We start from the raw sequence: 144,179 nt of genomic DNA, 5'->3' as shown, positions 1-144,179 counted from the left end.
TTTTAACTTTCAACTTAATCCATGAGATGGATACTAAAAAAACATCATAGACATCTCTGGTGTTTGCATTTTGCAGAGGATGTTGAGAAACTGGAGAGGCTGCAACATGATTTGAGAGCTGGAGAAAATGTCTAAACCCCCTCAATCTGCTTAGGTTATCAAAAAGCAGACAAATTTGACTTGTTCAGTGTGTTTAAATATATCTGCTGAAACGTTTTGACCTTGTAAACTCATACAGAACAGGAATTTCATGAGGCCTGAAACCACACGCAAATGTCAATGAATTCAGAGCATGGAGACAAAAACGGAAAATCTTTTTGGTTTGGAACTTTTAAAGGTAAACTTATTTCTGCATTTCAAAAGATTTTAATTTAAAGATTTAACTAAGTGAAAAGAGTTAAATAAAAGGGCCTAGCTAATCATTTTATATTGACCCAAACCTTTTGTTTGTTAAAGCAAACACTGGGCTGACTCATTATGATGATAATAACTGCTTTAGTGGTACAGCTACCAATGTGTTAATTATTCTAGTGCTAAAGAGAAATCCCCTGGGGTGGGTTTTGTGCTTTGAAGCTGATGTAATTAAAAAAATGCAACCAGATTCTGGAACTATCTGAGGATTCTTGAGTACACAAACAACCACCATCTTCTAGCAATGAGAAAGTTTGAGCATGGCCTACCAACATTTTATTCTGATAGTTTTTCTCACATATACTGAAAAGGAGAGGGAAAACCTATTAATATTATTACTATTATTGTTTTTTGATCTTAGTAATCATTTAAATCTTTCCCATAAGAACCTTCTGATGTAACCAGCAACCTTCAGATGGAGTTTTCTTACACCATCTAATATTTTTGATTTGAAGATTATCAGCTCTATAAAAAGTATTTGTTAAAATAATCATTATGAAGATTCCTGCACATTAACCAAAATATTTTAGATCATTTAAACTGTCACATACAGGGTTGTAGGGAATTCAAGAAAAATAGACATCAGGGTTAGACTGTTGAAGCAATCAGGGAAATGGGCCCCTTAGGGAGACAACCCAAACTTTTTTTTCTGAAAGAGGAATCTCAACCGTGGGGTCTCGGTGAGAGAAAGAAAAATGTGAAGTGAAAGAATGCATTTTCAAAATTCTTATGAAGCAAACTCTCGATGTGTTTATGCAACCCTTGTACCTGCACTGAACATTTTGGCATAAGTGGTAGTATTTTTCTCTCACTCTACAGAATATCAAGTTTAAAGACAATAAGATTAACATTCTCCAGCAACAGTACTTACATCTGCTCCATAGGCCAGCCAGCAACTCTGGACTCCTCCAAGCTGTTCTGAAAAAGAAAGCATTTGAATAATTGGACAAAGGTGCTTGGTGGAGCTCTAAAATAATCACTACCATCCCTCATCTTTCCCAGCCCTAAATATACATTTGAACTCTATCTTTTAATCCTGTTTTTCGGCAGAACATCTTTAATCTCTTGCCCTCCATTCTAAGAAAAATTCATCCGCATGTGAGTTTAAGTAGAAGCTACTATTTATAGCAGTTTAAAGTGGTTTATATTGTCTAAATTTTTATTATACTGTCATGATAAATTTGCAGGCTTTTTTCCTGGTGTTTTGCTGTGAATAGAGGATCAGATGTATACTCTGCTTACACTGTCTAACTACTGAAGCTGGATGATTTTTTTTTTCTTCCCTTAACAATTACCTTTACCCCTTCATTTCCTTTTCTAAAATACAATTTGAGGTGATTTATAAAAAAGTTGCAAATTTGACTTGCATTTTTTTAATTGTTCCTGCCAAGTGAAAAATAAAGACAAAATCTAGTAATGAGAATTTTCTAAATGCTTTCAATCCTATGGTTTTGTTCATAGCAAGTCTAAGGCGCAATTCTTAACTCTCTTGCCACTGTCAGTGCACCCATAGGTAAGATGCAACATGTTAGCTTGGATATTTGATTAAAAGATGTCCTACTCAAGCCCTCTATCTTCTTATCTTTTGAAGTGTTTCAAGCCTCTTCCAGTTGAACGCAGTGTGATGGTTCTCACTGCCACTCTTTGTGAAATCCTGTTTAAACTCCTAAAACATCTCAGAAACAATTAGTTAATGTTACTTTGATTAGTGAGAGAGGAAATAAGAATTGCATTGTATATTCTGGTTCTGTGGTCATATAGGAAAAGCAATTATTTGCACAGCCTGCTACTCACACCCTAAATATTTGGGTGATGATTTCCTGCATACATTATGTTGAGCTAATACAGAAATTTGATGCTGTGTTTTGGGAAGGGAAAGGTCTAAAATCTAGCTGGATTAGTCACTGTTCTAAAGACTGCTTACTTCTTAGTGGCCATTACAGAGGATAACCCAGGTTCTTAATGACTGTTTTATTTTGTTTTAATTCCATGGTTGTTGTGAGAGGATGAATTATCAGATGTAGGAAAAAGCCAGCTGGATTTAATTAATCATTAGCCCCCTCAGCATTTGCTGGGAGCTGTGGCAGGAGTGGGGAGAAGGTTCTGAAACCTCTATAGGATGGACTCAACTCATGTACATAGCAAGAATTTTTCAGGAGTCTCTGAAATATAAAGGAAGGTATTTCCAATGTGAGATTAACAGACTGAAGGTCTCATTAAATAATCCTATTCAGATCAAGTCTTTCTGTGCCCAGTTTTGTGCCTCACGCTTCAGAAAAAGATGTATTTCAAATAAGAAAGGAAAGCAGAGTGAATTATCTGAGGTCTTGAAGATGTTATTTATCTGAGAAGAATGAATGAGTAGTGCTAAACATCAAGAAGTGTGCCTGGTGAAAGGATCTGCAATAAAGAGAGGAAGAAAAAAGTTTGATTTCTTGGTCAGTTAAGGACCAGTCAAGAAGTATCAGGCAGAAACCACAGTATGGAAGGTACAAGTTACCAACAGAAGAACTTTCTGTGATTAAGAAGTAAGGAACATGTTCCCATATTCCTGGGAAAAGCCTACCTCCAAGCAAGCTAGGGTTGAGCCTCAGCACCATCCTGTCTTCCAGGGAAATTTAAGTTTTGGTTATCCTCCTCCAGATGAATGCTGTAAACCTTAGACCAGTGGTTTCCAAATTGGAAGATGGGGCATGATCACGACAAACAGGAACAAGCAATCAAGTCTAAACTAATGAGTATTTTTTCTGCAGGACAGTACCAACATTGGTCTTGTGACTGGTCTGCAAGAGGGAGGAGGCTGAGGAGCCAGCCTCAGTAATGCATAGGACAGGGCTGATTTATGTTCCTGACTCAGTAATATAAATTCTGGTTCCAGTTTAGTTGCTCACACAACTATTTGTTTCTTGGGTTTCAGTCCCTGATCTAGTGTGTAAAACAGCAATGCTTCAACAGAAGAAGCTAAGTCCACCCACTTGCACCCACAAGGTTTCTAATTTTCAAGCCCTTCTTTAAAGGTAAAAGTTCAAATCCTTTGACCCAGAAAATTCATTGGCCTAGATTAGTGCTTTAACCCCTGAACTATTGGATAAAAAGAATAGAGAAAGGTTCTTCACAACAGATATTTTGTGAAAAATTTGGCTTGAAGAAAATCAAATGAAGCTATTATATATATTCAGCAGGATTTATGTACAGTTTTAGGTGCCTGAAACAGAACTTTTCAAGGGGAAAAAACCTGCATCTTCTTACTACTGTAAACTACTGCTAAGATGTTCTTCTAGCACTTTTAATTATGTTAAAGTGTTAACACATTTATTCATACAAAGTTATACTTCATGTTTGGACATGGTCCCTTTGAATACACTGTCTTCACTCTTTTCTGGAAAGGCATGACCTGACAACAGCTGTTACTCTCATGAGAACAATGTCCTGAGTATTGTTTAGATGTTTGCTGCTGTTTTAAATGTCTTCAGGAGACCAGGGAACATTGCTTGTCTATAGTTTATTTTACAAAGGGACAAAAAAGTTAACTGTGTCATGATCTTAGAAGATAAAAAAAGGAAAAAGACATGCTGTTTTATAATTAGAGCACAATGTGTGCAAATACCTCTTTTTACTCTGCCCTCTGATATTAAAATACAGTACCAATTGCAACAGACTTAACTTGACAATCGGTTTCCTTTTTTTGCCCATTTATCAAAGTAACAGCATTAGAACAGTCTCTCACACTATTTACAAATTATAAGAAGTTTAAAATTATATCCCCATACTATTTGTTGCTTAGCTATTTCAGAGCAACTGTGATATACTAGTAAATGGATTGTTGGTTCCAACATATAGAACCTATACATTTCTCAAACAGTCCAAACAAGTACTTAGCTACTTCTTAATCCCCCACTGCCCAAAGCAGAGAACAATTGTTTTCTGAGCCATGAATCTTATTACTGTTCATATTTGTTCTTTTTTTCTCCTTTCTTTCCCCTCTCATAGCTATCAGTAATGGCATTGAAAACCATCATGGAGAGAAAGGTGAGCGCACCACTGCAAAAAGAGAAATGCAATAAGCAATGTAAGTGCAAGCCAGGAAAAAAATAGTATGCCAAATAGAAAAAGAAGAATAATTTTGGTATTTTTCTATGTTGGTGTGTTTTTACTATTACTTTTCATTTCAAGAAAGAAGTTTTCCCATTAGAAGCTACTTTTTTAAATTAAAAGAAAACAAAACTGGCACTAGTAAAGATTTCTATGTGCAGTTTTTAATGGGGAGCAAAAAAAAGATGTAAGAATCTCAAGAGTAGATGAAGGGCTGTCGAAACCTATAGCTGTGACAATGCTTGTGGGAAAGTCTGGAACAGCAGGGAGGAAAGTGTGAGCCAAGAAATTTGAAAAATAGTCCAAGTACTTTCATAAAGTCCTTCTTTTAATAATGTGGGTTTAATTTTCATAATATATTACCATTTGGTTTGTTTCTTAGGGACCTGTGTTTATTAGAGAGCATTCCCTGAAGCTGTCAGTCTATGGGAGTTCCCCTAAACTCCCTCAACATGCAGCTGTAGTGGTTTTCCTCTGTTTTGAGAGGGTACATTAATAACCACATACTAGTCTAGGCATTAAATAGGCCACCCACCTTCAAGAAGTGAAGTTCACATTTCTATCCACTCTTAATGGCAGCTAGCCTAATGGGAATGATGTCAAGGGGTGCAACGAAATACTCTGTGTGTCTCTTTACTCCTGTCTTCGTGAGGACCTTGTCCTGTTTGACAGCTATTTGTTCAGTCAGGGAATGTTACAGAGGGGTTGATTTAGTGCTGAGGAGAAAGGAATGTGCCACCCTCATTATTAGCAGAACTGATGTCCAGCTTTGCTGTTGCCCTTTGGTCATGTCTGCACACATATGACCTGGAAGAAATTCAAAGTACTCTCATATCTCTCAAGTTTGTCACTCACACATGCTGCACAACCACAACCTACGAGCAACATCTGCAGAGGTGGGAGCCTCATTTTCTGGCTGACTCCAGATTGTTTATTCCTGCTCTTGTAACTCTCTTCCCGTCTGCCTCTGGCCAGCTCTGCTGAGTCTACCCAGGAGCAGACACATGGGCACAAATGAGGTTTCTGAGGAAGTGCATGTGTGTGCATTTGTGTATGTACAATTTTTTATTGCCAGCAGGGCTGGCAGCTCTGTTTATTTAAAGTTGCCTGGCACTTTCCACTACAAAATCTAATTTCCAGTTGCCGAAATTGAACTATTTTATTCGACATATTTCAAGTCAACAGCCAACCTCCAATTCAGAAGTTTGTAAGGGGCATGTGCGTATTTATTTGAAGTTATCAGGCTAGCCCCTTCAGCAGTTTCCTGAAAGTTAAGGACACCAGTACTTTGCTTTAAAATCAGTACTTTTGCCACATTAAAAAACACAATTCTTCGGTGAGAACCGATGCCTTCACAGTAGCAGGAGTGTCTGCCAGCTCATATTGGCATATTGGCAAGCTGCTGATCTAGGCAAATACTCTTTCACTGATAATGTGTCCAAATCTGTCTGAGATTTAAGTGAACACATCAGAAGCTGCAACCTGCCCTGTAACTGCAACTTTCTTTGTGGTTGCTACAGCCACCTGAAGGAAGGAACATCAACTGGTTGTAAACTCCACTCTAGTGTCCCTTAATTGGCAGGGCTCCAGATTCTACTGCTGCCAGAGCTCAAGTGGCTGACACCCATCCTACAAGTCCTTAGGACATGCTTCACAATGCATCATGCATTCGGTAGCTCCACATTATGCCTGTGACCCACATTCAGTGATCTAAAAGGGCCAGGAACCACCCTCTAGCTCTGACACCTGATAACTTGGCTGCATCCATACTATATAATACTCAATCTAGTGTCCCTAAATATGTGCAGTATATATATAAGCACCTAAAAATTTTTATTTGTGACATACTAAAACTACTGCACTGATCTTTTTCTCTCTGTTGTACTGAATTCACTACTCTTCCAAGTCTGCCTGTGCATTGTAGCCATTCCTTTGATGTTTCTCAGCACTCAGTAGCCCAATTAGTTACTTCCCTGACCAGAAAAGCACACGATGGGGTATGCAAATCCCTCCAGGACAAAGATTCTTCATGGAAGAAAAAAGTAAGGGTATTTATAGCAAAACTCATTCAGTAATCATATTCAGTAATCATATTTTCATACTGATTGGTGAAGAGGCCAAAATCAAGGTGGCTCAGAAGGACCAGAAGGGGATCACAGCAGGCAGTCCTTACTCACCAAAGGCAACTCTTCTCCATCCAGAGCCCAACACTTGTCCCCACTATCACGCCACTATCAGCAAATGCTAACAATGTGACCTATCCCTTCCAGTGATAATCAACAAAGAAGAAGACCCATCCAAGTGGGATATCAAGTTACTTCATTTGTTCAAGTGGAAGAAACTTTGTCTGGTTCAGTTGGAGATCAAAGGGCTGTTATATCAGGTTTCTCTTTTATCTTATTTATTTATTTATTTATTAAATTTCCTTTAAAATGAAACACCCAGACGTTCTTCATACATAAAAGAATAGTAATCTAATAGTTTACTCAGATACTCATAATTTAGGATTTTCCAGACAAAATGCCATTTCCACCCTTGTAGTATATATTTTAAATATGTGATTTTATTTATGGTTTAATAAAACATAAATATAGAAAATACTGTATTGTTTGCATTGGTAGAAAACCAATCAGGTTTTTTTTACAAGTCTTAATCACAATGTGCATTTTTCTCTGTTTCCTAACATGCAATCTTTTATTACTGTGTTTGCTTTACAAAATTTTCTTAAACTTTTTTTTTAATTAACTCTCTATTAGCTGTCTAATATAAATTTCCAGTCAACTGCTGAAAAAAATCCTGTTTGATTGCTCCTTTTTACTAGAATTGCCTTCCATTGATAATGAACCTAATCATTTAGATACTGGAAACGCCAGATTAAAAAGTCAATCAATAATTTCTATTAATTTTTGGTGTTGTGAAAGGAAGAAAAGGACCCCAAAAACAGCACATGATGTTTTCAAGTAGAGCAGCTTTTAAAAAGCTTTTATCAACAGCAGCTGTCACAGATGGGTTATGTTAGTCAATAAGACTCCAAAACAGGAAAAAAAGCTCCCATGCTTATATAAATGAGAAGAATATCAGCTTGATTATAATACTCTTTCACTAAGAGAATATACAATGCTAGGCTTGTCTGTGTTTACTTAAACATGAGTAAAAAAGTGTAGGCCATAAAAATACACTTCAAAGCTCCTTTTCCCATCTATAAAACTCCTATCAATTCATATGCTCAGTGATTAAACAGAACACCATATATCATTCTGCATATTTTGAGCACTTCGTAGGAACCTGGATGAGAGAAGTGCTAAGAAGATCTTGAAGCCAAACACTGAATTGTTCAGTCAAAGCATAACAATTTATTGCCAAATTTGTTTCTGAACACTATAGATATTTTTATCTTAATGTATTGCAAATTGATGCAGTTATTCATTTTTATTCAATCTTTACAGAACCTCAATTAAAAAAACATGTTATCCATAAAATTAGCATAGACAGCTACAAGCCAAAAGATATTAATAATCTGAAAACTAATAGAACTTTGTCTGACACAAGCTCACATTTTCTGATTTTAGCCATGTCAATAGAATTAAGTGAAATGTACTCAGTGATTTGTAATCTGTTAAAACACAGCTCTTCATGAAGTGGAAATGATGATGGTTGTATTTGTCAAGTTCATTGAAGAAATAATTAGCATCAGAACACTGATTTAAAAAATATTTCTCTAGCCAAATCTATCAGTGTAATCTAACAACAAATTATCTGTTTTAGTCTCTGCTATCAAGATTATGTTCTTTATTCTTTCTATTCATGAAAAGTGTATAGATAAAAAATGCGAGCATGTTCTTGATCTTATGAACTTGTACAATCATAGAATTGTTTGGGTTGAAGAGAACCTTAAAAATAATCTAGTTCTAAACCCCCTGCTGTGGGCAGGGACACCTTCCAGGTTGCTCAAGTTCTCACCCAACCTGGTCTTGAACTCTTCCAGGGAAGGGACATCCACAACTTCTCTAGGCAATATATTCCAGTGTCTCTCCACTCTTATTTTAAGAAACATAATTCATTTAGGTTCCTCAATTTGTGTTCTTGGCAGTCCAGTGGTGCACCTTCAGCAAAACAGTCACTAAAGGGTTTCATTTTCTGACGAAGATAAGGATCCAAATCACCTGAAGTTAAGGTGGGACCTTGGCTGTGTACTATAGGCATCGGAATACTACTGAATGGCGGTAGTACTACTGTCACTTCTTATCTGAAGAACAGGCCAACCATTTACATTTTAAAAATGTAATGCTTTAGAACAGCAGTTTCAACATCAGAACCCATATTAAAGAGCAGTGAAGTATGGGTGAGAGTCAGAAGTCTGAGCACTCTCCTTTGGCTGTCCCTCATACTCATGTAGGTTAATGTTATCCACACCTTCCCAAGAAGGCTGTCTTTCTCAGTTTATTCTATAGGGAATGCAGAGTCTTGACTCTGTGTCATGAATTCCATTTCCTAGAACTGGTACTTGCAAATCAGGTGTAGTTAAGACACATCAAAAGGCTCTTCTCAGAATGTGCCCAAGCAAGACAATACCACTCACACCAAATGCACATTACAATGGACTGCAGTTTGAACTGCACAGGTTGCTGTATGCAGAGGATCAACTGGAGAACAACTCATCTCTGTATTCACTTGTACTTCTTTCCAAACTGCTTTTTCTCCCCTTATACCTGATATTTTGTTATGCTGAATATATTAGAAAGGTTTCTTTAACTACCTGCCTGACATAACCATTAGCTTGCTATCAACAAGGAGATGTTGGGGGAATCTTAGGACAGAAGTTGTTCACTGTAATATATAGAAGAAAATGTTCTACATTTCAACTACATTAAAAAAAAAAAAAAAAAGAAACCTAACTCTGAACTATAATCTTTCAGAGAACAGGGTTCCCTATTATGTGTCTCTTGGCTCTTTAAGAACTAAGAACTTCATAAGTTTTCCTGTTGCTGACATTCTCCTTTATTCAAATAGTCTGAACAATATAATTAATTCAGAAGAGTTAAAATCAGTCTGCAATTAATTTGAAGTTTTCTGCCTGCATTTCAGAGCAGCCACATTCTAAGTGTATCTTTATTTCTAATGCCATTGATCTAGTAAATACCTAGACTCCCTAAAATCTTTGCCCTGTATTATTGAAAACCAGACTAAGAAATCTGTAGGAGATCTATTCTGAGCTTGTCTGTAAGTTCGTTTTGGATATCTGCTAAATATACAGAGTTTTCTAAACTCTTTTAAAGATAAGACCTTGGCAATTCTATGTGGGAACTATCATATAACACATTGTAAAACTTTTAAAAGTTTAAAATGTTTCACTGTATCAAGATGCCAGAAAGATAAGAAAGGAATGTGTTAGTTTGCTCTTAATAAAGACAAAAGGATGGGTCAGTAAGTTATGAATAGTAAAGCTGTTAAAGATTAAGAGGTGCAAAATTATAAATAAAATGATCATACTATTTAACAGGAATTAAATTCTCAGTCAGATTTTGTGCATTTTGTTCTTTATGTGCACAGCAGCAATATATTTAATATTAACAGTAGTGTTATTTTGATAAAAAACTATTTTGCAAAATTATAATGTAAGAATAAAGATAATAAAAAAGGTAATTAAAAATAGAATTGTTCCAAATGGCTCATAAATCCAACACCTAAATAAAACAACAAAATTTAGTTCAAACTGATGGTAAAATTGAATTTGTTTGAATATGAAGTCTTCAAGTAGTCAATGAACCAGTAAAACTGAACTCTCTGCAGCTAAAAGGAGGAGAGACTATCAATGAATTCTGCTTAGGAATGAATGATGTAAATGGCAATAAATGCAGACAGAAATGTTACTTATTTGTCTTATTCAGTGCTAATCAAACACAGTAAAAATTTAAGATTGTTACTTCTCAAAACATATTCAGAATGAAATACTGAGGCAATCCATCCTTCTGTCTAGCAATTTCTTTCTCTTTCCCCTTCTTTCTTGTTTGTACTGCAGGAGGATCCTAGCTTAGCTCCTACTGAGTACTAGTCCTGACTATCATACTCTTTTTCTTATTTTTCTTCAGCTACATTTCCAGTCATAGAGCTGTAGCTGAAAAGTTTGTATAGAGATAGAAAAGATACCAACCTTCTTGTTCATACTTCTATCAAGTAATTGCCATTGTTTGGTAAACCAGAGGAAGAAATTCAGGCTGTATGTAATATTTTCACTCAATTTCCTCTTCAAAGTCATTAACTTAGTTAGCAGAGTTGTAGTCATTCTGCCAAAACACTGTGTATCTTTGGCATTCCCAGATAATGAGACATAGAATATATTCCTGTAGGTATAACTGAATTCTGAAATAAGTACTTACTGTAGTATAAAATACACTCAGGCAGCATTTTCATTACAGCACTTAATCCAGCTGAATTCTGTATGAATGCCTCAGAATTCCTCTGAAGAGTATCATATTTGTAAAATAGATTTGACAGATGTACAACAGTTCACAAAGTATTTAACAGAGATAACAAATCCAAAGCATAATTACTTCCAAAATAAAATGAATCAAAAAAGAGGCTTCAATATAAGGAATCTGAAAGCCTATATATTTTATTGAAGTACCTAAGAGAGACCCATCTTTCCATGAAAAGTGCTGAACCTTCTTAAAATTGGAGGTAGAATATCTGCACTCTAAAGACGGCTTCCAAAATACAAATTTTTAAGTGACTTTAGGACTTTTAAGATATACATTGGTAGGAGAAGTATTTCAGTTGGGTTTTAAAAAATAAGTATAGCTGCCAAAATGGTTTATAAATTAAGGCAAGTCTGATTGCCTTAAGAGATTTCAAAATTTTGTAAACCTATACTTAAAGCTATACTTAAAGAGCTACTTATTTCTTTTTGATTACTTCAGATGGTGTTTCTGCCTTTGCTGAAGAGATTGCAAACTTTCGCATATCTCGGTGAAAGAAAATTGTTAAAAAGACAGATATCTGATAAGATCTTTCATTATGTATATGTTTAAATTCCCTTATGTCCAAAAAGAAGTGTTTCATAATATATGAAACAGATGTTTTCAGAATGGAAAAATGTAGAAATTTTATGCAATTAACAAAATGAATTATAGTGTCCTTTTTCTGTTTATACATTAATGCAATGCTAGGTGTCTGAACTGCATAACCACATATAGCTGCTCCCTAACTATGTAGCTGGTAAATCTGTTGTCTCTTGTTGCCTAATACCAGCTGCCAGGAGATCAGAATGGAGCAATTCGCATTATTGTTATATATTTCTTCTTCAAGAGCCATCAGCTGAATAGGCAGGCCTCTACTCAGTGTGATGCCTCCTGCCCTGAAATTTTTCAGAAATGTCAAGGTCCTGGACAGCAGTTTCTCTCCTTCTCCCCTCTCTTCAGTGCAGGCAACCGCCCCCAACATAACCCAACACAATGCAACCCAACCCCGCCCAACCCAACTCAATTCCATAGTCCATAAAAGAGAAAGAAAATCTCATTCCCACCATGCCTAACTCTGTGACAGGTGGAGTCAGTGGAAGTTTTGCCAATGAGCTCAGTAGGAGCAGCACTCTCTAAACCTCTTTTATTCAAGAACGCCAATAAACTTCTAATTTACACAGTGACAGCGACGTATTTGGACCACATATTTTTGCTTACAGTTAGACTAACTTAACATTGGGAAATGTTATATAGTCATAAATTTTGAAAGCATTTAATGGGGGTTTTAGGTATATAATCTTCTGCAAAACAAGAGATTATGCAGCTGAAACCTGATGTTTGCTCTGAAAGTGCTATTGAGGTACCATTTTCTTGTACATAGTATGGTTGTTAGTAGACATATGGGGTTTTATATCAGAATAATGAATGAAAAGTAGACATTGTTTATTTGTAATATATACTATTGAGCACCTGAATTAATGAGATGGAATTTATGGATGGATAGCATGCCCAAGGAAGTAGAAAAAAATTACTGCTTATAATTCAACCTCTGACATAAAGAGTAGCTGAGACAGAATTTTGATGTGTTGCTGGTTTTGTTGTCTATTCCTGAGAAACTGTTGTTTCAGTACTAACTTCAGCTTTAGAGGAGGGAGAGCAAATATTCCTGTTATGATCATAATTGGAAAGTAGACCATTTTAGGCAAAGCTTCTTTCCAAACATCAGTCTACCTCAATGCAGATGGGAAAGGGTTAGGGTTTGGGTTATTATTAAAAATGGCACCATAGACTGAGATTCCAGTTGGATGAATCCTTTTCTGACTGGAGAAAGAGAAAAAGGTAACTGATGGAGTTCTGGAGTGACCACATCTGCCCATTAACGACTGGACATCCATCTCTCTCTTTACACAGAGTTACCCAGCAGCCATCATTCACATAAAAACTCCCAGTCCATTACCAACAGTTGACCTTGCGACCTTACATTAAATGCTTCACATCTCATTACTTTCCTCCCAAGTCATCTATTTTCCTAATTTTTTACAATAATGCACTTCAGCTTTGTCACACATTTCTGGCTCCAGTTCTGGAAAATGTTTCTGTTCAAGAAAACACTCCACTGTGTGCTTTATTTTGCTTATCTCCTGAAATCAAAATGAAGCATGCTGTTACCGTTTGCTCTCCATAGAGATAGAACGAAAACACACTTACAGGCTTCTCTGTCCTGGGCTCTGAATGATGGCAGTTATTTTTTCCAGTCTGTTTCAAACAGAAGAACTAATGTAATCATAAATGCATTGAAATTAAATCCTAATAAAGGGTCTTCAGAAGAATATTCATGTTTCCACTTAAAAAAAAAGGTTTATTATACTTGTAAAAGATATTTGAAGCATTCTAGTTTTCTCAAGCATTGCAGTATACTTCTGCAATAGCTTGCTACCCATTACTGAATAGATTTAATTATACTTGCTCTGTAGTAGAATTACAGTTACAGATGTTTTTTTGCTACTGATTGGAACGTCAGTAATAATTTAATTAGATATTATGACAGTTTCCATGGCTTATATGTTAACACAGTTAAATCCTCTCTGTAAACTAATTTTGAGAACAAATGTTTCTGTTCAAAATCTTTTACAGTGGAAATGTTTCAAAGGTAGAAAAAGTTAATTACAAGGCTTTTTTCCCCCCCTTCTAAATCCTTTGAAGGAGCAGGAACATTTTCCATGGAAATATGGTCAGTCACTGAAATGCCAAAGAGGTTCTAACTGAGCAGTATATGGAAAGTATATGAAATTTAAATAACCTCACAATCTAAGTTAAATGGTTCTATTTATTTATTTAACTAGAGTGACCCTCAGTGTGCAGAAGATATGCTTTTTACTGCGTGGTTTTCATGGATACGAGAATGTTGAATGGCTGTATTATATTTAATTAAAATCAATAGTGGGCCTACCCAGATGTTAAAAGGGCTTGATCTGAACAGTGTGTTGACATCAGATGAATAGGAAAGGCCACCTGCTAGCTCCACTTTTGGCTTTGTGGATGATTTGCATTCCTGTGGCCTGTTGCTCTGCATGATTGCTCTCAGCACTTCACAGCCCCATGAACTGCTTAATATCATGGATACCTTCCAGCCACGCAGGCTATCTCCTTTTGTAACATCAGTGCAAAAGAAAGAGTGACCACTTGCATGATTCTGATGGGTAGAGCATGATGTTTTCACTTAGCATATACCACATCAAAGAGGAGGAAATGCTTTTCTATAAACTAGATTAAGATAAAAATTATCCATTCTTGCCTAAGAGACTGTTTTTTCCCTTTTTCTGAAAGATGCTCATCATTTGAACCTGAGTACAGTACAGTTCAGACTGTATCCTTGTTTTTTTCCCTTGAGCACAGAATGTTTCTTGTTTAAATATGTAGAAGTTAAATAATTCACTAAATATGAGTATTGTTTGAACACTGAGAAACCCTTCAGTAGCATAAATGTATTCATGAGCACAAAGGCAACTATTAGACTTCATGTGCTTTATCACTATTAGACTGCCAGTGCATTCCTAATTGCTGTTATCTTTCAGAAAAACTACAAATATTCTAAAGGGAGAGGTAAGAAAAATGTAATTAAAAAGAGAAAGAAATCATTATACCATCTTCCAGCAGGTAATACTAAAAGACAAAAGAAAAATTTCAGATCCATGTTTCTGTGAATTGTCCTTTCTTGAGATTACACGTGCTGCATGGAACTCAGTCCAAGTTCCTTGTAAATTCTCAACTTAAAGGTTATTGTATCATCATTCAAGGAGTGGAAGAATGCCATTATCTAAAAATAGCCATAGTTATTTTCCAGATTCCCTTGTATTTCCAATCTATATTTATTTCTGCAGTGATTAGCTGACTTCATCGCAGCAAGCTCTCAGTGACATTTTGTTACAGTCTTATACTTCAGTGCTAAATAATAAAATAATAATATGCTTGCTTTTGTTTTTCTATTTGATGTTTCTTTTTCCTTAGGCAGTATAATGATTTGAGGTACAAGACAGAAAAACCAAATGTTAATTCACAACAGATTTATATGCAAAATATGATAATTCACTTATAACTTGAGGTTAAAGGATTTTTAAGACATTAAATATTTTAAGTCAACTTCTTTCTTTAACCAGACAATTACCTTCCTGACAAATTATTCAGTTACTAAAGAACTGGGCTAACGGAGATCAAAGAGGAATTTATATACCCAAATGCCTCTTTACCCATTTAAAGCACAGATTTTCTGACTCCTTACTCAACTAACTGCAGTATACAAAATTCCTATGGATTTAAACTTATGATTTCAAAGTTGTTCTAGTATCACAATTTTTATTTCTCAGCATATCCACAGACAATTCGATCTTAAGGCAGAGAGAGAGCAGAGATTTAATTTTGAATTCCACAGTAGACAACACACTTATCACTGTTGAGAAATGTGGTTTCAGTTCCATCCTTTGGCTGAAAGGGTCTGAATCTAACAGTGTTTCTAAACTGCCAGGCTTCAGAGGTTTCATGGAATAGGAGCTGTCAGTTTCTCCTGCTTAATTAATATTTTCCACTCCTGATTAAATGTTTTCTAGTTGGTGGCTGTGATTAAATAAGTCAGTAACTCCACAGCCTGCTGATTCATATTACTCCTGGAAAAATTATAGTGATTCTGCAGTTAAATACAAGTGCTCAGCTCTGCTCAGGCAGGATGTGAATCACTACCACTGGACTCCGGACTAAATAGAAGGTATTTGATTGTTCTGGTTTCCTTGAAAGAAAAAAAAACCTGCTCTCAGTTTTCAAACTGAAACATCATGAGAGGGAAATATCTCTTTAATCTTTAATTAAGCATCCCAAACTTTTAAAGGAATGAAGCCAAAGATAATCTCCTATTTATAGCATTTTAATTTGAGGTGCTCGGGGATGTCCAAGACATCTCTGGCATGTTTGACAGATGCCACAGGGCCTGCAGGAGACTACTCCTCTAGATGGGCATCCAGGGGACTAAGGCATTTCAAATTTTGTAAGCAGGCATGTTAAATTTAGGCAACTGAATCTCAGTAAGGGTATTTAAGCTGGTGTGATAGCAGTTATCTAATCAGCACAGTCTAGAGAGTGATCTCTTTGTGCCTGGAGCTGGGAATGGCTTTTCTATTTCTAAGGACTGCATTTGTTAAGTTTTTACTGGCTGCCACTGGGGTTCATGTGCCTAGCATAAGGAGAGACTTTTGCATGTAGATATATTTTTCTCATATATTATTTTGCATATAAATTCAGGTGTCTTAATCATGCACTGAATCTTACAATTAATTGTCAGATTTTCCACTACTTTCACTGTGATCAGAAAAACTATTAGGATTTAGAGAACATATTGCTACAAAAGAAAATGTTGAAAATCACCTAACTCTATGTTGGCATGGAAGCCAGGTATTGTTCATGTGGACTTCCACAAAATCTGCAATTATTTATGCATGTCTTCCCCACAGCATCAGGAAAGTGCAAAGAGAAGAGAACACATTGATATTATTCCCCCAGTGAGCTATCTAGCAGCACTGGGTTTGACCAACAGCTAGTATAGCTCATGTCCACCACACTGCTGGAAGGGCCCTCTAGCCCTAAAAAAGCTGAAGGACTTGAGATTGGCAGCAAATTAAAGTTTAATATGTACTGCAATTTGTATCTTTTAGAATCCTACATCACTTCCCAATCATAACTGTGTGTTAACTGCCATTACATCCAAGTATATGAAGTAATAAATAGGTCCCAACTGCCAAGTAAATGCTAAAAAAAATCTGAGGCATTTCTTCTCCATGTGGGAACCATCTCAAGTGAACTGTACTTCTGTAAAAGGAAAGTTATTACTGCTGTTCTACAAGTGCTTTCCTTCATTAGAAAGCTGCCATGGAAAATGACAAAGGGTTTACTCTTTTGTTGAGTGCTCTGTAAATGCTGTATGCCTTCTCCAGATACTGCTGTGCAGATGGAAATATTTGAGGTGAGGATGAATACCTTACTGAATTGTGACCTGCTATAATATAAGTTTTCTTCTCAGCCTAATTCTCTCTGGTTTGCACTACTCAGGTGCTGCGAAACAGCTGCTGGATTAGCTGATCTATGCAGATTTGAATTCTCTTGTGTACCTAAATCCTCATGTCATAGGGATAGAAAAGGAATGAAAAACTATGTACCAACTGACTTCCAGCCATAAAAAAAAGAAGTGGGCTCTCCCTGAAGAGGTGATAGTCCACGGCATTTCTGCACTCCACTGATTCCTGTATCTTTGGCTCTATGCACAGATTTGTGTAATTTTGAAGCAGAGCTAACTTCTACAATAGTCAAAATAGTTTCTGCTGAACCTCAAGAACAGTGAAAGTGACATAAAACCATCTTTCCCACCCATACATGACAGAGGCTTGTGCTTAATCAGCACTTAGTAAGGAATTTAAGTAGAAAATAATAAGATTATATAAATTTCACTTTTAAAACAAACTAGATTATCATCCCTTTGACCATATCACAGAGACAGCTTTATGATATTATCTCCAAATATATCCAAACATGATAAGGAATTGATAGTGGATGTTTTTGTTGTTATAGCAAATGGAGTGGTAAGGCATGATGATAACTGCTGCTATGCATTGCTATTGTATATATAATGATGGGGTTGCTGGGCACCAGCCTCTTTAGGGCTTATCTTTGTCTATTTTTAAGCAAAGTGTTAATTGAGTGCAAATGTGTCTGATTCTCTGATGTAGCGAACTGTTCTTTGCTGACAGTCCTTAGTCTCTTGATTGTTCCTTTGGTATTGACCAGCTGTGGTTTTGAGTGATGAAATACCTTAAAATATGAACTGTGCTTTCTTCAAAGTACGTATTTTGCCTTCAATATGGTGAAGCAATCAAACCCTTACATGTAGCTTACAGGAAGAGAACAACTTTGCTATAATAAGTACTGGGGGCCTCAGTTCAAGGAAGGAGAGGATGCTGAGGAATGTTAAAAGCAGACACTGTTATCACTCCCTTTGAGTACTGACTTTACCTTGCCTAGGGTTGCTTCAGCTCTTCCCCCTCTAACCTTGAAGAAAGCCTTTCACAAATATAGTAACATAATTTATGGAAGGTGTAGCTCTGGGGAAGGACAGAAAAAAGAATATCTTCACAGTATTTTTACAGAAAATGTATAGGCAAGCCTCTGGATTCCATGTAGGTTTTAAAAGCTCTGCCTTTGGATAAAAAGGAAAAAAAGACCTCCCCCTGATAACTTAGTAGGGGATCAAACCCAGTTTCACTGATGTTCTGACATGAGATACGTATCATGAATGGATTCTTTTTGAGAAAGACTTACTATCATTCCACAATTCAAAATCTTAAAATTTCAGGACCTTCCTGCTTACAAAATAAAGAAGTGTCCCCAAACTTGACAACACTCTGAATCCACCTAGGTGAAAACTGAAAGCCCACTGGTAGAGAAAACATCTCTCCCTCTCTCCCAGTTACAACTTGTTACTTGTATTTTCTCTTTTGTATATTCCCTGAAGTACCTCACAACATTTCATCTTTGTCCTTGAAAAATGAATGTATTGATCATATTTGTGGCTCATGTCTCTTCCAGTGGGCTTCTTGCTTCCTAGTTCTTCTAAAATGCTAATGACCTATTTCCTACTCTCTGACATTCTCTCCTACCTTCATTTCATGTCAGTGGGAGCAATTGAACCCTTCTGTGACTCTCCTGAGAAGCATTTGGTTCCCTTGTTCTCTGACTTGTATTTCTTACCTGTTGAAGGCAAGAAAATTTTTCTCTTTTGGCTTAATAATTTTACCAACTATCCTTTCTGCTGTCTTTCTTTAATAGAAAGAGTAGAAAGCCTCCTGGTCACACACCTTGTTTACAAGTGCTTTGCAGAGATTCACAGGTGTGGGCAGAGTGCAAATCTCAACAGCTGGAAAACAACAGTTATAGGAAGAATTTGGTGCAGATCTTAACCATCTGAGCTATGAGAAACAGTTGATTAAAAAAAAAAGTAAATTATTAATCAAAATTTTTGAATCAAAAAGCCACCACTTTTTATTTGCAGTGACCACAGGAATTGGTAATTTTAAGTTGCAAAAGTCTCTCACATACACAACAAAAGTTTATATACATCTATGAGACTCCATCTTACACCTGGTAAGATCAAGAATAAAGCTAGGAGGGAGTAGTACTTGATACTTCTTTCTGGATTTTCTGTAAATCTTTAGTTATGTTGTAAGTTCAAGACATAACTTAGGTAGTTCCCTTGAGATCATGGTAACAGATTTGCTTCTGCTGTTGCTGGTGAAACTCGGTAGGAAGTACAATAATTCCACGGCCTGGGGAGGCCATATAGAAATTTCTTGCAACTGGTTTGTGGAAAAGGGCAAAGAAGGAAGGAAGGAAAAGGAGAAGGGGTTAGAAATGGAGCATGCTATTCCTTTTCCTTCCAATATGAATTCTTGAAAAATGACTGCTTACAACCTACAGAAAAGAACTTGGACTACAAAAATGAGGGTGGTTTTCCATCCTTCAGCCTTCTGCAATATTTCTGTGAAACCAACACAGGAGAGCAGCCACTGAAAAAAAGGAACTAGTATGGAGTTTGAAAAAAAAAAAGAATTTAAAATTCTGTTATCAAAAAGAACTGATATTCCTAAACCACTTTATTTTACTTAATTATCCAGTAGAAATATGTTACGTTTGAGGATTTGATTTTTTTCCCCTCTCTGGTACTTATATGCACATTAGCAGGTATCCTGAATCTGGAATATCTCTTCTTGAAGCATGACTGTAGTTATCTACAGTCCTGAAGCACTACACTCTTCACAGTTAAGAAGGCAGAGCAAAGGTCAGTGGAAGCTCAGCTCATGACTTTTTACAGTACAGCTTTTTCTTCAGCACACAGTTTGAGGAAGTCCAAGCTGTGGTGTTTCAGTCTCATGAATGTCTTTTGGCTTTCATTTCAGCTTGTATTGAAGGGTGGATAACTGTTTTAAAGGACACTTGAATTCAGTGTCCTTTGTAGCACACTGATCCGCATCAGTTTAAGAGGTGTTCCATGTGCTTTTGGCAGATAAAATTTCCAGCCATTCTAAAATGTTTAAAGAGGCCAGTTTTCTGAACTGCCTGCTGCTATGCTGTAATTCAAATTTGGGCTTTTGGAGTTATGGATAAATTCAGTATTTTAGATATACTTTGTTGTGAAAATAACAATAAAAATAAAATACCTCTTCAAAATATAAATAAAGGGAAAATATAAAAATATATGTTTAATATTTTACGGGTTATCTTTTTTAATTTGGAAAGCTAAGTTTTTTGGGTTTTTTTGACACTGCTGGCACCCAACAAAATAAATTCTCACTGTGGCAATATGGAAGTTGTCAGGCCCAAAATATATAATTGCAAAAGAACAAATAATTTATTCTGGCTGAACAAAAACACTGGGGATGATTCTCAGAATGAGAAGAACAAAACCTTATGAGATTGTATAACAGATTTTGACACTCCCCATTGCCACATAGGAGACATAAAATCAAAAGGACTGATCAAACAGAAAAGCTGTTCAACCTTGCTTCATTATGCAAAATACACAGCTGACTAAGTAAGATGGAGCAATATATACAGATGCCCTTTCTTTCCTTTCTTTTTTGTTCATTAGAAAATAAAACCAGACGTTGTTGTGACAGAGCATGAGACAGTTTAAAATTCAGAGGACCTGGAATTGCTTTTTTTTTTTTTTGATAGCCTTAAACCACTTTTTAGACAACTAAGGCAGATGCACAGCCATTCTAGACAGGCATAGGCCACAGTACTGTATTTCTGCCAATCCCATTCCAAGCATGTATCCTCTCTAATTTTGTCTGTTAGCCTCACACAAATGTCTTGTAAAGTACAGTGCTTAAAGATATCAGGCATCCATGCTTATGAACCTGAGTCACTGCCAAACTAATTGTGAAGAAGCCATAAGGGAAACTGGTCCTTGGAAGTGTTTATAAAGGATGGTTCACTGGTTATGTCTGGTGCTGCAATCACAGGTAAACATGTACCCTGTGTGTAATTTAGATATAGTAAATGTAGATTCATCAATATGTGAACGTTGGTAGAAATATATGAATGATGTGAATGATGTGCAAGCTCATGCCTCAATATTAACAACATCTTCCAAGTGTGTGTGTGGTGTGTGTGCAAGTGCATGCATTTACATGTGCAGATTTTCTCCCTAGAAAATACATTATTGGAAATCCTAATCTAGTACATTTTCACACATATTGAGAAGGGGATATTCCTTTAAACTTAACATATATTATTGATATGCATTATGTATCATCTTCTAACTCACATGCTTATAAAATCCAATTGGGATCAATAGGCATCCTTCCTATGTACAAATTGCTACATTTATTTAGATTTCCAAATTTTACATTAAACACAGCAGCTAATACTTTTCTAGTGTAACAGCCTTGTTATGTAGAACAAAATAATAATAACGAATCTGCTCAGACACTGGAGGTGCTGAGGGACTTACAGACTTTAATAGCTTTCATATAAAGGTAGTATATAAGATATATGCACTCAAGCACTGTCATTTTGGTTCATGAAACCTGATGGCATATTGAAACGTCTTTCCTTCTGCCTTGCACAGCTCCTCATTATAAAATATTACGTGTCTTAAGTTGAGTGCTCAGCACCTCCCAAAAGAGAGTCCTTAAGCAGCGCAGTCATAAAGTTGCATTTCATTATATTAATATTAAACATACACTTTTCAGACTAGGTATCAATTTTATACTGTTCACATGTTTTGGTGGCTTGATGTTTTCAGGTTTGTTGCTTTTGCTTTACAGTAAGAGGCCGGTTTACAGTGTGGCACAACCAGCTGCACCTTGGTAAAAGCAAATATATTGCAGAAATGCTAAGCAACCATCCCTAGTACTGCTTTCCTGTTCCACTTTGCTTCTGATTGGCCACACCAGGATTATCACAGACCTGAGCCTGTCACTTTTGCTGAGCTGTCAAATTTGGGTGGCAAGTCTCTGAAGCATTCATCTGAGCATTCATGAGGGAGGTTTTATCCATACAGAGGCTTTCCCCTAAACAAAATGGGTCAAATTGGAAGTTTTAATTTAGAGTATAACTCATACATTGAATAACACAATTGCAGTCTGCCTGTCATTTTTCATGAGAAAATATGCATAACTGGTATTTTGCTGAAAAATATGTAAGTAGACTTTAAATATAAAAGAGAATTGTTGTTTTAATAGAAGACTGGTGCTTTATTTGAGAGATTATACTTTATCACTAAGATTAATGTCCGCAGAATTCCAGAATGATTTGAAATAAATTCCAGTTGGAGAGTAAGGCCCATGTCAGACTGGTTTCCCCATTCTGTGACTTGCAGATCAGGGTCTAAAAAGTTTACATCTCAGTGGGAAATGTCCTTTATCTACTTTCACAGCAGGTGAGTCTATCAAAGGTGAAGAATGATACCAAGAAGACTTCCACTCTGCTTTATCTTTCAGTCTTGTTTTGCTTTACTAAATTTCTTAAACAGTTCATCAGGTTAGTCACCAAGTTTTATTCTCTATTATTACACTAATTTTAAAATTATACTATTTTGACTGCAGGAATAATGAGAAAAAGTCACTGGAGAACAGCTGTGGATATATTGCCACTCCTTTGCTCATGCTCTCGTGGGGCGGATTAGTCATGTGTGGGTTTAAAACATCCCTACAGGCAATGTCTTATTGCTTAAGGTTCAGAAATATGAATAATAATAAAACTAGACTATAAGCTATTTAGCTTGCTAGAAATTATATTTAACAACTTCAGCTCATGAATCCAGCTGTACAAAGCATTAAATTAACAGCAACACATGGAAATCTACTGGATTGTATTCCAGAGGAACCAAGTTATGTGTTTGTTTTACCCGTTAATCTGGTAAAACTAGACAAAACAGTTTTCCCTTTTTTTATAACATTAAACTTCTTATTCCATTAACAAAATCCTTCTGTGAAGGAACTTGCTGCTGCAAAATGATATTTGTAACCCTGACTCATTGTTTGCTCATAAAAATCATAAAAAGACTGAATCTGTCAACTAGTCAACTTCCTTAACCCTGTAGCAAGAAATTGATGGACTAGGATGGCTTAATGTGCCCAAGAGATCATCTGCTTTTTTCTAAAAATATTGATGACTACAACTAAAGATATTGCATCTGACCAAAACCTTTGTGTGCATATCCATCACAGTCACAGTACTGCTTCTAGTGTTAGTATTTGAGAATATATCCATTTAAACAAAAATTAACAACTGTAATCTTGCCTCTCAAGAACATACTCTAGTCCAAAGGGAGTTTAATTTTTCCCAAGTTATTGTTGTTGCTGATTCTATATATGAAGCAATCAAATACTGCAGGAAGAGGCAGCAGTGTAAAATCCCAGGGACAAAGAGTTTAATAGATATTATCATAAGATATATTTGAGCCTTGTGTAGCAGAAGAAGTTTCATGTGTGAAATTTCTCTGTTAAATTATATTACTGCTCTTGAGAAGGGATAAGTAAGGAAATAGGGGTGACAATATAGTGGGCTTCATAAAAAGGTGAGCTTTGTATCTGTTACAAATACAATTAGCAAACATGCAGATGACACCAAGCTGGGGGGAATATCAATCTGCTGGAGGGTAGGATGGCTCTGGGAGGGATCTGGACAGGCTGGATAGATGGGCCAAATCCAATAGTATAAGGTCTATTAAGACCAAGTGCTGAGTCCTGCATTTTGGGCACAACAACCCCCTGCAGCACTACAGGCTGGAGACAAGAGTGGCTGGACAACAGGTAGAAAGGGACCTGGGGCTACTGACTGATGGCAGACTGAACATGAGCCAGTGTGTGCCCAGGTGGCCAGGAAGGCCAGTGACATACTGGCCTGTATTGCGAATAGCATGGCCAGCAGGTCTAGGGAAGTGATTCTTTCACTCTGTTTGGCACTGGTAAGGCCACAACTCAAATACTATGTCCAGTTCTGGACCCCTCAATTTAGGAAGGATGTTAAACTGCTGGAGTATGTCCAGAGAAGTGCAATTCAAATGATGAAGGGTCTGGAACACAAGTCCTGTGAGGAGCCACTGAGCGAGCTGGGGTTGCTCAGAAAAGGAGGCTCAGGGAAGACCTTATCACTCTCTACAACTGCCTGAAATAAGGCTGCAGCCAGCTGAGGTTTGGTCTCTTCTCCCAGACAACCAGCGACAGGACAGGAGAACACAGTCTTAAGCTGCACCGGGAGAGATTTAAGCTGAGATTTAAGCTGGACATTAGGAAGAAGTTTCTCACAGAAAGAGTGATTGGGCATTGTAATGGGCTGCCCAGGGAGGTGTGCAGTCAGCATCCCTGGAGGTGTTGAAGGAAAACTGGATGTTGCACTTAGTGTCACAGTCTAGTCAACAAGGTGGTGTTTTGGTGACAGGTTGGACTTGATGATCTCAAAGGTCTTTTCCAACCTAATTGATTCTGTGATTCTGTGAATACTTGTTGGGGTAGTGCAAGAGTAGAGCACAAGTGAACATGTGGCAACTTGTCTTCCTCCAGACCCTAGATGCAACATCTGTACAAAGGCCAACTACCTTGTCATTACACAGGATTTCAAGATTTCTTACTTTGCAAGGGGAAAAAAAGTGCTTTTTATCTTTTTTTTCTCCTTTTTTCCTTTGCCTAAGGGCAAATCCTGCTTCTGATGCCAAGATAACTCCTTCTACATTGCACTTGTATTTTGGCAGCACAGGACAGGACAACAGACTTTGGGGCATGTCTCTGTACAGTGCAGTGTACCAGTAACGGCTAATGGGAACCAGCCCAATGACCAGCTAGTGAGATCTCTTCCTTCTGCAGAGTACTGAGTGACACCAAGAATAGGATGCTCTGCTTACTTATCCCCCAGCCCCCACAAGAAGATGAATCACTATCAAAGTCTTGATTCATATCTCATATGAAGTCAGGTGTCCCCTGTTGCCTGGATATCCTTTACTGCTAGGCAGCATTTTCAGGAGCAAGTTGACTTTATCACAGCCACAGATCCATCAACTTTATTGACTTCTGAGGTCATCCCTCACTGTGTTGCTAGGTGAAATCACAATTGAACAAGTGGTGTTCATGTTATCATGGTTATTGCCTATTCAGGTGTATATATATATATATATATATATATATATATATAGTCTTGTGTTTTGTAGTGCTACAAATGGAAGGGCTTACTTAAGGCACCATAAAAGGGAGCAATCAAATCTTTAAAATTATGACCTGATTAGTGTCCATATTAAAAACATGACAATGCATACTGGTGCACATGATGTGTTTTGTTCACATCAGATGTATGAATTAAGATACCCTTTCTGTCCATATTAACATACAATTAACACCAGCTGTAAGGTCTAGCTAGGAAGTAACCTGTCTCAGGATCTCAAATCTATTGGTTACTGTAGGAAATCAGACAGTAATTTAACAATACTTCTAAGTAGAAGTCTCTAATTCCACCTAGTGTCAACTGGGTAAATAATTATTATATTTATAAACTTTCTTTTGTAGCTATCTTTTCATGCATATAGACAGTAGTCCTTAGAATTCTGCTGAGCTCTTAGCTTCCAAGATATCTTACGCAAACAAAATAATCCCTACAAGTTAAGAATTACCTAAATAGGTACTGTAATAAGAACACTGTAATGAGCTTGAAGTGTTCTGTCTGACATGATCCTTGTTTTGAAGTTTTAAGACAAAATGTGGTACATTCAATTTTAACCTTGGTTAAAAAGTCATAATTTTCTGATTTGTCATGATGATGTATTAAGAATCAAAGGAATCACTTGTTGTCTTAAGGGTATGGAAATAAAATGTGAGTTTGTTTTTAAAAACTGAATCACAGTTTAAGATATTATTCCTAGGAAATATGTTTTCAGTATTTCCTCCCCTCTTTCTCTCAGCCTAGCTGAGAGATATATTACAAGATATATTCTATTTTTTTCATAAAGATTTCTTTCAAACTCCTTTTTTTTTTTCAAGTCTCCATTTTTTGTGGGAATATGTAGAGTAATAGGCCATTTATGCTCAGTTAATCCTGAATGTGCATCTCATTGGTTGTGGACTTCATTCACTCTCACTTTGATTCATATTTTGGAAAGCCCAAATCACTGGTGTTGTTCATAAAGACCTTTAAGGCTCATTGACAATAACAATTTTATATTTCTTTAATTCTTTAATGAATTATTTATTCCATGTCTCTATATAGTACCAGCTGCACAATAATTCATGGCTCTACATTTCAGATAAACAACATTTTGATTATAATGCAACAATTACTGCCCTTAACAGGTGATTTATGTTTCTACAGAATGATCCCAAATCTGTCTGGACAGACTACAGGATTAATGAGAATAATGGTGCTGAATTATTCATCAGGCAGTGCTCATTAATTTAGCTGATTGCTGCACATTTTCCAGCAGAAAGGACACTTCAGCTATTTTTGCTTTTTCCATACAATTGTTTTCTGGGTGAAGCCTTCATCAAATTTATCCCTTGAAGTAGAAATTTTTGCCCTGGTTAGAATTTTACCTTCAGCTTCAGAGATCCCCACCTACTCCTCTGCCGCTAGAGTTGGCTTTGACCTCTCTTCCCTCTAAGAATGGCTGAATGAACTCCCTTTGTACCATATCATTATTCAAATGCCATAGCAATGATTTGTTCAGATATCTAACTAAGGCAAACAAAAATTTTCCTTGGGTTTTCTTAAAATGTTTTTAGCAATGCATGCACTTCATAATTACAATGCTAACTCCTTGTCACAGATAAACAGAGAACAGCAAGAGTACTCTACCATATTTTCCTAGCTTTTTCTGTCTAAAAAGAACAGGGCTGGCTATATTTTATATTATTTTGTCAATAAAAGGCTTTTAAAAGTTGATTTTTTTTTCTGACTACCTTTCTCTAACCACATTTCTATTCTCTTTTGATAAACTGGGATAGGAAACATGTTTTATTTGATGTCTGGATACAGTCAATCTCAAGGCAAGCATGCAAGTGTGGTTATATTTTCATATGTTCATCATTAGCATCTTATACACATTACCTGAATGACCTCTTGCTGGAAATCATTGTTTTAGTAGAAATAAAATAGTCTACAGGTACAACCAAATTCCTTTAGAACTTGCATTTTCTGAATTAGGATCCTATGAACTTTCTATCCATACTATAAAAAACATATGCATCAAATGTGTAATCTCTGAATCAGAGAATCCTGTCCGTGATGGTAGCCAGCACCAGATGTTTTACATAAAGGTGCAAAATCCCCCTACAGTAGGCAGATGTTGGATTATTTCTCTATTAAGGAGGTCTCATCCTAAACCCTGATACTTAAGAGATTGTCTGAAGCTCAAAAGCATGAAGTTTTATTTTCATTCCAGAACTCCTCTTTAGTGTCTGACTAAGTTTTACTCTTTGAGAGGGTTTGTTGTGGAGCAGTGGCAGGAATTGAGTTATGTGGGCTCCAGATGTAGGTTCAGTATTGTTTCCCATGGTGGAGTAACATGCAAGAGAAAAATCTGCTCCAAGAAACTGGAATACTGAACTGCTTAGCTGTTAGTCTCTGGAAAACATAAAAGAGTAAAACATAGCTAGAAAATCACATTTCTCAACATTTTAGAAATTAAGGTGATATTCACTGAGACAACGGAAGACATGTTCCTGACTCCAAGCTATACTGCTGCTAAATTCTAAATTCTTGCTACAAGACATGGAGATCTCTGTCCTTTTAGAAACAGTTGGACATACTTTTGTAACAGAAAAGTTTTGGCAACTTAAATAGAGTGGTCACTACATCAGGTCCAGATGTAACGTGGGTAAACACCACTGTGTTTACAATGGGAACACAAGGTCATTGTCTCATGAACATATGTGGTGACAACACTATGGGAAGGAGCAGGAAATGGATGCTAATGAGGCTGAAGAGACAAAGTCTCTCTGGGACCAATTGTGAAAGAAAGTTAAAGCTCCCCTTCCTGGCTGTCAAGCACTGGAGCTGTCCTACTGCCTCTGTGGTTGCAATGCTGTCTCTCCTGCCTGCGCTGGGTCTTCTGGCACCCCATGGTGACCTGCTCCCCTTTGCTCATGCTTCTCAAAAGACCCACCAAGCTCATACTACCTCCAATCTCTGTTAGTGCTCTCCTTGAGCTCAGAATAACAAATCTGATTTATAATAATTGAGGCATTGTGTCGAATGATGTTCCTTAACATGGTGCAAAACACCTCAAAAATTTTAACTGAAGTTCTGCATGAGCAGAAAAGGAATAAAAAAGTTTTAGCAAAAAAAAAAAAAAAAACAAAAACCAAACCAAAACAACCCCCCCCCCAAAAAAAAAACCCAAAAAAAACCCAAACAAAGCACACAAACCAAAACCCAAACCAAAAAACCCCAAACATAATAGTTTTAAGTCCAAAAGTCTGTTTACCTGTTGACCTTCTGGAAAACTATAGATCTTAAAGAATCTTGTTGCACTAGGATCTGCAATACATAAAGGTCAAAGTCAGAACTGTAACACTAATGTATTACTATAGAACTAATTAAATACTTTATGAATTGTTTTTGATTCCTTATCACTCAAATTCCTGGCTATGCAGTGATGCAGTGTCAACATTAGGTTTGCTATTTAGGATTGTCTCCAAGTATTTGGGAAGTGTAGGTCCAGTACTCTGAAAGCTTCTCAAACTCAGCCAGGAACTTTGTAGCTATTCCTCTGTGCTTGATGTTTCCTACTGGCCAAAATTCAGTGGCTACCTTTTCAACATGTGCACGTGCTGCCCTGCCAAAAAAACACCAAAGTTTCCTTCGTCACACTGGAAAAACAAGTCTGCACCTAAACTGGAGCAAATGCTTCACTGAGGGTGATGTGGACACCTAGATCCCTCCATTTAAGCCAGAAAGATGCAGCTCAGGCACCTTAATTCTCTCTAAAAGATTATAAATGTGGCAATGCATAATTTAAGTGACTAAAGAAGGAGTTTGACTAATGCTGTCCGTGTCTATTTTTTTCCTCTGCAGTCTCATGCAGATTGGATCTGTTTGTTATGAGTTAATCATGGTATGCAGTTCACCCCCACACTTACTGACTTCCCCATAGTGGGATGGAGGAGAGAAACAGAAGCACAGAGGTGAGAAAACTTGTGAGTTGAGATAAAGACAGTTTAATAGGGAAAGCCAAGCTGTGCATGCAAGCAAGGCAAAATAAGGAATCAACTCAGCACTTCCCATTGGAAGGCAAGTGTTCTGCCATTTGCAGCAAAGCAAGGCTGCATCACATACAACTGTTACTTGGGAAGACAAATGCCATAAACCTGAATGTCACCCTGTTTCCTCCTTCTTTGGCTTTTATTAGTATGTTGATCATTTTGCAGTTGGCTGTCCCAGCTGTGTCCCAACTTCTTGCCCTTCCCCAGTCTACCACTGAGAGAAACAGAGAAAGGTTTGACAATGATCAGGAATAAAACAATAAAACATGGGTGTCTTATCAACACTGTTTACATCACAAGACCAAAACACAGCACCATACAAGCTGTGATGAAAACAATTAATTCTATCCCAGCCAAAACTAGCACCCTGTCGTACTAGGACCACACTAACACTTCTAGAAGTCATTATTTGCAATCAGAAAGATGAGAAAATTATTAATTTCCCTAAGAAAATTCTAGTTCTTGTGCTGTCAAGATTGTGATGCTTAGAGACATGTTTTATTGATAGACTTGGCAGTGTTGGGTTAATGGCTGGACTCAATGACTCTAAAATTCTTTCCAAACCTAAGCAATTTTATGATTCTCTGATAATTCTACAAGCTGACACATAGTCCTTAAAACTCCCAGATGTAGTATGTGAAGCAAATCTTTTCCCATCCTGGTATACAAACATCTGCTTTGGAGGTGAATTGTGTTTTAAACTGGGGAAAGAAATAATTAAGACTAGCATGGAATGGTTGAAACTGCAAATGGCATTTTGGTTATGAAAAAGAACACTGCTCTGTTTCACAGAATATTTCTTAAGCAACATTGTGAGTCCTAAACATAACAAAAGTAAGATGTATTCTGCTTCACAATATCATATTAGCATTTTAACTTAAAGGTATTGTAGGTTTTTTCTGCCTGGATGAAGTTTACAGATAAATTTTTGTTAGAATGCTGTGGATTCAAGAATGTGCTTTTTGTTGCAAATGCAACATGAAGTAGTGCATATCAATATTTATGTGACTAAATCTTGTACTAGTGATGAAGATAGCAAAACAAGACGGAAGAAACCTGACTTTTCCCAAGTTTTTTTACTTTATAGTGCTGTTGCTACCATTCTGCTAAAAAGGAAATCTCTGAATGTCAGTACCATTCCGGTAATTCCTATGTCAGTCTTTCCTCTAGAGTTACAGAATTCATTTGCCTGGTTTAGTCTTTACTATTGAAGCCAAAAAATACAATTCTTTGTCCTACTTATGCATACCACTAAAGAGGATTTTAGATCATAGGACTCAGTTGAAAACTTCAATCTGACTCTGAAGTTAAATACAAACAGAAATAGAGAGAAAAAATGATGCACACATATACTTGATGATCAAAGATTACTTTGCATTACGGCACATGCGATATTTGTTTTTATCCTACGCTACACACTATTCCAATTTATTTTTCATTATTTAGTGGTATTTTTTCTAAAAGTTTTTGTTGTGTTGATAATTTAAAAACTGCTTTCAGTTACTCTGGATATACATTTTAATTGCACATTGTTTAGGCAAAATTATATGAAGTAAATTGAAAAACACAAAACTGCCATATTAAACATGAGCAAACTACCTTGGCAAGCACATCCTTTATGTGCAAACACAAACTTTTGTTTGTCTCTTAAGTAATAACTCTGCCTTTTTTACTGTTTACTTTCCAAATTTAGCAAGTTTATACTGCACCAGAAGACTTCTCCATTTTTTTTTTTTTTTTTTTGTCCTAACTTGAGTAATGTTGGTGAGAGAAGAAATAGAAAAATTCTAGTGTCAGACTGGTCACTATACTATAATTTCAAGTGTTGCTGTTGCTGTGGAACAATTTAATGATGAGGCATAGCAATTTGGGACATACTGCAAGTAATTTTAAAAGTACAGCTATATGGCAAATGCCTCAAAAAAATCCTCAAACGCTTATTCCTGGTATGCCCACAAAATATGTTTTGCACATTAACTTAGTAATTAGAAGAATAAAATTAAAAAAGAACATGTAAATTTAATTTTTGGGTTTGTATCATCTACACACATTTGTGTTTTATTGGATAATGACTAATTCATTTTCACTTGCTGGACAAGTTTGAAATAGAGAAGTTGCATATGGTTTGTAGAAGATGGTTCTCTTTGATACTAAAATATGTAATTAAAATAAATCAGAATAATTGCTCCCTAAGAGAACAGAAAAGGTTCAGGTCTTTAACTCTTTTTTCCTGTTTGGAAAGCACCACTCCCAGAATACAGTGAAGGTACAATTTTAAGGTTGTTTTGACTAAACTCTGATAAAAGCTCTCTATTTGAGAAGCAATGGATATAGCATAAAAGCATTCCCAGCATTTCTTTACCCAATAAACATTACCTAAGAGTAATTTATAGTTTCTCTTTATCCTTCTTTATGTAAAAGAGTCACTTTTTTGAGAAACAAGAAAACTGGCTTCACTGACAATCAGTACTATTTTATTGTGTCTTAATAACGTAAAGAGAGGAAGGAAATCAGAGGTTACTGCATATTGCACCTTATAATCCCTGAGAAATCACATCAGTATTTATTGGCAGAGACGACTAGGTGGAGATGGAGATACTAAGTGCATTGATGTGAAAAAAGGAGATGGAAACAGTCTGTATAACAGTAGGCAAAACACCTGCTCTGAAAAGGAAATATATCCTAAAATATTATAATAGCACCTTGAAAATCCATTCAGGAATTGGCTCATAGTTTCTCCTGATACTGTCAAGTGGTAGGTCATGTCACTGAAACAAAGAAATCACAGTCTAAATGATGGAGTCAGACAAGGGACACATTTAGTTCAGCAACATTTCTGTCAGTTATGGAAATAACTCAAATGGAAAATGTTATCCATAAATGAGCTCTTTCTGCTACAATTCTCTGCTGTCCTTGATATGCCTCATAACAATTTTAGGTAGCTATGCAGGGCTGGTACTTTGGAGACCACCCAAAGTCCCAAGGACTGCTGAGTACCATTTTTGCCTGTGTAAAAGTCAGCACCTTTACAAATGTAAAATATTTTTATTTTACAGCTTATGACACGTCCCCTTTTTAATGACTCTGCGGATGGGTGTACAACTATGAAACCAGGTCTAAACTCACAGAATTTCCTCCTTCTCGATACTGCATAGTAGCGTGAGAATAAAGTTAAAATATGTCCCTTTTTGTGTTTGCTTGTTTTACATTGTGATCTAGTTGTAATAAACCTTGCCATCTGACCAAATTAGTGAAAGAATAGAAAAGAACAGGCTCTAACATTTGGCAAGACACTAACTTGGACTTTCTTCTTGATTGTGTCGGTTTTAAATGCCAGGTGTCTATCACCTGGGATATAGTTTTACTTTGGCAAAGTAAACCTATTACTAACTCTCTGAAGAATGCTATCTCTGAATGATGCTGCAGCTAATGGAATACTGATTTACTGCCACAACTGTAAAAGATATTTTTAACATTATGTTACACTTCCCATCAATTTAGATCAACCAGACCTACCATATGTGAGAAGTTATCTACATTTTTCTCCAATAAAACTGAAATGATGAAAGCTTTGCTTTCCCTGAGGTATGATCCACTGTTGGTAGCCCCATTGTTTTTTTTTTAGCCCTCATCTTTGTCAGGGCTGGAGCATATTATTCCTGCAATGCTTGCCAAAATTCTATGGCTTACTTGTTGTTTGAGACTCACCATATGTGTCTTTGATCCCTGCCTAGTAGGCACTTTGGCTGCTTGCCAGTTTGGCACTTATGATTATCATCAGTATGAATAGCTCCCTTGCTTCTGATTCTGTCCTTCTTGCTGTCATCAAATCACTCTTTAAACAACTTTCTTATTTTCTTTTAGATGCTTATAAACGATCAACCTATTTTTACCATGCCTTTCTTGGCCAAGCTTTTGTGTCACACTGCAGGAAATCCAACAGCTTTATATTTCCGCTCCTAATTATCTGACTGCCAACTACCTGTGTAACTTCATGGGAACAATAAGGAGTACAGAAACACCTCTTGTGATAGTGTTTGGAGGTACTCTGCGTATTACACAAATATGCCTGTTTTCCCCATCTGGTTGGCTTGGTGGCATGACTTCTATAAGAGATTATTTATTTTAGTAAAAAGCATTCCTTTTAATAAACGTTTTAAAACCTTTGACCAGAATACAGTGTGAGCCAATGACAATGATAAATTCAGAGAAGTATCAGAATGATAAACAGTTTTAAGAGACAAATGGAAAGCCAAAAGCCAGTTGTGCACAATTTCTACTCACTATCCTGATATAGCACTAAACACATCTGAGCCCTTCCATGTGTTCTAGTAAACTGAAGGTCTTCCAAAATGCCGTTGTTGAACAAAAGCAGAATCAAAATAAGGAACAGCACAGGACACATAAAAGTCCAGACCACAAGAGGCCCACATGCTGTTACAGAAAGATCTGCCAGAAGTGTCCATTATTCTTTACCTGATCCTGCAAACCCTTCAGTTACTAAATATGTTGGTACTATCACAAGACAAGGGTATCTGCCTTCATTTTAACTCATAAAGTGGGGTGGAGTAAGTTTTGTAGCCTCTGCAAGCAGAGTAGCAAGATGATTGTGTGTGCCTAAAACACAATCCTCTCTGAGCTTCTTTCACTCTGTGCTGTCTAACATGACTCATGTTTAGCAATAACAATCCATTTTAACTCTTGATATTTTAACACACGGGGCCTTTTTCAATAGAAAGATTATCACACCCTTCTCCCAAGAAACATGCATATTTCAGATGAATGTGTTTTGTTTATACATCTCTTGTTTTTGAACAACTCCTTGTATTTAGAAGGACCAGTTGAAAAATTCAGTGTGAAATTGGCAAGGGTAAAAAACAAATTCTGATTGCAGGGAGAATAAGAGGTAGAACAGAAAAGAAACAATGAGAAACTGTTGCATTAGAACTCAATTTGGGATAACTTTAGAATGTATCTGTTATATTTTCCTTCTCTGCCCAACACCACCAGAAATTCAGATAAAGATGTTCTTTTTCAGAATATGTGGTGGAACTTTGAGTCTTGAAGCAGGTTTGTGACAGTAAACATCCATACTGCATGCAGGCTGGAAGAGGCCACCGAGATTTTAAGCCCTAGAAAAACAAAAGAGTAACACACATAAAAACAATACCGTTAGAAGGTATTTTATGCGGAGAAAAAAGCAGGTTGATATATAAGCTACCTGCAGAGCATTACAATGCAGCTAATTTCAGTGGTATTTGTAAGAAAGATGATTAAAGGCCATATGAAATTTGACTTTGGAACTGGAGTAACTTGAGAACAGGCGAGTTAGGTAGTAGAGGTACACTTTATTCACAGACATACTCCTAACTTTCTTGTAATTGCAGTTATCCTTTCTGCAGCTGGCTATGAAATGCACATAAAAGTGAAAATGAAATTATTAATAAAGTGCCTTTCCCTTCACATATACCACATCATTGATAAACTCTCTCTCACTGCGAGACAAAAAAGGCATTATTTTTTTGCCAGCTTCTCTGTATTTTATCCCTAAAGATACAGGTAACAAGACCAAAGCAAATAACTAGAGCCAGCATTTATGGAAAGCTTAGTGGAATTGTGAAGTGTGAAAATACAAGAATGTTGGATTCATTAATATTTTACTGGAAAAAAAAGCAGAAAAGATACTAACTGCATCAGATAGTAGTCAGTAAAAAAAACTTCCTGGCACTTTTCAGTGGCCAGATCTGAAATTGCAGAGATGACCACCAGTAATATTTTTAAAATTTTACACTGGATTTTAAATATCTTATTTTTGAAAAGCCATGATTATCTTTGAAAAACAAAAGCTTCCCAGCCAATCAATCAGCATCCAGTTTTGGTATACAATGGCCATGGAAATACAATTTTCAGATGCACAGAACAACAAGGATGAAATGCAAAACTGCAAAACTGCAAAAGAAAGATGAGATTGAGAGCATCATATCTATCAGTGAACAACTGAAACAGAAACTTGGTGATAAATCTGATAATCTTTTGCAGAAAATGATTGACAGAAAGGTTAATAAATTTAACAAAATATCCCTGATACCCCAGAAAATGAATGATCCAGAAACAATTTTTGCTTGAGAGGAGTTTGGAAAGTAGGCTGACACTAAAATGATCCATTACTATGAATGTAAGGGAGCAGACAAAATATAACTTGTTGCTGCAAAAAGAGCTGTTGAAACCTCAACAGTATTACATTTGTAAAGCTCTAAGGCTTTGCTACCTAAATGGAAAGCAGAAATGCCAGTGTGTGCATGAAGCCTCGTGTCACCTGGACGCCCGAGCGAGCACGACCTGGTTTATCTCGCATCGTTTGCACAACCCAGGGATGCCGAACAGGCTCGGTCTGGAAGCAGCCCTGTCCCTTCCCCTCCTGCTGCCTAAAGCCTTGCCAGGTCAGGCTGGGCCCGGTGTCCCGGGGCAAGGGGCAAGTGGGGCAGGACGGCCGGCTGTCCTCATGCTCGGCCCTCCCGGCTTTCCTCAGCGGTTTCTCCCGCACGCACGCCTCGCGATTGCAGGCTGCTGCGGCGCCGGCCGAGCCCGCAGCGAGCGCGGCCACCCACAGTCGCGGCTCCTCAGCCGGGAAGGCGCGGGGGCCAGGAGGAGCGAAAGGGCAGAAGGCGAGGAGGAGCAGGAGGCGACGGGGGCAGAGGGCGAGGAGAGGCACGGGGCGAGCCCCGGGGCCGGCGGCCGTGAGGCGGCGGCCGCCGCAGCCGCGCGGGAGGGGACGCGGCGGCGCGCGCGCTCCGCCAATCGCGGGGCCGCTCGCGCGCGGGCCGGGAGGCTGCGCCCCCCCTGCGGCGGCGGCTGCCGGGCGAGCCATGGGCACGGTGCCGTCCGCGCTGAAGCACTGCCTCAGCTACCAGCACCTCCTCAAGGAGCAGCTGTGGATCGCGGAGCCGCCCGCGGCCGCGCACCCCGCGCAGGTACCGCCGGGCGCGGGTCCAGGGATGGGACGGGGCTGGCCCTAAAGGGCGCGACCGCCACCAGAGGGAGGACGGGGCACCGCCGCCCCCTCGCCCTTCAGGCGCGTCCACCGCGCCGCTGCTGCCCCTGCCCGCCCGCAGCTCCCGAGTCTCTCCCCTCTCCCGTCCTGCCCGGAGCAGCGGGTGAGCGGGAGAGGCCCTTTCCCACCGCCCCGCACCGCTGGGGTGTGTCTGGTCTGTGTTTCAGCACACGGCCGGTGTTACACCGTGTTCCAGGCAGTACGAGCACAGGTGGGTGGTGCTGGGGCAGCAGTGAGGCAATGGCAAACCCACTCAGCAGTTGTCCTCGCCACGCGTGATCTTCCCCTGTGTGAAAATGATAAAATGGCAGGGTGAGACGCATTTGGGCGAGGCCGCGGTACTGCCCTTGCTACATGCAGCTTGTATTGCTCCCACGAGTGCGGCGGGCGCATTTGCTGTCGAAGGAAGAGTCACTGCAGCCGTGGGGGTGCGGAGGCAGAGCCGGGGGATTGTCACGGAGGGGTGAGTGAAGGTGGCTGCTCACCCTCCTGTGTGTGAGCCGTGAGCAGGTGCGGACTGCGGCTGCAGGGAGTGCAGGTTAGTTGAGGCGCCCGGGCAGACTGCCAAATCAACAGCGTGGGCCAGGACTGTCCTAAACATGGCTTCGTAGGGGAACTGAAGCAAAGTTACCAGCATATCCTCTCTGAACAGTCATTCAGTCCACTCCAGCTCCAGTAATCAGTCAGTCCTTCAAACCTTTAAAAACATAAGCCAAGCCTAGAACAAAATAGTTTAAACTGTACTTAAATACATTTTAAATTTTCTTTTTAAGAGCAGCTCTTGTTTGTTGCATCTTTCTTCTGTTTTCAGATAGGTAGTGGGATCATCTTCCATTTTGCTCCACTCTTTGGAAGTGAAATTCATTTACTATGTAGCAACGTGACTTCAGAGGTGGAGAGTTGATGAAAAATGTTCTCAGTGGTATGAGAACTGGCAGCATTTTAATTTTGCTTCAGATGCTCTGAGCCTCGTATCTCAAAAGATGCATATATGGAACACCCAAAGCAACCTTGTGAGCATAGGGCTTTGTATAGGTAAGCCCCATACAACTTCCAGCTATCGTATTTCCCTGGCAATAGTGTCTATCCAGCATTAAATTTTGGGGAAAGAAATCAGTTTTTTTTAAGTGGATTTTTTTTAATGGTAAAGAAATAAAGTAAAATAAATAAATAAAATAAAATGGACTTTTATGTATTAGGCCTGAAGCAAAGCACTATAATTCTGTTCTCATGCCCTCACTACATTTTGGTGCATCATTTCCTTTCAAAATATCTGAACATTTTGTAAAAGATTCCTTCAAAATACCTTGATATGCCACTTGATTGTGTCAATCTCTCTCCCCCTATCAGATGAAGCATTTGAAAAGTCTTAGGCAACAGAGTGGGTTTGCAGTCAAAAACAATCATTAACATCTTCTCAGAAAATAGTAGATTAAAAAACAGGTTTTCTTTATTGTAATGGATCATTTTACTTAATTTTTTGCAGTGCTCTTCTTTCATTTTCATCACCATTTTTCTTTGTCCAAGGATACAGAAGGATGTCTTCATCAGTAAACAGCAAACATGATGTGGGTGTGAGCTGCATAGTAGCCTAATTAAATCCAGAGCTGGTAATTGTTTACATTTGCTTCTGCATTACCTTGCTGTGATTTTACATGAATCTCTTCAAATGTCCATATTTCTCACGTGGATTCTTACACAACCCACAAAGGTTTTCCTTGTATAGAAGTGCATTCCATACCAATCCCGTTCAAGAAAATAAGTGTTTCTTGTTATGTGATCTAGAAACTATACTGGCTCAAGTAATGATTGTAAAAGGTTTGTTGTTTTGTTTTGTTTTTTTTTTATGACCAGTGTATGCATGATAGTTATTGCAGCACCACTATAATGATATTTATGAGAGTACACTAAGGAATAAAATAAGAAGAGGGATTTCGGTACAAGAACAGTTTCCCAGAAATAATGTTGTCATGGCTGATAAAAATAAAGAGTTTATTTACTTGCTGAAATATTTTCAGGAGTTCCTCAGGATTTTTCTTTTAACCACCAAGTAAAATGTAAATGTTGCTGCCAGGGCTCTTGTTAAAAAAATTGTATCATTCTATTTTGTCTAAAGACCCCAACTATATAATAATTTGGTTTTATACTGTGCTGACTAATTTGTAGTCCTGTCCAGGTTTAACCACTTGAAGCTCTACAGGAGGTGAAAGAATGTGTTCTAAAGTGAATAGTGGGATGTCTTAGTCTTTGTTTTCCTTTTTTTTTTTTTTTTTTTTTTTTTTTGTTTCATTTAGCCAACTATTTTTGTGGTGTTTTGTAGGTGGCTTTAAGTAGCTTTCCCGGGCAGGTGCTGTCGGGGTGCCTGCGGCACCGAGAGCATCTCCGCTCCAGCCTGCTTCGGCCACTCCCCCAGCCCACGACGCCCAAGCCCGGATGGTGTAATGAAAGCCTCACCAGAATGACGAGAGGGCTCTTGGTACACTCCAGCAGGGTTTATTAAGGAGAAATCCGAGGGTCCAGGCAGGGTGGAAGTAGGTAAAAATCCAAGGAGGCAGGGTAGAAGCAGGAGTATGTAGGGCAGGAACACAACCTCTGCTGAAAGGAGCTGGTGGCAAAGAGCCAGGAACATGGGAGGTGAAAAGGGTCAGGATACAAATCATCCAATGGGGAGAGGAGTCAGGGGAGGAGTTGGAGTGGGGAAACTTGACCTGTACCCATGGGGAAGCGAGGAGGGAATGGTTTTCCAGGGAGGACCAATGGGGGAACAGGGGATACAGTATTTTCTAGAACTGGGGAGTGAACAACTGGTGACCAACAACCATACATTTGCCTGAAAAAGCGAGGAATCATGGGAAGTTGCACCAGTCTCTCACCCTATGCGAATGATGTTGCTTTCCCAAGGCATCCCGGCCCTGTCTTCCCCATGGCTGTCTCCCACAGTATTTTTAGAACAATATTTGACTTTAAAAGATAGACTTACTTGAGCAGTAAAGTTATTAAAAAGGAGAAATGAAAAGTAATAGGTAATTTGGCTAGGTGGCTAAATAGTAAATAGAATTTTCTACTACCTATTTCTAGAAGTTACTAATACCTATTTCGGTCTTATTTAGACTGTAATGCATCAAAAAAATTACTGAACACCTGACTGGTCAATGAGACATCACATTCCTGTTGCAGTGTGTTCATCTTTCTCCATATGCTTAATTTCTTAACCATTTGCTTCAGAACGCTTCTGTAATGCTTTATACAAGGAAGACAGTTCAGCTTCATTTTCTTAGCATTACCACAATGTATATGGTTTTTATTAACAGGTCTGATTAACTTAATATTAAAGGTCTGGTTCATTTTTACTAAATAAGAGCTATAGTACACAAGATTTTGTTAAAGACGTGGATTTATATCAGAACTGTAAAATGTGCTGGTATCTATGGAGAAAAGAGGTGGCTGTAGATACTGCAGTACTGGGGAGATTTCTGCAGCGATCAAGGTAATTTCCGTTGGTGACTCACAAGATTTGACCAGAGTGTGTAATGTACTTTGTGGTCTGCTTTGTGAAATGCTCAGGCTGAGCAGCAGGGAAGGTGTTTATCTGCTGCTGGTGTCCTCTGGTTAGCAGGAACCCTCTTGCTGGAGAAGAGATGGTCTGAGAGTAATTGACATTGGTCTTATCCTACAGACTTAATGTTATATTTTCATGTAGGCTAGAACGGAATTTTGATGCACTAGGAATATGCTAAGGACACAGCAGGAAAGAGCTGGATGGCTAAAGAAGTGCAAAAGACCAGGATGAAATTCAAGGATGTAGAATGATTAGGTGCTTTGAGACTTTTAAGCCAAACTAGAAACTTTGACCTTATTGTTAGAAGAGATTGAAGAACTTTGGAGTCTTCACAAATCATAGGATGACTATGAGCTGCCAATATAGCTGTTAAAAAAAATCAAGTTCGGTCCTCAGATAGAGTAGATCAAGTATCTCCAGTCAAACAGGGAGGTGTTGATGCCATTGCAAAGAACCTGTATCTGTTCCATTTTGGTTAGTCATGTTCAAGAAATTCAATTCCAGCTGGGATAAATTAGGTCTTTCACCACTGGAATTGGAACATTGTTTGGGAACATTGACTGGGAAAGGGAGGTGAAATGTAAAATCACTTGGGTTTGTTTGATATCTAGTGTTAAAACCTGGAGGATGTGCAGGCAGGGTGGGAAGAAGAGGAATTAGCTGCTTAAAATAAAGGAAGATGTTGCTATCCACAAACACACACTTATACTCAGTCCATATAATAAATATAAAGTAGAAATTTAAAAACAAATTATCAATTGGTGGAATTCTTTAGGAGCTTTGTAATCACAGTAGTGAGGATATGACTTATGGTTACTAAAAGGATTATATCATGTGGTTTCCATAGTAGTGAAAATTATTTTGTTTTTAAGAACTTTCAAAGATTGTATAATAAGGAATAGAAGACTAGATATTTATATATTTTAAAATAGAGATAATCCCATCTCTAGTTTTTTTAAATTACATTGTGTGGCTTACAATAGTTTGTTAAGGTCAGAGTGTCAACTTTAGCATGAGTATTCATCTACTGCTTCAAACTGGGGAATCCTGCTCTGCAAGAGGGTAGTGGATAAACATAGCTAAATTGTAAGCATCTTTTTCTTAAACCATTGCATTTATGTACTACTAGCTTGGTGTACTAAGGGGTATAGTAAAATAAAAATATATTAGGACTCATATGGGTTGTTGAGGACTGCCTACACTTAAAATAAAAAAAGCAAAAATAAGACTCTAGTCTCTTATTCTGCCAGATGGAGCTGGGACTCTAGGAAGTGTAATCTGTCTAAATAATGCTTATGTGTGCTATGTTATGTTGTAGGATTTCTGTCACAGACTTAGGCTGTCATATGGAATGCAATATCCAGAATCATTAACAGTTATTCAGGATATTACCATTGGAAAGTTTTATATCTGGAGAGGAACAGAAATGCTAGGTGCTAAATACATAAAATAATGAGCAAAAACTTGGGTCCTCTAATTTAGATGGCTAACTTCTGTTTCAGAGCCTTGATTGCAATGATTTATATGCTACGTGCCTAAATATCCAGACTAAGAATGCACAGACTAAGATTCCCTCATCTCATCACTGCATGACACTCTTGGATCAAGAGATGCACACAAGTGTCTTACTTTTGCAGTTTTAATCTGCTAGTTTAGATTTTGTAACAGATTGTCATGTTTTAAATGTATGCTAGAAACCTCCTAAATTTATTTTTAAAGTAACTCAAGAATAACAATAAATCCCACAGTCCATATGACAATTATGTATGTCTTACTTATGTTTGATTCTTGATTCAAATTACAGCATAAAAAATGAGGCATATGGTATTATGCAACCTGGGAGGAGACAGCAGATCTCTTTTATTTGAGTCTTTTAGGTATACCTCAGAGCAACTCATTTGAGACATACTGTATTTATATATATACATGTTCTTTTTATCTCCATTTAATTATATATTCCAGGAATAAATTAACATTTACAAGCTCTAATCAAATAACTATTTAGGTTATTTTCATTTTTAAATTTAATTTATCTAGTTCAAAAGTACTGTAAAAATTGCTGACAACAATACTGCAAATTTATTAGTTTGCCATGACAATTACCATTCATCATTGTTTATACCCTTTTTTTTTTTACCCTGATGAAAATTGTATATAAGTAGAGAAAAAACAATGTAGTTTTCCTAGACTTTATGTTGCAGTTTTTGTTTCTTAACTCTTTCAAATATTTGCATTATTTAAAGATAATGAATGAAATGTTTATAGAGAAAGTATGTTAATTTCACTGGACAAAGATCTTTCTTCCCTCTTTCCCTTGCCCAACATTTTTCCTCATACTGTGTTTTCATCCTGAACTTGTGTTGTCTTTTATATAACCTAAGACCAAATAATTGATCACTAAGAGACTATGAAATTCCTGGTTTCCTGTCCTACATTCTTCCAGCCCTTCTGTATTCTTCTGTATGCAGAGGCCTTGTCAATATAGAACTTATTAAATGGATCTTTTTCTCTGTGAATACATTACAAGAATATCCCAAGACTGGGACCATTTTTTTTCCTTTGTTGCAGATTCCAAGGAACATTTATTTTCTTAGTGTTCATAAGATGTAAAGCATACAAAGTTATTAAATATAAATAATACATTTATATATTATATATAAATATAATATATAAATATATATAATAAAATAAATAGAAGAATAAAGTAGAAGATATTATAATTTAATTTTAAATAATAGCAATGTATTAAGTTTTTATCAGCATGCTGTCTTTTCTTGTTAAATTTGCAAATGATGAATGACATATGATACATGCTGACACTGAAGGTACTAAATAAAACACCCTCCCACTGAATTTAACTGGAGTAGGGAGAGTGCAATGCTGAGCTCTTTCTAAAGTGTTCTTTGAGTTTCCTCTTCAGAATATGCAGTCACTAGATTCATGACAATTTTTTCAGTCAGGTATTTTATATGCTGCAGGGTAAGATCTCAAGGAGGTTGAAGAGAGAAGGTCCAAAAAGGCTGAGTAGTTGGTTTGTGAGCAGTGCCAAACAGGATGTTAGAAGTTCAGAAGCTGGTAAAGTGTAGGTTTGACCTAATTGGCTGGTAAATACTGGATGGATAACAGGAGCTCTTTAGTTGATAGAGATGTATGCTATACTGGGATTATTAAGTGAATTTAAAATTTTATAATAAAAGAAATACTGGAAGGAAATGGAAGTACTGTAAAGGATTTGCTTTGCAAATTTGGGAACTAAAAAAATGCACAGGAAGTTTTTATTCAGACCCCATATTGGCTTTTTGCTGAGATCCTATTTATGACTTTTCCCACCTCCATCTCCTTCAAAGCCTAAATATGGGTACAATGATGTTCATTTCCTCTCATGCCAGCTCAAGGAGGAGGATTGATTTAAGACACCCCACACGTCAAATAATCATTTTAAAATTCATGCATCTTGAGATCATTCTTTTCTCATTGCTTTGGCTGGGAGTGAAGGTAAGTGAATTGCCGAAGATCAATCAGATCCCAGTTTAATTACTGCTGAAATAAATGAGAATATCTTTTAATAAGACTCTTATTTACAAGTCATGGATCCTCTGTGTTTTAGTTTTTGGAAGGGAATCTTACCTCAGAAGATTACTCTACCAGCTGGTCAGACATAGAAGTTTTCATAAAGCACAACCTTTACTGCTCCTAATTAATCAGATTTTCTGGTTTTTAAGTTTCTGATATGGTAACTAATAAAAAGTATTAACTGTTGTCTCTATAGTGGCTTTTAGGTTGGGTTTTTTCCACTTGGAAGGGATGCTGAGTACCTAGAATGCTTAAGGGTGGCATGCTGGGTACCTAGGATGAAGTTACTTGTTTTCTCTACATTTTAATGATAAGACTATTTTTTGGTGCTTCTGAGGAAAAAGGTAGCTTCAACTCCTGCAGCACCTGTGTTGAAAGATTCACATGTCTATGGAAGTGTGTGTTTGAATTTCAGTTTATAGGTGAATAGTGTGCAGTAAGAAACTAGTGCAGTGTAGGTACAGTCCAGAGATAAAGCTGAGTTCCTGTCATCCTTACTTCTTTCACTACATACATATTTGCGGTGTTTAAACAAGGTGATGGTTCTCTGAAAGTTTAGGAACTGAAGGCTATTGAGAATCTTTAATGTGTCAAGTGTGAAAGAAGTTATGTTTAAAGAGCTTCAGAAAAGTAGTTATTTAGTACTTCAGGCTGTGTTGAATTCTCTTCTATTGTTTAGCTCTCTCATTCATTTAACAAAACATTCATTTAAAAAATTAAGCAATATTTTCTTTAGCATCCTTCTTTTCCTGCAAATTTACATTTAAAAAGATAGATGAAGTATGAAAGAGATGATGTTGTGTGGTATTGTGAACTTGCTAGGCAAAATGTGCCACCTTAAAAGTTTGCTGGTGCACATGATAATGCAGATGTGGACCTCGACATAGAGAGTTATGAAGTACTATGCACTCAGTAAGGCTCATCAATTAATTGATCCTCAGAAAATGCTAGAACACAAAAATAATAATTTTACCAGTGGGAATAAAACTTACACAGAAATTGGGAGGAAAAGGTTCTCTCTGTCTATCTAATCCATCTATCTTCTGTCACTTAGGAAAACTCATCAGGATATTGGAATTCTGAGAGAAGTTGCTTTCTTGATTGATCAGAATTTTCTGAGATAAGAGCATGATCAAAATCAGACTTTCATACTGTGCTAAATACCCATAAAACAAATTCAGCATTTTTGCTTTTCAGCAAAAGGGAAATATTACTGCTGTGTTAATGTACGCTTATATAGCCCTTTTGGGGTAGAAATGTCACAATGGTGCACACGCCTTAAAATTAAGCAGTGCACTAGAGATGAAGAATTTTCTCTGTTTTGTAATATGTTAATAGGGACATAATGTACAATGAATAATAAGAATTTTATTGCATAAGATGTTATTCAGACACATGTTTTATTATCTGGATTTTAATTAATCACTTCAGAGGAAGACTGCTAAATGCACGGTTTACATTTCAGAAAAATATTTCCAGGGACAGTTTTAAGGGTTGCCTTTCAAACTAAAGTTATTACAGTTAGAAGTAATCAGCTCATAACTTTTTCCCTAACTTTTAGAACTTAACTGGGTTAGGTATTGTAGGGGTCTCAGGCAAGGTATCATGTCAGTGGTGAAGTTCTCATATTGCAAAAGATGGAAAAGATGCTACAGGTGATAAGAAGGAAATTATATTTACTATTGGAATGTTGTTATAGCTGATATTATTTTTAGATAATTCCCTTGTTAAATGGTGATTTATATTACAGTTTGGTGTAAATGAATGAAAGTTACTCCAATTGTGACATTACATTTGAATTTATTTGGATTAAATATTCTTATGAGAGTCATTCTCAGCAGCTCTTGCAACAAAAACACAGATTTATTACATGCAGAAACTGCCAAAAGGTGCACTGTTGAAAAAATTGTACTGGGTAGACATTTCTTCTTTGTTTGAGTGGGGTTTTTTTGTCCACAGATGTTAGCTGTTTTGTATGGGAATAAAGGTGTTAGTTTATGAGTTTCTTGGAAAAAGAAGTTTAAAGGCTTTGAATGGATAAGATGTGTGGACTGAAGCGCCAGAGGAAGCGCCAGAGGACATTGCCGGAAAGTTAGGTGAAACCCATAGGGAAATAATTCAACAGCAGCATCTGGAAAGGAACTGTATGTGGCTTTAGGGCTTACTTTTAATGCAAGTAGTTAAGATGAGATTAAATGTAGGTGTTAGTATGTGAGAAATGGAGGAACAAGGTAAGTGATGAAGGTATATCATGTGGAACTCTGGGATTAAGGAAAAGATTTAACAGAATCCACAGCTGATCACAGCTGAATTTTTAAAACCCTGGAAACATAATTTGAATTGAACTATATACTAGCTTCATAGAAAGTAAAGCAGTGTACATGAATATTTTATTGGGGGAAAAGAAGACAGGGTATAGGCCAGTTCATTGGCCTTGGCACATCACTTTTGCCAGAATGGGATGAATGAATATGCTGGAAAGTTAAGCTACTAAACCAGTTGGCTGTTGGCTATGCAGAGAGGAATCAACTGGTGATTGAGAATTTTCTCTTGTCTCCCTGCCATTTTTTGATATTCATTATTTGATTCAATTTCCTAAGCACTCTTGTCTGGTGCCATGTGAGATGCGTAAGGTAGCTGTGATGGCTTATAGGATTGGCAGGTATTGAATAGGATTTACGGGAGACTCGTGCCTTCTGGCTCAATTGCTAGAGGTCAAGTCAGATGCATCCTAAATGCACGAGGGTGCCTGTACTTAGCCATCTGACCTGTGCCCCTGCTGTGCTGTGTTGTTGGATAAGCTTTTGGCTGTTGCTGACAGTGCTGAGAAGCGGTTCATCTAGCTGGCTGGTTTTCATTGATGATGCCATTTAAGCTGCCCTATAATATCCTCCTTTATCTCCAACTTCCAAAAAGCCACAGGTCCTGTGTCCTGCATGCTGTGTTGAGATAACCTTAAGACATTTTATGTGAATATATACATTGACTGCACCAGGATACCTAGGACACCTGTAGACAAAATTATGTAGATACTTAAGGATTTTTAAAGTCCAGTTGAGTCCTATCATTAAGAACATTTCAGGACATTTTGAGCTTAATGAGTGGTCTGGCTGCATTGGCATTTAGTCCATAACTAGTATTATCTATTGTCAGTCGTTGGAAAAATCCCTCAGTTAAGTTTATGTGTCACAGTAAAATGAAAGTACAGCTAATATTAGTACTATTAGATATTTTTTCCCTTTTTTTTTTGTCCTTAGTTAATACTGGTCTTATTACCAATTTTAAAACTACATAAATTTCTTTCTCATCAGTTGAGCACTTTATTATTCAGAATATGGAGGCTTAAAAAAAAGCCAAACAAACTTCCTAAATGTGCAAAGTCTAGAAGTTAAAGCAATAAAATTTGGAAAATATCATGATTCATTTTGCCATGACAACCCTCAATCTTCTCAAACAGTCTGAAGTGATATATTCCCAATTTGATTTTGTCTTTTTCATAGTTCCTCCAGTACCAGTATATTTTCTTCTACTTGTTCCACTTCAATGTTTTCAGGTTTCCACTATATAATTTTTAAATTTCATATAAGAAAATTTTTAATGCCTTTAATTATTTTCAGCTAAATAGGAAGAAAACTATATTCTTTAAATATGCTCACATTTGACTAATTTGGTAGTGATAATGGAAGATTTTTAAAACTTCATTAATGGCGTCGTGTTAAAGTTACCATTATTGGGAAATTATTATGATAATGCTTTACAGATGTTATTTTCCTAAAGAACTTTATAAATCTCAAATTCTTCTGAAGGATGACTTGCCAACAGAGATGAAATAAATAGCCATTAAAATACTATCACTTTAATCAGTATCTTTTGGAAAGAGAGCTATGGAAAACATAGTGGTGGGCCACCTGTACTTAAATTCATTATTTACTTCATCTTTTAGGCCCAGCCTTTGGACACAGAAGATGACATTGGTTGCAGTAGTAATGGAGAACAGTTGATTTACTTTCAGCTTTTAATTTTAATTCTTAAGGATCTATGCATAACTCACTTTTATTGACAATGAGTTATTTAGAGAGACTTACCTGATAGAGTGGATAGGCAGTATATTCATTCCCCCCTGCCCCCACTGATATCCCAAAGTATTTTAAAGAGCAAATTACTTGCACATGTTGGATTTGTAATGATGATCATGCCTCTGCTTTTTCAATGTGTGTGGAAAAACACCACTCTTTCTGTCTTCTAGAATTCTGTCTTTAGTCTTGCCTGTAAAACACCGAACACACCATAATACTATTACCATAAATAATAGTAAAGGAAAGTGTGGGAGGTTTTGGCTCCAGTGTCATCAGTATGCTGTTGATCTCCGTTCTCTGTATCCTTTTCATCCAGCCCAGATGGCAGAGTATAATTGCTTTTCCAGGCTTTGACCAAGATAGGGATATGGATGAAAGTGAGTTGGCTGTAAATCAGCTTGGTTAATGGAGAAATGCTGCTTGTTAGCCAAGGGAAGCATTTAGGGAAATAGAAAAAGGTAATGTATACACCACGTCCTGAAAATACATTTTTAATTTTTGCTGAAGTGACTGGCTGTGTTTGCCTCCTGTTAATAATAGAGGTCTCTAGTACCATTTATTATTGATTTCATTGTAACATAACTGTGGTTGCCTTTGTCTCTGCTACCACCTGACACTACTAATAGATTCCTTGATCATTATTTTTCAAGTTATCAAAAATTGTCTGTGACTACAGCACATCTATGTGCCTTTTTAGGTTGCATGAACTGTTGACTGTACTTTGAGTATTCAGATCTCTGCTATTCCATGTACTCTAAATTTGTTGAGTACAGCAATAAATGATTTTTAGAAGGTGTCAAGTTGTCAGTGATAATTCAGAAAGTTCAGTCTCATCCAAGAGACCATTATTTGGCAAATGTGGTCCGTTGTTTTTGTTGCCAGGTTATGAATGAATTTTTGTAAAATATAGACATGAATATTAAAGAAGGTATTTTTTGTTTTCAAAGGTAGTGAACAATCTTTGGGCTTGATTTTATCTTTCTGTTTGTCCTGTAATGCTGCTGCTTTTTTTTCTTAAGAACATCCAACATCATAGCAGAGAATTGGACATGTCTTTTAGACACTCAGTCTCCAGTTCCTGAGATTTCCTTCTTTGAAGAGCTGTCAGAACAGTTTTGTTAGCCTGCCATATACCTGTGGAATTTTCTGACCCACTGGAGCTTGCATTAGGTAAATTTTAAGCTATGACCACAGGAGATGTCTGTGCGACTCTATATTTAGACATGTAGTAAGCTGTCCTTGGCCGCATAGTTGGAATGTAACATGGACTCTCATGATTTTGATGATCAATTTAAAATGTGTAATGTATATAATTCAATGTATATAATTCACATTTCTTCTCTTTGCTTTACTAAAGGGAAAAACTTCTGGGGGTCTGTAACTATCTGCACATCAAAATTGCTTCATAAATATTTTCCAGTATACTTTTACTGGCTTTGCTTCTATTGAGTTATAAAAATAACAGTGAAATGTCTAAATTAATATTAAATCTTAAATGTTGATCATTATATGCTTATATTTCCCCATAGTTATTTATATTATTTGAAATACTACTAGTAATTGTATTTTATGTAAAATTGAATATGTTTCTTTGTGAATGTTTATATGAATAGATTTTGCTCATGACTGTTATATAAAGTGGGAAATACTGCTTTATTGATTTTTTGTCCATCATAGCCTTTACTGTGTCCCTGAGATAACACCACCTGTTACGTTGTGTGCTATCATTTCACCATATCTATGCTTTGTACAGTTTTGGTGGTTAAAGCAGTATATGAAAAGTTACAAAACAAGGACTTAATCAGGATTAAAGCTAAAGAATATGGGCTAACAATTCATGGCTTTATATCCTGCTACTCAGAAAAACACTTACCTGCTGTAGTAGTTCAGTGTAGCTTGTCAGTTTTGAAAGAAACACTGTTAAATTTAGTGTAATGGAGAGATCAAGAAGAAAATCTAGTTTATGAAGAAACTGAGAAAGCCATAAAGAAATACAGAATAATATTGTTGCAAGATAAGTATGGTAACACGTCATTTGTTTGACTAAAAGTAGTAGTTTCAGAATGCATTCCAAACGCACAACACAGTTAAAAACCAGTGAAGAATCTTTAAGCTTGTTTACTACTTCTGAACTCTGCACTTCCTCATGGAAGGGGAAAATTAGTAATAACCTAAGAGGGAACATGAGTTTAGTCTATGATGTTATCTGAAAACTACAACAGAAAACAACCTTCACTCTCTCATATATTTAAAAATGTATCTGAAAACTACAACAGAAAACAACCTTCACTCTCTCATATATTTAAAAATGTATCATTACTACATTTTATTTTTATGCTTTTAAAATAAAAGTGAAAGTAGACCCCTCCAAATATATTCAAATGTATGACTACACTCTGAATTAAACAAAACAGACAGTTCCAGGCTTTCAGTTTATGTGTGTTCATAGTTCAAGCTGAGTTCACTTCACTTGGTTATATGAGGTAAATTGTGTACTGGAGGCAGCTGCAGGTTCTGGTTTCCCATCCATTAAGTACATTCACTGTAAGCAAAAGAGTAAACTACAAGTCATAGAAAATAATCAGCAGGTGTTTCACCCAAAGTACGTGAGACTTGATCTCTTCTGATCTAATATAAAGGAAAATAGTCTGGGAAGTGAGGAATTCCTCCTGTTCCCTCTCTCAGACTCCTGCAGACAGAGATTATATTGATTTATGAACTCTGTAGCTCTAGAAAATGTACTATTATGTGTTTTTCTGAAAGAAATTTTCTTTCTTATAGAAAGGAGTTCCTTACTTGTTTTGCTACATCTCATTGCATTTTGCTAAGACCAGGGAAGTACTGTGCTGTGAAATTGGTTTGCAAACTTAGTACCTCTGTGGCAGTTGTCTATGTGATAGGTGATTTAGCACAATTGTATATTATGCTTAAGTTTTCTCTCTTATAAACATGATTCTGTATGTGTATCAGACAGAACTCTTTTACTACTAGTTGAATTTTGGTGTATTTTTTCTTGTCAAACCCTTGTTTGTTGCGTGAATAAAACATTATTCTTTGGGATTACTGTCATAGCATAGCTGTAGCCTCCAGTGGGTAAGGAGATAAATCAGAGAGAGTTAACACACAAAACAGTGATGTTCAGATGTATTTTATGAGTGCTGCTACTCTAATCTGAAAAGTGTGATATTTCTGGCCTCCATCAACAAAGCTTATCCTTAGGGTGCTAAGCATTAACAACTACTACACTTTTGTTTTAAGTGCAACTGACAGGAAGGGGCAAAGAAAGGGAGAAATAGGCTGAAGAAGAAAAGAAAAGGGAGAATTCCTCCTCCTAAGGGAGGAATGTGAGGCTAGTAACAGGCAGGTCACCAGGCAGACCCACAGGAGCCTAGTTGGGTGAGAAGGGTAGGCCTAAAGTGGTATCCTAGAGGGGTGACCTAGAAGGGGTTCAAGCATAAGTACAGGTCATTGGGTGAGTTTGTGGTGTTAGGGGAAGTCCCAAGTAACAGCTGTGAGTACAGGTCAGGGAGTCATGGTCAGGCTTTAGTCCAGTGGTGGTAAAAAGAGTCGGCCATGCAGCCCTGTGCCTGTCAGGCAGGTCCAAAGTGATGAGAGGGATCCAAGGTCAAACTGCAAAGTCAGTCCATGGGTCTAGGTCTGAATCTATGTGAATACTCTGTTTACAGAGGAGTCATGGGAAAACAAGGAGGCAAGAATTAAGTCGGTCTGATTTGCTTCTAAGCTGTAGTTTGGGCAGAAGAATAGAGATCATGCCAGTTGCTCCAAAGAGATGCTCTGAAATGACTTCATTGTCATGATGTCATTGTTCTTCATTGGACTGATGCTAGCTGAAGTTTCTTAACCTTGATCTGATTACCTTGCCTGCTGTGGCTTTGAAAGACCTGTTGTAAAGGATTTTCAAAAGGAATAGTGATATATAGATGGTATTTTGCTTTTTGGAATCTGTAACTATGTCCATGAGTAGTGTCACTGAGCTTGATTTGAATGTACTTTCATGTAAGAATAGTATTCTTAACACAGCAACATTTTTATCAGTCTTTTGGGCATTCCTTAGAAATGTCATTTGTTATCTTTTGATTTGCCATATCATCAGAATACTTGACAGAATTCTTTTCTTCCAAATCTTAATTTCTATTTTCTAAATGAAAGTAATAGATTTTTCTTTATTTATTAGTTAATATTACTTGCACTTTTCCACCTTTGCTTTTACCATTAAAATCCTCTTTGTAGACAAGATTAGATCAAACAACTGGCCACTCCAGCAACAAAAGCATAGTTCAGTTCGATTCCTTTTTGTTTGAAATCACATTTCTTATGTTTTCATATGAATGACTTTTTTTGTAAACAACCCTGCAACAATAAGTAGTATACTAGCAGATTATATTGGAATTTAATAGTTAATGCAAATGACAGAAATATTAGGTATATTATTTTACCATAGAAATCCCTACAACTCTAGAAATCCCTGAATTCTCTCCCAGTTCAGACAATCTCCTGATATATGTAAATCACTACTCTTTCATGAGCTCAGACAAACCTTCTGACCTTGACAATTATTTGGCTTATTCCAGGTAAGTTAACTCTGCACTTAACTAATTTTATTCTGTAATTATTTGCTTGGATTTTATATTTTGCTCTCCAATGGACAATCTCCAGTTGATTGAATTATTTTTTGGAGTAGTAAGTCCCAATATTTCTACTCATTAAGTGCCAGGCTACTGTTTTATCTATGACATCCTAGTTTATAGCCCAGGATCTGTTTTGCCATTTCATTTTCATAGTCAGTCAGAATCAGAAACAATATGGAGAGTCCTAAGTGTTATCATACACATTGCTTTTATTGAAATGCATGTGGTATTTCAATGCAATTTTGTACTCTGTTGTAACTGATTTGTTTGTGGTATGTCTGTGTTAACATTCAGGTCATGAATGTGGAGTGATGTAATAAGAAAACTTCATGTGATGAAAGATTCTCAGGGGTTGAGGGTTTTTGCTAGTCATGGTGCATTCATGGCTACTCTTCTCCCGGTGGTCATGTCAGCAGCATACAGCAGAAGTTTTAGAATGAATACTCAGTTTATCTTTACTGAGGGATATTGCTCAGGTGCATCCCACTGTTTTTTGAATCTTCTCCATTTTTTCTCTAGTTAAGCTGGGAATTAATCTGTTTTATATCTGCCTTCTAGTAGTGTTAACTAGGTGAACAAGGATTTTATTTTCTTCCTGTTTATTTCCTCTGTATCTTGTAAAGTTTAGAGACATCTATGTGTTCAGAAGATTGATCAGTTTTCTTTGTTCTCCTTCCAGCAACCATATTATTTATCTTAGAGCCTTCTCCTGGTTTTTGGGCATTTTTCCATGTCACTGCAGGTATACATTATGGAGTTATGATACCACCTCCCTGCTGATTCTTGTTGAAAACTGCTTTCCTGAGTAATTCTTTGTACAAGATGGACCTACCTTTGTTCAGTGTCCTCTGTGCCAGAACACCACCTTGTGGAAAAGGCAAGCAGAGCTTTATCTTGCTTGGTTAGAAGGATTGAAAAGACATGAACCTCCAGATCCTTCTCTCTTGCTTTTGTGTTTTTCAGTTAGCTTTGAGAAACTCTGGATAATATTTGCCATTGTTGTTTCTGCCCTTATAAATGCCCTTCATGGAATTAAAATCAGAAGGCTGAAAGAACCTCAGCACCTTAAGGAGAAGTAGTGACAGAGCTTAAAAAGTGCATTTATTTAATTTGTTTACATTTATTGTTACATTAGGGAGATTCTACTGCTTTAATTAAAAGTTACTAGGGTTTTCTGTAATGAACCTAAATTTGCAGCAATTTATAGTTGAGAGAAAATGTTTCCGTACAGAAATTTGTCATTCAATGTCTCAAGCTAAATGATTTGGTTTTCCTTTTTCTATTTCTTTTAAAAATACTCTTTGGCTGCATTCTGTTTTGAGGGAGGCTTTTTTTTTTTTTTGCGGTTTTATATGCTTTTTTATACTCCTTTGGCAAGGCTTGATACATGGAAAAACAAATTTTCCAGGCTCTTAGTCTTTTATGTCAGCTATTTCCTTTTTGATATTTAAAACATGATGCTTTGGTGGTCATTACTTTTTAACAGAGACCCTGTATTATTCAATAAGCAGTCACCCCTTCGTATTTGCCATTGCTACTTTTCATATATTTTTACATAAAAATAGTTCATATAGTTCAATTTAGTAAATACTTTTTCTGAAACAAAATTGTGTACCTGACATATTTAGTAGTACTAAAATTGGTACTTGTGTATTTCTGCAAAGTTTACCATTTCTCATTCATTTAAAATATGGAAACTGGTTTGCATTTTTCTATTTATTTCTATTTTCTAATTATTATCTGTAGGGCATTTAAAGCCATACTTAAAGATGTTGAAATTCTCTAAGTTGGTCTTGTTGGTTCAGGAAATCATTCCTTTTACCCAAGGGTGTGGTGTACATTTGAAATGCTCCAGTTAGAGTTTGGAGAAATGAGTCCTTCAATTCTTGAAGCCCAAGTCCTGGTTGAGGTCTGGTGCCTCAGGTGCCTCAGGTAGTAAACAGAGAAATGTTTAAACTCTGCCTAAGTTCTTACAGACTTCAGTGTGTTCTGTGCACTTGAAGAATGCAGATGGCATTAAGCCTGGCACAGAATATGACTCGTGGTTCAGGTGATTTCTTCAGATGTTATTTAAGTAATGTCCAGATATTCTGCAAGTGTGGTGCTGTGATCAGAAAACCTCCTAGAAAGTGGAATCTCCTTTTTCTTCCCAGCAGCTTTGTCAAGTACATATTTCTTTCTCTTTTGGAAGAATGTCCCAACAGCTAGCTACTGAGTATTCATTCACAGGACAGGTGAGATTCCTTTACTCCTTGGATTCAGCTTGGGCCACAGCATAGAAAAATGCTAGAGTCACTTTAGCAGAAGATGGTACACATACTATTATAGTCTCCAATTTGTTTCTGTGTTCTATCCAGCAGAAATGGACTGTAAAATATATAAAATATATATTTTATATATAAAATATATAAATACAGGGACCTGACCCTAAGTATTCTGCCTGTCTTTGACTTGCTTGTTATCTGAGCTTCAGCAATGCAGCAATAGAGAAATTATTAGTTATGCTGGGGAGAAGGATGGTCAGAACAGAATGTGTGAGATGAATAAGAAACTGGCTGAGGAGGAAATAGGAGATAATGTTGAGAGCAGATTTATTTGACTGGAAAGATATTGCTGGTGGAGTTCCTCTTGTGTTTTTTAAAAACATCTTTCTTCTGTAGCATTAATCTAATTTTTTTTTTTTGAGATAATACATGTTTGTACTAAAATAAGGCAATGATATTAGTCCAAAAGTTTTCACAAGAAAGTATCAAGTTGGTAATATCTGCTGATAATAGAAGGACAGGAGACATTTTCAGTACAACATTGGATGCCATACAGGAGAAACTGAATGACATTGAAGATAGGAGCAATCAGTGTACCAGAAATAAAGTTGGATTAAATACAATGCAAAACAAGACTCCTCCGGACTCAGAGCCAAGAAGTTTACTCTAAGCTGTTAGTTCATCACCTTGAAGAGTGTACAGATTTGTTTATAGTACTGCCTTCAGTTTCCAGTATGTGGGAGTCATTCCCTATGTGGTTCTCAGTGTTGTTCTCACTCCATGAACAGTGAATTCAAGTTGAGTCTGACTAGTGAACAGGAAGGCTATAGAGAAAATCAGGGGCTGAGAGGCTTGGACTATGGTTCAAAGAGATTGTGTATCTGTAATAACACAGACAGAAAATAAAAACCAATACTTGAATGCCTTTCTGCAATATCCCCTCCAGACTTTTGACCCCTATGAACTCCAAGGGCTGTGGACATCACCTGATGTGGCTGTGTGAACTGTTGTGAAAAGACAAGTACAGCTCTTGATTTCCACAAAATTTTGCCACAGTAGGCACTAAATAGGATTTACAAGATTTGGCCTAGAAAATGAACGCTTTTGCTCCCAAAGTTTTATGGACATTTTTCATGCTCTAAATTATGCTTTAGTTCACATAATCTATTTTAGCTCTTTTTATTTTCCAGTCACAGCTTCACTCATAGCACAGCTGTGGCATTTGTCTTGCAACAAGAAGGATCTGATAATCATGAAATAACGCAGATTTATGCCTGTAGTGCTGAAGCAGTGCCATATTTGTGAAAATAACTTAAGAGGAACAATATGCAGCAGATGTGAAGGTTTTACCTTCACATTTAAGTAGGTTTGTACTGTGAGTGAGTGTGGGCTTAGCAGGGCCTGACAGAGTTTCAACTTACCAGATGTTCCATGTGATCAAATAGATGCTATACAGCTGTTTCCTATTCTTTTTACTGGGCTCAGATAAATACACAGTAAATGGTCTGAAATATATTTATTGTATTTTGGCAAGTCCTGCAGAGAACTGCCCACAGGCACCAAGAATGCAGGGAGAAACCAAGGGTGCTCATAGGCATGCTCATTTTCCGTTATTGAGCAGAAATTAGCAGCCATTTGGTATAAATAACTTTGATGATACTGGTCGGGGGGAATAAAATATGGGGTTTTCCTTTGGTTGTGGATGTTGTGGGATTAGTGGCTGTATTTACAGAGCGTCTCCAGTCTAGGGGAGCTGTTACTCTCACAGACAGGAGCTGTCCCTCTGTGCTGACAGCGTCACCCTTCCAGTGGTGGTAAACTCCCGAGAGAGGTGGTGGGGAGTGGAGCAGCTGTCCTGCAGATAGCTCGTGCTAATCCCAGCTCAGGCTTTAAGCACTGGAATGGAGAACTGGTTTGGCTTCTGTCCTCAGTGCAGTACAGAAAACGGTATTTCCAGAGCTCCTGGCAAAGCTGCCTGTGTCTCTCCTGTCTACTCCTGAGCATGGACAACGTGCCCCAGATTAGCCATGGATCTGTTTTTAAGGGCACACAGCTTTTGGGGTTCAATCCAGCCAACTGCTCTGAACAGTTTCAGGACTTATAGGCCCAGTTTATAATAACTGCCACACATGTCAACTTGATTCAATCACAGAGCAACTAAATAATAAAAAAGGAAGTTTCATTTCCCTTCACCTGCTTTCCTGTTCTCATTTCTCCTTCCTCTCTCCCTCCAGTTCCCCATGCTCTCCTTAGCCCTTTGACCTTACTGCTGCCTTCCTTCCCTCCTGTCCCTGTCAGCTTCCTGCCTTTCCATAACTGCTCTTACACTTGAAAAATTCTCCTTCTTATCTACTGGAGGCTTTCCTTGTTCACCTTTAAATCCTTTTTTAAAACCTTCATCTTCAATCAGAGAAATAATTTTCATTAATAATCTCTTTAACATTTCCTGACTGCGATGTTCTTTTCAGATTTATACCCAGGTTTTGCAAGCGTTTACAGAGAAGTACCTGTTAAGTTAAATTGAGAACATTCAGTTACAAGTTTGGAGGACTGGATTGTTCATTGGAAAGATTTTTGAAATGGAAATATTTCTCACTGTAAAGCTCAATGTTCATTTATGGTTCTATATACATTTTTAATAAACCTTTGTGACCTCAGAGGAGCAGTGGAACATTCACTAACTTCTGGTTTTAATTTTTATTCCTTAGGTCAAGGTGTGGAACATGTTCTCACAGATTTTTGAATGTGCTGAGCAAACTCAATGTTGACAATATGACTTTATACCCAGAATCATATGAAAGGACAAGTACAAGCTGTACCTTTTGATCTTGGTGGCCTTACTGATTTTATTTTTCAGTATTGATTTTTATTTCAGGAGCCTCAAGCATCTGGACTGCCTGAGTACATAAAGATTGTAGAAGTTGGGCCAAGGGATGGATTACAAAATGAGAAGGTAACTTTTCTTTTTTTTTTTTTTTGTGTGTGTGCTTTGACATGGATGTTAGTGTTATTTTCATTGTGTAGAACATGTACATCCTGCTAATTATGTTTCTTTCATTTTGTACTATTAAATATATCTATTTTCATATTGATAACTTACCTTTATATTAGAATGAAAGTGTATTCCTATTTACTCAATTTTTAGATAATATAATTTATTTCTATACTTGGCTAACTAGCCTTTCTGTTACTCAGCATTTCATTTTACTGGAATTTGTCTTGTCAGTCAATAACATTCTGTCGTAACATAATTGGTAAACACTATGAAACACTGGCTATCTTTGTAACTTGTGTTTCTGCTTCAGGTGTTAATGTAGAAGGAATAGTAAAATAGGTTTTATGCTTCCTGCTAAAGAGACACAGGAAAACAATATTACTCTTTTGATAGCATTATTTGCCTGAAGGATGGTAGGGAAGCATGAAAGTAGATTGAAAGAGATTGTAGGGTACATGTATAGAAACAATCATCTATTTCCACGAACAGGAGGATAAGCTCACATATATAATTGTTACTGATACCAGAGATGTTAGTGGTATTAACAGAATAGAGTTACTCTGCTGCAGCTGTAGAGCTTTTTTCCTCCCATTTTTTACTGGTCAACTGGTCACACTGTTAATATTTCCTTTGTCAGTTCTTGGTAGTTTAGTGTTTGATTAATAACAAATAATGAGGCCGGATCTATAACCAATTACACAGAAGTGCTTCCTTTTGTGATGGACAGAAAATGGAGTAAGATCATGTAATCTGCCTAGTACCTTCGTTATACCTTCCTTATGCTTCCTACTGTCAGGAAACAGAGTTACGGTAAAATGTGTAAGCGTAGTCCATTATTTTATAAAAATTATTGCTTATATACAGGGAACGTTTCACTTCAAAAAATTTCTTATGTATGAAATACTTTGCTAAAGTATGTCTCCATATCTATAGGTGATAGTCCCAACTGATATAAAAATTGAGTTAATCAACCAGCTTTCCAAAACAGGCCTGCCTGCAATAGAAGTGACCAGTTTTGTTTCATCCAAATGGGTGCCTCAGGTATGTAGAATCAGCTCTATTCATAACTATTTCAATTTAAATGCCATTCCATTTATTTATGTAACATTCAGTTGTGACTAAAGATTTGGGATGGTGACACATCATTAATACAATTTAATGTTGTTCCTACTTCTTTTCTGCTCTACTAAAACTAGAAGTCATTGATGTAAAAAAGAAAAGTAGTATACGTTATTTTCTTTTTCTCTAAATGAAATGTGATTTTCCACATTTGCAAATGTGTTAGGAAGATCTAAATTTGGGGCTTCTGTATATGTAGTAGTAGTTAGGCACATTACTTATTTTGGAGTTCTAACACTCTATCAACAACTTCACTTAAATTTTGATGAATCATAAAAATTTGCTTGTTATTTTTACAGAATTAATTTTTATATTTGGTAGAATTCAGCAGAAACCTAGCCTTTCTGGAATTGGCAGCACAGCTGCATTGACATTGGAGTGCCACATTTCCATTTGAGATTTAACACTACAAATTCAGGCTTAGTCCTGAAGTTTACTGTTTAGCGCCTGTTTGTGCAAATTAATTAGTTCCTGCAAATATGGGAATAAGTCAGTACTTGTCTATGTAATTTAAACTATTTTTCAAGAAACTGCACACTTGTTTGCACAGAAGCATTTGAACACTTTATATTTGACAAGGAGCATACAAGTAATTTACAAATTAAAACAAGAAGTTAATTAATTTGAGAAAATACTTCAGTTTTAACAATGTCTGTTGGGTGTTGCATGTCTGACAAAATGTAGATAAAGTTTGTCCATTTTAAACTGAGAATACATCCTGGGCCTGGACTGTATTTTGGGCTTTTCTCTGAGAAAAACATAGTAGAGCCATGCTTATTCAAGAGTTAACAAAGCAAATTGTACAGCACTCTGAGGGACTCCTTTGCTTTATTTCAGTGTTCTCAGGGTCACCAGGGAAAAGCCTAGAAGAAGGTAATAGGAAAGCTGAAGAGTGACAGTGCAGAATTTCTTTGGCATCAATGCAGGGGCAGTGATCTCTTGTCTGCTAAAATGGAATAGGTTAAGTTTGTCTTAAGTGCCATCACACTTTGTCAATTACTGCAACAGAGAATAATGTAGTTTTTCAAATGTTAGAAGAATATGTCTAAAGCAAAGGTATATTTCTTCCTTTCTTGTTTAATTATTTCCTTTTCCTGTGAGCCACTCTGAGTACCAGATTTAGCACAGGTTTGTCAGTTTAGAAAAAATGAGCAATCCCTTCTTATCTCAAATTCATTTACTGAATACATTGTTTTAATGGCTTAATTGGAGTTTAAATGTTTTTTTTTAATTATTTAAAAGATAAGATGGTGTTGCTTTGACAGAGAGTGCAGTCTTGACTTTGTCTTTCCTTTGCTCTTTCTTTCTTTTTTTCATAGGTCATGGGAATAGAATTTACAGTTGTTTAGATCACTCATGCACTTATTTCTGTTTTAGTATTTTAAATTTTTTATGGTTTCCCATCCACTGTTGGTTTTGGCAAAGATATTTTTTTACTAAAAAACCTGAAAGAAAAATTTCCACAGTAGCAAGGTGCCATATAAAACAGGATCCCACACCTATAACATAAACAGCCAAAAATTATAAATATCTACTATTAGGAAGCTTATTTTTAAAGAAATTGGGAAAATAAATATTTTATTACAATTTAAAATCTTATAACATGCAATATGTGCAAAGATGGGATTTTACGTACAGGAAAAATAGCAATGGGGCAGATTTAATATTTGGATCTGGCAAGTTTATACTGGTTGAAAAAGTGTCATTTTGGTTTTCCAGTATGTGGAAAGTGAATTTAGTTCCAGCATTTGCCATTTAATTTATCATTTGGTTTCAGACATTCTTTTTTTGCCCTGAGAAATGTAGCTACTACTTATATTAAATTAAGGAATGAAAAATTGTTCTTAAATAACTAAGGTGTTAACAGAGGTTTTTTGTGATGTTATCAGACTTATTTACTTCACATAGAAGCAAATACAAAAAGTTTTGTGTTATCAGTTATTTCCTGATAAGAAATGAGTTGTGTCTGGCTATAGAACACCTTTTGTACCTTATATCCACTTACTTATAGAAACATATTGGGCTTATATTTGAAGAGGAATACATAGTTTTTTCTGATATTTTTAATCCATTCATTTTCACAGAAGGAAGCTGGTGACAGGAAGATGCCAGGCTACAAGCAGTATTCTTAGTTAATACTGTGGTATAATGTAATACCATGTATTTACAATTGTAGGTACTGCATAGCTATCAGGAAGGCATCTGCTGAAAGTAAGGAGTAATGAAAGCTCTGTAGTTCAAATATCTTTTTACATGGTACTTCTCCAAATACTTTTCACCAGTGTGGAAAGAAAAAGAAATCCAACTTAGTAGTGTTTGCTTGAGAGCTTTGCTTTTATGAGAACTCATTTTAAAAGCATTTAAAGTGCACTATTCTTTTTTTTAGAACTCAGAATCTTTAAGGCATTAAATAAGAGGGATATGTTTTATTTTGTATTGTTTTCAGGTGTACACAACATTGAAAAATATTTGTTTTGAAAACATTTTAAGAAAATGTGTTTCTCTAAAGAATCTGCATTTTATTAAGTGAATAAGTGTTTCATTCATCTTCTTCATCAGTACAGGGAGTATATTTAATCTTAAATGTATGAGTTTTCTTTTGTGAAGGGAGACTAAGGAAAACAAGTACTCTGGTCTTTGGTATAATAAAGAAGTATTTTCTTTAGAAAGAAACTTCTGAATATATTGAAACATTGCACTATTCTGACATCTGGATTTTGCTGTCTCTTTAAGAATAGAGGTGTTTAGTCTTGAAATGTTCTGATTACAGTGTTAAGTAATTCAAGTTCAATTATGCTTAGCATTGTGAAATTGCATTTATCAGAGTGCTGAGTTTTGCAAGATTTCTATGTTTCTTAAATCTCAATTATTCTGTTAATTCCACCCATTAAGTCCAGTGAAGCAAAGTTAAAGTTGCTGTAACACTTCATGAACAGCATGATAATAAGTCTGTCAGTTTGTGATGCAAATTATACTTTTACAGATACACAGAAAGGAACACTGTCGAAGTCTTAGCTCCAGTTCTGTATTCACATAGATCTAAAAAGATTACAGCACAAATAGTCAAAAGTTAAGAAATTAAAAAAGACTATTTATACAAAATCAGTTTTACCCCCTTGTTGTTAGACTTTTTGTATGAACTGTCAAATTAATGAAGGCAAAAACACAGTGTAAGTCAATTTCTATTAGCTATATAAAATCAGAAAATAACTGCTGATCAATACAAATTATTTATCTGTTTTAGATGGCAGATCACAAAGAAGTAATGAGGGGCATTGAGCGGCATCCTGGAGTCCAGTATCCTGTTCTCACACCTAATCTTCAAGGTTTTCATTCTGCTGTAAGAGCTTTCATAGGTGTTGTCCACATTTACCTCTTTTATGTTTCAGACACTTTCAGTTCAGTACCAGAATCTAGCTATTTAATGTCAGAAATAAGCTATAGGTTTTTTTCACTGAAAACTCCCATTTTTCTTTATGAAAAATAGGGACTTCACAGAGTGTTGTTAAGCTTATATTTTAATGGAGGCATTGACCAGGAACTTTTTAAGTTCCTTTAAATTATGCTTCTATACAAGGGTCAAGACAGTTCTTTCTCTTTGACTTGTTGGCCCTAGAAATTTTTCTGAAGAGTGTCTTGGTGGAAAACACTGAAGAAGGATGAGGAAAGATTCATTTAAATGAAAAAGCTTTATAGCAATTCTGGATTTCATTTTGTTTTGGTTTGAAAGATTAAATTATTTCAGTTCTTCCAAAATAGTCAAAATTATAGACTTGGAAGTGTGTAAAAGACTAAAAATGGAGCAGTTCAGTCTTCTTAAAATATACACATTGTTAGTCAAATCTTAACAGTTCTTTTGTTTTTTGAAAATTTCTAGTGCTTCGGCCTTTGTCCTGATGTAGGACAGGCTGTATTTGGAAAGCATACTGCTTGGTGGACATTTGTGGTCTAGTCTCCCATTCAGTTCCCATACTAAAATATCTGTTAAAACAGAATCCTGTGCATAGTTGACTTAACTATCAACATCAGATTATAGTGCTGCAACTTTGTCTCAATGGTAGCTTGTATGAGTTTAATTAATGGTGTTTTATCTCTATACTGTATTTAGTGATATAATGAAGGGAAAACAATGAAAAAATAGTTGTAGATGATTCCTGCATTCCTCCTTGCTGATGTTTTCTTCCCTCTGTTTGAAAGAGTATTTGTCCCTGTATGGGTTGCTGAATTTTAGACATTATCCTGCAGTGGCAGAGAGTAAAGGCAAAAGCTCCATACTTTTTCACTGAACAAGAGTATTATTCTGACTGGAGAGTGAGAGTTAGTTAACTATTCTAACTATTAAGCTAAAATATTTTCTTCTCCTATCAGTTGGCTTTCAGCCTTCTAGTTTGCCTCATGTTAGTTGATTTACTAAGTACTGAATACAAGCTCAGGCTAGTTGCCCCTTCAGTGAAGTCACCACATTTACACATTTTCTAGACTGGTGTTTGCTAAGACTTCTCTCAGCAGACTCTCATGTACACATTTTCCATATTATCCTTATCGACTGTGACACCAAGACCAATGGAGCCCTTGATTCTAGAGCTGGTCTAACAAAGAAATCCCTGTTGGTTATTGTTGCTGCTCTAGGTATATGCACACAGAGAGCTTTCCTAAGCATGAGAATTACTTCCTGGTATTCAGGAGGAACAGACAGTGTGACAGTTGTTGTATGATCTTTTCCTTTTCTGAAAAGATATATACAAGTATTAATAATTGTTTTTTGTATAGCTGGTTCATGTGAATTCCTACATCTTATTACCTTTATCGTTCATCACGTGTTTAATTGCTAAGAAGAGGCAGAAAATATGCCACAGTGAATGATCTCAAAATTTTATTCAATCTCTCTGTATGCTATAGCTTAAAAAAAATGGAATTAAAATTAGATTTTAGATATGGATGATATACTTAATGTACTTTAAAATTTTAGAATGTTGTACAGAATTAAATACTAAATCTAATACTTTAATATAGTGTTATGATTCTGTTTTCTTGAAATGTGTTTTTTAGATTGCAGCAGGAGCTACAGAAGTCTCGGTATTTGGCGCAGCATCTGAATCTTTTAGCAAAATGAATATTAATTGTTCAATTGAAGAAAGCATAGAAAGGTTTGAAGAAGTCACTAAATCTGCAAGGAATATGAATATTCCAGTGCGTGGGTAAATATACATATTCTGAAGTAATACAGAGATACTGGAGTCATTGTTACAGGAGTTATTTGGTACCAAATAACCAAATAGAGACGTTTACTACCAAATTTTTACATTGTAAATGAATTGTAATAATAGTCTTTACTGTGATTTTTGCTTTTAGGATTGAATATATTTAGTTATTTTTGCATTTTTAACTACTGATGGTAACTCTTTTTCTGAGGAAATTGAAAAAAGAAAGGAGTATTTATGAGATTTTATTATAAAAACTAGTTTTTACTGTCACAGATGACAGAATAAAATTTATTTTGTGCTGTTGAGAATTCGTAACACTAGCACCTTAAAAAACGCCCTACAAATTTTATTTTATTGTAGAATTCATAATATATCACTACATACATTGCAGCATTAAGGTATAAAAGTGAGAAAACAAATTTATTCCTAAGAAAAAACTTATTCTGTATATAAGTTACCCTGAAGATTTAGGCATTGAAATTTTTGAGTCACCAGTGCCTGAAACTCTAGAATTATCAAGCATTTATTTTTTACCTTAAAATTATTCTGAATGGTACTCACTCTTGAACAGTATCTATTTTCCATTTTCTTTTGCATAACAGGTAAGAACTACTTACCTAAGATTATTTGTGAAGGTCCTTGTGAATGCAGAAGGGCTCTCATAGATTCAAGGAGAAACTCAGCAGTGAGATTCCTTAAGGATTACTAGTAGTGTAAACTACATCATGCTCAGAAAATACCTGGACCTGAAAATAGGTAGAGGTAGATACCTGAGAGACTAAGTGCGTGAAAACTAGTCTGGGAATAAATACTGGTTTCTCTCTTTGCTTCAGAAATAGTGATGAGATAATGCTACTGCACACATTTTTTCACAACTGTGTGTGGTTGTTTGGGCATTTGCCTGGACAAAGGGATATATGACCTCTAGTTATAGCTGTGCCCCAGAGGATCACAGAACAGCAGTATTGTTTAGGTGGAGAGAGAACTCTGGAGATCATCTTGTACAACCCAAGGATTTGTGGGTGTTGGTTGGCAAAAAACTCAACCTGAGCCAGCACTCTGTGCTCACCCTGAAAGCCAGTTGTGTCCTGGCTGCATCAAAAGCAGCATGGCCAGCAGGGCAAGAGAGGGGATTCTGTCCCTCTACTCTGCTCTGATGAGATGCTACCTAGAGTGCTGCATAGAGTTGTGGTTCCCCAACATACGAAGGACATGGAACTGTTGGAGTAAGTCCAGCAGAAGGACTGGAGCATGTCACTAACAAGGTCAGGCTGAGAAAGTTCACTCTGTTCACTCTGGAGAAGAGAAGGTTTTGTGGAGACCTCATAGCAACCTTCCAGTATCTGAAAGGGGCTGCAGGGAAGCCAGAGAGAGGCTCTTCATCAGGAACTGTAATGACAGGACAAGGAGGAAAAGCTTCAAGATGAAAGAGCAGGTTTCAGTTAGATACTAGGAAGACATTCTTTACTATGAGTATGGTGAGGCACGGGCACAGGTTGCCCACAGAAGATGTGGATGCTACATCCCTGGAGGTGTTGTTCAGGGCCAGGTTGGATGGAGCTCTGAGCAACCTGATCTATTGGAAGGAGGCATCCCTGCCCATTTCAGAGGTTTTGGAACTAGATGATCTTAAAGGTGCCTTTCAACCCAAACCATATTGTGTTTCTATGATTTTCACACACACACAACAGCCAACCAAGGATAGCTCATAAATGCTCAGGTTCCTTTTCCTTAGCCTGGGTATATTTCGGGAGGAAAATCACCAAATAGAGAAGTAGGGATGTTCAATGTATTAAGAAATAGTAACTTGTACCAGAGTTTAAATACTTTCTCCAGTTGCTAATCTGCCAGTAGAGTCATGATTTGCCTCCCGGAACAACTTCTGATATAAGAGTTCTGTTATTTAAAAGCTGTCTGCCACCACTGTTCGTCACATTTTTTCTAAAACTAAATTCTAAGGTGAGAACGTATCAAGCAATTTGAATTCCCCAAACCTTATCCACTTGTGAACACTTTTACACTAAACTTCTGTTTTCTGTATTTTTCAGATGTCTAGGCGTGTCAGGAGATATTTTATGTTTAATATTCCTGCATTTAACTAATAAAATTCAACTAAATGGTACAATATAGGCAACCGACCATCCAGGAAATCCTCCAAGCCTATTATAGAAGTTTTTGGATAATTCTGGAGGATGTGAAAAAAGGGACTTAGCAACTTGTCCATAATATGTACATTGTAGGTGATGAAGAAGCCCCTGTAGATTGATTTTCTGCTTAAAATATTAACTTGTCTTCTGTGTACTGGTTTTCCTCTGTTTAAAAAAGTGGCAGCGTGGTGCTTCCCCCCCCACCCCCAGATTATGTCTATTGCATTTGTAACATACCAGAAGCACTTATTCTGATGTGATGGAAGTAACTGTTCCCATGACAGGATTCTACAACATTCCCAAGCATTTATTATCTACTATCTGACAAACCATGTGGCTTTTATTTTTCTTCACACAGAAAAAGAAAGATAAGAAAAGGGAAAAAAAAAGAAGAGAGAGAAAGAAGTAGGAGGCAAAAACTGGCAAAACAGAAGAAAAACACAGCAAAAAAAAAAAAGAAAAGTAATAATTTAATGAACGAAAACAAAGCAAAGAGATAAAAAGGAGGAATATCAAGAACCAGGTGGTGAAGCAAACAGAACAGTACAGAGATGAAGAGAAAGGAGATAATTGAACTCAGGGAAAATACAATCAGATTATATTTTGAAAGCGCTTACTTTATGTATCCAGTAGAGATTTCTCTAATTTCAGTGCCATATGCAAACATAATATAAACTTCATACAGTGCATGCAGGAAAATTTTATTGAGTCTGTCATGCCAGGTGCAGTATGTTACAGGACACTTCAACAGAGAAATGCTTAATACCATATATGCTACAAAGTGAGCAGATTCAAAGTTGTGAATGAAAATTATGTAAGTGCACTCCAGCTTTCTTCCTTAGGCTTAGAGGAAAAGTGAATAATTCAGAATTAAATAGCCATTAACAGAATAATTCAGTTTGTGGTGATGCCTTTTCCTGGTCTTAGAAAACTGAGAGCCAGACACACTTAAGGGATAAGGGGTTTTTACCTTAGTATTTAATAAGGATCCTTATGGTGCACCACTTCGCCAAGGTGGAATGCGCCATGATGCACTCACACGATAAATCGTGTATACAGTTTTATAGACTTCACAAGTTAGCATATCTAACAAAGATGCCCCAATGGGAGGCCTGGATGAATGGTGTGACATTCCCCCATCCATGAAATTCCCCCCTGCGTGGGCTAAAACTCTAGTTTACAGGATATGCTCTAGAGAGGACCTTGGTTTCCCAAGAGAGCGTGGGGTTTTCCGGTTTCCAACTGCGAGGCCGTTAGATGTTTGGTCTCCTGGCCTAACAAAATACTAGGGTTATGCTAAGTTATTAGACTTAAGGAATTACAAGAATGCATGCTAAGAATACTGAGGATACATAAAAGTTATATAAAAGGTATAGAAAAGAAAAGGCAAAAAATCATCTTGGCATCAGTGAGATTGTAATGAAGTAAAGGATCCAAATAGAGAGAATATGTATATTGAAGAGAAGCTACATTTATGTGAATGTTATGTGTATCTTCATCACATTATATTAGTTTGAGAATTAATTTATCCAGTAAAAATTGAGGTTGAGGCACAAAAGGTAAGATGATGGACTAATGTTATACTTTGACAAATTGAAAAGTTTAAGAGAGAATTGCTGGTATTTTTACAGGGGTCATCTAATATAACTCAATTATAAAGTAGCCAATTTGCCAAAAACCTGCTGAGAATCTAAATTGCAGCATATGGAGCCTTATTTCATAACAAAAAGCCTTTTCTGAGGCAATAATTCTCAGTATCCACTAAACATGGATTTCAGTATATGAAAATATTGGAAAGAAGGTTTTGAACACTATATGTTAAAAGATAGAAGAGAACTGGTTAACCCCATACATTTGGCTTTTAAGTGCACTTTTAAAAAATCCATCCCGGGAAGATTTTGAGGAGTCAAATTAATGAGAAATAAAATAGTACTATGGATCAGACTCTAGACAAATATGTTTTAAAGAGAATAATTGCAAAGTATGGTGATACTTTGACTTGGGTCCCTCCCTGTTCATACTCATTCAGATGCAGTTCTCATGAGTTACAAGACTCTATGGAAAGCATTGAGACAGAGTGACTGCTCAGAAATAACAATCAAAAGGCATAGTTTAGTGTCTATGTACTTCACTACTTTCTTTAAAGCTCCAGTGTATTTTATTGAGTAGAATTCTGAAAACAGTAGAAAAAGCCTGAATATGGAAATAGAAGATTCACAAGGACTTATTTTTTTAATAGTAATCTCCCAGCAGTTGAAAAAATGTCTAAAAGATGGACTTAAAACTTTCAATTAGTTAAAAAAATGAAAAAATGCCCTTAAGAGGAAGCATCAGTTTTGAGTACCAAATCCAGGAAGTAAGTAAATCTGTTTACAACATTTCAGATGCTTGTGAGGAGGGAGGTTATGGAAGCAGTATGATATTTCAGACTTAATTCTAGAAAATTAAACTTATTTTCTCTGGTAGAAAAGCCTGCACTACTATAAGGAATTCATTAGTACTTGAGAGAAAGTAATTAATTAGTCCCCAAATATTGCAGTACATTTGGAAGACTTCTGGAGTTTTTAATTGTATTTAATGAGGTAAAACTCTGGGTTTCTCTTCCTCAATGAAAAAAAAATAAAAGATAATCAGAAAGTAAAAGTTAAATTGAGATTTCACAGAAATACTCAGTGCAATCCTGGTGACTTTTTCTTGGAAATAAAACAATCAAAAAACAATTAGCTATTAAAGTCTGTGATTTCTGATCCCATCTTTAGCTGTTGCTAAGGAAGCTGCTTTTACTGAGAGATACAATAAACAGCATTTTGGTATCCTGCTTCCATGCATTTTTTTTAAAAATGCGTAGACAGTCAAGGGTTTGTGGCAAGTTTTTTTTGATATTCAGTATTTTGAATAGGTGCTCATGGTTTGACTGGTTGTTACTCAGTTGAAGATTAGTTTCAGGTTTTTTGTTGTGTAGATATTATTTACTGACAATAATTATGTATTGTTTTTCACTATGGTTGTAACATGAGACACATCTGAGCATGACCCCACAACAAGCCTGAGCTTGTCATCCTAAATTTTCTAGTGGTTACTAGAGGGAATCAGGCAACATTCTTGCTGTGGTTTACTGTATGTGCTTTTAAAAAGTACCTGCTATAGGATAAGATGAAACACTCTCTAGATGATCCGTCCTTTTGGATGCAAAGGAGTTTAGGTCCATCCAGTGCTGGTCATTCTATAGGTAGCCTGTCTAAGGCTAGGCTGTGGATGACTATCTCTGATATCAGGAATAAGAACAAATTAATCCCATTCTACTTCTGCACAGGCAAAGGATTAGGAGCGTGTAATTTGTGTAAATTACAAGAAATAGAAGAAATGTAATAATAGGCTTTGTGCTGCAAGGTATCACAAAATGAAGCTGTTGACTATACAGGGAAAGATTTTTACTCTATGGACTTAGTTTTTAATCAGCCTTTTAGACATTGGCTGATTTAAAGAACCATCGACAAAACCTGCAGCCCTTCCTCAAGTAAGCTCCCAGGACAACATATTTTAAATTCTAATACAAATTTTGTAGGCTAAATATTTTGCTAAAATTACCAAAGTAATAAAAATAACAATATGCATAAACTGTATTTGTGTTCATTTCAATACAGAGATTGTTTCCTTTCTAAAGCACTATTATTGTTTAAAGTGTTATTTATTTGCAGGAAATGGATAATTTAGTGCCTTGCCCTAACTCCTTATTTGAGCAGTTGAAAAATACTTCCAAAAATAATTTTAAGGGGTTCAAATTGTATTTCCTATTTTTACTGGCAATTTACAATTTATGTAGTGACCATAAATCATTGGCAATACGTGAATCTTATGAAAAATGCACTCAGACAGTTGAAACTAAACTTTTAGCTTTTGCATGTCTTACTGTTACTACAGCTGCGCTAACATTGACTCCATCATCATCCAAAAAATTTATGTTGTCAGCTGTCACATTTAAAATCTGTAGCACAGTCCACAGTTTTCTAAATGTTTACTAAATCAGTTCAAATGTTTATGAAGAATTGAAATGTTGCATATGGTCTTAGAAGTTAGACCATTTATTAGCATCATAAAGGGGCGGGGTTCTGTTGGTTTTTGTTTGGGGATTTGGGTTAGTTTGAGAGTTTTTCTAATACATGCATAAAAACTTTACAATAACATCTGGGACACACTCTGTGAAGACACTCAGCCAAATCAGTCATGAACTGTCTGGTCACCTAATTACTGCTATGTGTGTTTTACATGTAAAGTGACACAAAATAGTGCTGGTTTTAAATTTGCACCTTGCAATGCATGATTTAGGTACTATTAAAAATATCACAACTTCAGTGATTAAAAATTAAGTCTTAACAGCCAGGATTGATAAAAAATTGTGGGAAATGGTAATTAGAAGTAGTCACTTGCATTGTCCTTTAACTTGTGTATCATGAATGTACATATGAAGAAAATGTTAAGTAAATTCTGAATAAGCTGGTTTCTTCCAAGTTAATGAATTCCATTAAGCTAGATTCTTCTAAGTTAATGTATTCCAAAATTTAAAAAGACACAGGAATTAATCACAATTAGTATGATAGAACAGTAAAGGAAGTAAGGACTGGTATTTTTCTCTCTTTTCCGAAAATGGTGCTTTGTGTCCTCTGACCGTGACATAAAATCAGACTATCTTAATATCTCACTCTGAAATATTTAATACTCTGTAGGACTTACTTATTCCTAACAAAAAATGAACAAGGGATATAAGCCTGAAAAGTTGTAATTTTTTTCCTTTATTAAAAAAACCCTTCTCCATGGTCAGTGATTACAAGCTGTATTTATGTCCCAGACCTGAAGAATGTTCATGTGAATCACCCTTTTAAGGCCATTTGTTCAAATGTGAATGTGTATGCAAATACTTAGAGATTCAGTGTTAAAAAAACAGATGCAAGTGATTGCTGTAGAATACCTCTAGAGGCATTTCCTTACAAAGCTGCTGCTTCATAAATTAAAACACATGCAATCACACATTAATTCTGAACTGCTCTATGTAATTCCTTTGTTTATGTCCTGTGCCTTTTAAGAATGAGTTGTATGGTGCAGTTCACAGTACATAAAAGCATTTTGAAATGTATCACTATTTGGCTTATATCTGTGTTTGCACAGAATTCAAATATTGTTTGATATACTTGAAATATAGCAATATTTTTTACCTTGAAAAATAGATAGCAAGCAAACAATGTTGTGTATTATTATTGTTGTTGTTGTTATTATTATTATTGTAATTATTGTTATTATTACTACCTTTTATATTATGCTATAATAAAGATTACAGGTTGCAACATACTTTATTCTTTCTTGATCATAGGAAATAATTATTGGTTCACTTTGGTGCTAATATATATTAAACAAAATATAATGAAGACTTAAATAATTGATTCTAGTTATCTCTGTCTTGTGCTAATGATATCGAGATTTCTTTTGGAAAAAGGTGTGGAAGAATAAATTCTTTTTATTTTAATATACTTGCAACAATTGGTTTTAGAAACTAATAGTGAAGCCTGTTTTGTTTATAAAGACACATCCAGATTATCTAAAACTCCTGATTATCAGGATAATCAGTTCTTTATAATTCAGTTCAACAATGTTCTTTTTGTCTTCTTTTATTGCACTCCATCCTAAGTGACTTGAGATATTTGAATGGCCATACAGTAGCAAATCTTTTAGATGTAATTAGAAATCCATAAGATAAACTCAACAATTCAGTTTCGCACAAATACATACAGTTTGAAGCTGTGTATGTCTTACAAATACAGAGAGAAACAACAAAATGTAGATGAGCATTTAATAGGCTTGGAAGGAACACAGTTTTGTATGTGAATGGTAAACAAATCTACAGGGTTACGCAGTATTAAAGCAGCTGGAATCAGTGCCCTGGAGAAGTTTAAGAAGCCAAAGATGGCTGGGATGTGGGGACTTAGCCAATTTCTCTGTACTGGCAACAGGTTAAGAAATGGATCTTGGAACTGGCTCTACCATACTGGATGATTGCACTTTGTGAAGGTTTTCCTGAGGAATAAATTTATACCAACTTTTACCCATTATTTTTTTACCTACAGAGAGAAAATATTAATAGCAGGCCAGAAGAGCTGCTTTAAAAAAAAAAAAAAAAGAGGGATCGCTGTGAGAAGCAAAAATTATTCCCGTGTCTTCTTAAAGGGTAGCGTAAATCAGATGTAAAATGTTAGTATGAAATTATAAGGTAACAATGTGATGTGTTTGCTAGTGTTACTGATAGCTCCATAGGTAACTAGAGTTATTGAAAGTTAAATGGTTGAGTGGTCCTTAGTTATTCTAACAGTTTGGTTACTTTTTAGAGAAGTAACTAGTTTGTAGAACATAGTTCAGTATTTTGTCTTATCATAGTTTGCAATTTAATGGTGGTTTTTTTTCATTTAAAAATATTAACAAATATTTTTTCTGTCATATTCACTGTGAAAAGGATAATATTACTTGTAACTGGGCACTAAATACATGGAGAGATTTTTTTTAAGGGGGAGAGAGAGTGTGTTTGGGTTTTTTTTGGTTGTTTTTAAAATCAGATGTGAAAAAAAGATCCTGGCCTTATTTACACATTTTGGACTTGGCTTGGAGAATCTATTTCTGGAGGAATCTCCTTTCTCTTCACTTCTTTATGTTTTCTCTCTCCCTACAGTAAAGACTCCCTGTTTTTAATAAATGGATTTCTTTGGAAAGAGACAGAATAGATAAACCTTAATATTATGAATTCCTCAAATGATGGGCATGTACATTTGAGCACAAACATCCAATAAAAATAAATACATCTGCAGTGAACATGGTAAATTATATGCAAACTTACACTATAATAATAAACAGGAAGCAGCAGCATCTGAGTCTGCAACTGGCTTCTCAGGAGGCTTCATGCTTCCAGCTGTGGTAGCAGCTGTGGATCTGGCTCGGGGACTCCTGCTGAAACAAGTTGACAAAGGGCTGATTACAACATGGAGTTCAGTTTCTGCTTGGATTCATTTTCCTTTTAATGCACTTTGGTTAAGAAATGTTTGCTCATTTACCCTGTTTGTGGTTTTATATCCTTCCCTTCACAGGCACTGGGCTGATATGATTATCACCATTCCTAGTGACCTTGATCATGGGGACCTTGTACTGTCTATACCATTTGTGGAACATTGAAATTTGGTTTTGGCATGCTGGAAGAAATCAAAAACTCTCTTCCTCTTCCTTCTCCCTCCCCATCCCCAGAGTCTGTTCAGCATTTTTGTGCAAAATATTATACAGTCAGGTTTGTTGTGTGCTTTTTAGGTTTTGTTTTATATCTATAGGAAACTATTTAGTAGAAGACTGAATGATACTCATCTGCAGTGAAATCTGCAGACAGACGAGAGACTGGGTAAACTCTGCCAGGTGAAACAAGTAGAAAACTTCTTTTTATCACTTAAAGGGAAGGATTCTGATTTCTCAAAACCTGAGTGAAACAGCATATACTTGTGTGTTGCTAAAGCATCATGTATTAAAGTGTTCACTTGCAAGTCCTTCTTTCCATCTCTAGTTTCATGGGCTGTTGTCTTTTTTTGTATGCTGAAAACTTAGTTAAGCTATGTCTGGCCTTGATTCAGCCAAGATTTAAGCACATGCTTAGAATTAAACACTTCCATTGCAGATTCCACTTTGTGAACTCCCAGATACTTGCTTCTGCTCTCATACTGGGGAGTATCTCGTGAATATTCTGAGACCAGAACAGTCTCTTTCAATATGGTATATTATTTAGTTTCAGTCCTGCTATCTTTTTAGAAAGCAGCTGTATTCTTCAACTTAATTGAATTCACAAATTAAATCCCAGTTGCCTCTGTAATTTATTGCTCAAACTCTTTTCTTTCCTCTGCTGCTTTTCTTCACATAGGATCTTGCTTTTTCTCCTAAGAAAAATAGATACCATATCCTCTTCTTTCTGTCTTTTGTCCTCCACTGTCAGAGCAGCAGAAGTTTCTTTTCTACTTTCCAACTGTACCCCCTCCACTTGCCCCAGTGACCCCATGTTCTTTTCTTTCTCTTATTTCTTCCCTCCCTTGTTCTCTTTCTTAACCTCTCACTGTCCTCTGGCTCTTTTCCACTTGCAATATAAGCAAGCATTTGCCTCTTAAAAATTGCACCTTTGACCCTACTTGGTTCTTCATATCATATCTCATCTCCTATCTCTTCTTCATTCCTAAGCTCGTTGAAGGCGCTGTTTATAATTACTGTCTAGAGACCCTCTTCTGCGATTCCCTCCTATAACTCCTACACTTTGGCTTCTGTTCCTTGCTTGCAACTGCAACAACTCTCACCAAACTCCCTGATGACAAGATCTCGGAAACAGTAGTCTCTCCTCATTCTTCTTGATTTGTCAGTAGTGTTTGCTGCAGTTGACCAGACTATTCCTTTAACTAGTGTCTTCTGCTGCTCTCTGTGGCTCTGTTTTGGTAATTTTCTTCTTTCCAAGCAGTTCTGCAGAATATCCTTCAAAGTTGTTTCCGAAGTTGGAGTCACGTGGGTGGAGGTCTTGGGGCCCTGATTTGATAGTATTCTCTTGTGATTTTAATGCCCTTTGGGTTCTTTCATACCCAAAAATAAAAGAAAAATGTAACAGCCAAATTTATCTGTAGATAACAGATTTACCTTTGTATTGAAACATAATTCCTCACACATCCACTTAATAGTTTGGAAACACACAAATGCAATTGCAAAGCATCCCACACAGCACTGCCTTAATTCTAAATTTCCTGGCAAATACTAAGACCAGACACATGATTATCTTTGCTCTTTCACACAGACATGTGTGTTTTCACATGCCAGGCACTCTGTACCCCACTAGCAGTACTCAGTGCTTGCCTGCCTATGTTCCAGCTTGCATGTAGTTTTCTGCAACTGACTCAAATTGTATTTCATTTCCTATAAGAATGCAGCAAGACCTTTTCAAAAAGAATTCCGCAGGGCTTCATCTTAGGCCCTGTGTTCTTGAACATTTTCATAAATGACTTGGACACAGGACTGGAAGGGATACTAAGCAAGCTTGAAAATGATACAAAACTGTGAGGAGCTGTCAACTTTCTTGAAAGCAGGGAGGCCCTGCAGAGAGACAATGACAAATTAGAGGGCTGGGCAATCACCAATCCCATGAAGGGAATGCCAGATTCTGCACCTGGGATGGGGCAAGCTTGGATGTACAGACAGACTGGGGAATGAGATGCTGGAAAGCAGTGCCACAGAAAGGGGCTTGGGGGTCATGGTCAGTGACGAGTCTGAGTCAGCAGTGCCCTGGCAGCCAGGAGGGCCAACCCTGTCCTGGGAGGCACCAGGCCCAGCATGGCCAGCGGGCAAGGGAGGGGATTGTCCCACTCTGCTCTGCACTGATTCGGCCTCAGTTGGAATATTGTGTGCAGTTTTGGGTGCCACAATACAAGATAGATATTTGTGAGCATTCAAAGAAGGGAAACAAAGATGGTGAAGGGCCTTGAGGGGAAGGTGTATGAGAAGAAGCGGAGGTCACTTGGTTTGTTCAGCCTGGAAGAGACTGAGGGGAGACCTCACTGCAGTTACAACTTCTTCATGAGGGCAAGAGGAGGGGCAGGCACTGATCTCTTCTCTGTGGTGATCCATGGCAGGACCTGCGGGAATGGTCTGAAGATGTGCCAGGGGAGGATAGGTTGGATATTAGAAATAGATTCTTCACCCAGAGGGTGGTTGGGCACTGGAACAGCTCCCCAGGGAAGTGGTCACAGCACCAACCCTGAAGGAGTTTGAGAAGAATTTCGACAATGCTCTCAGGCACATGGCGTGACTCTTGGGGATGGTGCTGTGCAAGGTCCAGGAGCTGGACTCAATGATCCTTGTGAGTTTCTTCCAGCTCAGCTTATTTTGTGATTCTGTTTGATATTTTATGTCTTCTATTAAAAATGCTTATCCTGATATATGTCTGGAGTGCACTTTGCTCTTTTACAGCTGCATTTTAAGTACTTCGCTTTCAAATTTAATATTATCATCACATCTCTACTTTTTTTTCCAACTCATTAAATGAAAATATTAGATAAAATTCTGCCAAGCTCATTCTTGATGAACTCTATTGAAAATTTGTTTTTTCATTCTTCACAGGACTTTGTTGTCTCTCTGGTAGGAAGTTCTTTTCCTGTCAAATTCTTTCAGTAAATCCTATTTTCTCCAGTTTAATATTGAGTATCAGATGCCCAGATAGATTATATCTACCATATTTTCCTTGTTTAAAATGTCAGTCGAGTCGCAATGGTGTAAGTATGCAGAGAGTTCATAATCTCAAACAGATTTGTGTATTGTAGCAGGCAGATTCCTCAGGTCACCACATACTTTCATACCCCAGCAGGCCCAGCTGAATTATGTGAGCTCAGGCAAGTTTCTGCTCTCTGGTGTGAACCACAGGGAGTATTCTGTTGTTCTCTAGATACCTTTTGGCCTGCTTTTACTTTTGTTTGCCCTACTTCATCCCAGATGTCGTTCATGCCACATTATCACTACCAAATGCATGTCTTCTTGATCTGACATATGCAGCCATTAGGAACATGTAAAGATATATAAGTAAAGGGAACATGTGCACATACGTACTATATGTTTTGCATTTACTTAGTATTTAGTGCTGTTCTTAATCACTTCATAAAAAGTGCTGTGGCTGATACTGAAAATAATTTCAGTAGTTGTATGCAGTCACTGGCTCTAGGCATTGTAGTATTATGTAAAAAGCAATCCTTTGGGTCTGAAATTCTTCACACTTAGTTTCATTTGAAAAACTGTATGCATAAAAAAAATTAAGGAAATTATCCTGAATTTGTCACTGAAAATCAGGACAGCATTTAACTGTTAACAGTAGCTACATTATCTTTAATGTAGATATGAAAATTCAGAATTTTGGAATTTAAACAGTGACATCTAAATTGAGGCTGATAGTTAATGAATTCTGTGGCCAGGTTTCAAAAACCTGGTTTTCATAATGACATATAGATAATTGAAATCATGCCTAGTAGGCATCTGGATTAAAATTATGAGCAGGATGTAATGGACCCAACCACTTTTCTGGAAACAAAATTAATTTCCATTTCTTTGTCAGAGCTAATCAAACTCTTTTTACATTTAAGGCTGGCTTAATTCTTACTGTTACTTCTAGTGAGCCAGCACCATGCCTTCATATAAGGGATGGAATATGCTCTATGCATTAAAATAGGGACATTTTTTCACAATTTGTTTTTGCCTGTTACTGATCCTAATTTCACATTCTATCAATCAGTTTCTCCTTCAACTGCAAAGAAACAATACATCCTTTACCCCATGGACCTTGACTACATACAAACTGGCATCTGTTCAATCCCTTTTGCATTATGCAGTGTATAATTTTACATTATATCCTTCAGTGTTGAGCGAAAGGGAATGATGGGAGATCGATGAAGGCTCTTGTTCTCCCATTAAGCAGTTGAGCAACCTCCCACTGGGACTGGGGCTCTCCAGGCCTCTGAATCTGTTGTAAATCCTTTTACAGTCACAATTTGATTTTTGACTGGATGTTTCTGATTAGTTTAATCATTTTCCTGATCAACTTAAGACAAACAATTAGTAGTTTAATTAGAATTTCACGGGTCTTAATTATCATTAAAAAGAGGAAATTTAAACTGGATTCTATGCTAATAGAGCATTAGGGCTGAAGTTTGGTTGTGGCTTTCAGTTTTTGTTCTTTGTGGAGCCAATAGCTGCTGAGGGACACAGTTTGGCTTCTCAGTTTCTTCTTGTCCCAAGGCATGCCTAAATTACAGCTTGCAGTGGAGCTATAATTCTTCTGGGGCACTGGGACAGAAATGCCAGTACAGAGAGAGTGTGAAAGCTTCCTCATTCACCGTAGTTCTGATGAGATGGTGGGGTTGTCAGAAGTAGTCTGTGTCCATGCTTGTTCACTATGATCTGGATAGGTAGTACAAGAAAGAAAGTGATATCTTTCTCTGAATACCCTATGAGGGCAAGGCAAGGCAAAGTTTGAGCTGACTCTTGCAACTTCGGACAGGAATACCAAGAAAAACCAAATCTCCTACAACATTGTAAACCTGGCCACATTGCCAGTCCTTTACAACTCATTACATGTATTGAGCACAAATAAAGCTTTGCATTGCTGTTCTGTGATCTGAAAGGAAAATTGATAAACCTGTTGTCATCTGATGTAATTTTAACATTTCACTCAAATCTTTATTCCACGTTGATTGATTTATGTGTTCAAAATTATATTTACCTATTTGTAATGTAGCATGGACGAATACATATACATATAAATATATATATATGAATATATATACATAAATATAAATATACATACATACATATATATATATATAAAAACCAGAGCGTTGTGTGTTCTTTTTGTTATAGGTATGTGTCCTGTGCCTTGGGATGCCCATATGAAGGAAATGTCGTACCAGATAAAGTGGCTGAAGTAAGAGTGAATTTCTTTTTAATGGCTTGTCTTTTTAATGAATCAAAAATACATTTAAAAATGTCTATAAGTAATTCTCTATACTTAATCATAAAAAGATCTTTAATGGATAAAATTTAAGGAAAACAAGAAAAAAACCTTGCTAATGCTAAAACTTGGTGCATAACCTAACTTGACCACATACAGTCAAATGTGAGAAAAATAGCATATTTTGATTGTTATCAGTCATGAGAAAAAATATTATGTACTACTTTGTCTAGCAAGAAGGTAAGAAATTACTTAAGGAAATAGACTCAAGCACATAAGTCAGTGGACTATGTTGTACAGGAGGGTTTTCTGCACAGCTTTTTGCTTTTTAAATCTTTTTTATGCTGGAGTAAGCATGCTGTTTTGTCACTGTGCTTCTGGTAAGGGTCACGTGATTGACACATGAACCAAAACTCACCCCCAATATGTTTTCTTAAATTGCTCTAGTGCCACGACAGAGTAAGTTGCACCTTCCCTCCCTGCCCCTTTTCCCCATTTAGAATGTAGGATAAAGAAGAAGATATCTTAGTCCAGCCCTTTTTCCAGAAGAGAGATGAATGGAACAGAAGTGTACAATTTTGCAGGAAGGCAAAGCGGGCATCAAAATTTAAATGGACTGGAAAAAAAGAAAGTGGAGTAAAAATTCCAGGAGTCTTAAGAGAGAACCTGCTGGCCTTCCACCTAGAGACAGACTTGTCTTCTCCAGGAGACTTAATGACCTATTTTTGTTGATCTAGCAGAATATCCAAACCATTATTTTTTTTAATTTGTAGCACTAGCAACTAGTCAACATTTGTCTGTGTGGGTGGTTTTCAGGTCCTGTTCTCCTGTATCTTCTTCGAGTATACATTCCAGATGGAATTTGTGACAATACTTCTCCCACAGCATCCACACATACTCAGACTCTTTGGGGGAAAAAAAACCCTAATTCAGAAGGTACTCAGTATTTCTAAATTTATTTGTTTTAATATGAAGGTTAGAAATGGCACAGCTTTAGTTAGAGCAGTGATCACATACAGTTTACCATGTTCCCCAACTGGCTTCTTTTCATGTGTTGCTTGTTTTTACTGAGAAAAGCTCCTTTTACTGAAAAGAGCTCTTTCTCAGTTTGCCAGTGGGATTGCTATTTAATGTTCCAGATCTGCAAACCTTTACTCACAGAGCTATTTTATTTTCTATCTTCGTCTTAATAAGTGTCGTCTTGTATACCTGTATACCACTGTGTATGTGTTCATGAATAAAAGCTACCACATTAAATTTACTAATTCCATCCCTGATTCAGCAAGCACTGCTGATGGATTTTATATAAATACATGCACAGAATCAGCATTACCAAAATTACTGGCTGAGTTGCTAAACTCTTTCAGAGAGCTGCTGAGTTGCTAAACTCTTTCAGAGAGCTGCTGCTCTGGTCATCATCCTGTATAATATCCTTGAAGCCAGTTGTATAATCCATTATCATATAATTCTATCATATACTTGGCTGTTTTTGTCTTTCTGCCTGCTTGTTTCTTTCTTTAGCTTCCTTTTAACCTAAAGAGTGAATTAATTAAATTAAATATTATCCAGGACACATTGTGATCTATAGAAAATGTACCTGCTCTTGTTTGAATATTATTGGATCATTAAAGTTTCCCTTACAACACAAGAACTGCAGGATTTTTAGATTGTTAGTTGATTAAAATAATCTATAACTGGATTATCGGCTTTTGTATTCCATATAGGAGTATAGTTTTAGATATTATTTCCAGGAGTAGGACTATTCACATGCCTAAGAGGTTGCAGCACTGGTTCCCCAGTTCCCATTTTGATCAATGCTTGGTGTCATGACAGTGTTTCCAAAGAGAGTAGCACAAGACTCATACGCATAGCAAAACTGCTCAGTAGTGCAGAACACAACCCTGTTCAATCAACAAAGCTAAAAGCTTATAATCACATCCTGATTACATATAAAAACAGTGTGTTCTCTTCTCCCACATTCTCCTCCCAAAAATCCACATTGAAAACTTACAAAACTGTAACTAACAAACTGCCTTCTACTATGGTAGAATAGAAAAACTCCCATTCAGCTTCCAAGCTTTAAATGAAGTACAGATCTCTTTTTTAGGATCACTTTAAGTTTAGATCACGTTGAGTCATTGATGAGGCACTGTTGTTAAATTTCACCCTCTCTTCTTCCATCTTTCAGAACTCTGCATTTAGGAAGCTGAAAGACCTAAGGACTGAGCATGAAAAAGAAGTGAATGCAATATGATTTCTAGCAGTTTATATAGTCCAAGTTATGACTAAAATACTCAGCTAGAAAAACTTTGAATCATGCATTAAAAAGAAGAGGGGAGGGAAAATGCAGTACATTTCTTTGCCCTGATCTTGAAGAAACGCTAAGGTTTGGGGTTTAACTGAATGTAATCCACCACTAACTGCAGATAATCCTTTTTCTTTCTTACAACAGTAGTCTAGTTAAAATGTCTGCCATGTGTTTATGATATGAAAATATGCTGTGAGATACATCCCTTTTGCATTCTGGTGAATGTCCCTTTCTTAAAATGTATGTTGAATTTATGTGGATATGAACCAAGGAATCTGACTTTAAAGCCAGTTTTACCACATTTGCTATAGTCATAGCACTTCCAAGGCTTAAGCAGGATGATTTAGGCTATTTCTTTTTTTCAGCTGTTCTTTGAATTAAGTGAACAGCAATATTAATCCAGCGCTTCCGAGACTGCTGGTGCAGCACTTTGTCCGCTTCCTCAGACATGCTCACAGCAATCCTACTGATGAAGTCCTGGAATTGTTTTAACAGAAGACTGCAGTGTGTCTTAAGATGTCTTTTTGGAAGAGAGCTGTATTTTTTCATCTCTAAACAGTTAGTTTCTAAACCGGGATTCTGTTCCAGTGGAGTGGTCTTTTGGGATCTTTCATACACAGTGGGGAATCCTAAAGGGGACAAACATATTGAGCAGCTGAAAATAAGGTGGAATCTTTCCAAATGAATCCAACAAAAATAAGATGGAAAGCTCCTGCATTCGATTCCTGAAGCAATATTTTCAGTGAAAATATGATTTTGTGCTTCTGAATGTGTTTCTCTCCATGCAAAAATTATAGAGCCAGAACTCAGTTTTCACTCATGCACAGAACTCCTTGAAGACATAATTCCAGAAATATTTAGGGCTCTGCTTATATAAGTAAGACCTATTTGTATATGGTTTTGTTTGATATTAAGAAAATTTTTAAAACTTAAGGACTAGAATGTTAATTAAGTTGCAGTTTTGCTTTGGTAGTATTTTAATGTTTGATTTCATGAAAAGCAAGAAAAATAAATATTGCAAAATTACTGTTGACTGCAGCATGTTAAAATTTCAGTTTTCGTTGATTTTTTAAGTGCCAAGAGAAAGAAAAATCACGCTTTTTATTAATTATTTATTATCTTTGTTGGCTTCATATAATGTGCAAACAAAAGGACAGGTCTTTACCCTGCACATCTTGTAAGCTGAAAAGTACATGGAGAAAACTGAACAGCTGGGAAGTCCCCAGAGAGAAGAAAATGTTAGGAAAGGGCTTGACAGAAACTTAATTCATAATGTTAAAATTTTGCTCATTTGGATTCTGTGGGAAAGTCAGAAAGCAAGTTTCTGATGGATTTGACTTGGTTAGCTATTCCATGTACAGAATGTAGCAGAACTATAATTTTAAAATAAAGAGGATCCATGGGATGTTCTTCTTCTATGGCAGTTTTCAAGAATGAATATAGGTTGTCTGATAAATAGATCCACCTCAGTAGGTCAAAACCTAACACCTGTACAGAAGTATGTCCTTTATAGTGTATGTTCTTGACCCTATTTTATACTCTTTCATCTTCACCTCTTGGTGTTTTTCTGTTTCCAATCAGGTATCTAAGCGGCTGTACAGTATGGGCTGTTATGAAATCTCTCTAGGAGATACAATTGGTGTGGGGACACCTGGAAGTATGAAGAAAATGCTGGAAGCTGTTATGAAGGAAATTCCTTTGAGTGCTCTTGCTGTTCACTGTCATGACACGTATGGCCAGGCGTTAGCCAATATCCTCACAGCCATGCAGGTAAATTGGTTTCTTGTTTTATAATATACAATAATGGTATTCTTATTTTAATTCAATGTGCAATTTTAGAAAATCCTGCCATTAAAGAAATCATTACAAGAGCAAAAAGGCACTCACTAAACTTTAGGAAAGTATTCCTCACACATCAGATTGTCTACTGGTATTATTGCTATTGTTTTTACCAGGACATGTCAAAATTTATTTATTAATTACCTTCAATTCCATACAAAATCATTAAGAAACCGTTATGATTGTTACATTTCATTGACATTAGATGAAGAAAGGACATTAAATACCTTTTTTCTGATGTCTCAGATTCCAGTTTTCTTAGGAACAGCTTTATGTTTGTTTTCCACTAAATTAAAATTTTTACTTTGAAGATGTGTCTAAAAATAAAATGGATTAATGCATAATTACATCTTGATTTCAGATGGATAAATCTAAAATATTAGTAGTTATGTACACTGAATAGTCTAGATAATTTTATCACTATTCATATACCTTCATTACTCTTTTTTATTTATCAGTTATGCCTTCCAAGTAAGATTAGCAACAGCTTTATATTTTATTTAATCAGCATTCAAATCTGTGCCTAAGTAATCAGAGTTAATTTCTGTATGAGATTTTTTCCCCTTATGTTGATATATTTTTCAGAATAGGACACAATGCAGAAAAAAGACTGCAAATTCTAATGTAATTTTTGTAAAGATATAATCCTGAGAAATATCTTAATATGCATATGCTTTGCTAAGGAGACCTACTTTTACAGAGTCATTAGCTATTTACAAATCGTAGGCCTTTATTTTATACTTAATGGTGTCTTCTGTTTCCATGCAATTCAGGCAGTCATTTTGAAGGTCCAAGTTTCTTTTGTCTGACTTGTTATTTTGGCAGAGCTTATATTATGTTATTTAGATACAATTGTGTTAACGGTATTAGTGGTATACACTGCAAGAGGAACAACAAAGGTTTCAATATGGGAACCCACGGGTATTTGATTAAATAGGGAATGAGAAAATCTGGTAAGAAAGGTTCTGACTTTTACTCACAGCATTCACTATTCACCCTTACTCACTTTTACTGTTACAAATGTGTGTGTACGTACCATGGGATAAATAAATTGCTAATTTCACAGTTAGCTTCAGTTGCAGATGCAATAGCTAAAAGCATGTAAACCCCTGAGCATGGGAGGAGTTCGCCATAAAAATACTTGAAGCATTGTTTTTCAAATCCTTCCTTAAAATAATTGCTGTCATGGTGCCTACTAAACACTGAACAATGGCTATGCTTGGTTAACTCCAGTATTTGTTGTAAGTGACTCTTGTCTCATGTTTTCCTCTGTATCTTTTTGTTTCGTTCTTAAACCAACTGCGTAAGAACTAAAGGTCAAAAAAATCTCTTAGGTGCCTAATGTGCAGTTTAAGATAATTAACATGCAAATTCAAGAGAGCAAAAGACTTAAAAAGAATTTCCTATGCAACCTTCTCAGATTTCTGGGAAGGCGAGGGTGCCTGAGACCCACCAGAAAACTTCCCTCTGTTGTCAGGGTCTCCTACAGTACATGTCTAAAGGTGCAGTGGTTTTGGCTGAGCTGAACTTGTCATAGAGTTTGCCAAAAGTCCTTGATGAAGCAGGCATTACACAGTCTCTCTGACTAGCTTTGTGCAAGCAGCTCCTTGGCTCACATAGAAGAAGGTCCCCAGGCTTTTGGATCCTCAAACAGATCCTGAACCTCACAGCGTCCTCTCTTGTCTCTGGTCAAAAACCCAAGGCAGCTAGCAATGAATTATAACTCCTTCTAAAGCAATACTCCTTCTAAAACAGGGACTCCTAAGCTGCAGGTCGGCTCTGTGGTGAGGTGCTAAAGCCAGCTGATCAGAGTGCCCAGGTCACTTCTAGTCCCTGCTGTCAGCCTTGCCTGTGCTTTCCTTTCTGCCAAAGATACAGGAATGGCAGAGCACTGGAATAAAACCCCTTGTCTTCAACTCAGCTGCTGTTTCCTAAACCAAACTCTTCTCAGACACAATTCCTTTCCCTTCCCCCTTTATGGGTCTGCGTAACTGACACAATATTTCAGCAAGAGTGAAATGTGTTTGGGGGCTCATAGAAATAATAGACTACAGTTATTGTTTGAAAACAAGTTTAAAGAACATTCAGCAGACAAATTACACTCTTCCTAAGACATTGCTAAACAGCCCCAGGCTGAGTACTGTTGTATTGTATATTGTATTTCCTAAGAATTAATGAATGACAGCTGGAAAGCCACAAATCACTCTGCACTAATTCAGGCATTACTTCAATGGGAAATCTCCTAGGAGTAGAAAGGGTTGCTGGTAATTCAGAAAGTGATTTTTTATACAGATCACATTGTTTCATGCAGGATTATACTATCCAGAATATTTTCTTTTGTTTGGGACTGATCCAAAGTCATCTAGAACTGACAGGCCATATCTGTATAAGAAATTAGGAGGGCTAGTAGTCTTGCAATTTTAGTATTCAGTTTTGTATGTGTTGTTTTAGCAAAAAGATAGGTAGTGAAAGATGGGAGAGAGATTAGCCAACTTTTGAAGCATAAGTAATTTTTTGAATTGCTGAAGCAAATAATACAGATAGAAAGGAAATGCACTTCATTTTATGAAAATAATCCTTGTAAAAATGTGAAGAACATGAAGTGATGCTTCAAAAGATACCAGTAAACATTTATAGTAGAAACATGACTGGCTCTTGGTTATATGGCTTAATATAAAACTACCAGAGTATAAAATTTACTAAAAAGACAATTTGGAAGATGGAAAATGATGTGGAGATCTAGTTAGAGGTTATGGTATTTCGAGTAAAATTACATGTCTGCATTAGCTAATGTGACAAACACATTGTGTAGCTAACAGAAATAGTAAAATATTTATAGGAAATTGTTACAGACCTCCAAGGAAGGGTAAAAAGATGGGTCAGGAAATTTCTTCATGAAGAGGCCCTGGTAAGGTAGGCCTTACCTTATCTAAAATCTAAGTAGATTTGAGTTTCATTGACACTTGATTCCTGTTGTGTGTACAGAATGGGTGTGGAAAGGAAAGTGTTTAATGGAAGTGTCAAAGAACTCTTTTCCTGTAAAGCTTGTGTAGTTGCCAGAAATAGATTTGTCTGTCTTTGTAACATATATTCAAACAAGAGCATGCTAAGAGGCAAAGAGGATATTTGTCTGGCTGTGATACCTGAATAAAGGAAACAACCACATGATTGTCCCACAGAATTTTGTCAAACACAAATTGCTATCCTAATTCATTAAAATGAACTGATCCCTACACTATGAGGATCAAATTCTAACTTAAAGAATACAATAATAAAACTCTAATGACTTAGAAAGACCAAGGATCTTTACCACCTTGTGTGATCGTATTCACTCTATTGGACACAGAGGGATGAATGAGATTGATTACATGCCAAATGAAACTTCATTTTATGAGTTCTGTTTTTTCTAGAAAACAAGAATTTTTGTATAAAATCCCACTTTAGTACCAAAACCAGAATTTATCAAGCCTTTAATTAAACTTTCAAGGTTCAGCCTGCAAAATCCAGATTTGAGAGTACAGGTTTTTATTACAAACATTATAATATACCCCCTTTTATAGAGCTTGAAATATTTAATAACATTTTATTAATTTCTTTAAGATCCTTGAATTTTAAAGATGAAATAAACTTAATAGAAAAGTAAATCCAAATAAGAATGGCTGACTGCTGACCTTTTCCCTGCATCACTTAATTAAATTGATTCTAGCCTCTAGGTGTATTCTGGAGACCCTATCTAAACTGCATATTTTTGTGCATCCAGTTTACTTATGTAATGAAATCTAGATTCACTCAAAGGCACATAGTATTGGCCTGGCTGGCCAGAAGCAGGAGAGGAATCTGAATGTAGGTGCTGAAGTTTATGGTTTATTAAATTACAAGGATGATTTTTTACAGGAATAGAGCTTACAACAGCCAGCAGCATTAAATGGTAGAGCCTAAGTTAAGCGACTAAAAAACCCTGTTTAAAATTCCCTCCTCTGTAATTTACATGAACTGCCATACAAAACATTGGGTGAGATGAATTTTCCACCCAAAACCATCTCCTGGATGTAACTGTCTATCTTGTCCCTTTCTTATTTTCAAATACACGATTTGGTTTTATAGCAGTTGAGCTTGCTTGAAGTCACAAGCTGTCGTGGCCCCTTTCAGGTGCAGGTTAGAGGCCAGCTTGCTGCTGAGACCTTTTGTCCAGGAGCTGCTTGCTGCTAAGAATCCTCAGTGCAGGCTCTCTCTCCTTCACCTGGCAGTGGCTTTAAACCTGAAGTTCTAGTGCTTGGCCCTTGCCTGAGCTACTCTGCAGCAGCATTGCAATTGCACTTGTGCCATCTGGTTCTCATGCCACCTGATTCTCATTCTTATCCTCTCCTGCCGGCTTGACTTGCTGTCGTCCCCTCAGACCTGGCTGATCTTGTCTGATCCTGGTTATTGTGTCCAGACCTGATTCGAATCTTGAATCTCTGACTCAACTTCTTGGCTGTGTTTTTCTGGTGATGTTGCTGCCACTGCCTGCCTAGCTATGACTCTGGACTCCTTGCTTGCCTTCTTTTATGGGTAGTCTATCCTTTCTGCTTTTTAGGACAGTTGAGTCTTTAGAGAAGGGACTGGCAACCAATAACTTGAGCTTTAAGGATGGCTTTTAATGGCAGGTAGTGGAGTGGGTTCTGAGAGTTGGCAGGTCTCATGTGCTTTGATCTTGGAGCTCAGCTGGAGGCTTTGTCTTGCAGAGGCAAGATACTCCTACTCAGTTAAATTCAGAAAGCATTTCCTGGTGTCTGGGCATACAAAAACCCCTAACAGATCTCCACTTGCAGCTCTGTTGGTAAAAAAACAAACTCAAGAAAGCCTGAGAAATTAGTCTCAGTGTCTGACAGCACTTAAATGTCTCTCTCAGGTGCCAGATTATGTTCACTGACATTTTTCTTTAAGTTTTCAGATCTGAATTTCTGTCATTCTCGCCTGACATAAGAGAATATATCTGTAATGCCCATAGTGGTGAATTTCCAAATAAATGCATCACGTGTAAGAACACTTCTCTGCTAGAAGATTCACTTAACATTTGTATCCTGCACTCAGTTCTATCACCTTGCATTTGTCTGGCATATTTTAGTAGCTATCTACAAGAATAATGGCTTATCCTAGCTTATCCCAGTGAATGGTTAGTAGTTACAGCTAGAAGCCAAGCAAGTTAGGTAGCTGAAGAGAAGAGAGGAGTGATAAAATAAAATAATGGTAAAATGGCATGAAAATATGGATAGAAGTGGTGGAAGGCTGAATAGGAAAAAAGGCAAATGCATGTGTATATTACTTCCAGATAAATTGTTTCAAGGTTTCTGTTGGTTATTTATTACCTTTTCACTGAATTACACATACAAACTTACACCAATTAATCTCTTGATTTAAAAAGAAGCAACAGGATAATTTTCTTCAGTACAGTTTTATGAAACTATGTTGTAAAAAGTTATAAGCCCAATATCTTTAATTTAGTTTTTATGAGTTTTATGTAGTGATCAAGAAAGAAAAAAAAATAACCCAAACTAATACCTTATCATTCTTCATTTGTAAGCAACATTTTCTTTTTATTTCCCTGAAAAGCACAATCATCCAGAGTTATAGTGCAGTACAATGAATTGACACTTCTGTTTTAAGGCCAAGATAGATAAGGAAGGCTTATCTATGAAAAAGTGAAGCCACACTATGAAACATTGTGAAGCCTTGCTTGTACTCATTGTGCTAAGAATTTCTCCTATGACAGTGAATATGCACTTTTTAGCTGAGGAAGCTGGTCCGGCCAGATTTGTCTGTTGCTACAAACATCAAAAAATACTGGTTTTGGGGAGTTCTACGGTAACTGACAAATTGAACTTGTATTGACCTGCCAAAATTCTTGCTTCAATAATGCATTAAATGATACTAGTATTTTGGGGTTTTTCAGCAGCGTGCTGGGGCACTCACTACCTGGCAATCAAATTATTTATATGTGAACTAAATTTTAACAGAGCAAAAAATAATCATGACAGTTCAGTTAAAATTTCAATACTGTCTTACAGACTTTTTCTAAGCTAATAGGGAGGTACTGTATGGAATTAAGGAGGTACAGGAGGCAGGAACCATAACATACATCTTGGCTTGTCTTTTCCTAATTTGACATGTCACTGTACCCATGGCTTTTTCTTACTTTTTTTTTTTTATATTTGTAAAACTGAAATAAGGCTTGTCTCTTTTACTTTGTGAAGTCTAGGAAAAAAACAGAGGAAGTTCATCAGACAAGTACAGATAGTTTTTTTGAAGATTTAAAACTTAATTTTTAAAATTGAAATTTAAAAACAGAATAGATTTCAAGTTTTGTGTAGAATTTATTTTTTAGATTAAACAGCTAAGGTATATGAGTGAGCAAGTGATCAAAATACTTATGTGCCTAATCAAATTATCTGAGTCCTGTAACCTTCCATTTCTTTGATCCTGCACAACCTGACACTCTGAAGACATTATGAAGCACAATGTGAGCGTAGGAGAGAATTGCAATATGAAGTATGAACATATTTGGGGATATTGAAAAAAAATTAATATGCTTGCATTCCTATTTTTAGGAAAGCATAGAAATGGAAAGGCTTCAGCAGACCTCACAAGTTTGCTTTCCTCTGCTGTTTACAAATATATGCCAGTAAACTGCAGAAGACTTAACAGAGATCTTCAGAAACTAATTTCAAGGTTCAGATACAGAAACATTAAAAAAAAAAATTCAGCTTGACTGAGGGTAGCTGTACAGAATTCAGGAAGGGCTGGTTATGCTTCAGTATTTTGCTGGAATTCTTCAAGGCAATCACTGCCAAAGAAGACAAAAGATGTACAAAGGCCATCACATGCTTTGATTTTTCAGAAAACAATTTACAGTGTTCTGCACTGAAAGTTCATATTAAGGTGTGGAGGCATGTAATAAGTGGAAAGTTGGCTAAATGGCAGGAAACAAATGGAATTATGAAATGGAACTTCTTTAAGCTGGAAAGAATCCATCAGCAGAGTTGTGGATATATTGGCTTTTGGATCCTAGGTTTTCCTGCTTAAATGAATGATTTGCAATACTGTAATGCTCATGTTAAAGGGTAATTGTTCTAACTTGTAGAAATTAATTTTTTCCAAATTTTAGGTTTCAATTATGAGAAACAGGATAGCTAGCACAATTTGTAAGTGGAAATCTGTGTTATATTCTAAAACATGCAAAAGAAAATGTTTGAGATCAAACATAAGAGAAAATTTTAAAGGTAAAGCAAGAGACTTTAAGCCACAATTTTAGGTAAAGCAAAAGACTTTACTGCAACATGCCTGTTCTTTTAAATAAGGGTATTCCCAGATTTCTACTTTTGGATTTTTCTAAGAATTAAATTATCCAGGGCACTTACTGTGTTTTTTCTGGGTCTGAAAGTATAAACAGTACTTTTGAATTGTTAGCAAGCTAGGCAAAATGTTGTCAGTAAAATAAAATTCTTTAGAAAACATCAATATGCCTTTTTGTTTCTGTTTCCTTTTATTCCCCCTTCTCTGTGGAAATGACATAGCACTTAGCTAAACCTAGCAATTAAAAAAGCAGATGTTGGAGGCAAAGAAGTATATGACAGTAGAAAAGCATGTGGGTAGAATTGTTTGAGATTGATAGCTAACAAGACAGGTGAATAATACTCTATTTGAAAGCAGATAAGTTAGGGGAGAAATGGCAGGTGAATTATGCAAAGGTAGCAGGCTACTAAATATTCATTTTCTTCCTCTGAAGAAATCTTAAAAAGAGGGTGTCTACTTTGAGAAAGTAGAAAAAAGGCTTGCATTCAATCAAACAATATTGCTACTGTGAGCAGTCAGCTAGTTACTATTGTAAATGTAAAAACATACTTCACAAATGGATAAATCAGACCTACATATGGGAAGAAAATAAAACATAGGTGTTCATGCTCAAAATCTGACAGATGTTTTCCAGTATTTTGTCTTTTTGATTTTTTGGGTTTTTTTTTGGTACTGGTTTTATGGTTTTGCCTGTAATGTCAGCAAAATAAGGAATTAAGCAAATGAACAGGCAGCACCACTCCTGCTCTTTTCCCAAATCAGTACAAGAGAATTAGCAACCCTAGTTTTACTCTTCTCTTAGATCAGTACAAAAGAATTAGCAACTGTATTTTTATTGCTTTCTGCTGCTTTTTGCAGAATGTGCACAGTGTGCAATTTTTGAGGAACTGTAAGTTTTTGACCCCTATCCTTATGCTTCAGAAAACCTTGATAGTGTGAGAGTCCACAAATAAATTAATCATTACTATTATTATAACTATTACAGTATAACTGGGGAAGAACCTAAATAGTAGACTTTGCTTCAAGGTTCTTATTGTTTGAACATTTTAGGATAGGAAGGGGACTATATTTGTTATTGTGTTGTAATATTTGTATTGAAATAGCAGTGAGAGTTCCTGAGGCAGATTTGTTTACATGCGTATACCAATAGGTAGCCTGTATGTATGGTTTTGTGGGTTTTGATTTTTTATTTGAAATGAAACTTAGCTTACTATAAAGGATTAATGAATAATAGAAATGTACATTGTTTAGCTGGCTGTAATATGCTGTAATATTGGATTTCAGAAGCTTTCAGGCCTGGTTACTGAACCAACAAACCTCAAGTCTAAGTCTGTTTCAGGATACTAAGAAAAGAGATCCTTCATCAGATATAGATTATTCTCATCTTCAAATTACTCACTAGAGCTGACTTGAAACAGTAGACATGACTTTCCTTTGGCTTACAATCAAACCTCAACTATCTTCTAAAGTATTTTTAAACATTTGATTTTTACATGCAAATCTATGCATCTTTCTTTGTATCTTTGCAAATTCATACATATCACTCTATGTCTAAATGGAATATAAATGGAAAATCATATCAGCAACTATACAAATAAAATCTGAAGTGATTTTAGTTTTCTGTCTTAAAAGCAAAGATCATTTCTATACAAATAGTATTGAAGCTGTGTATTTATTAAAGAAATTAATTTGTCCCAAATATTCTTCTTCTGTGCTTGTGTCCTACTCGCACACTTCTTTTTCTTGGAATGCTGTTTTATTCTATCTTGCCTTATCATCTCTTAAGTGCTTTAATTTCTGAGTTCCCCATCCTGAAATTTGCATTCTCTTGCACATTTCATCCTGCAGTGTCAATGGTACATTCCAATTTAAGCTTCATGATCATTTTCTGATTCATTAAATCAAGAACCATTAAGGCCATACTGACTTGGTTGATCAGTACCTAAAATACATTTCTAATATTGCTTTCATTACTGTGCATCTTTGTCCTCTTGGGAATACACTTCTTTCTATGCAAAAATAAGCAGATTCAGAGAATTTACTTTAGGTGGTTTTCTGGTCTTCATCAGATTCTGTTCTGCTGCATCTTTAGTTGTTTTATCTGGAACTGTTGAATAGTTTGAAAAGGGGAAAGGAACTGGTATTAATAAGATATGAGAAGACAGTTCTGTTTTTTCACCTTTTTCCAGATTTTAAGAAGCTTGCACAGTAGAGTTTGCAAACAAGGCTCACGCAAAATTGCAGAGAATATAATTTAGATACAAAATTAGCAGATTACAGTTGCTTTTTAGGGTAATACTCTACACAGCCTATTAGAGTCAATGTCCCCTTCACTTTGTTGTCTTTTATAATTCCTTTTGGCCATCCTTGGCCTCTGTCAGTGCTTAAGCAGAGTAAATATCCTGCTGGGAGTTCACTGGCAAGGGGAAAGAATGATGTGAACAGATACTGTGCTCCTGCATTCACCTAACCTGAATGTTTTCCCTGGTACTTATGTTTATTTTTTTTCTCTCTTTCACTGTTTTCTTAGTCCTTGTTTGATAATTTTAAGTCCACATAGCCAGAGCAACAGTCTCTTTACAGACCCCCTTTTATCATCCCAACAGTGTCTTGTTTAACTTGACTATTTAAACGGCTAAAAGTCAGCATCATCCAGTTCTGAAGTGGATTGGGCAGCAATCCAGCTCTTTTTGTTAGAGACAGACATTCATTTTTTTGGACTAGAAACAAATTACTTCCAAATGCTGGAAATGTAAGAAGGCTTAAAAAAAAAGGGTTTCAGGTGTTTATAGAACAAATTAGTATAAAATAGTTTTCAAAATGCTAAACCACATTTAAAATAAATATTTAGTACTTTTAGAAGCTGTGAAAACACAGCACTAAAAACCTGAAATCACTGATCTTTAGCATGCATAAAATGCATGGTGAGGGCACACTGGTGTCAAATTCCCCATGCATATTTCTATTGTGCCTTGGATTGCATGCTTAAAAGGTAGTATTTTGGGGTGTTTTTTGCATGATTGATAGTGACTTGGCTGTAGGTTTAATGAGATGACTGCCTGTAGCAATCAGGAATTGAACTGATAACCGTTATTTTACAGCAGTGTTTGATTCAATTTTTAAAAATGAAAGTCTTGATTATCTAGATGACTGGAAAATAAAGAATTTCCATTGGTCTGAAGATTGTTTATTTTGCCTTATTCAGCATTACATAAGCACTCTCTCATCCACAGAAAGACAAGCTAGTTCTCTGCAGTTGTTACTTCTCCTTTTAGTTTTATAGTGTCTTGCTTGTCTCACCGACACCTTTCAACTTCCACAAAAAATGAAATGGGATTTCTACAAATACAATCCTACACAATTGGCTCATCTCAGAACCCATCCTTGCAGGCCCATCCCATTCTCCCTTCTCAGTACCCCTGCCACAACATGCATTTCTTCCTCAGTCGCTGTCTCATCAGCTGCCATGGTAATTTTAGAGATGAGCTTGTATGTCTCAATAGGGTTTGCATTCCTACAGAGGCTGTGTCACTCCTTTAAAGGGTTGCCATGCTCAGCACATCCTGGCTTCTCTGGTACTCTGGCCGATTGCTATGTAAAACTTGCATCCCAGAAACCAAACTCTTACCCTCCAAAATTCCAGACTGACAACTATGGATGGTCCCTAAAGGATGCTAGTTCCCAGACTGTGCCAGAAATTGCTTGGTGGAGCTCTGTCTGCCCCAGGGCAAAGCTGTGCCCAGGACTATGCAAGAGTTACACACAGTGGACAGTTGAATTCCAGTCCTGATGCCATTTAGGTTTTTGGTCATATATATTGCCACAAAAGAGAACAACTTCCTGTGCATTAGCCACACAAAAGAGAGGTTTTTGCTGTCATTCCTAGTAGCATTTGGGGCATTCCACAAATGACATTCCATAATGACATCCAAGGCTGTCTCTGGAGATGAGATTTCAGAGGTTCTGGTCAGCTCTGAGTGTGCTGCTAATGTCTCTGGGGATTTGAGTTTATATGCTGGACACTAAAAAGGTATGTGGAGCAGTGACAGAAATAAAACACAATATTTAAACATAATTTAAAAAAGAATTGTGAAAGAAAAAATTCAAAAATTTGGTCAAGATACTATTAAGTACCTTTAAGACCATTTTTCCCCAGAAATTTAATTCCTCATTTAATTTATATTCTTTTTTGAATTTTTTTTTTCTATAAGTGTTGCTTGACTTGTTTTTAGAAGTTCTCCCTATAATCATATGGAACTTTAATCTGTACACATCAGCTGGAAGAAGATAAATGGCTTTTAGGCATGTTTATTTTTCTACTTGATGAGAATTACTCCCTCTCCCTTTTTACCCTAAAGTAGTTTTTCTTGAAGTTTAATAGCAACTGTAAAAAAAAGGTCAGAATCACTACAATGCTTTCCCTCTTGGAAATTTTTGCTTTCATGACCTTTCACTATTTGTGACTGTGTGTATTCTAGTTTTTGCCTGAAAAAGAGGACATCACATGGAACCTGAATTTCAGACCTAAGCAAGGGTCAGAGGAGTTTGCCATGGCTGGACTTGGGAAATGACAAATCCCAGGGTCTCCAGTAGGGAAGTGTAGTGTTTACAGGATGATGCTTCCTTCCTTTTTGGGCAGCTCTACAGACAGCTGTGCTGAGGGGGTGGAATTAAACCTCTGGCCATTCTTGCATATTTACAGCTCCTCAGAAGGAATTTTATTATTATCTAGCAAACAATGACGGAGGGAGAATTATTTCCTATTTTGAGATGTATCAAGTGGCTTTAAACAAGATCTTAGTGTGTTTTCTAAGGTAAATTAAACTGCAGAAAATCTCCAGATAACTGTGACCAGAAGGCTGGAGTTCTGAACTCACTCCAAATGAGTGTTGGGTGGATCTTTGTAGCTTGGGAGAACAAGGGAGGATTTGCATAATTGGAATTAGTTGAAGATGACTCTTCAGCTAAGACAGAAACCAAAGCTGATGTAGTACCTCAAGTATGACAATCACTTTTTTCATTCTGTGCTGTGCTGAAGCAACACAGAAACAGTCTCCCGAGTCAAATAAGTTGTCACTCATCTATTTTTTTATTTTGAAATATTGCACTATGAATTGAAACAGCCAGGCATTCAGAAATGAAAACTTTTTTTTGTAATTTTTAAACATAAATGAATGGTAGTGTATAACACTACCAGCTTGCATGTTTGCCTGTTTACTTTTTTCTTCTTTGTTGCTTAGTGCAACTGATTGCCAGAGGCAAATGATGTGATTTGCTTAATGGACTCCATTCAAATACATGAAGTAAACACTTACAGAAAAAAAAGATTTTTTTTCTCCAATGTTCATAGAAGTTAAATTTTGCTTGCACTAGGAGCTGCAACAATAGGAAATAATTTTTAACTTGATGGAGCATTTTTTCCTCTAAAGAATAAACCAAGTAAACAAAATAAAAGATTTATCAGAGCAATAAAACATGCATCTATAGCAAAATACAAGGTGCTAAATTGAAAGCCTTTTAAAACAAAAGAAGTGTTTTGGCTTTACTGCTGGCAGATACATTGGATAGACAATTACAGATGTCTTTTTATAAAAAGGAACTTCCATCAGAATAAGAGAAAAATATTTTCAAGGCATTTTACGTTTTGTGGCTCCCCACCTTAATGCTAACAATTAATTAGTCAATGTATTTGAAGGGGAGATAGTGTAACATGCTAAGGTACTGTAGTGTGATGTAAATTATAAAGTTGATCCAATTATAATGGAACAATAGATGATGAGAAACTATCACAGGTTAAAAAAAAAGTGTCTTGCATTATAATGAAAATTGTGATGAAAATTTTATTTGAAATAAAAATTCTCTCTGCCTACGGTGGCCAAAAAATGCCCTATTTGATGGCATCTTCTTTGCCCATGTTACTGTAATTATTGTTACTGGAATCATTCCCATCCTGGAATCTGACTCAAGACACTGTATTTTTTGCACAAAATATAAAGTGCTACTTCCTTGAAATTATACAGATGAATGACTAAAACATATATTCCATAGCTCTTAATGGGAGATTGTTCCTTGGTTCTGAATTTTTGCATTAGATTTTCTAACAAGACCTTAGTGGTCCCATTTGTTAAGTACATTTGTCTGAGTCTTGAATCAAATAAGGATGTGCACAGCCATTTGCAAGTTCACAGGCTATTTAGCAAGAGTGAATTTTAAGAAAAAACTGCCAATAGACTTTTTTTTTTCTTGTTAAAAAATATAAAGGGAATAATCAAATTGCAAACAAACAGAAATATCTGGTACTTTACTATACTATCATGTTTACTGTAATATTGCCATGATGTTTGCTTAACTAGTTGGGAAAGTGGTCTTTAGTTACTCTAGAGAATGAGGTGCAAAAGAATGAATACATTTGGTTTCAGGGTTTTTTTTAATGGCATTTGATGGAGTTGTTTACTTCATTTGATAGAGCTTTTTACTCTTGCAATGATTTTCAAAACACAAATAACCATGAAGAAAAAAAAGAAGCAGGATAGCTGCTGTAAATATTTTGTAAAATGTCCATCTCAAGCCCCTCAAGCCCTGGTAATTAGAAGCCATACTGGGGAGATTGACAGGGTAAATTACCAGTTAATGTTTACACAACAAAACATATGCCCAGTACAATATCCTACACTGATGTTACTGAAACCAGAGTCCGGAAATGTACAGTGGAAACAAGATGTGGTACTTTTCTTGTGCCAACATAAACAGCAATTACAGCACAGTGTGAGAGAAGTCATAAGAAATACTACTGCATATCAGTAGTTCAACAAAGTCAGCGCTTTTGTGTAATTGCAGGGGAAAAGGGCTGAAAAACATTACAGATCTCAGCAAGAAATGGGCCCTTTATACTTTTAAACTGATCCTTGATAAAACAATGCTGGGGTCATGAGAAGGCTACTCTGCCAATTTTGCTTCACTGTGGGATCCATTGACATCTGGCTGAGCTGCGGAAGCTGGAAAACTTCTTTAATATTCTCTTGACAGTAAAGTGGACATGTGGAAAACATTCTAATCTGTTAATCTTTGGTGCTCCTGAAGAAAAAGGACATTTGGCTTTATACTTTGTGATGATAAATATTGTCTCCAGTCTAGCTGTAAATAAGTTAAAAGCATTTGAATGGAGGATGCAGTTCTTATTTTCCATATATGGGAGAAGATGGATGTGCACCTGTGCAATCCAGAAGATGTAACGAATGCCAGGAGTTTTTTCTAAGGTTAGTTTACCATACATCTTGGAAATCCACCTTTCTTTAGGCTGAGTGTGGTTTGTCAATGACTATTGGTGAGCAGAGTCTCTGAATGTCCGTACATCCTACATACTAAAGTAGAATAAAGTATTGTTTCACTCAGGGGATTCTGAAAATAGAATTAAGAGAGATTTGAAATAGTAGTTAAGTCTGAATAAAAAGTGCAGGTTTTATTTAACAGCATTAACTGTACCAATTATTTTTGGTTGACTCTAAATCTAACATGGAGTGATGGTGAATGATGGAGATACATATCTGTTCAGCTTGAGTAGGATGCACAATTGTTCATTTCTGTTGTGAGATTTATCTCCAGAAATGAAAAAAGGAATCTCTTGCATTAGAAAATAACTCCTATAAGAATATATTATGTATTCCAACTACAAAGCATCTATTAGGCATTAATAGCAAATACGCAAAAGCATCTTTTGCATTAATATAAAATGAAAAAGATAGTATGGACTATATAAAGACCAAACTCGGATTCAAAATTCTACATATCCTTGTATTACATTCTAAAATAATATGAAAAATTGTAACAATGCATGAAGGCTCAGGCTGAATTGAAGTCATATGGCATTTTAAATGCTGTTATTTTGTTCCTTTAGATACCCTGATGCTGATATATGATAGTGGTACTGTGAAATGAAAATTGTTCTGCTCTACTTTCCCTGTTTTTATAAATGCTGTAATTGCTGCTAATTTATTTTAAAACAATAGATGTTTTTTGTCATCATTCTATTTCATTTGCTCATATTGGTACAAGGTAGTGTCCACTGCCACTTAGTGCATAATGCTGAAAGTATTCTGGTTATAAGAAGTAAGAGAAATTATGCCTCCAGGAACAATTTGGCCACCCAGCTTAAGCTGAAGAGTGACTCAACACAAATTGGTCTTCCAGTAACTAGAAGGATTGGGAGTTGGTAGAAGCCAGCGAGGACAAAAAAAAAAAAACAAAACAAGATTGAAAGGATTTTTAGTTTCTTTCTAAGGTACAGATACAGTAAGAGGGATACATAAGATAGATTAATTTCATTATATGCTCCCTGAATGTAGGAAAAAACAGGCCTTTTCAAATGCTGTCATGCTTGGGTCAGATTTGCCATTTTCATTGATAGATTCACAAGTTCCACATTTGCCACATGTACTTCAAATACTAGAACTTTCAAATCAGTGCCTTTCCCTGATTCTTCATAGTAGTCCTCTGCCCTTTTCAGTATTGTGGCTCACAAAGAAGTGCACTGCCTGCCACCTGCACCTCAGACATTGATTTTTATACCTGTTCTGTCCTTCATTCAACTCATTCTCAGCTGATACCCCATATTATGATAATTCAGCCATTTAATTTTAGTGGGTATGTGTCTACTCAGCTTATCCTCTGTGAGCCACCCATGGAAGTGGATTTTTTTTTTTCTTTTGTCATTAGACCATAACAGTCAGTAGCTTCAAGCATTCTTTGTCCAGTCCCAGCTTAATTTTCCTCTCCCAAAGCTACCCTCAGTAACTTTATCATGGAGTTAAGTAATCATTTATCTCCCCTGTCCATTCAAAGCCCTCTATTTATTTTCCAGTTTATTTTTATTCATTTACAGTGGTATGTAGCGTATGAGAAAGAATATGTTGTTACCTGATGATATGTAGGGCACAGACAACCTGGCACAGCTTTTGCATCTCTGGACTAGACTGTTCTATCCCAGCCTACCCCAAAGCTCCCCTTTGCCTGTTCTGTCTAGTTCTCCCTTTCCCTCCAGACCCCAAGATTATTATCTTCTCTTCCCTACCCATTTCATTGGTCTCCTGACTGTGTTCATACTTTTGTCTATAGAACAAATACCTTGTGTTTATAGATCAGGTTATTTCAAGACTCAGTAAGCAGATAAATTGTTAAACCATCACAGGTTGGCTTGAGAGCAGCAACTTCTGCCGAAGAGCATCCGGAGCAGTAACTACTTACTTTGAGTCAGCAGCAGCATCTGGCAATGCCCTGGCTTGCCTGGGGAGGGAAGGAAGGGAGACTGGAAAGTCACTTACTGTTTTGATGATCATTGCATCTTCACGGGTTCCGACAAGATCTTGGCGTGCCTCCTGCTCCCCCTGCAGCTTTGTGATCCTTAGCAAGGGAGAGCTCAAGTTGTGCACAGCCCCACACAAGCAAACCTGTTTTTAAATGTAAGAGTGTGCATATTCATAAAAGGAGTGCAATAAGCCTGCACAGGCAATAAAAATAATGTTTTGTGAACATCTGCTTCATTAATTGTGTTATGGCATAGGATTTTTATTAGCATTCCAAAATCTCAAAGCCAGTCTCATGTTGAATGGAATTGATTCCCCATAAACATTCATGAATGTTTTCTGAAGAGCCAGATCCATTGACAGTCAGGAACACAGATTTTCCAGCTCAATCTCAGATAAATTTCTTTACAATTCTTTCTTGAGGTTAAGAAAAAAATCACAGTCAACTGCAACTCTCCTTGGACATTATAACTCCCACACTGACTAGTTCCTGACAATAAGGTGGACATAAGGTGGAGCTTCCCTAAGCTTGTAACTAAGTCCAGACTGCGATCTTTTAATATCAGTATCCCTTCTGTGCCAAACTTGAGAGTGCAAAGTTACAAAAATATCTCCAAGAAACTCATGTAAAACGTATTGAATATTAATATAAGAGTGTTTTTCTTCCCCAAAACTTGTTCCCGGAAGTGACCAAGTCCATTTTTCACTGAAACTTTCAAAACGATCCAGTCTGAGGCAGAGACAAGGTATGGAAAATATAAGGTCCAGCAGTTAAAGGCTGACAAAGTAATAAACAACTGAAAGTGGGGCCTTATGACGGAAAGTGTTAGGGAACTTTAACTCTAGATGTCACTGCCAGCTTTGCTTATAATAAATGTGTCAGTAGCAATATGAAGAGATGTGTACAATGAGTTAAAGGAATGCAGTATTAACCTATTTTATGTGGCACGTCTGCCCACAAATTTCTTGCATCTCAATATGTTTTGGAAGAAAAGGATTTTTTTTCCCCCCGATGAATGTATTAATTTTCAAACGACGTGAACTGGGAAATTAGATATTTTAATGTAACAGTGACACCCTGTGGTCAATGGGGATGGTGTTAACTCAGAAAAGCAGTTTTGTGATGTGTTAACCTTTAGCAAAAGCAGAGAAAAAAAGAAGCAGGAAGGAAATGCAGATAACTTTCACAGACTACCACAGAGAGATTTCATTGCCTTATACATAGAAAATTATGCTTCTAATTTCTTAAATACCAAAATAATATTTATTTGCATACATTTATTATATGAAATACAGGAGAACGACAAGCTTTGATTTTAGACAACTTGACAATGTAAATTAGGGAAGGGTCTTTGTTGCCAGTGAACCTTTCAAAGCATTGCTGGCATAGTAATTTCTGTGTCTGGTTAATTCTCTGTCTCTCTACAGGAGAGGTTGTTTCTGCCAGTGGCATACCATGTAGTTGTGGGTAGCAGACTGATGCCAGAGAGACACAGTAATACGGCAGAACCACACCATTCCAAGAGTGCCAGCTAGGCACTGACCGGGCTGCAGCATTAAATAGCATTAGTCTTGTACTGCTTTTTGTGTGGGCAGCCTTTGACCTGACATATCTTACTTCTTCCTCCCTGCCTTCTCCCTGCCTTCTCCCTTCCTTGAACAAAAGCTGAACTTTTCCTCTTTAATGCATACCTTGTATCCTTGATGTTATACTTTCAAAATCTCATTGTTGAGAAGAAGCCTAATTTATGAAAGACCTGATTTATAGCTTCTGATTTATACTACATACTTTCCTGGAGTTACTGATGCTGACCTTGCCATTTTTAAGAGAGAAACAAAATTAAACTTCTGCCAGACAAACCAGGTTTAAAGATCAGTAAGGAAGGAGACTGACTGTCCCAACAAGAAGTTATGGGGAGCTAGTAAAGCAAGCTGAGAAACATGAAGCATTTATTATTCACTGGCAATAATGGTTTCCTGTTAAAATTGGCTGTTTGACAAAGGTGATGAATTTAATTCTTTTCTTTCTCATTGGGGAATTAAGAAGTTAGCATGGGACAGGAGTAAAAAGTCCTCTGCCCTCTCTAGAGAGTAAGCTAAAGCTAGCCAAAGCTAAAGTTTGGAAGGTGTTCAGGAACCACTGTCAGGAATTTTGTGATTATCAAAAAGTGTCAAAAAATATTGAAGTACTGTAGTTGTCCTGGAAGCCAAGCCATTGTTCACCCCCACACATGTCCATGTGGAAGCAGCTCAGTGAGCGCTCATTTAGGACATATCCTATGAAACAGCTGCAGTACAACTTCTCATGAATGTCAGCACAATTTAGTGCCTGTCAGGAAGAAACAGTGAGGCTGTGGGCTTTTTAAACATCATATTGACAGTGAATTTTTTGCAAGCTTGGATTGCTAAAAGGATTGAAACTCATCTCCTGTAAAAGTCTGACAAATATAGAAGATGTCATGAAGGAAAACACCTTGTTTTACATATTTTGTCAATTTTTAGGTTTTACTTTAGAGCTCCTTGTGCTTTTAACAGCTGTAAAACCAAAATAGCTTCATAGCTGCTCAGATGTGCAGAGGAGTTATGTATTAGGTGCTATTTCAGACTCTGTGCTTGGACAGGCTGGGCTGTAGTATCAAACTCCAAATTAGTTAGTAGCACTGCTGAGGGATGTTTTCTAACATCTGTTTTTAGCACTGTTAGATTGGAGCTTAGAGTATGGACTATTTAAGAATTTTTTTGAATGGGGCCACACTGAAGATGAACTGGGGTGATTCTGCACTTGAGTCAGCAAACACATTATAACTGTCTGTGCAACATGCAAGAGCAGACAGATGCAGCTGACCCTGTTGATGAAATAGTAGTACATTGCAGTAGATATCCTTTCAAAAGCATTGTGAAGAGAAATTCAAAAGACATTATCTTAAAGGAGCGGCACCTGCTCACTGCATATTAAGACCACTGATTTGAAGAACTGTCAGATTTGGAGGTCAGTCAGGGTTGCTGTATTATATATGCCACGTTTAGACCTTGTCTTCCAGTGGATTAATGTTCAAATAGCAAACACATCCTGATAGAGATGCAATTTTAGAGACTTTGTGTTTATGCACTGTTTCTGGGAAGTAATGGATTAAGTGTCCTGTACTAGCGTTAAAGCCATCCCCCCAAGGATTCTACCAGTGAAAAGGTGTTATTAGACCTTCTCCTTTTTTTATATTTAGCCAAAATAGTCAATGATTTAAAAGACAGAGCAATTATCACTGTCCATCGTGTGGAAATTACTGCTCCCACTGCTTAGTCAGCAGAAGGCATCAGGGTTTTATATGCTCTTGCATCTACAGTAAGGTAAATTGTCTGAGCTTACTCCAGCTTCCAGTGAGGGTACTTTGAATGACTTAGACAAGGCTGCCTGAGAATAAAAGGGTGTGGTTAGACAAAGATAGGTTCATGTTACCTTCAAGTCGCTGTGATATCCCATATCTACCCACAGAGTCACCAACACTTTCAACAAACAATTATAAGCTACCTGTATCCCACTGCTGCGAGATTTGCACTGCAAATTCAGAATTACAGTGACATTGCTAGTGTGTGTACAAGGATATCAAGAATTAATATGTGTATATATTCAATGTCTTTAGAAAACATGCTCTTTTAATGCTGGAGGATATTGATTTTGATTTTGCTTACAGTGCCCTGTGAAGGACTGGAGCATTCTACTGATTTTTTTTTGGCTGTTTTTTACCAAATACTATTATGTTTATACTTTTTTCCCATTTGTGCAAAACTACAAGTATTTATTGAGATAAATCTTTGGGATTAGAATGTGACTGTTTATATGGTACTGAAGCTGTTTCTGAGTCTGCTGATATTCCTTGGGAACTTAACAGCATTGATGTACCTCACCACCTTATATGGCTATCATTTTATCCCCATGTAAAAGTTACTGAAAATGAGTGCATGAAGACAAATGCTCTAGCAGTTATGACAGATTGGGAAAACCTCCATGAAAGACACTTTTTTAATCTTTTCCTCCCTGAAACAATAATTTCTGATGGAAATCTTAAAATCAAGCTGAGAGAGCTGGCATAGTAGTGGGATCATGCTTGTATCAACCTGTGCATCCACCTGTTAGACACCCTTTTCTGCAGACCTCCACCATACCCTAAATCTTTCCAATAAGAAGCCTTACATGTTTCTCTGCATGGACACTTGCAAGCTGAGAGCTGCCACTGTAGAGCTTGGGCCAATGACTTTTAGAGTAAATGCATGAATCTTAGCAGCTAGTGCAAAAAGAGACAGAATTTCCAGCTGTCATGAATCCATATCCTCTGTGTACTGGACACAGATATGTCATATAACACATTTTCTGACTGGTGGCTTACACAGACAAAGAGTGTGACAAGTGACTGAAATGTGAAACATGCACTTTGGTGATTCACTCCGTAAGTCACAAATTAGTGTACTTTAAAGTACAGTATCTCTTTTTAGCAACTATTATTATGTGAGCAATATTAAATAGTACTCTCCTGCCTGTCACAGTTATGCACCTCGACTCCTTTGAGGTCTTTATTACAGGCTTTGAGCAGATACCTAGATCAAGATAATATTCTCTGTCCAAGAATAGGACCTGAGACAACACTTCTTTATTATTGCTCTCCAGAGATGTTGGAAGTTCAAAGAGTCTGTAAGGCCAATGATAAAACTAGGGAGCACACTGTTAAAACTAGAAGCAAGTACAAAAAAACCCACATTACAGTTGTTTATTTTGGAACTAAAAAACCAACTACTAGGTATATTTGGAAAGGGGACTTAGCAACTGCAACATGCAGGTTGTACCATTTGCCTACCTTGGCAGATAGTTGCATGCATCTGTATGCTTCTGGGAAGGAGAAGCTCGGGCTCCCAGACCAGCCTGCAGGGACAGGTAGGTTCTTCAGATGAGAGATCAGCAATCTGTGCAGTCAGACCTCTAAGCCAAACTTCTTGACTTGCATATGTAGGTAACAAGCATGGCTTAAACTCTCAATCTCTCTGTACCCAAAGTCAGGGTTTGAAAATGTATCTCTGCACAGGAAATCCTGTCCTGAATTTCAGTCTGCCTAACCTGTCTTACAGTTTTGGTGTATGTCTGTCTAAATTATTCCTGTGGGGAAGGGAACCCTCTAGTGCACTTAAGGCAGAGAGGAGCTTGTGTCTTTGAAGGCCTAATAATTGTTCTGCCTAATTCCCTTGCCTGCTTCTGATTATCTGTAGAGCCTGAATGCCTCCAGAGGCAAGGGGAAGACTGTAGAGCCTTCTCTGACAAGGGAGACCCAGTGTCCTGGATTACATACCTAACACATTGTAACAGAAAATGATTGCTTTCCAATTTCAGTTTTATTTTAAAATCAAATCATAGAAAGAAGAGGGTGCAAAAGCTCTCTAAACATATCAGTGGAAGTCACTGGCTCAGTTTTTTGGCCCTTCCCTTATCAGTCTCCTAGGGAAGACTTTATCCAATAGGAAATGCAATATTATTTTCTGGGTGGGGTTGGTAACTGGTTTACTACTTTTTATCATGAATATGTTGAGTGGATCAGAAGAGAGAAGACATTTGAATGCAGCAGGGAGAAAATAAAAAGCAAACGATTATGAATTTACCACAGCTGAGTATTTTTTCAAGTCTTAATTTAAGTCTGGTTTAAATGAGAAAGCTTAACACTGTGCACCAAGTATTCTCTTAAAAATATTCCAAGCTCAACCTGTATGTATCTATGGAGAACTTCCATTGTTTTTTTTTTTTTTGCATTAAAAACCTTTCATACTAGATGCAGGTTATTTAAAAGCACTAAGTTGAAAGATAAAGAGAGAAAAGACTTAAATCTCTTTCTATAAAACAGCAATAATCTTATCTGCCAAAGTCACACATAATGGACCATTAGTTCTTTGTTCCATATCCTGTGTTTGAAAAGTCTTACCATATAAAGATGTCAGGACTAAAACCATTATAAGGAATTTCCTCCAAGGAACACACCCATTTGTGGAGAAATGCATATTTTATGCACAGCAACCAATACATATGGCCTGCCATTTATGAAAAATTATAAATAATACTCTGTGCTGATGGTTCATTTTTATGTTGTTATTTTCCAGATGGGAGTTGCTGTAGTGGATTCATCTGTTGCAGGACTTGGTGGGTGTCCCTATGCAAAAGGTGCTACTGGAAATGTAGCCACAGAGGATGTGATATACATGCTGAATGGTCTGGGGATCAACACAGTAAGATATTTTAACTTTCTACTTAAGACTTTAGGAAAAATAAATATTTTTCTAGGAAACATACGATACATACCTCACAGGAACTTGTGCTGTACAATAAAAGATTCAGAGCCCATAGTAGTTTTTGCAAACTCAGTGCTTTAATATGGCTTGACATGTAACAGGAATGATGTTGTCTTCATTAGCAATTTAGACTAGAAATGGTTTGCGTATTTAACATAATTTGAATAATCCACTTCTTCCTACCTGGAGCTATGAGGAACTTAGTAGCAGCTGCTTTGTGCCATTGCTCTGCCTCAGTAACCACAAAAAATTCAGTACTGTAGACATTGCTACAGAAGGCTTATCATCTCAACAGTGGAAAGACTGAGCAGAGCTCAGGTTTTGTCACAGTTTTGGATTTGGCTCATAGTGCTTATTAAATTGCTGTCAATTTTTCTGACTTCAAAGTTGAAAAAAATTGTGGTATTTGGCACCCAAGCACAGGACATTGTTATTTCTCAGGTATCCACCTAATATATTTCAAAATTGTACAAAACCTGTTACTGGCTAAGAGGCTTCACAGTCATTTTTATTACCAGTCCTGTTCTTGGAGGAGAGGGCAGAGCAACTTATATGCCCTGAGCTGTGCTTTAATGACCTTTACCAGTGAGCATCTACACCTCAAGAGCACCCATTTAGTATCCCTGTCTGGTTGGCATGTTAATTATTCTGTATTCCTAGGACTCATTTACTGCCTTCTTCAATAAATGTGCTCTTTGGTCTTCCTGTCAGTTCCCATTTATCTGGATATGTGACATAATGAGTTTGTGCTAACTCAGGCATTGCTGTAACTTTATGTTTAATTTACACATGGACATGGAGAGTCAAGTTCAAAGGAGATCATATAAAGAACTGCCAAAACTACAAAGTGTGTGGTTTGCATTTAAACTACCACAGGAAGAAATCTAAATGCTTGATACCTGAAATAGGAAGATCTGATTTATTGAGGAGCTCATTGGAACTTATCACTTGTTTGTAGGCTGCAGTTCTGTGTGGTGTACATGCCAGTAGAGTTCCTTGACATGAAAGGATTACAGAACTTCTTTCTGAATTGCACATTCCTTGGGCACTGTTAAAGCATATTCAGTGCCTTGGAGTTCACTGTAAGCATTTATCTGCTCTCATTTGCAGATAAATGTTTACAGTGGAGTTCAGGGTAGATATCAGACACATGTTTAGAAAATGTTCAATCACAAATGTCACTGTACAGGTGGACTCTGTTTTGAACTGTTTGTACACACTTTGGGGTAGCTTCTCTTCATGAAGATGTTTATTCTTTTGAAACAACACAATTCTTTGAAATAAGGAGGAGCAATCATGCATTTCACTTTACATTGCAGTGCATCTTAGACTTCCGCTTTCAGCACAGTCTTGCCTTGGGCAAAATACTCATTGACATTTCCAACTGACTCATAGCAAAAGGAAGCAATTGGGCAAAAATAGTCAGATTATATGAAATATACCATGTCCCAGGCTTCTTGATAAGAATAATTAATCTGTTAACAATCTGGTGGCCAAGCAAGAATACAGCTTGTTCTAAAGGTTGATACCAAATCCCATGGAAACCATCTCACCACCAAATGCTATTTCTTCTTTTGTTTGGTTTGATGGTGGTATTATTTGGGTTTTGTTTAATTTTAAATTTTAGATTATGCGGTAGCAAAACACAAGTCTTTGCTTTTTGAATCCTTTCTCATGCTTTTTGCATGAAGTTTTGTAGTGTTGGATGATAAATAAGCATAGTACATATTTACTCTATATTTTTCTTCTAACTTCTAGTTCTAATTCCGGCTCTTTATTCCAGATTCTTTTGGGGTTGAAAGATATTACTCCAGTATTTGGTCCACTGCTGATGGGACAAGAAATCACTCCCAAAGTAGTAGAACTTTTCAAACAACTAGATGCTGTAACTATCCATAAATCACTGTAACTTTACTGATCCCCATTACTGACCTATAACATGAATCAGGCCCTTTGTTTGCAAAAATTAGACCCTGGAGCAAAAAAATTGGAGTCTAAGCATTTTAAACATGTGTATTTATTATTCTTAACATTTTTCACCTCTTTTTTAGGGAGTAAATCTTTGTGCCGTGATGGAAGCTGGAAACTTCATCTGCACAGCTTTGAACAAGAAAACAAACTCAAAGGTTGCACAAGCTTCCTTCAGTACTGGAACTATCAATTAAATGGATTTTTCTTTTTGCAGCTTGATTACATTTTCCATTTACCTTGACCGAGGACATTTGCTTTAGGAAAAGAAACAAGAAAACCATTGAATCAAAGAAACAAAATAGAGCCGATATATAATTTTTTTTAATGAGAACAGTTATTGTACTGTACTGTCTTGTCAGGAATTGTCTGATTTGTAAGTAAGAAATAAATGACTGTAGTACAGAACCCTGTACTTTGTACTTCTACAGATGAGAAAAATGTATAAACACCAGGACACTTTACCATGTTTTAAATTGAATTTTTAGTTCTTTTCAGGAGAACCGGGTAGAAACAGTGAGTATATAGTTAAATTTTAATCAAGATGTCTTTCAGAACAGTAAAAATATTTTCAGTAGTTTATGAGATCTCACACTGTGTGTGGCCATTCTATTATGTATTTTATTTATCTGAATTCTCACTTTTCATTTGTCAAGTCACTGTGTTATGAACACAGAGCCAAATCTGAATTCATGGTAAGAATTTTTTAGCAATAGAACTTCTTTTAAATTTTGTTTAACATCTGCTAAATTATGGACGACTTTATCTTGTTCCAAGACATTGTGATGAATGGCACTCTGCCAGATCCTTCCAATCCTCCAGCAAATTTCCTTATTTGTTACATATGTTAAATTTGTTGTAGTTGCATTTTTTGGTCAACTTATTAAAACCTAATTATATGAAGCAAATAAAAATTGGCAAGGTTTCCACATCATTCAGGTTCATAGTGGTGTAGAAAGGGCTACATTTTCATCCAGGATTTCATAAAAAATTAGATTTTTCATTCTGTAGGCTATGAATTGATAGACTCATTCAGAAATCACAGGTTTTTTTAGGATAATAGTATTTTGCTGGACTAGCTTACACAAAGGTGTAAGCTTACACTTTGAATTTTTTTTGTGCTCTACTGATAATGATACTGTTCTTTTGAATGTCTTAGTTCAACAAGATGCCAATGAACTGTGCACTGTCATTTTTAGATCAGTAATGAACAAATGGACAAATTCAAAGAGCCTTATCCTAGATATAAATGTTCAAGTGTGCCATGAAAATACTGTCATGTTTTTCATCCTGAAACTTCAGTACTCTTACTGGTTGGTTGTGTGGGATCTGTCTGTACTTCTCTGTACTGCACTTTGATCTATATTTTTTCTGAACATGGCCTGTTGACATGAAAATCTAAAACCCTGGACTGTGGTTTTCATCCATATTCTCAATTTTCCTCAAAAATTTGAAATCTTGTCAAAAGATATTATGAAAGAAAGTGGAAGATAACACATAAAAAAAGGCTAAATAATTTTTTGTATGGAACTCACGTCTGCCAAGTTACAGCTGAGTCATGGTTTGCCTTTGAAATACCAAAGTGAATTTTTTCTGATATCTTTTAGCCAGTTGTGTAGTTTAGAATTGGCATAGTTTAAGACAGTCAGTCTTTGCATTCCAGGCAACACAAAGCTATAAATTTGATATAATACCCCTATTCTGTTTATGCCATAATGATAGTCAAAACTAATATAAGCTACTTCGTTTCACTCTTCTCATGGCAAAAGTCAAAGGATAAAAAAAGAAATATGTTCAGGTGAGGAAAGAAATATCTTGCCTATCATTCCAAAATACTAAATCTTTCCTGCAGAGTCTAGTGAGAAGACTTTTAAGTACTCCTGAAGGTGTGAACACCCTGGTTTTCTTGACCTGCCCTGGATGCATGGTTGGATCACCACAAAAAAGCCCTTTCCTTTCTTTTCCCCATGTTTCAGTTGGGGCTTTGCTATTTAGCAGCCACTAGAGCTCATATATCAAAACGTGAATTTAAGTAAAACCAGGTCTTGAACCATTCAGACTTAAAAATTCTGTTATGGATTAGACCCAATGAAGAAGTAAGGAAACGGCAGCACTACAGTTAAGCCTAAACGTGGTGCCAGAATTGACATCTTAAAAACTCCCTAATTTATGTGTAATTTACCCCTGAAGGTGACTAACCTTACTGAAATACTTTCCTATTTAATATTAATTTTTCCTGTTATTTTTCTCTGTAGGCACAGAATTGGCTCATTTTGAGCTGAAGTATGCAGTTTTCTTGTAGGTCCTGATGAATTTTCTTCCACCCAGGACCCTCTGAGCGAGCATGTTTAATTAACATAAACAATATTGAGCTTCTCAAAGACTGGAAGTAAAGTCAACCCTTGAAAAAAAAAGCAGTTGTGATGCAAACCTGAATGTGAGAGTAAACAACTGAACTGAGACTGAGCTTGCTGCTCAGCCTGGGGAGATTAAATACACACCCGTGACAAGACCATGAGGGAATGGCCTGAGTTGATTGGGGAGGTTTAGGTTGGATATTAGAAAAATGTTCTTTACGCAGAGGGTGGTTGTGCCCTGGAACAGCTCCCCAGGGCAGTGCTCTCAGCACCAGCCTGTCAGAGTTCAAGAAGTGTTTGGACAATGCTCTCGGGCACACGGGGTGACTCCTGGAAATGGTGCTTTGCAGGGTCCAGGAGTTGGACTTGATGATCCTTGTGGGTCCCTTCCAACTCAGCTTAACCTGTGATTATGAACTGAAAAAGAATATACTTTCTTGTAAATCTGGATGAATTTGTGCCACTGGGTAGAATGGAATTAAAAATTCCTCAGCCCAGAAAAATCCCAAGAAAAGAATGTCAGTGCCTCTGCAATAGATGGCAGGGTTCTTTTTCTTGAAGGTGGTGGTGAGGCCTTCAATTATCAGCCAAGTAAGGAACTGAACAGATAGTGTCCATTTTTATGCCTCTGTGCACAGTGTATCCTAGGCTTCTCAGCATCTGGCCTGTCTGGTTTGCAGACAGTTGGCTCTTGATTCAAGGCTCTTGATTCTCCCTATGCAGTGAAACAGGGTACCTATTAAATCATGTGGATGAACAACCTAAAATGTCTCAGTTCTTTATTGGGTCTGTTTTAGAAACTACTTGTAAACTTGTGGAGAGCCTTAATTGCAGGTCTGTTATTCTGTAATGATGTGAGCATTGGAAAAGATGAACAGTCACATCTGGAGTCTGTACTTTACGCACATGTTCAGCTTCAACCACATCGTGAGTTATCCTAATCCAGGGTGGAGGTCACAGACAAATAGATTATTTGTCAGGATTGTTACGAGAGAAAGAAACATAGAGCCAGAATAAAAAAAAATAAAACTCCAACCCAGTGTTTGTGTGCCAGAATTGCCAACTGGGATGAATTAAGGTCTGTGGGTCCAGGTAAGCAGTCCCTATAAAATCCTTGTTTAGTTGTAATATGACTGAGAATCTTGAGACATCTCATGTTCTGTCTACTGACATTTTTTTAGGTTTGTAAAATGCTGCTGCTCTGCTTTCCTGGGCTGGCATGATTTTGACTATGCAAAACATTTTGACACCTAATCTCTGGCTTCACAAAATAAGCATCTATTGCTTTTAATAGCAAAGACTATTAAATCCAATTGCTATGCCATGAGCGTGCATCACTCACATGGGCAGCATTGAATTCAGCACATAATAAAACAGCTGAGACCCTTTCAAAGACATGCCAAGACATGGGATGAGGCTCTCCAGTGCTTCTGACTTCCTAAACCTTTATGCTTATATTCAGAGTGACCCATCATTAGTGATGTCTGCTCTTTTAGTCCCTATCACTGTCCCCAGCTGAATACATTGCTGTCACTTCACCCTGAAGTGTTCCCCTGGCTGTGGAGGGCTTGCATCCAGGTGTTTGGCTTCCATGAGCAGATGTTCTTATCAGTGTCATTATAAAAATTATAAGTCGAGATATTACATTGTTGAAGGCATGATTGATGTGCTTTGTTGGAGGAAAAATTGATCAGTTCCAGTAGTATGAGCATAATCATTCTTCAGTGCCTTCCAGAACACAGCAATGACATAGATTCCGTACAGTTCTAATGTCTTCCAGCAGCAGCTTACTTTGTAGTTTAAACTTTTATGTGTTAGGGCAACTTGGCTCTGGATCAGCACTTTAATGGCTCATTTTTTTGTATAACCAGAGCTTATGAAATAAGAACTAAATATTCTAGTGTTGTGAATAAGTCCAGAGAGGCTTTGGCTAATTTTCCTCTCTTAATAGTGTCATTTGAGTTCATAAAACTTTTATTATTGTATTAAGGAGTCACAAAATGAAGACTACAAGTCTGTGAGATAAAATTCTTATGTTTGGGATCAGTGTTGTTGAAATGAAATAATACTTATCTAAAGAGTTAGTGTGAATGTACAAGATCTGCCCATTTTTCCACTGAGTTTGTTTTAAGGTGTAGAAATATTGTTTAGTTACCATGATCGGTACTTTCTGCCACAGATTTTTTCTATGATTTCTGACACTGCCTTCAGTTCTCTTCACTGATTGTGAAGTATCTAGAAAAGTGGCTAAACAGGTATAAGAGTGGCAAGAAGTAAATGAATTCCAGTTTTTCACTTACTGATCAATGCTTTTCTTTTGTTATATTATATTTTTGAAGATTATTTTTCTCTACAGTCCTGCTGTAATGCAGCGTTGATCTTCATTGCTGCAATAACACAGCAGGCAGAAGGACTACAGCCAAAGTCAACTTAGTCCTTTGAAACCAATGTCAAAGGGATGATATGTTTGTCAAGGAATTGTCATGTATCCGCCTGGTTAAATGCATTTGTGATTTTGCAATATGTGGTGTTAAAGCTGAAATAAAATCTGTCTCGCTGTTTATTGAAACTGATATGCTCATGTATTATGCCAGATTCAGCAGCTCTGACTAACCAGCTCATGCATACAGCATTAGCAAATATAAGCTGTCACTGACGTGTATGCCTGTGTTGACTTTGTTACCTTGTAATCCATTTTGAGTGCTTTTTCTTAGGATTACCTTTTAATCGGGTGTTCCTGTGTGTTTTTATAGCAGACAAATCTCTTTTAAGTTACTGGAGAAACATTTCTTTCTTCCATTAACTAAACATTAAAAGCTACAGGCAGGAATGGAGGTAGGAGTTCAAAAAATTCAATGAGGCATTATCTAACTTCAGATGTTCCAATGCAGGATAGAAATCTGTGCTAAGTGATGTCTAAGATTCCCTACACACTTCATGGGAGACTGAATGACTTCAGCATGTGGTCTGAAACATCAAAATGCTGATGAGGGAACTATCTTGGCAAAGTCAACAGCAAAATTCCCTACCCCATGCTACTCTTGAAGTGTCTCAACATGACCTGCAGTTAGTTATCTTCACTAGCTTGAACATAAAGGATTAGTATTTTCCTTGGTGGAAAGACAGCCACAGTCATTTTTAAAAAGAACTGAATGGTGTTCTCTGTTTTATGGCACCATCTTCTGGTGTTGGTGCTGCTTCCATCCAACTTCTGTGTCCCTAGCTTGGTCTGGTATCTAGCTCAGAGCACTGGGATGTGACTCCCATAACAGCCTCAAAAGGCTGAGCCCATGCCTATCCAAGTAGTTCATTCTTTTGACCACATAAGCAGGTGAGACAGCTAGGGAAAAATGTTCCTTTTGAAGAATTCAAGACTCACTATGGCATGATAGAAGTATAAACTTGGGATTTGTAGCCTTGTAGCTTCGCACTGCATAAGGAAGAGCTAGTCCTGTGAACTTGTCCCAAAAAATCTTCACACATTTAATTTGAAACAATTGTTAGATAAAATGCATAAACAATCTTCAAAGAAAATACTGGAACCCAGCATTTTCCCTTTCAGATGAGAGTGCTGTAAGGCAAAAATCCATGCTTTCTTCCTCTAGCCCAATCAGCCTTCATTTCTTCACTTTGGGATGTCCCAGCTCCAGTGGAAAGAGGATGAATGCTACGTCCTTACCCAAAATGACATGTGTCCTGGGAATCCTCTCATCAATGAGACTTAACTATCTGGGGATTGGATGCAGATGTCATACTTCAGGGGAAAATATTTTAATAATGAAGCTCTTACAAAATACTGCTTTTTGTTCCATCATGGTCAGACTCAAAGATCTTAAAGGTCTTTTCCAAACTAACTGATTCTATGATTCTCTGTTCAGAAGACTGTGAAGCAATTAGAGTATAATCAGGATCACAGGAATACAGATCATCCCAGCAGAAATTCCTTTATTTAATACCTAACACCTACATACATTTGACAGACTACTTTGTACACATGGAGTGGAGGGAATGTACTTTTCCCATTAAGCATCTAAGTCATCTCTTAAGAGAGAGAGCCTGTAAAATTGCAGACAAACACAATAGCCATTAAATATCTTGCTCTCAGAGTAATATACCCTCAGTTTCAAATACATTTTACGTACTTGTTTGTGAGTGTGTGTTGTGTGTGTCTAAGCACATATTTGAGTTGGGTTTCTAGTGTCTAAATATATGATAATTAGAAAAAAAAGTTTCTAAGACAGAATGTAATTTTTTTGTTTTTGTTGATTGAGGTTTAGTAAAATCTGAACTTAAATGGATCTCCTCAAATTTTGTGACATAGAGGGTTCACTGGTTTTCAAAGTCAGACTGAAAACCAGCACAGGTTTTATGTCAAAAGTGCATTTCCTGTATAATGAATTTTTCCCCAACATATTCTCAACAGTATTTTCAGTTTTAAAACTTCACAGTTTTAAAATGAAGAATATGAATATAGCACTTTGGTGAGAGTTAAGCCAGATGCTGCAAATTGCTGGACTGTTGAAGGAGATCTTTTTGATTAACAAACAAACTTCACTTCTCTGTTTCTGTATTTTTGTCCAAATGCTGATTTAGTAATGACAGAACATTTGATTGCAAAACAAAAAGGACTTTCTTTGGTTTATGCAGATAATAAAGGCAGAGAAAATCCATGTTGAAATAATTGTTTAAGATTTCTAAGCCTCTCCCCAACAGAACTGTATACTTAAGATTTTGCTCTACAGTAATAATTTTGCAAGCTACCAAAGCCAGAAGCAAGAGTCCCATTGAAGAGCAGAGATTCTTGCTTTTCTGATCACATTAATTTCCAGTCCTAGATCTGTCATCTAGCACTAGATGTGGCCCCAGATCACGGGTCTTATGATCAAAACTGGAGGTGAGTTACATTTAGTTATAATTCATACAAAATTAAAACTAATCACATTCAAAATAAATTGAATTAATCAAATGCTATTATAACAAGACAATACATGTGCTATTCATGGTAACAGCTGAATAAGAAACAGCAGTCCATTATTTTGTGCTCACCAAAACCAGATTGTTACAAAGATTTAACAAAGACCACTCACTGGTAGTAAATAGAAGCTTAAATCTAGCAAAACAACTCAGCTATAGAGAGAAATCCAGAGCTCATAGCCACAAAATGGGATCCAGAATGGTGTTTAGGGACCATGACTCCCAGTACAGTGCAAGAGGACAATTAGGCACTTCGTGTCTTGCCTAGAGACAATGAATAGGAAACACAGATGATGAGATGGGTCATGGCTTCTCTCTTGAGAAGCAGGCACTTCAGCCCCAAGCAAGGGACTTTCTCCACTGGGCATTCAGACCAAAAAAATACTTTCTAAAGTTATTGTATTCAAAGTGACAAACCCCACTCATTTCTTTTAGAATCATATTGGAGGAGAAATTAAAAACATTTTCATCAACAACATTTTGGAGTCAAAGCATTACTCCAGAGAGTCATTTTAGTTCTTAAGGGGGTTGTAATCCTGATCTCCTACCCATCAAACTACAGGCAGCTTTGCTGTGACTGCTGCTTTGGGTACTTGGGACCTGGGAGCCAGATATACAAAACTGCCACATATGGGCTCTTTATCAGATCTTTAAAATGTTTCTGAGTGGATTTTTTTTTATTTCTTCCACATGAGCTGAGATCAGAAAGGGTGAGCTTCAAAGATTGTCATTGTTGATACAACATTTATACCAGTGTCATGTGCATCTAAAAATGTAGGAAGTGTACAGCTCAGGATAGATTTGTGAATCTACACAAATCAGAGAGAGCACAGTTTTACCATTTTTACCCCCTTTTTCAGCTTTTGAAAGGCTAAAAATAAGCGAATAAATATAAAAAATATTTTGTATGCTTAAATACAAAATTTCATAATTTATAGAAGTTTTTATAATATATATTTTATTATCACATATGTACAACAGGCTGACTTTCAGGAATAGCCTTAAAAAGCATAAGCAACAGAGTAGTTCATCTGTGACTTTTATAATGGGCCATAAATGTTTCAGAAGAATGGTCTGGCGAGGGACTTCTTGACTCATATTTTGTTCTGCAGGCTCTGAAAACAAAGAATGTGCATGTATTTAACAATAAACTATACAGCTTTTGGTTTGAACTTTGGCTTAATTGAGATCAGTGGCAAAATTCTCCTCTTTTTATGATGAACACTGTGGTAGAAAGTAATCCCCTTTGTTGTTATTAATGCATTGTTCTTTCTACCGTTTTCTGTATTCTTTAAATCTGAATTTTCTTTACATGCTGATATTCCTGTAACTGCAAACCTCAAGAGAAAGCCTCTGTTCCCATATATCCTTGACTTTCCTTTTGCATTTTTCTACAATTCTTCTTTGATCTGCCTCGGAATTTAATAATGAAATTTGACTCAATATCCCTCCCACTATATATAGCTCCTGCTACATCATGTTCTGTTACCTATCATCTGACAGTGTAATTCTTGAAATCTAGCCATTTAATTTGGTCCAAGAAAATGTATCATTTAGGAAAAGGCCATGTTCATTTAACTAAGTGAATGCACATTTCTGTTTTCTTACCAAGCATTGGTGTATGGGCAGTTTCTCATATGGGGGAGAGGGAGGGAAGGAGAGAGGGGGGAAAAGGAAAGGATGGCAGGGACAGTGGGTGTTGTTTACAGACTCCTATGAGCAAAAATGGCATTTGGCAAGAATATTAGTTACAATAGCAGCATTCATAATTTAGGTTCTAAATATGTTATAATGCAGAATATTCTCATTTCCTTTTTGCATTACCCCTGCCTGCTATGGGGCTAAGAACATAGTCTCACAGAATTTTTGAATTCAGATTTCACCTTCCCCTGCCATGGGACAGGAAATGAAACCTCCCAAAGCCTGGGATCTCTGCATGAATGGAGGGCATTGTAGATACATATCGTATTTCACTCTTCCCTGCTGACACCCACAATGTCAGTTCTTTCCATCACTGGGGCATGCTGGACTGTTTTTAAAGACAATCATAATGTCCACCTTTTAACTAAGTCAAAACATTTTATTTTCTGTTTTTTCAATTTCCTAGAACCAGTGATTAATACCCCTATCAAATTACCTGATCTTTAGGAGAGTCAACAGGACTATTCCTAGGATAAGAGCTATGCAGGAGGAGTAAGCAATAATGTAGACAGTTTCACCTAAAAATAAAAACAGAAAACAGAAATGGAAAATTTGCTATTTTAGTAATAAGAATCAGATTTGAGATCTGTATTGGAAATAATACATATGTGAGCTAAATTAGCTATCAATTTTGACAAAAGTAATTAAAAGGAGGGAAAAGACCTACATGTATGTCAGTGGTAGGAATAACTCTACCTTTGCCATTTCATCCAATGTAATTTTCAGACTTCTTTTAGTAAATACCACCTCCAATAGCACTTCATATATATAGCAGTACCTTTCACTCTGCTACAGGGGAACAGCTTGTTACTATGATTTTTATTTTGGAATATTCTCCCTATTGATTTTAAAATGTTAATTTTATTCTGTGTATCAGAGCAGACTTGGCTCTCACTTATCAACTAGACTTATTTTTCTTTTTCACATATTACTGCAATTACAGTGTGGAGCAATACTCCACCTAGAATCAAATTAACGTAAAATGGGATCTAACAGTGTTTTTCTTGGCCCCATTCCCATGGAGTTTCCTTTTTCTATTAGATTTCTCACCAAAAAGTCATTAAGGTGGCTTATGTGCTAAAAATTCCAACTGTTGAAAAACCGGGAGCTGTTACAATTTTTATTTTCCAAAGGAGGAGTAACTGTTTTTCCCCTGATGTATTGAATCCATTGGTTTTGATCATGTATCTGAAGGAAACATTTCAGTTGAGAGTGCAATATAAGCCCTGGACACAGGACGGAAGAGGTGTGACAAGTGGCCACAAATCCAGAGCCACAAGCATAAAACATGAGACCTTTCTGTGACTTCCCTGTTGCCCTGATTCTGTTGTTGTTGTACAATCAGATAAGTTTTGTTTATTAAGGGATTCAAATGCAGAGGGCCCTAGCTGCTCCTGAGCTTCTCTGTCTTACATAGCCAGTGAAACATTCACTAAGGAAAGGATGGATCTCTGGACTCATCACTGAGCCACTTATCTGGGCTGTGAGAAGGCCATCTTCTGGTCTCTGAGTAAGTTATCAGCTATTAAATGTTCCATGTCTTATGCATGTGCACTCACAAACTCTAAATGAGACATTTCTGTGTACACTGCATACATGCAGCAGGTGTAGCATATCATATAATACAAGCACAAGTGGTGTGGATGTTGGAGCACCTCTGGGAAGAGAGAGTGAATATGTTTTTCACAGCAATGAAAGCAAGGAGCTGAGCAGGGTGTTGGACCTGCCTGGCCTTCATTGTAAGATGGTGCTCACTTTTTCTCAAAAAACTACCCCGAGTTCAAGTTTTCCAATGTAAGAAAATGAAAGCAGTGAGTGAGCCACCACAGTTTTCACAAATGGAATGAACATTCCATTTATTCCAGTACCCTACTGGAAGATACTTAATATGGTGAATTTTTGAAGAAAGAGAGGTGAGGTCTATCTTAGAAAAGGACTTCTAATGATGTATATTGAAAACTACATCACCAGTTGGCCCAGCTCTCAAGTTACAGCATTTATTTAATATGATGGGTTGTAGCAAAAGAGTAATTCGTAGGCCCTTTTTTCAGTTTCTGAGTCTGAATTGTGCATGCAGCTATTTTTGAAAACTTTTCACAAGTGTAGGAGCAGTTGTAGGGGCAACAGTTTCTTACTTTTTTGAAGTGGAAAGTGACTTTCACACATATTTTAGGCAAACAGAAACTTTTAAAGTATGTCACCACAAAAATTATTATATCTAACAGATTATATATTGTACAGTCATGGACGCTTATAAATGGGCTAATAAATTTTCAACAGAACACTGTGATCTTTTTCTTATTAAATTTGTAAAAAGTGCTTCATTTCAATCAAACAAAACACTGAAGTGAATTTTTTTCTATTTTTTTGACAAAAGCTGAAAAAATGCTACATTTTTGATAAATTGCTGGATTCAGTTGTATCAGGAACAAAGAGGGATTTTGGTGAATCTTACTCTATTGTGGATCTACCTGCTTAGGTATAGCTAGTGCATATTCATTGAACAGATTAATCCCAGCCTCTGCTGAGAGGTTTCTTGGCTACCTGCAGCTTGTCACGGGCTTTTTTCTACATTTATAAAACTGTCAGACTGACAATGTTTGATACCTTACTCATTAAAGTCACTGGAGATGAACTAATCTCAGTTCCCACAGCAGCTGGTATACTTACAGATAAGCCCTGCCAATTACTTGTTTATCAAAATACTCTACCCCTCTATAGGAAATATATGATAACACTACAATTTAAGACAAAATTTCAACAGTTTTGGATCAAGTCCAATTTTATTGTATCTCACAAGAATAGGGTAAGTGTTCTGTATTTCTAGCTTCCTCTTCCATAAACCCACAACTTAGCCTCAAAGCTCCATGGTGATGAAAATAAATCTTTGTCTTCCCACATGAATAATTTTTCAAACTAAAGTGCAAGAAGCAATCTTTTAAATTATCTGGATCTGTAAATCATTGATATCATTTGCATAGAATAAAGCCAAAACCAGGCTGAAGATGCATAATTAGGTAGGCATATTAGAAGCTTAGAGAAATTTTATTTGATTTATAACTTTTTGATATTGTTTCCAAAATGAGATCAAATTCAAGCTTACAGGAAAAGTTTCATTAACTTATATGGTTCTGACTCTGCCTACATCACATCTTTTTAAGAGAGTTGTATCAGCTCAAAGATGACTCTGTTGGCCTGTTCCCTCCTGAGAATGTGAATGTGTTTAAATCCAGTCCAGATTTTTACAAAATCCTGGTATCGCATTTTTTCCACCAAACATGGAATAATAATTTTTCAACTTCCATGGTTCTATTTATTTACAGATATATTCAAATATATGTATATATGCTTAGATTTATTACTTATTGTGAAAGACTCCTTCTATTAAAGCAATTTTATCCAATGGAGTGATTTGCAATGCTGCTAAGTAGAATAGAGAAATCTAACTGGTTTTTTGAACAGTAAGCTATATTTTAAAGTATAAGCCTAAGAAAAAGCTGAAGACATTAGCTGACAACTGAGTTTCTTCTGAGCATGTTCATCTGTAGATGGCCATTCATTTCACCTGGTGAAATTCATTCTGAGATTTTAATGTAGACACATCAGCAGATTTTATCTTGTGGTTTTCGAGCAGAAAATAGCTAAGAAGCAAATATCTTCAAAAGTCTTTACACACGTGAAAGGCCATATTTGACAACTTAGCAGTCTTGCCTCTGTGACCTGAATTCTTCTTGAGATTTGATTTCATTAAAGATAAATATTTTGTGAAGATGATAACCCCTTTGCAGCCTGAGAAATGCACATTTATTAGCATATGAATCTAGGACACTGAGTTAGATTTTTGGCAGTGGGATTTATGAAATAATTTGCAGTATGGTTTTCACCATCAGGCAGATATCCTGAATCAAATTCTTCTTGACTTTGCTTCCTATGAGACTTTTATGGCTTAAAGTTCCCATCTCATGTACATGCCAGCTACAATAGAAAGAATATTTTATTGTACAGTTTAGGCTGGTCAGCATTCTTTTTATTTTTCTAAAACCATCTAAAGTTATTTTAAGACTTCAAGGAAAGGTTTTTGTAAAGTATTCAGACTTCAATGTGAATAAAATTAACTGGGTGCAGGCTGCTTCTTGCAAATATTTAACTGAATCTCTGAGTGAAATGTAAAATGCATTTTACCCACTGAAGAGGTCTGCAGTTAGAACTAGTCACAGGGGTGCAATATCTCACATTTTGCATTTTCTCACTTAGTGCAGTATTTCTTGTATTATGACTTGCATAATTTAACCACTAGAGTCGTGTTCCAGCTAGGGATTCAGTCTCCCTCTGTAACTGGCAAGGAGAAAATACTTTCATCAAATGCATCTTAATCCATTTTTATATCCTTTTTATCCCCTATCCAGGTTGCCCACTTCAGCAACAGTTGAAGGATGGAGAGGTTAGAAGTCACTGCATTTTCTACTGCATGCAGAGATTGAATTATTTTTTTCACAGCTAAAAGTGTTTTGTAGGAACAGTTCTGGGAACTAATTTGTAGTATTAGTCTGGAGAATTGTAATCTGCCCTGCACAAGATAGAACAGGTCATTCTCATTAGAGGTGATATTTGTGCACTAAGCTCTTTAGAGTTCTCACTCTGTAATTGGGCCCCTCAAAAAGAAATATAAAATAATATTATTTCACTAATGAAAACATTTGCATATTAATTCATATTCATATTAATTCAACATTTCATATTAATTCAATATCCTTTAACTTTATGTTGCTTAAGTTCTTACTCTAAATGCATGGAAATAAAAGCAGGTGCAGCTCTTAAGCCCATGGGATACTGTGTGCCCTTCTGTTGTGTAAGAAGGTAGAGTCTGATGGAGTGTAACAGAGGCCCCTTCTCAGACCACTTACTGTGGCTTCTAATTTTGTTGTTGTAACTACTACAGAAAGTCAAGAGAGATAGAAGTAGGTGTGACATCAAAGATAATAATTTATATTACACATTATGACTACTACTCTCTAATGACTGTACAGAGAGTCAGGCTCTGGCAGGCTTAATAGCTTAATTTTCCCCAATTATAATGCAGTGATTGTGAGACATCTATTTCAAAACCATTTGTCAGAGTAATTGGTTTAGTCTGATTAACTTTATTTTGTGGATATATAAGCTAAGCCAAACAGGTAGGGGGATTTCCAGACCAAATGAAGGAGCAACAGGTCGAGCCCATTTGCCTGAACCCACCCAAGGAGAGCAGCGCTGTGGAAATCATGGAGTGACTTGCTCAAACTCACCATTAATTGCAGAAGAATGGAGCTGTGCTCCGGAAATCTTTTCCCCTGGCATTTCTGTATTTACCCGGTGAAAACCATTCTTCTGAATAGAAATTTGACCTGGATATTGGAAAGAAAATATCCATTTCAAATAATAAGTTAAAATAATATTATAAGTGAATATTGTTTGACATTTTGCATCCACTTTTGCTGGATTGGTCTGTGTCTCACAAACGGGATGGGACCTTGACTGGTTGTAGACTTAGGATTTATTATCTGTCTGTATCATACAAACAAAAAGCAGGAGACATAGGGAAATAACATCTATGAAAATCTAGATTAGAGACAAGATGGCAGCTTATGCAAAGCCTTTTTCTACATATTTTTTGAACTAATAGAGTAAAAGAAAAAGTGTAAAGTCATTATATTTTAGCTAATAAGAAAAGGACTTATATGGGTTTAATATTAACAAAAGGACTTCTATGAACTTCAAACAATATGCAATAATTCATCATTTAAGATTGAAACTTTTTCTATCTTTGCAAAGCATATATCTAGGACTTTTCACATCTTGAACTATCAATAAGTTTTTGTTCTTTCTTGTTCTTTATGATAAATATAAATGTATTTATTTGGTTTTTAACTTCCTAGCTTCTCATGAGAAGGTTTTGAAATTTCCTAGCTTTTCTTAGCTTTATGCTTGCTTTCTGGGGCTTTTTTGTACTTAAAGTCTTTTACTTTTTTATGTTCCTACAACAGCCACATAATTTATAAAGGAAGCTATTTAAAAATATTGTTTACTGATATTTGATGAGCAAATTGAAGGAGTGCATAATAGTTTTTCCTTCCACCTCAGTTTTTCTTATGGACGACAAGCATGCTTTGAAAATATTCTCTGCCACAAAAGAGTTTAAATTCTCTTTTCATATAAACTGTTTTAAAAATAGGCCCATCAAAAGAATTTGGTCCACCAAACCAATACAGAAATGGTGAGAAAGGGGTAGCAGTCTGAAGTAATTTCCACAAGGCAGAGTTTATTCTCCAGCTGCGTTGCTAGACCTCAACAAATTTTTTTCAGAAAGGTCTGTCCTCTCAGTGGGCATAGTTTAATGAATATATCTGAAAACACATATCTTCTGTTTAAATGAAAAATAAGAGGTTTACCTAAGTAGTATAGTTTATAGAGTAGAAGGCTAAACCATCTGCTCACTCACATGAACAGCAAGCTGAGAAATTTTTGTAATATAGGAAAGGCACATATTTGCAGCATGGAACAGTGTCCAAATAACAATGGACTAAACCTACCTGTAATATGGGTTTTCTTCTGTGAGATCTAAAGGTACAACTGAGACTCAAAATATTTTGGAAATCTAAATTTTTTCTTTCCCTCACTGACATTTTTTCTTATTCCTGTTGAGACACTGATCTTACATTGGCAATGATCTACAATGTGCTTCTGCTTCACACTGCAGTAGTCAGTCACAATTCTTGCCTTTTACTGAGTCTGCAGCAAATGCAGTCCTGCGAGCACAGCCTCGAGAGCAAACACTTGTAGCAAAGGCTGTGCCATGCAAGGGTAGGAAGATGAGTTGGTGTGAACACCACTTGTGGGCCTGTCCACACCAGTTCTAGAGACAAAGACCCCCTTCTCAAACCCTATTTACCTATTCAGAAATATTTCAGAGTTAAAGATCACTGCCATTGTAAGAGTGAAAGTCAGCCAAAGATCACCATCAGGCCAGAGGAATAAGTAGCACATGGAGTTGGGTGGGCACTGTAGAGTAGTCACTCCACATCTCTGTACTGCCACACAGAGAATGGCATTAAAAACATGCTTTATAAGAAAACCCATAATCATCACCATCATTAGTTTAGCTGCATTACAACTAGACATCTAGGAAAAAAAAAAAAACAAACCAAGAATAACAATAAGCTGGAAGTGGTCTGTAGAGTACTGTTCTGAAGAGACCGTTCTTCAGTCCCAGTTAGATTAGGGGAGTTTCAATCACAAAAACCCTCAAACCATTTTATTCTGAGACTGCTTCAGGGAATGGCAAAAGTTCGTCAGCAATTATTTGATTATTCAGACATGAGGATCATTCTTTTGCTTAGTAGGTTAAGAAATAGCTAACACAATGATGTGTTCACTCATTTGGATTGTTAAATTCAGCCCTAAAGCAAGCAAGTAAATAACATTAATCAGCAAAATCACTGCTAGAAGTCTCACATCTAAGTGTGTTACATTATCACTTTTCCAGGGGAGTTGTTATAACATTTTTAATATTTTCTCTGAGTCTGCATTTGAGTAATGATTTACTAAACTAAGAGCAATGTTTCAGCAACTTGATTTTAATTTTTGGGTAGCCTTTGAATGACATGAGAAATAATGACAACTTTATCAGTGGTACCGTTTTGGTTTCTAGAACTAAAAGAGTAGCTACTTCATTCAAAGAAATGCATGCATGCAATCCATGTATGTTTTCAAAATACTGTCCATCAGGTAAAACTATGAAAGAACCATTTCTTTTCAATGAAATCTTCAGGTATTGCTACTTCTCCCAAGTTAGTTTAAGAATATATATAATTTTGGAGTATACATGTAGAAGACAGCTGGTATAGGGCATGATGCACTAGAGAGTAATATATTCTAAAAAGATTTATATTGCAAAATAGTTGGTGTGATAAGTCAGAGATTTAAGGAGAAGAGAATATTTGGTCTTTGATCTGGTTGATGGACCAGATGTTTGTATGCAGCTGGAGCAATGCAGAGGCTGCAGATGAACCTTCAGGTTCAGTTTATACTGCAGGAGACCAGGAACCAGCCTATGATAGAGAACCACCCTGTGATGTGACCCATAACAAAAGTGGGGACAAAGAGGAAGTCTGCTTTAAAGGCACTTTGCAGATTCAGACTAAAATATTAATATTTGCTCCCATATTGCCATTTATTGAATTAACAAATCTCTAAACCAAAGGCTTGGCAAGCACATGTATATTTAACAAAAATATTTAGCTAATTAAGCACATGAAAGTCATTACTGGATCTGAGAAAGTACCTATAGTTCACCTCAATTACACCCAGTGTTTTTACTGAAGACCAAATCCTAAAGCCTGCTTCAAACAATTGAAGCTATTTTCTGCAGAATGAATTCTGTTGCTAAATATGTGTAAGGTTTATTAATATTCAGACTCCAAGGAGAAAAGGAAAAAACCCCAAATGCTACTTTGTATTATTCGTAAAAACAGTGTGTCAAAGTGCAACATTAAGCCAAGAACAGGATGACTTTGGACTTTTCTAATCTGCATATTAATATAGACTCTAGAAATTATTTCTTTATTTCAGAAAATTCAAGTAATGAGAAATGTAGTCAATTTCATTGGTTTACTACTATTATAATTTTTCCCCATTCCAGAGGAAGAGAACTCTATGTCCAATTTTTGTTTTGTTTTGTGTTTTAAAAAACCCACAGCTATAGATCTTGCTGAAACTAGTAGTAGCAATGATATAGCAAAGATTTGATGTAAATTAGGATCTTAGTTCTCTTTAAAACTAATTATTCTGTAAAGCTGTAAGTGTTACTCACGTAAGTCACTGAAGCAGGATTTGCTGTGCAGCATGTGATGGAAGAGCTCACACAAAGGCTGCTCCATAGGAGGCAGATTTTGGCAGGTACACTCCATGTGCAGCATCGTGCCCCAGTTGCTGACATAGGCTGCTTTGCAATCAGCGTTGGCAGAACAAGGCATGTCATCCTTGAGTAAAGTTTCAAGACAAGCTTCATCATTATAACATTTTTTTGTCACATGTCTCCAACACTTTGACTGAAAAGTTGTGTATTTTTTCCTGGTAGGAAAAAAAAAAAAAAGAAAAACAAAAGAAGTGTACAATGACACTTTAGCAAATCTGATTTCATAAACATAAAAATCACAATATTCAGTGATAGCTGTCATAAATTCTGCTCTGATTTTGAGAAAAAGCAACTGCACTTCTAATCAGTATCTGTTTCCCAGAGTTCAGAAACAACAATGAGAATTCCAATAGTCTCGGATACTCAGAGAAGAAATGTGAATACAGGAATTAGACCAGCCATCACAATTAAACCACACCAGGTGCTGTTCTAGGGGATCTGCTTTTGAGCAGTGTGAAGGAAGAATAAACATTCAACTTATTTTGCATTAAATAATCTACATCCAATGTCAGCCCCTTGGCCCCCAAATGCTAACACAGTACGAAATGTCAAAGACTCAGGAAAAAGTACAGTGAATTTAAAGATAAATTGATAGCAGAGATAAATTACATGAAGAAAAAATGTGTTACCCAGTTCAATAATCTCAAATTATTTCCATTTATTTGCTGTTAGGATGGAATAAAATGGGCCTTTAATGCACTGTATATGACAATAGAAAATATCCATTATAATTAACTAAAAGATATGTAGGCAATAATTAAAATATATCTTGTTAAATTTTAGGGGATAATAAATGTAAAGTCTAGTATATTTTACATTAAGTTATTAAAATATTCTTCCTTAATCATATAGATTGCTTATTAATTTGCTGTTTATATTGTGTAGTAGCCACAAGCATGTCACATGGAAAAGCATGGACAGTTGCAATACTGGCTAGAAAATGTTTGTAAATATTTTCATTCCACAAGCAAAGGTTTCAAAGCAGATGCCACCTCTGTTCTAATGGAATTATTTTCAATCACGTCCTGATTTATGGATGTGACTAGCCATAATTCACAGACTAATTTTGCTAATTATATGCATTTATTGTCAGTGCCAGGAAACATTAATGTTCCCAAAATGATGGGGAATTCAACTATAATGACATTACATGTCTATACATGTACAGACATACATTTATAGCCCTGACATCAATCTGAATAATCTGCACAAAACCAAAATCATCTCTTGTCCGCCTGATTTATTGACCAAAGGTTAATTTGAGCACAACTTTGAGGTAAAATTCAACTCTAATCTACAAGGTGACTACACTGAAAAACAAAGTGGGCCAATTGACCGTCCATAAAAGGAGGCAATTAAGTTGAACTACAAATATGGGTACTCCTGTTGTATGTTTTAAAAAAAAAAGAAACTTTGAAAAGGCATTATCCTTCATGAATTTGGTGGTCAGTGCATGTTTCAGGCCAGATTTTTGAAAGCTTTTTGCGAGTATCCTTGAGAGGAAGAGAATAAGATAGAAGTTTTTTGAACAGGCCAAGCTGGTTGCATGGCTGTTGGGTACAAAGGGTCAGACTCTGCCCTCAAAAGGTAATTGCTTTTACCAAACAAACTTTGTCTGGTCTGCTGCACAACTTGGGCAAATTGCTGGAGGGCAAAGGTGCAGACAGGCAGGTGTTATCTGAAGAGAGTGGTAATGAAAATATGCAATAGCACAGTTTGTCCAGCAGAAGTGGTGTTAAGTGTCATGATACAGGCAGAAGAAAAACCCACATTAGATTCTAAACCTTTCTGAAAATTAATCACTTCAGTTTACTCATGGGATTACTTCTGGAATTACCACAGTCGATCCAAACATCTGTGAAGATGTCACAGCAGATACAGTGCAGAAAATAATTCTGTTTTACCTGGGATATACAGAGTATAATAAAATTTTTTTGACAAAATCATTATTAAAAAGCACCTTAGTGGGCAAGATACTTCTGCTCACCTGCACAATTCATTCTCTTCACACATGTGGATTACATTCAGACATGATGGGGGTGGAACTACTGTAACTGCACAGGGCTTGCCATGGAGAAGTTCTTTGGCTCTGTGGCAGGATTCATCATGCTGGATACAGTCACAAAATATCATCATTTGGGCAACTTCAAAAGGCATGTTTCGATAGAAGAACCTTATGGCTGCTTGACATCCTTCCACATTGCACTTCTTATTTACTGAGCAAACTTTAAGGTACAGGGACAACTGTTTGTTACACACTTCATCTTCAACACAGTCCCTGTTCACATCCAAACAGCTCCTGTTTGTTGTGTATGCTAAAACAAATGACAGTTTTTAAAATAAAATCTCAAGAAAATTTTTCTCAAGTGATGACTGGTAGGTATCCTGTCTACAACATTTCCTGTAAATCAAGCTCGAATCCCAAAACTCTGATTCAGTTCTTCCTTCTTTCTTGCTTCTTTTAAGCCTATTGAGTAACTGCATACTTCTTTCTTGCACTGCTTGCACAGCTTGCACTGCTCACAAGCAGTGAAACAGCTGAAATCTTCTATGTGTAGTCTTATACTAGGCTAAGTAATAAGTACTGAAGAGAATATAAATGGCATTTTTGTGCTTCTAACATCAGTTTAGGTATTTTGAGACCATGAAATAAACCTTCCAAAGATATCTAGAAAGTTCTAGACCCTAAAATGCTTATGGGATAAGATTTGCCTCTGTAAATCTGACAGAATCATGATAGTTACATGATTTATATTTACATTACTTGATTGCTACCTGTTACATTTTTGGGTTCTTCTCTACCCAGTACCTTAACTAAAGATATGTTGGATCTATTAACTCTCTGCTCATCCATTTGAATGAAAAGTATTAATTTGAATCTGAAGGTACGTTGTACACTGTCTGAAAATGGAGCTAAAATTATTTACTAGGATTCATAAGTAAATTCAGACTTACCTTTCTTGGAGAGAGTAGATAAACCCCATTGTAATTTTGTTTCCATACTAATATTGTCTAGAAGAAAAAGATACAGGTACAAGCATAAATTATAAATAATATCTTAACTTTTTAATTTTAAAGTATTGGCTGTCTTGCTGGCATAGTGCCAGGAGTAAAAATAAGAATAAAACAAATTCATTTCACCAAATAGAACCCACTAACAAATTCTAAACCCGCTATTACAAATATTCATAAGTTTTGGGGTAAAAGCACAGTTTATCAAAGGCTGCTTCTAACATTTTTTAAATAATTATAGATCCTATGAATTCAAGAAGTTTTTTAGAGCTTCTCAGTGTATTATAAAGTCAGATTTCTTGTGAATAAATAAAAGCTAGGGGCCTTAATGTGTTTATCAGTTTCCAAGTTCAACTAACTGCTTTGTATGACCTAAAGTCAAGGCTGGGAGAAAATTCTTGCTATTAGAAAACTATTTTTGTTCATCTTGCACTGTTTCTAGTTATAGTGAAAAACTAAAACTAGCTGATTTAGATCAGGTTGTATCAAATAAACATATTGAAGAACAACAGTATTCGCACTCAGGCTACCATTTTTTTATCAGATATTTTATCTGATATTCAGTTTATTCAGATATTCAGTTTATTTATAGATAAACTTCCTAAAATGATCTTATTTCCAATGTTGAATTGCAAATGGGCAAGAAAACCTTTTTCATAGACTGGATACTACTGCTATGTACAAAAACATTCAGACTGCTGGAAGAGCACTAACCTGTGTCAGTGACCAAATTTTTCTCACCATCAACATCAGCATTATAGTCATCATCACTGCCATCATTTTCACTAGCTCCTGAGGCTTGGCTCTCCTGCGAGTATTGTAAACAAGGGTTGTTAAATATTCCCTTCCAGATTTTAATGCATCTCGTCTGAAGTGGCTCTGAGCACGTGCACTTCCCCAGAACTGTTTTCCTCAGTTCTTTCCAGGCTGACAAACACTTTGCAGGCACTGGGAAGCTGCAGGTGTCTGCAGCTGCCTGGCATGCCCGCTGGAAGCTCCTGTGCGCGGCAGAGCAGCGATGCTCCTCCCGGCAGCGCCGCTTCGCAACACTGCAGTCGCTCTCCAGTTCCTCAGAGCGCCTTTGGTCTTCAGGGTTTCTGTGTTGCCTAATACTCATTTCGGTGTCCGACCTTGAGAGAGACTCCAAATAGTCTGCAGAAATAGATACAGAGTTATAAATTGAATGGATGATGGGTCATCATCTCAGCACAAAAACTCAGGAAAAGGATACTTGTCTTAATGCATTACAATGAGTGAAACAGCCCTAGTTTCATTCTGAGCTGTGTGTCAACACATAATAATTCCAGAGTCTTACAAACTAATGAATCTGTGTGCTGTTAGCTGTATAGTACAGTCCACTCTAACAGTTCAGCTGCAAAACAGCAGTAAAAAATCCTCACTAAAATTACTGCATAAAGAGTTTAACTTCACATAATTTTAACCACCTACAGTTTAGACATGTCATGGATTATCATCTTAAGCAAATGCATCATTTTTAAAGAGAGAATGACAATTCCAGAAGATGGTTGATTCATTACCTAAAATAGCAATTTAATTAGACAGGGAGAATTACACCTCAAAGTGCCTAGCAACACCATATGCTATCCTTTGTAGGTAAACTCAACACTACTGTAAGTCCATACAAACTTGTTTCTATAGCAGTGAAAAATGTAATCTCAATTGGCAAAAAAAATATAACAATACACCATTTTGCTAGAAGCAAAAGCAACTGTGACATCAACATTAGGTTTCAGGTATCCATCCTTCTTGTCTGAGGCAAGGAGTTTGGGGCAGATCAGGATGTTATTATTCCCTCTTCAGTAAGGCCATATAGTCTAGTACTATATGAATGTCTAGTCTAGTACTATGATGAATGCTGTGTGATGCCAGTAGGGTGTGATGGATCAGTGCCAGGAATCACTTTGAAACTCACTTTGCCGACTCTCATTCACTGGCTAATTTTATCTCTCTTGTGTCAGCTTTGCTAATCATTATGCCAGGAGACTTTGGACCAGAAGCTGTAACTTCTTCGTGTACTAAGCTATTCTAAATTACAGAGATAAAATTTCTGCAGGGATAAGAGTTCTCAGAAAAATACAAATAAATTGAGTGGAGCTCAGCCCATTGATTACAATAAAATTTTTAAAAGATGCACTCTATATATTATGTACAGCTTTATGCATGTGGTCACTATGTTGGTTTCACACATCCAGTAGCCTCTCCAAGATGTAATGAAGGTCCTCCTGCAACACAATGGGACACAACTACACCCCTGTGCATCCCCATTCACTCATCCTCCCATTCAGAATTTACTGAATGTGTCTATATACACAACCTAGATCCAGTGGCTCTCAAATTTCCCTGGGCTTTGAGTAAGCCTCAACAGACATTATGTATCCTTTCTTGCTTTCCAGTGGATTAAACAGGAGTTTTAGAAGCCATTTGAATTTCACATATGCATTTTATTGCTTTTGTTCATGGCATTTCTTTCATATGCATGCTGGAGCATGAATATCACAGAAAAGACAAGAGTAATTTTTTGTGGAGCATTTATCAGACTTGAGAATATGCAAAGAAAGTTGATCCACTTAAAATGGTGGTTACAAAATTACTGGGTTTGGTCTTCATAATTACAACTTTATATTTAGTTACCTTTATTAATGCCGCACTGTTTCCCAAGCAAAGTTGTGATGCTACAGGTATCGTCTGTAGTGCAGACACAGTTTCTAAATTCTGGGTATTTGTCAGCCAGGACCTGGATTATTTTATTACATCCAACAGTGTCTTCTGCCTTGCATCTATTACCTAGAACTCATCATTAAAATTATAATTTCATTAATGTTTATGAATGCTTAAGGGATATGGTTACATAAAACAATTCAATTGAAGAACAAAAATAATATGCTTTGCCAAGAGAAGACAGTTTGTCATATTTTACAAATTTTAAATAATATTCAAAGTAATATAATAAAGCCATGGATATATATTGACTTCTTTTATTTGATCTAATCTATTGCCAGAAAATCTGCTCTCATTTATAAAGAACATAAAACCTTAAACTCACACCTTTTATTTTAGGCAGGTAAACACTGAGACAAAACTAAAAAGGTGCATAGGAGTGGAAGGGGCACAGCCTGAACTGAGACACTTATCTTGTTCCTGTGTAGTAGAAATGAGGTGCCTGGTACAGGGACAGGAACACACAGTGCAGGCTTGAGGCATAACCTGTGATGGAGTGAGAGACAGGACACAGAAGGCAGACCCAGCCCCATTATAATGGTGATGAGAACCCCAGGCTGTGGAGATGCTTGCTCTGGGTCAGATTCTCTCTCACACGTGAGGATGGTGCAAGCCTACAAATGCCCTTTGGATATTCCCTTGAACCTCTACCCCACAGAACAACTTCACTGCCTAAGTTTAAGAATGACAACAAATTTAAAGTAGCCCAAGAATAGTCTGATTGTTAGGATTTTTAGAATAAAAATAAGGGAGAAGTTAACATTAAAAAATCAATGTGCAGAAACTTCAAGCCCAGTTTCAAGTCTGTTTGCGTGTGCACTTGGACTCAATGGTAAAGACACTGACACAGAATGTCAGGTCATCTTTTCCACATATGTGTGGTGAAAATAAAGAGTGTGTACTAGTTTGTGGTACAAAGGTAAATCAATCAACCCTCTACTTTATTACCTAAAAGCTTTTCAAAATTATTATTATTATTATGATGATAGTGGGATTGAGTGCATCCTCAGCAAATTTGCTGATGACACCAAGCTGTGTGGTGCAGTTGGCACTTTGGAGGGAAGGGATGCCCCTGGAGGGACCCTGACAGGCTTGAGAAGTGGGCCAATGCAAACCTTATGATCAATGAAGCAAAGTGCAAGGTCCTGCACCTGGGTCATGGCAATCCCAGACACACCTGCAGTTTGGGCAGAGAAGGGATTGAGAGCAGCCCTGCAGAATAAGATTTGGGTGCAAAGGTTGATGAAAAACCCATCATGAGCTGACAGTGAGTGCTCAGTCAAAGCCAAGTGTGCCCTGGGCTGCATCAAAAGCAGTGTGGCCAGCAGGTGAAAGGAGGTGATTCTACACCTCTACTCTGCTCTCATGAGAGCCCACCTGGAGTGCTGCATCCAGCTCTGGTGTCCCCAGCATAAGAAGGACATAGAACTGCAGGAGCAAGTCCAGACAATGGCCAGGAAGTTGATAATAGGACTGGAGCTCTTCCCCTACAAGGACAGTCTGAGAAAGTTGGGGCTGTACAGTCTGGAGAAGAGAAGGTTGTGTGGAGACCTCACCACAACCTTCAGCATCTGAAGGGGCCTAAGGGAAGCCAGAGAGGGACTCTGTCAGGAACGGTAGTGACAGAACAAGGACTAATGGGTACAAACTGAAAGAATAGAAATTTAGGTTAGATTTTAGGAAGAAATTTTTTACTGTGAGGATGATGAGACATCAGAAGAGGTTGCCCAGGGAGGCTGTAAATGTCCCACCCCTGGCAATGCTCAAAGCCAGGTTGATAAGGCCTTGAGCAACCTGGTCTAGTGGGAGGTGTCCCTGCCCATGGCACGGGAGACTGGGACTAGATGATCTCTAAAGTACCTTCCAACCCTTAACAGTGTATGAATATATGATTTATTATTGCTTAAGAAAGTTACACATTACTTAAGAATGTTACATATGAAGCAGTTTAATTTAATTTAGATAAGTTTTATTTTGTGAAAGCCATAATCTACCTTGTCAAAACAGGTATGTAGGTCCCCAAACCAGTTCATTTCCTCTCATTTCCTCATAGATATTAAATGTCTGACAATACGTAAGAGAAGCAGTATGTAGCTTACAAGATCCAGCCAGGTCACCGGGCAGCATGAGGATTGGTTTCAGTCTACTGAGCACACAGGCTGATGTCTCTGCCCTGCCAGTGGTGCTGCCTGGTTCCTGCCTTGCTGCTTCTCCACAGGTGTGGAGCAGCAAAGACTCTGTACTCAGTAAAACTGCAAAGTGTCAAGAAGTCCTGTGTCACCAGTGCCATGGGCATGTTTTGACGTGATTTTAAAATCACTTATATGTGGTTGACACAAATAGCAGTGGAAAGCAGTAAAGGCAAAGCTCTGCAAGACGAAACTGCATTTTTCCAGTGCCTAAAGTAATGAGAATCAGCTATTCCTGACTTCACATGCCTGTCCTGATCCCCTTCTAAGAAGGGTTTGGGGGATATATCAAATAATACACTACTAGTGCGGAATGTCACAGGCCAGCAAGAGCTGCAGGTCCCAACCTCTGCTCCCACTCCACCTCTTGCATCAGCAAAGATGGTGATGGTGGCTGGGATTGCCTGTATCTCTTCAACCCCATCTTCAACTTTCCTTCTGCTTTTTCAGAAGTAGATCATGACCCCTGACCCTTAGCCCTCACAGTTCCAGAAGTCAAGGAACTCAGGAGATTTATCAAAGGTCACAGACATAGGATACTCCCTGACCATAAAAATAGGATGGAAAGGATGTGGTGACATGGCCCATGAAGATGAGTGTGTGGATATTCTACTCTGTACTTTATCAAATAAGTAAGGGATAATAAAATCATTTCAGGAAAACATATTGCAGTAGAAAGAGAGCAATAAAGATCAGGAGGGACTTGTGTAAAAATTAGCTTATTCACAAAATTTATGACTGTCTTTTTCAAGGTCCAGAGTAGACTTCAAGGGTGAAGGTGAGTAGGACTAGAAGAATAAACCCCCATACCCCAGTATATTTTGTGCAGCACCCCATCCTCACTCAGCTCACCTGTCTTCATGACACTGACCAGTCATGGCCAGGAGTGGGGAGCTTGTTCAGTGGCCCCCTGCGCTGTGATCTCACTGTGCTGAGTCAGCACCTGACGGCTGGGGCTGGGGCAGAGGTTGTGGGGCTACCAACATGCAAAGGGCACAGACAGAATCAGGAAGCACATCAGATTTATGGGGCTCCCTTGCATGACTTCTTGAAAACTGTATAGAAATAAGCTATTATCAGTGTTGCTGTGTTTGTACATGGTATTGATTCCACTGTGACAAACAGCAGAAAATATTTTATTACTGGTTTTCAATTATTGTTGCTTTACCAGGGATTAATTCTAGGTAATATATTTTATCTTATACATATGCTTCTAAGGCATTTACCAAAAAAAGTGCTCTCTCAACCTAATGTTTGGCAGCCATTATTCATAATTTGATTTGTTTATAGGTACATAATTCATGTACACAGGGCCACAGATAGAAGCATGACAGAGTAGAAGCTGGCACTCCCAGAGTGGTAATCTCTGCTTTTGCTTAATTAGCAAAAGTCATCTCAGTGGGAATTGAATTTGAAGACTGTGGTGTGAAGTTTTCTTCTCTAGCACTGGTGAGACCACAGTTTGGATAGATCGCCAGAGATCCCGCCAACCTCAATGAGTCTTTTATTGTGAGAAAAGTAAACTCATCTAGATCTAATGCAAAATGTGATTCCTTAAAATTTAAGTGATCTGAGTTGTTTTTTTCTTTTGAAAACCTTTTCTGTTTCCCATTCATAAAAGTTAAGAAAATTAATACTTATGGTTAAATAAGAGTTCAGAAAAGTCTTTTTTTTACACTGAAATAACACTAGGAAAACAAACAAATAAACAATCCTACAAACAAACCATAAAAGCCCAAACCTAAAAGTCTTCATTCTGCAGTGCTGAAAATATTTTGATCTTTTCAAAAAGAAAAGATCTTATTTCATCAAAATTTAATATTTCTATCTTTTCTATCCTGACGTAGAAGCTGATTCATGGACATTTTCACACTCTGTTTTTTTCTTTCCACCATATTTTGGCCACAGAGGCGAAAGAAGGATTGGACCCTGAAGATTATAAACTGAGACTCTGGAAATGTTGCTGGAGTAGAGGGGAAGCAGTGATAGAAATTTTGACAGGAAAAGGAGTGACTTAGGCAGTAGTTTGGAGAGTGTTCCCAGACCTGCACTGAAGAGCAAAAGATGGAGGTCTTGATAATGTACACATTTAATTTTGAGGTTACAGTCTGACAGACTAAGTTACTGAACTTGTACCCCAAATGAGTTTAATTATAATTTGTAGTTAGGTTTTGCATAAAGAAGCTAACAAAACAAATATTTACCCCATTGTCTATTGCCTCCAAGTAACATATTTGTGCTCAAAGGATATTTTCCATTCCTACAGCTCATCCATGAAGTTTATAGACCTGCACATGACAGACAGTTTAATGTTATTCTTACTAATGATGCTGCTGGTAGGTTTTCTATCACTGTTTCTGTGGGCTGTCTGAGAGGTACCATCAGCTGTCTGACTGGATTTACATGCTCTGGGATCATGGTACCTAATAAGCACATTTAGTATAATTTGTCCTAGACCTGACACAATTTCCGAGTGCTCTGCAATGCTGGAAAGTCCTTGCCAAAAGCTATTATCCTAAGGAAACCTACAGATGCAAATCCAAACAAGCAATCACAAGAATAATTATTTCTGGAAGGTTTCTCTGGCCCAGTTACAAATATCATTAATATCAGTGAATAAGTACATAGGACAATAAGAGAGACAAATGTCATATTATGGGACAATGTTGTACATCCAAAGGGGGGCCAGAGAAGCAATCATGCTGGCCCACTTCATCTGGCTGCAGGGTATCAAGATTAACAGGCTACTGCACAAATATATATCTTTGTGGTAAGTAGTCCTGGTGCTAATGTGTTCATTAATCATGTGAGGGAAACAAATTCACCTTGTTCTCTTTTGATTCTAGAGAGCTCATCTTTAGGGCACTTGAGCCAGAAAGTACTGCATATTCCAATATTTTGTTTTTTCTAAACAGCAGCCATATCTTTTGAAACTGTTTCACGTCACAATAGAACATGGGCTGAAACTCAGCTGCTTTGGGAACTGTTGTAACTGTTATATTATCATGTATTTTTCATTTACTTCATCTGTTCTTAAAAGTATTCAGCCATCCTATGCAAAGTAGATAAGTGTCTGGAAAAGAAGACACTAAGAAAGAGCCCTAAGAGAATTTTCTACTCTAATTATTTTAAATATTGTCTTGTGACTTGGGACATTTGGGACATCAAATTCATGCAACTGATCAGACAGACAGAGGCATTCATTCAGGTAGCTCACAATACAGGTGAATGTTTTATCTGTTTCTTATTCTAGTACAAGAATTAAAAATTGCTCTAAGTAACTACTACATTATTTTGGCTATCATGTTAGATTATAGAACCATAGAATGGTTTAGATTGGAAGGGACCTTCAAGCCCTCTGCCATTGGCAGGGACATCTTCCACTAGACCAGGTTCCTCAAAGCCCCATCCAACCTAGCCTTGAACACTGCCAGGGAGGGGGCAGCTCAATTCCTCCAAATTGTGTAAAACAAAGTTGGAACTTCTTTTCTAGTTGCATGCAGGCTTTATTTAACAGGATCCCACAAGAGCCAATTTCTGCTGAATTCAGACTTCTTGAGTTGATTCAGGCTCTTTGTTCATAGTTCAGAAATTTCATTTGTCACTTTCTTGAAGAGACAGTGTGACTGTTACTAAAAGTAACATTGGCCATTGTAAAGGATTTCAGAACCTCTTTTGCCATAATTTTTCTCTTTGAAATCTCACTGACTTAATTAGTTACAACAATATTGTAATAAACTATGAATATGCAACCATACAGCAACTCAAAATTAATCTGTGTACAACATACAGAATTACCTGAAATATTGCAGGCCTCTTCAACTGCATTCCAGACACTTTCACATCTGCTTCCAGCATCAACACATTGCTCTCTCAAGTGCAGACAGTCAGTAGTCTGGACAGTAGATATACATGTGAAGTAAATGAACAACACTGTAAAAACAGAATATAATGACTATTTAAAGCAGTAGATACTGTACTGACCCTTTTCCTTTAAACATCGATTTAAAATATATAATTTACTATAGTTTTTCTATAGATTCAAATTTGCTATCAAATTAAATTTTAGCAGAACAAAGCTTTTCCTCTATTTTGCAACAGGAAAATTAAATTTATATGTTCAAAGTTTCAGTGGGGCATATTTTGCATGGGTTTTACCCCAGTATTATAACAGCAACCATAGCTATATATTAAATCAGTTCATGGATATATAGAAATTGCTGTAGTTCTGAGATCCATAATAAATTACAGAAAGGAAAACAGTTTAAAATTCAGAGGAAACAGCATTTTATTCACATGAAATCTCACCAAGCTAGACTGTTTAGGAGTTCCTATGAATAGAGTGCGTGAAAGAGATTCAAAAACTACACAACTGATAGACAATAAATGTGATTTTATTTTATAAATACAGTACTCTTCACCCTCTTTAGTTTTACTTCACACATGCATAATTTCTTAAAAGTAACCCCCACATGTATGTCTTTATCTGCTTTCCTGAGTGCATTGAGCCTGTTAATTACATAAAAAATTCTGGAGGTTCCAAGGCAAAGAATTTTAAAGCAGCACTGCCTGTGACTTATCAGTAGAAAATTAAATTGCCTTATTAAGAAAGGATAAATCAGCTGGATTTTATCTCTTTAATTAATATTCCCATGGTAAGACAACCTCTAATTTGTAATCATGTGTCTTTATTTTCTATAAAATTAAGTTTCACTCACTGATTTCAGGCCTTATCAAACTACCTGCTGAACACCTGATGTGTTTTCTTTAGTCGTTGAAGAACACAGCATCTCTCTGGCAAAATACATTTTTTTTTGCCCCCCTGATGTTCAGGTAAATTCATGTGGAATTTGAGTGATTTCCAGCATTGTTTAATCCCTTAAACATAATTTGCAAGATGCATGACATATTGCTTCAGGATTTGTTCAGACTCTATCCAAAGAAATTAAATTTTTCCAATGATACATTTTAGAATAAGAAATTTTATATCAAATGCCCCACTTGATAACCTCAGAGAACCACTACTGTTTAGAGGTGATGCCATCCCTTCTGGAAATTATTTGCCAGTGATATAATAATGCTGCTGTACGGAACACTTTTCGGATGCATGTCGATAAATAGGAAGCAACATTTAATACTTTATAATTGACATGTGCAACAGCATCTAGTGTGCCTATGAGACAACAAAGAGGCCACATGTGCTTATTATAGCTGGTGCTAATCCTTCTTCAATTGTGCATATTCCTGGCAGTTCTCAGATCTATGCAGGACTGATGGTGATTTTCAGCCTGAAACACTCCTAGGCTGTGTTTGTTCATCAGCCTTGAAGACTTTGATAGGATCAGCTCCTCTTGACCTTGAGGTATGTGCTGCTGGCTCTATCCATAGGGACAATTATGGCTTATTATGACAACATTTTAGTTCTAGGACTGTCTCCAAAGGTCATTACACAATATTTATTCAGATGACAGAAAAAAGTGTTGCCAAATATCTTACAGGGCAAAATGACTGCATATATAAAACAATACAAAATTATAAACTCACAGATTTATTAAGAAAAGGTATTTTGCTGGAATAAAAAAAACATTTTGCTGGATAAAAAAAAATATCTCTTAGGTTCTTACACAACAGAAGATTTACTCATCTGACTAGGATTCACAGCACAAAGTCTCTGTGCTCTCTTCCTCATATTCAGACAATTTTCAAAGACCAGTGGCTGAGACAGTCAAAACAGGACTGATTGCACAGCCTTCCTGCTACTTTTTAGGGAGTATTTCACACTGCTGCTAATTTTGAACCTACCTGAAACCTGGCCCCAAAATAGGAGATGATGTTTTTGCAAAATAAAGAGGTGAGTAGCATAATCTATGATTTAAAGCACTTCAGCCAAAGAAAGGGCTTCTTTACCTCTAATGACATATTATGGATGGGTCTTTGATTCCTCAGCAGTAGAGAGGGGGTACATTGCCAGAAACCTACATGAAACAAACTGTCCTATAAGATTTAGGAGTCCAGGGCACTGTAGCTTATGCAATTCCTTAAACTGACAGTTATTACTTTAGTTGCTCACTTTACTTATGTACTCTAGTGTTTGGAATTCTAAGTGATTCTGCATAGAAGAGTTCAGGGCATCTAAGAATTAGCTTGTAGCTAAAACTTTTAGAGGGATCCATATTGACAAAACATACATTTAAATTTCTACAGATGTCTGTATTTTTATGCAAAGGCCTATTGATTCACTGGGTAGGTGTAAAATTCTCTCTTCTCGGTAGAATTTGGTGCCTAAAGTTAAAAGGAGGGAGAAAAAGGAACATTTTAGCACCTTCATTTTGCAGATTGGGAACTGAGGAATGGAGGAATTACATATTCCAATTCTGCAATCCCTAAACAATGTAAATAAGCAATAATGAATATTGGGAAACCAGGCTGTAGGTTCTATCCAATGGCAAGAGAAGTGGGATAATAAGCTCTGAAGGCAAAATGGCAAACTACAGCTGAATATATTTTGAATATAGTTGAGAAGTGATAAAAGATAACTTTATTTTAACAAAACTTGGGGGAGAACTACCTAAGGAATACTTTTAACACAGAAATATAAGTTTAGAGTAGTGGGGTGTTAAAGAGAGAAGCAGCATGTATACACTATATAGTGAGGAGAAAAGGAGAATAACAAAAATCAAAACATACTTGTCTCATCATATTCTCCTGTACCAAATCTTTCTGTAGCAGCTTTGTTGATTTGCCCCTTTTCTCCACTCAAACCCAAAGGAAGTGTCAGCAGCCCAGCGCTCCCCAGCCAGCAAACAAGCGGCTGTTCATTCAGACCCGGCGTCCCAGCCGGGCTGTCCCCGCCGGTGCCTCCTTCCCGCCGCCCTGCCCCAGCCCTGCCGCGGGGCGCTCCCGGGGCTGCCCCCGCCGTGGGGCCGAGCCCGCGCCGCGAACCCCCGGGCCCCGCGCCCGCCTGGAGCCCCCGGGAGAAGGAGCCCCCGGGAGAAGGAGCCGTGCGAAGGGAGGGAGGGAGGGAGGGAGGAGGGCGGCCGGGGGCGCGGGGCGAGAAGCGGAGCTGCCCGGAGCTGCCCGCCCGCCGCACTTACCGGGGCCGAGGAGCGCGGCCATGGCGGCGCGGGCGCTGCCGCTGCTGCTCGGCGGGGCCGCGGGGGCCGGAGCGGGGCCGCGGGGGCCGGAGCGGGGCCGCGGGGGCCGGAGCGGGGCCGCGGGGGCCGGAGCGGGGCCGCGGGGGCCGGAGCGGGGCCGCGGGGGCCAGAGCGGGGCCGCCCCTTCAGCACCGGCCAGGGGACAGCGCCCGCCGGCCCCGCCCGCCCGCTCCGTGCGCGGCACAGCCGGGGCAGCGCTGCCTCTGCCTCTGCCTCTGCCTCTGCCTCTGCCTCTGCCTCTGCCTCTGCCTCTGCCTCTGCCTCTGCCTCTGCCTCTGCCTCTGCCTCTGCCTCTGCCTCTGCCCACCTCCTGCGGCCAGGGCAGGGAATGAAGCTTCCCACCCCCGGGAGCGGCCTTGGCTGCCACTGTCACACCCTCTGCTTACATTTCGTCTCCGGACTGCGTCCAGATGAGAAGCATGAGTTCTTCGGCATCTTCCACGGGATCTGGCACTCCCTCCCCTCTTAGTTCTCATTTGATCTCCAGAGAAACTAACAGAGCAGGACTTTGGCTGCTGCCTATAAGCTTCTTGGAAAACGCCTGTTGCTATGCGCTATCACCTTCTGTAAGCGCTTTTCAACACATTTTAGAAGTGAATTTGTTTGTTTTCATCTCAGATGTGGAATGCAATCTTTATCAGTTAAGGAGAGAGAAGACCTTTGGAATATGTTGGACGGCAGACCAGAGGAACAAATAATTATTCTATAGTCTAGTCCCAGACTGGACTATGAGTGTAATCTCAGGCGTTTCACTAAAATACCTCAAAATCCAGTTTGCCATACAAGTCAGCAGCTGACTTGGTACTTAACAATGAAGCAGTCAGCCATAAAGGATGCGATCATGCACCTGCTGGCTTCAGTGTGTGCTCTTTGCTTTTGCAGTGGAAAGAGGAGGAAGCAACAGATCCCTACTGATTTCTCCATGCTACTCATGAATCTTGTTTTCACAAATTTTTAACTGTATTTAGTCCTTAAGTGCCTAAACAAAAAGATGTAATAAAATTTCCAGCTTATCTATCAGAGGGACAGATATAGTGGTTGAAATCCTGTCCCCACTGACAAAGAAAAACTTGATCCAAGTCCAGATTTCTGTTATTTTTCTTAGCTCAGGAAAAATCGATCTTGCATGTAATTTCTCTTTTTTTTTCTTTTACACAGATTTTCAGCTAGTTTTTTAAACTGCATTATTTTTGTAAACTCTTAATGACAAAATTACTAAATATTTGTTTGTGGGCTTTTTTAATTGTTCAATAAATAATATATTACTTCACCCAATAGATCCAACAGCCAAAGAAAAACATAATTGTCAAGTAGAAAGAGCAGCCTTAGAGATTAATATAAGTTTAGCTGTGAGACAAATTCTAGGTTGGAAAGCTAAATTAGCCTTTGCCTTGAGCCGTTGCAATATGCAGCAGTAGGTTACGATATGTCATAGAGTGAAGGCTGACTTAAAGTAATGTTTGGTGTATTCTCCATCGTATAAAACGTTCTCCAGGTTAATAACACATACCAGTTTTGCTAATATCAGAGAATGAGATGGTTCTCTCTATGTAGTCCAGCAGAAAAGGAAAAACATAGTGTTTTGGAGGTGAAGACAGGGAGATATTATCTTGCATTCATTGTGACTGCAAGGCACAAGCTTATCACTACAGTGACAACAGTAAAGGATAAACAGGTCAGGATACCAGACCTTCAAAACTGTGAAATATATTGAGAGACAAAGCACCAGAATGATGGTGGCACAAGAACTTCTATCTGCAGGAACAAATATGCTGTGATTTAAACCCTATGTTTAATGCTGCTGTGGACAAGAAGAAGCAATGGCATGAGAACTCTGTTTCTCCATTTCTCTCCATTTTAATAGTGGAAATATTAGAATAACAAAGCAGCTAGAGATAACAAAACCCAATTAAGGCTCAGCTTTTAGATAACATTCAGTATTTATATGCTGGATAAGAAATGTTCATTCATTATACCTTCTCTTCTCACAGCTATTTCTATCTCCATTGCTGGCTATTGCTCACTATTGGGTTTATTTCTCCCAGTGATTATTTTAATTAAAAAACATATTTCTTGAATTTTGTAAAACTAAAGAAATAAAAGCATAGGAATATGTTAATCAAAAATATTTATTTTTGAATGAAAAATATTTTCATAAAAATAACCAGATATTTATCTTGATAACCATATTTCACCAATATTTAGCTTGATAACCACAGTCTATGGCAAAAACTAGTTAATGCTCTCTACCTAGCCTTAGAATTTAAAATCTGATATAACAGCTGATTGTATAATTTGTGTCTGAAAGATATGCTGTTTACTCAATAGAAATTGTCCAGAGAAAACCCAGTATCATTTTCTAATGAATGTCTCATATTTTATTTATCTTCTCCACACAAAAAGTACTGCTAAGTTAAAGTTGTGGTTAAAAGAAATTCCTAGAAATGCTGGAACATTTTAATTCTGGAGATCTAGGTGAAAATAAGAAAAGATAAAATAGAGAACCAAAGATATGCTTTCTCTTAGAAAGACAAAATTAAGGCCAGAACCTCCCTGTCTAACATGGCACAGAACACCTCCAAAAACTGCCATTGACCTTTAGTCATGTTCTTGCCTCAGAACTAACTCAGCTAACGCAATTTATCCCCCTGGCATTAAGGTAGCAACAAAAAGAATACCAATTGTGTCAGCAGGTGATAGTCACCCCCTCATTAGAAAGATATTAATTAGGACTTTTCCTTGAGCATCGCTAACATCGATATTTTAGTTCTTTGCTGGCCCAGGTTAGGAGTATTGTACCCTTTTCATCTCTGCTCATCTCACAGGGATCTGGGAAACACACCTGACAAGACATAAAAATTTTGCTGGTCTTCCACAGTGACCCAAGACCTTCTATGTTTGAAAAGTATACATGCTCCCCTCATGCTCTCCAAGTTTTCTTAAATAATACTGCTTTCTATATTCTTTCTCATTCTTCAAGGAAAAGCTAAAAATACATTTTCTGAAATAAAAATATAGCTTTGCCAAATTTGGGCATAGTAGACATTTTTCAACCATGGGCTGAGATATTTTTTGTCTCAAATAAATGATTACTGATAATTATTTTGCAGCTGGGTTGCTATACTAGTTTTAAACTTTTTGACTATTTATTTACTTACAGCTAAACAAAAGAAAAAAATAGAGGACTTTAAAAATTCCATTTTCCCATATCTGTAATGTTTTAATTCAGCAGCTGTTTGTTCAATCATTTCAAATTATATAGAAAAAATATATATCTTGTTCAACACTCTCTAACATTTCTGCATTTTCCATGGTTGAAAAGTAAAAATAGCCTTCTCATAGTAAAGGAATTGCAATAGCTATGAAATCAAATCCTGCTGTGCTTTCCGCAGTTATTTGGGTTTTATTTTCTTAGAAAAAGAAAGCAAAATAATTTCTTAAAATAACATTGACATAATATCTATACTTAAAAATGAAGCTTACACATAGGAATCTTGAAAATCCTATTATTTTATTTGCTATTTAAACATTCTGTCCATTTAGAGATTTTTCTTTATTCTTGTTTAATTAAAAAAAGAGTATTCTCCTCTCTTCTGTTCTCTTTAAATAG

At 36.9% G+C, this 144,179-nt stretch overlaps 2 protein-coding genes and 2 long non-coding RNA genes across 8 annotated transcripts; 2 read left to right on the top strand and 2 right to left on the bottom strand.

Moving 5' to 3' along the window:
• The first annotated feature begins 36,032 nt into the window (after positions 1-36,032).
• On the top strand, positions 36,033-110,876 carry HMGCLL1 (3-hydroxy-3-methylglutaryl-CoA lyase like 1). Of its 5 annotated transcripts, none has more exons than XM_068183679.1 (9): positions 36,033-36,219; positions 57,296-57,373; positions 58,349-58,456; positions 61,779-61,874; positions 63,584-63,732; positions 78,333-78,396; positions 82,313-82,501; positions 105,334-105,459; positions 107,574-110,876. In XM_068183679.1, exons 1-9 carry the CDS (start codon positions 36,115-36,117, stop codon positions 107,685-107,687), a joined length of 1,029 nt encoding a protein of 342 aa, XP_068039780.1. In that variant the 5' UTR covers positions 36,033-36,114; the 3' UTR covers positions 107,688-110,876. The 5 variants fall into 5 exon arrangements, with proteins under 5 accessions (XP_068039780.1, XP_068039775.1, XP_068039778.1 ...); XM_068183677.1 differs by lacking the exon at positions 36,033-36,219 and adding an exon at positions 37,146-37,334 and having other exon boundaries at positions 58,404-58,456; XM_068183675.1 differs by lacking the exon at positions 36,033-36,219 and adding an exon at positions 37,147-37,334.
• Positions 89,098-90,067, top strand: LOC137470403 (uncharacterized). Its single transcript, XR_010997038.1, has 2 exons — positions 89,098-89,829; positions 89,862-90,067. It is a non-coding gene; the product is annotated as an uncharacterized lncRNA (long non-coding RNA).
• On the bottom strand, positions 90,074-93,376 carry LOC137470402 (uncharacterized). Its single transcript, XR_010997037.1, has 2 exons — positions 93,223-93,376; positions 90,074-90,221 (listed from the first exon to the last, which is right to left on the bottom strand). It is a non-coding gene; the product is annotated as an uncharacterized lncRNA (long non-coding RNA).
• A 4,856-nt stretch (positions 110,877-115,732) lies between the features above and the next one.
• GFRAL (GDNF family receptor alpha like) lies at positions 115,733-140,559 on the bottom strand. Its single transcript, XM_068183673.1, has 10 exons — positions 140,510-140,559; positions 137,214-137,348; positions 131,140-131,292; positions 129,202-129,639; positions 128,431-128,487; positions 127,463-127,790; positions 125,371-125,630; positions 121,808-121,906; positions 116,959-117,040; positions 115,733-115,936 (listed from the first exon to the last, which is right to left on the bottom strand). The coding sequence occupies exons 1-10, from the start codon at positions 140,529-140,531 to the stop codon at positions 115,849-115,851; spliced, it is 1,662 nt and encodes a 553-aa protein (XP_068039774.1). The 5' UTR covers positions 140,532-140,559; the 3' UTR covers positions 115,733-115,848.
• Between the last annotated feature and the right edge of the window lie 3,620 nt (positions 140,560-144,179).

The sequence above is a fragment of the Anomalospiza imberbis genome, chromosome 3 (genome assembly GCF_031753505.1).
Source record: "Anomalospiza imberbis isolate Cuckoo-Finch-1a 21T00152 chromosome 3, ASM3175350v1, whole genome shotgun sequence".
Classification (NCBI taxonomy): domain Eukaryota; kingdom Metazoa; phylum Chordata; class Aves; order Passeriformes; family Viduidae; genus Anomalospiza; species Anomalospiza imberbis.
This window is presented reverse-complemented; position numbering and strand designations above follow the sequence as displayed.

What these genes read in the sequence shown, in the direction of transcription:
- GFRAL (XM_068183673.1), bottom strand. Translation starts at nt 140,531, where the DNA reads ATGGCCGCGCTCCTCGGCCCCG. An exon ending in GAAGAGAATGAATTGTGCAG is followed by an intron (nt 125,631 to 127,462) that starts GTGAGCAGAAGT and finishes TTTTCCTACCAG; the next exon opens with GAAAAAATACACAACTTTTC. An exon ending in TTGACTCTCCTAAAGATCAG is followed by an intron (nt 115,937 to 116,958) that starts GTAATTTGATAG and finishes CTTTGTTTTCAG; the next exon opens with AGCCTGCAGAACAAAATATG.
- HMGCLL1 (XM_068183679.1), top strand. Translation starts at nt 36,115, where the DNA reads ATGGGCACGGTGCCGTCCGCGCTGAAGCACTGCCTCAGCTACCAGCAC. An exon ending in TACCAGATAAAGTGGCTGAA is followed by an intron (nt 78,397 to 82,312) that starts GTAAGAGTGAAT and finishes GTTTCCAATCAG; the next exon opens with GTATCTAAGCGGCTGTACAG. An exon ending in ATGGTCTGGGGATCAACACA is followed by an intron (nt 105,460 to 107,573) that starts GTAAGATATTTT and finishes CCTCTTTTTTAG; the next exon opens with GGAGTAAATCTTTGTGCCGT.